Consider the following 144,179-nt stretch of genomic DNA (forward strand, 5'->3'; position numbering starts at 1 on the left):
AAATAGGTCACATGACCTCAGGAGAGGATCTTTTTCTTTTCATTAAAAAGGACCCAATGCTGGGCCAGAGAAATGGCTCACTGGGTAAAGGTGCTTGCCACCAAGTCTGACAATCACAGGGACCTGCATACGGAAAAGAAAGAATTGACTCCCACAGTGGTCCTCTATCCTCACCTCATACACCATGGCACGGGTGTGTCCACACATAAGTAAATAATTTTTTTCGGAGCTGGGGACCGAACCCAGGGCCTTGAGCTTCCTAGGCAAGCGCTCTACCACTGAGCTAAATCCCCAACCCCATAATAATTCTTTTTAAGTAAGACAAGCACCTGATGCTGCTATGAGCTTACTGACCGATTGTCCTGTGTCCCCCCACCACCAGGAGTAAAGCTATATGACCGAAACTTTGTAGAAATGACAGTGGGGACATCAGCATTTCCCTCCTAAGAAGCAGATATGAAGGCCTTCGCTCACCCAGCCTCCTCTGGTCTGCATTGCTCAAAGCTCTGAGGACCAGGCTGGACCACAGGCCAGAGAACCCAGGCTTTGTAACGCAGAAGAGAAGCTGTCCTGCTCCATCTCCCCAGTCCCCCAGCCTCATCTGTGAATGAAGGCTTCGGTCTGCCTCTTCTTTCAAATATGTATGTATTAGCATGTATTAATTATGCAAATAATGGGCTTTCTTGTGACATTTTCACACATGTACATAATTACTTTGATTATATCCACCTCCGCAACCCCCTCTTATGTCCCTCTCCCTCCTGTCTATCCTCTTCCTCTTCCCACCCAACCCCGACTCCCACTTCCCCTGTCTCCTATGGTTTAGTATATGACTCAAAGAATGTAATGCGGGTTGCTAGCAGGAATATGGACAGCTGGCCAGTGGCAACACAAACCCCTGAAGAAATGTCTCCCCTTCACCCAACAGCCAGTTTGCTGTCAATAGTTCAGCCAGGAGTGAGATTTCCCACAACGGAAAGGTAACTATGTGTCTAAATTTCCCTTCCCTTAGCCTGGTGACCTTGTCTTTCAATGGCCTGCAGTAGCTATGTAACATCAGGCAGAAATAATCCTGTTATAAGCCACAAAGACTCAGAGACTGTTTGCTGTTCCCAATAACTTCCCCTATACTTGCTTATCACTCACACGGAGAAGATACTTTGACCCGAGGCCTCGGTGCCTCAGCAGTTATTCTCAGCAATAGCACGTAAGTTGACTTCTCAATGCAAAACCCCAAACTTTTTGCAAGTTTAATTTGAGCCATCAGTGTCTCTGGAGAAGCTCTTTTGAGCAAAAGCATGGCTCGTATGCCATCCTAAGGCCATGTTAAGACAACACAGTGTTTGAGAAAGACAGAAAAAATGAGTGTTCAGTTAAATCCTGCCTGTGGACACCTGGGAGCAGCGACAGCAACTCCCTTGACCACTAGAGGGCAGCAGAGTGCCTCAAACTTAGTGATCTGTAGGCAGCAGGCCCCACGCTAATCCCTGGTGACATTTTTAAAGGGTTGTAACAAAAGAAGACAACAGGTTTTCCTCTTGAAATCATATTTCTCAATTTTAAAGGGCTATTGTTAATTCAGAGATTATCTTTTCCACTCTTCCGTGATTAAGCATACTTTTACGAATGGAGACTGCGGTAGGGTCTGTTTTACTGTCTACGACTAACATTCTCGTGAGTTGAAGAAAATAATGGAGACCTTCTGATGTTCAGGAATGCAGGAGCAGGCAAGATAGCTCAGTAGGTGAAATGGTTTAGTTGACAAATGTACTTGACGGTCTCAGCTGGGTTCCCAGAACTCAAATGCTTTGTGTGCAAGGCCGGCTCCAAACGGAGTAAGGAGCAGTCAACAAGGTGAATTTCTACAACTAATTTGATCTTCAGGGATCCTGGGCAGAAGCACCCTGCCTCAGGGTAGACAAGGCACATAGGCAGAAAACCCCAACTATTCATGCTTTACCTGGGAACCCACAGGTTACCTTTTTGTCTCAGGGACTTATTCTAGGGCATGGGAGGTATGGACCCAGTACCGGAAACTAGAGCTTTAACGAAGTACCATGGAGAGAAGTCCTTGTTCGACGCGGGTGAGCTTCTTTGTATTTAGCGTCCTGACAGGTAATTTCACCATGTAAAGGAGGCAGGCCAGGTTAGCTGTTATGTGATTCTGAGACCTTAGTGGGGAACACTGTTAATGGGATTTCCAGTTGTGTAAGTGCTGCCATGGAAATAGGAGCCATGCAAGTCAGGTTCAGGGAAATTCCTGGTGGATTCCACTTCAGTCCTGATCAAAGGCCCTGTGCCAGGTTACAGCACTCTGGTGCCAGTGGTAGGGGACTTCTGGGTCTGGTAAGGAGCCAACTCTCCTTTCTGATCTCTTCTTAATGGCCTTCTCTCCCCAAGCTCCGACCTGCCTGAAGTTGGTGACATCTTCTCCTAGAGTGGAAAGCTCTCCCTGCTAGTGGTTCCTTCAGTGGGGAAGGGAAGACACACAGGCTCTACTCTGTCATTTGTAGAGCCATCTTCCTGGCCTGCTTCCCCTAGTGAACTTGGGGTCACAGTCGGTACCACCACAAAGTCAAGTTCAACTACCCATCCTTACAACTGCCAGTCTCCAAACAGACAATTGAAATAGAGAAGTTAATAGTTAAAAGCAAGAAAAGTTCATTGTGGCTACATTGTGAGGAAAAACACATCCAGGCCTCGCTACTCCCCAAGAATGTGTGTATCTGCCTTTCTATCTCTCTCTTTGTGTATATGTTCCTCTTTGTGTGTCTGTCTCTCTGTCTCTGTCTCTGTCTCTGTCTCTGTCTCTCTCTCTCTCTCTCTCTCTCTCTCACACACACACACACACACACACACACACACACACACAGCCCCCATCCATCTTTTAGGTCCTGCAATGAGATTCAAGTTTAAACAGAGAACCCAGAATGTGAACATCTAAGCAGTCCCAATCAAGGGTGTGGTCCCATACACCACTGACCGGTCACTCTCTGGGCTTCTGTCTCAACTTATAAGCCTATCTGACAAGCTGTGAGTCCATTTGTGACAGACCAGTCCCCCAGCTGGCTGGCTCATTTTCCTTCTCTGGGCGTGAGATTCCTGTGGACATCCCCAGTTTTTGGGGATCCATTGCTTCTGCAGTTCGAGGGTCATACTGAGAGACACAGTGTCTCTTTTGACCATGTCTACTTCCATTAAGTTGCTTACAGTTTTATCATGTTTCTCTAAGCTTAGGCCCTCAGGGTCTTTCTTCCACATATGTCCTCATCCAAGAGTCTGCCCTATACGTGGCTTCCCACACCAGAGTAAGAAAACTGCGAGTTCTCTTTGCAATTCTGCTGCTTCAAAATGTTGCACACTGTCCATCATGGGTTGTCCTGACAACTTATTTTCCTTTACTGGTAAGCATGATGGGGCATCTAATTCCACAGCATGTCTGCGAGGCACAAAAACAATGTGAATTTCTGCAGCCCGAAACTTAATTCCTGGTAGGAAGGTACCATCTGCTGGTTGTTTTTGAAATTGCTTGCTCCTTGCTTTGTGTTACGAAATCACAGTTGGGGACAGCTTGCATGTCAAAATACCACCGCAATGAGCAAGTTCTGCCTTTGTTTCTGGGTCACCTAACTTTTTATTTCCCATCCATTTGCCTGCAAATTTTCATGATTTCAATTTTCCTTACTGTTGCATTTTATAAAAAAGATAAAGAAGCCAGAGGTATGTTTGGTGGAGGCACAGAATGGTGAGGTGAAGGGGGTTCCTCTGCGGACCCATGCTGAGGCATCCTTTCCCCTGAGGTACCAGCCACAGGACAGGACAGTATAGAGAAGGGACAGAAAGGAAAGAGAGGAAAGGAGTAGCAAAAGCAAGAAAGTGAGGAGGGGACAAGCAGCCCCTTTTATAGTGAGTCAGGCACACCTGGCTGTTGCCAGGTAACTGGGGCGGGGCCTAGACGAAATGCCAATACTTAGAGCTAAATGAAGTTCCTTTGTGTGTGTGATCCACATCTTCACTATCCATTTATCTGCTGATGGGCATCTAGGCTGATTGAATTTCCTTGATATTGTGCATACAGTGAAGAAGAATGTACAAGGTTCTCTACACGAGGATATGGAGTCTCACGGTGTATGCTCCAGGAACCTATCAAAGTCTTATTTTGTAGCTTTTGTTTTAAAATGCCACAATGAAGCCCAGCAGTGTGTGTGCTGATTCAATTTATCTGAGTTTTATTTTATGTCTGTGTATGCATCTATGTGTATCTGTTTGTGGATATACCACATATGTTCAGGGTACATTACAGAAGCCGGAAGAGAGCATTAGATCCCTCTGTAAGTCCGTAATGCGGGCTTACAGGTAGCTGTGAGCCCCAGGAAGAGTCCTGGGAACAGAATCCCGATTCTCTAAAAGTACATCGAGCTTTCTTAACTATTCAGTCACCTCCACAGCCCCGAATCACCCCCTAATACACATTTTTAAAAGATTTATTTGAAGAAATAATCAACCACTTTCAAATAGTAATTTTTTTTTAACAAGATAAGGTTTTATCATGTAGTTCTTACAAGCCTGGAACCTGTAGGTTAGGCTGGTCTTGAACTCATAGAGATCCACTTGCTTCTGGCTTCTGTGCACTAAGACTAAAGGCGTGATCCACCAGCGTGCACCACCATACTAGCTGCTCTTTTTTTTTTTTTTTAACAAAAGAAAGAATAGTGACAATGAAAGTGTCACTTACGGGGTTGGGGATTTAGCTCAGTGGTAGAGCGCTTGCCTAGCAAGCACAAGGCCCTGGGTTCGGTCCCCAGCTCCGGGGGGAGGGATGAGAAAAAAAAAAAGAAAGTGTCACTTACAACTACAGAAGAGCTCAGTCTTCGGGGCCAGGTAGATCCCATATTTACTTGTCTCATTTAATTTGTTTGAGCTTTTTTTTTTTTCAATCAAACCCTTTTGATCAAGTGACTGTTAATAATTACTTTCTTATTGCTGTGTGTCGAAATTCTTGACAAAACCAACTTAAGAGGGGAATTATTCTGGCTTAGAGTTTAAAGAGATACAGTTCACCATGGGGATGTGGGGCAGGGATCATGGTAGCAGGAGCCTGGTGGTATTGTGTCCAGTCAGGAAGCAGAGAGAGATGATTGCTGGGACTGGGCTGGCTTTTTCCAGGTGATTCTTTCCAGTCTTCCAGTCCATGCCATGGTGCTGCCTTTTGCTATGTATTGTTAAATACTGGCCCCCAAGGTCTAGTTGCCCCCAAGGATGAGAGAACCTGCACATAGACCCAAGTGACTCTATGTGATGAGGTTATCTCTGATTGGTGAATAAAGATGCCTACAGCCTATAAAGGGAAGAATTGAAATAGGTGGAGCTTGAGGCTCTCAGGCTTGGGGTCTGAGGAGAACCACGAGGAGAAGGAAGACACCATGGGTTAAGTGAATCATGAAAGCATGGCCATGAGGGCTGGCCAATTAAAGTTAAGCGCTGTCCAAATGGAACGTGGCAGATTATAATTTGGGGTTAGTAATGAGAAAACAGGTTCTAATAACTTAGAGGGTAGATATCTGCCCAGCTCTAGTGATGAGTAAGTCTTATTATAATAATAGGAGTTGTGTATCTTTTATCCCAGAACTGAATGTTCAAAGGTGGAGTAGAAACCCATGATTGAGATTAAATAATTTCGACAACAGCTGCCCACATTCAAGGTAGATCTTCTTACCTGAATGAACCTGATCTAGTTACTCTCTCACAGGCCTGCCCAGAGAGGCTTGTCTCTTCTGGGAGACCAGATCCTGTCAAGAGGGCAACCAATAGTAACCACCCCAGATTCTGTGCTTTAAATAACTTCTGCAGTTGACAGTAAGAAAAGCCAAACTGCAACAAGCATACTCGAAGGTTCTGGTAAGGAAGAGCACTGAGACTCTGCCCAAAGGAAAGAACAAGCTTTCTCAGATGGAAAGCAGACCCCCACCATGAGGCAATGTCTGTAGGTCAGCCAGTGAGCTTCCAGTCAGCTGAGTGTCTCTGTGGGGCAGGATCTGTGGGGGCAGACTCAGAATTGCAGATCAAGTAAGCACCTGCAGGGTTTGGGAATCTGTTATATGGTAGGGAAGGAGAGGAAGGGGAGGGAGGAAGTATGGCTTAAGAAAGAAGCCAATGGGCAGGAAGACTGGGAAGTCCTTGAGGGTTCCATGTAAGAAAAGACAACAGTATACAAATGAGAAAGAAGATGGGGAAACGGACCTGGTCAAACAGCTCCCTGCACCCAAATCCCATAGGAGGGAGAGCTAGACCTTCAGAGGGGCAGACACACCTGGGAAATCAGAGGATACTACTCTCTGCCCACATTTTTGACTCTACAGGAAAACACCTAACGCCATCAGGGGCACGTGCACACAGGGACCCAGAAGAAAGGGCAGGCCCATCTGATTGCTGCCCTCACAGAGAGCTGAAATCCAGCCCCAAGGAGTGACTTCATGCCTGAGACCAGAGATAAGACCAACTTTTCTGCTCCAAGTGACCTGCCAGGTGGACTCAGGACACAGGCCCACAGGAACAGCTGAAAGCCAGTGAACAGGAATGACTACACACCTGAAAGCAGAACAATCTGTTCCCATAACTAGCTGAAAGAAAACAGGTCTACAGCACTCCTGACACACAGGCCTATAGGACAGTAGAGCCATTGTCAGAAAGAGCAGAACAAGGTAACACCAGAGACAGCTTGATGAGGAGAGGCAAGTGCAGGAAACCAAGCAACAGAAACCAAGGCTACATGGCAACATCAGAGCCCAATTCTCCCACCAAAGCAAACACTGATATCCAAACAGACCAGAAAATCAAGATCTAGATTTAAAATCATATTTGATCATGATAATGATAATTTGATAATGATAATGGAGGACTTTAAGAAAGACATAAAGAACTCCCTTAGAGAAATGCAGGAAAACTCAAATAAACAAGTAGAAGTCCTTAGAGAGGAAACACAAAAATCTCTGAAAGAATTCCAGGAAAACACGATCAAACAAGTGAAGGAATTGAAAATGGAAATAGAAACAAAAAGAAAGCACAATGGGAGACAACCCTGGATATAGAAAAGAAAAGGAAGAGACAAGGAGCCGTAGATATGAGCCTCACCAACAGAATACAAGAGATAGAAGAGAGAATCTCAGGAGTAGAAGATTCCATAGAGATAATTGACACAACTGTCAAAGATAAAGTAAAACAGAAAAAGCTACTGGCCCAAAACATACAGGAAATCTAGGACACAATGAGAAGATCAAACCTAAGGATAATAGGTATAAAAGAGAGTGAAGACTCCCAACTCAAAAGACCAGTAAATATCTTCAACAAAATCATAGAAGAAAACTTCCCTAACCTAAAGAAAGAGATGCCCATAAACATACAAGAAGCCTACAGAACTCCAAATAGGTTGGACCAGAAAAGAAACTCCTCCCATCACATAATAGTCAAAACACTAAATGCACAAAACAAAGAAAGGATATTAAAAGCAATAAGGGAAAAGGGTCAAGTAACATATAAAGGCAGACCTATCCGAATTACACCAGAATTCTCACCAGACTATGAAAGGCAGAAGATACTGGACAGATGTCACACAGACCCTAAGAGAACACAAATGTCAGCCCAGGTTACTGTATCCAGCAAAACTCTCAATTAACATAGATTGAGAAACCAAGATATTCCATGACAAAACCAAATTTACACAATATCTTTCTACAAATCCAGCCCTACAAAGGATAATAAATGGTAAAGTCCAACATAAGGAGGCAAGCCACACCCTAGAAGAAGCAAGAAACTAATCGTCTTGGCAACAAAACAAAGAAAAGCACACAAACATAACCTCACATCCAAATATGAATATAATAGGAAGCAATGATCACTATTCCTTAATATCTCTCAATATCAATGGTCTCAACTCCCCAATAAAAAGACATAGATTAACAAACTGGATATGCAATGAGGACCTGCATTCTGCTGCCTACAGGAAACACACCTCAGAGACAAAGACAGACACTACCTCAGAGTGAAAGGCTGGAAAACAACTTTCCAAGCAAATGGTCGGGAGAAGCAAAGTGGAGTAGCCATTCTAATAGCGAATAAAATCGATTTTCAACTAAAAGTCATCAAAAAAGATAAGGAAGGACACTTCATATTCATCAAAGGAAAAATCCACCAAGATGAACTCTCAATCCTAAATATCTATGCCCCAAATACAAGGGCACCTACATACGTAAAAGAAACCTTACTAAAGCTCAAAACACACATTGCACCTCACACAATAATAGTAGGAGATTTCAACACCACACTCTCATCAATGGACAGATCATGGAAACAGAAATTAAACAGAGACATAGACAAACTAAGAGAAGTCATGAACCAAATGGACTTAACAGATATTTATAGAACATTCTATCCTAAAGCAAAAGGATATACATTCTTCTCACCACCTCATGGTACTTTCTCCAAAATTGACCATATAATTGGACATAAAACAAGCCTCAACAGATACAGAAAGATATAAATAATCCCATGTGTCCTATCAGACCACCATGGGCTAAAGCTGGTCTTCAATAACAATAAGGGAAGAATGCCCACATATACGTGGAAGTTGAACAAAGCTCTACTCAATGATAACCTGGTCAAGGAAGAAATAAAGAAAGAAATTAAAGACTTCTTAGAATTTAATGAAAATGAAGGTACAACATACCCAAACTTATGGAACACAATGAAAGCTGTGCTACGAGGAAAACTCATAGCACTGAGTGCCTGCAGAAAGAAACAGGAGAGAGCATATGTCAGCAGCTTGACAGCACACCTAAAAGCTCTAGAACAAAAAGAAGCAAATACACCCAGGAGGAGTAGAAGGCTGGAAATAATCAAACTCAGAGCTGAAATCAACCAAGTAGAAACAAAAAGGACCATAGAAAGAATCAACAGAACCAAAAGTTGGTTCTTTGAGAAAATCAACAAGATAGATAAACCCTTAGCCAGACTAACAAGAGGACACAGAGAATGTGTACAAATTAACAGAATCAGAAATGAAAAGGGAGACATAACTACAGAATCAGAGGAAATTCAAAAACTGATCAGATCTTACTTCAAAAGCCTATATTCAACAAAACTTGAAAATCTGCAGGAAATGAACAATTTCCTAGACAGATACCAGATACCAAAGTTAAATCAAGAACAGATAAACCATTTAAACAACCCCATAACTCCTAACGAAATAGAAGCAGTCATTAAAGGCCTCCCAACCAAAAAGAGCCCAGGTCCAGATGGGTTTAGTGCAGAATTCTATCAGACCTTCATAGAAGAACTCATACCAATATTATCCAAACTATTCCACAAAATTGAAACAGATGGAGCACTACCGAATTCCTTCTATGAAGCCACAATTACTCTTATACCTAAACCACACAAAGACCCAACAAAGAAAGAGAATATCAGACCAGATTCCCTTATGAATATCGACACAAAAATACTCAATAAAATTCTGGCAAACCGAATCCAAGAGCACATCAAAACAATCATCCACCATGATCAAGTAGGCTTCATCCCAGGCATGCAGGGATGGTTTAATATACAGAAAACCATCAACGTGATCCATTATATAAACAAACTGAAAGAACAAAACCACATGATCATTTCATTAGATGCTGAGAAAGCATCTGACAAAATTCAACACCCCTTCATGATAAAAGTCCTGGAAAGAAAAGGAATTCAAGGCCCATACCTAAACAGAGTAAAAGCCATATACAGCAAACCAGTTGCTAACATTAAACTAAATGGAGAGAAACTTGAAGCAATCCCACTAAAATCAGGGACTAGACAAGGCAGCCCACTCTCTCCCTACTTATTCAATATAGTTCTTGAAGTTCTAGCCAGAGCAATCAGACAACAAAAGGAGGTCAAGGGGATACTGATCGGAAAAGAAGAAGTCAAAATATCACTATTTGCAGATGATATGATAGTATATTTAAGTGATCCCAAAAGTTCCACCAGAGAACTACTAAAGCTGATAAACAACTTCAGCAAAGTGGCAGGGTATAAAATTAACTCAAATAAATCAGTAGCCTTCCTCTACACAAAAGAGAAACAAGCCGAGAAAGAAATTAGGGAAACGACACCCTTCATAATAGACCCAAATAATATAAAGTACCTCAAAAATGATCAAAATGTGAATGCTTCACTCCTTCTTTAAAAGGGGAACAAGAATACCCTTGGCAGGGAATAGAGAGGCAAAGATTAAAACAGAGACAGAAGGAACACCCATTCAGAGCCTGCCGCACATGTGGCCCATACATATACAGCCACCCAATTAGACAAGATGGATGAAGCAAAGAAGTGCAGGCAGACAGGAACCGGATGTAGTTCTCTCCTGAGAGACACAGCAAGAATACAACAAATACAGAGGCGAATGCCAGCAGCAAACCACTGAACTAAGAACAGGCCCCCATTGAAGGAATGAGAGAAAGAACTGGAAGAGCTTGAAGGGGCTCGAGACCCCTTATGTACAACAATGCCAAGCAACCAGAGTTTCCAGGGACTAAGCCACTACCTAAAGACTATACATGGACTGACCCTGGACTCTGAACTCATAGGTAGCATTGAATATCCTAGTAAGATCATCAGTGTAAGGGGAAGCCCTGGGTCCTGCTAAGACTGAACGTGATTGTTGGGGGGAGGGCGGCAATGGGGGGAGGATGGGGAGGGGAACACCCATAAAGAAGGGGAGGGGGAGGGATTAGGGGGATGTTGACCTGTAAACCTGGAAAGGGAATAACACTCGAAATGTAAATAAGAAATACTCAAGTTAAAAAATAAAATATAAAAAAATAGTCCTAAATAATATAAAATATCTCGGTGTGACTTTAACCAAGCAACTAAAAGATCTGTACAATAATAACTTCAAGACTCTGAAGAAAGAAATTGAAGAAGACCTCAGAAGATGGAAAGATCTCCCATGCTCATGGATTGGCAGGATTAATATAGTAAAAATGGCCATTCTACCAAAAGTGATCTACAGATTCAATGCAATCCCCACCAAGATACCAATCCAATTCTTCAAAGAGTTAGACAGAACAATTTGCAAATTCATCTGGAATAACAAAAACCCAGGATAGCTAAAACTATCCTCAACAATAAAAGGACTTCAGGGGGAATCACTATCCCTGAACTCAAGCAGTATTACAGAGCAATAGTGATAAAAACTGCATGGTATTGGTACAGAGACAGACAGATAGACCAATGGAACAGAATTGAAGACCCAGAAATGAACCCACACACCTATGGGCACTTGATTTTTGACAAAGGAGCCAAAACCATCAAATGGAAAAAAGATAGCATTTTCAGCAAATGGTGCTGGTTCAACTGGAGGTCAGCATGTAGAAGAATACAGATCGATCCATGCTTATCACCCTGTACAAAGCTTAAGTCCAAGTGGATCAAGGACCTCCACATCAAACCAGACACACTCAAACTAATAGAAGAAAAACTAGGGAAGCATCTGGAACACATGGGCACTGGAAAAAATTTCCTGAACAAAACACCAATGGCTTATGCTCTAAGATCAAGAATCGACAAATGGGATCTCATAAAACTGCAAAACTTCTGTAAGGCAAAGGACACTGTTGTTAGGACAAAATGGCAACCAACAGATTGGGAAAAGATCTTTACCAATCCTACAACAGATAGAGGCCTTATATCCAAAATATACAAAGAACTCAAGAAGTTAGACCGCAGGGAGACAAATAACCCTATTAAAAAATGGGGTTCAGAGCTAAACAAAGAATTCACAGCTGAGGAATGCCGAATGGCTGAGAAGCACCTAAAGAAATGTTCAACATCTTTAGTCATAAGGGAAATGCAAATCAAAACAACCCTGAGATTCCACTTCATACCAGTCAGAATGGCTAAAATCAAAAACTCAGGTGACAGCAAATGCTGGCGAGGATGTGGAGAAGGAGGAACACTCCTCCATTGTTGGTGGGATTTCAGACTGGTATAACCACTCTGGAAATCAGTCTGGAGGTTCCTCAGAAAATTAGACATTTAACTACCTGAGGACCCAACTATACCTCTCTTGGGCACATACCCAAAAGATGCTCCAACAAATAACAAAGACACATGCTCCACTATGTTTATAGCAGCCTTATTTATAATAGCCAGAAGCTGGAAAGAACCCAGATGCCCTTCAACAGAGGAATGGATACAGAAAATGTGGTACATCTACACAATGGAATACTACTCAGCTATCAAAAACAATGACTTTATGAAATTCATAGGCAAATGGATGGAACTGGAAAATATCCTGAGTGAGCTAACCCAATCACAGAAAGACACACATGGTATGCACTCATTGATAAGTGGCTATTAGCCCACATGCTTGAATTACCCTAGATGCACAGAACACATGAAACTCAAGAGGGATGACCAAAATGTGAATGCTTCACTCCTTCTTTAAAAGGGGAACAAGAATATCCTTGGGAGGAGATAGGGAGGCAAAGTTTAGAACAGAGGGTGAAGGAACGCCCATTCAGAGCCTCCCCCACATGTGGTCCATACATATACAGCCACCAAATTAAGTAAGGTGGATGAAACAAATAACTGCACACTGTCAGAACTGGATGTAGATATCTCCTGAGAGACACAGACAGAATACAGCAAATACAGAGGCGAATGCCAGCAGCAAACCACTGAACTGAGAATGGGACCCCCGTTGAAGGAATCAGAGAAAGGACTGAAAGAGATGAAGGGGCTTGAGACCCCATATGAACAACAAGGCCAAGCAACCAGAGCTTCCAGGGACTAAGCCACTACCCAAAGACTATACATGGACTGACCCTGGACTCTGACCTCATAGGTAGCAATGAATATCCTAGTAAGAGCACCAGTGGAAGGGGATGCCCTTGTCCTGCCAAGGCTGGACCCCCAGTGTATGGGATTGTTGTGGGGAGGGTAGTAATGGAGGGAGGATGGGGAAGGGAACACCCATATAGAAGGGGAGTCGGAGGAGTTGGGATGTTGGCTTGGAAACCGGAAAGAGAATAACATTTGAAATGTGAAGAAGAAATACCCAATTTAGTAAAGATGAAAAAGAAAGAAAGAAAGAGAGAGAGAGAGGAAGAGAGAGAAAGAAAGAAAGAGAGAGAGAGAGAGGAAGGAAGGAAGGAAGGAAGGAAGGAAGGAAGGAAGGAAGGAAGGAAGGAAGGAAGGAAGGAAGAAGGGAGGGAGGGAGGGAGGGAGGAAGGAAGAAAGATTGGTACTGTGTACATGGCCCTAAAGGGTCACAACTTTCCTGCCCAAGGTTTTTTAGCTTCCAACCTTTCCCACCTCTCTGTTTTCACTTCTGTTCTGGAATCGCTCTAACTATCTCTATTTCCACCATTCTCCATATGTCTCTGGTTCAATTCTTTGTTTCCAAACAAAACGTCCTAGAAATCGTAATGGGTGCTTTGTGCTGATATCATTGGAATCCCAGGTTCGTGCCCACTGCCTCCCTAATAAGTCACTGGAGGGGGAGTTTCTCTAATTGTTGATTAGCTAATAAAGACATCAGAAGCCAACCGCTGGGAAAAGATATGGAGGTGGGTTTTCATTGGTCGTTAGGCACACATGTAGGTCTCTCGGGGGACCTATAGTTTGTAGCCTCCTATGGAATGAGTAGTAGCTCCAGGAGTTCTTAGGAGGAATGGGTGGATACAAGTGGAACCAGCGAGAGGCATGATCTCAGAGCTAAGTCGTGAGGGGCCACAGTATCAGGCAAGGAAACCAGGCAAAGGGAAGTATGCGTCATAAAGTTATATGCTACGAGTCACATTTCTCTCCGGGCTCCAACTCCTTCCTGTCCACTGCTCTTGGTCCTTGAATTGGGCAGCAAGGGAGCAAGGAGACACTTCACTTTCTTAACAAAGGGACCTGCATGAATTAGATGATGTGTTTGGTATGTCTTCAGTGTCCAGGACAGACCAGAGGAGAAATGGAGCGAAGATGCCAGACAGATTGCCATCTAAATTGAGTTGTGACAAGCATCTGGGGCTAAGCTGGGAGGAAGATGAGTCAGTAGCACTGGGCTGGAATAATTAGTTAATAATCATTTATTGTGTAGTATGAATTACTGTTGTCTGTAGTTAAGCAGCATTTATCTGTTTCTGGTTGTCAAAAAGTAGGAATGCTCTATTTGGAGAAGGAGAGAATAGAAAGGGGGTACAAATAAGAAAGCAGAGGAAGAGGAAAGGAAAGGTGTTACCAGGGAGGTAACACCTCTGGATTTACCATTTCTGGAGGTTCCCATCTCTGGATTTGTAGTCTCATTAGGTAGAGAGTGTAGAACAAACTAAGCTCAAGGATCATTTGGTTAAGAGTTCGAGAGAAAAACACCAGGCTAGCTGAAAATCCTGGTGGTTGCCAGGAAGAGGGAGATGAAGGAGGGAAATTCATGCCTTTTGAGTTCAACATCCTGTTGTGAAAGTGCATGATTGTGCGTGTGTGTGTGCACATGTGTGTATGTGTTTGCATGTGTGTGTGATTGTGTGTGTCTGTGTGGGTATGTGTGTGTATATGTGTGTGTATGTGTGTGGTGTGTATGTGTGTATATGGTGTGTATGTGTGTGTATGTGTGTGTGTGCATGCATATGTGTGTATGTATGTGTGTGTGCATGAGTGTGTGTGCATATGTGTGTATGTGTGAGTTTGTGTGTGTATGCATGTGGTGTATATATGTGTGTATGTGTGTATATATATGTGTGTATGTGTGTATGTGTGTGTATGTATGTACATGTGTATGTGTGTGTATGTATGTGTGTATTGTGTATGTGTGTGCATGCAAGCATATGTGTGTATATGTGTGTGTGTATGTGTGTGCATGCAAGCATATGTGTGTATATGTGTGTGTGTGTCTGCGCACGCACGCGCACATGCACACGCCCACGTGTCTGTAAAAGAAGGGGTGTCATTAAGAGAAACAGTGAGGAAGTCCCACACTGTCAAGGAAAATATGGTGGCTTGAATTAGAATGGCCACCAGAGGCTCATATTTGAATGTTTGGTTATCAGAGAGTTGCACTACTTGAGAAGGATTAGGAGGTATGGCCTTGTTGAAGCAGGTGTAGTCTTGTTGGAAAAAATAACACACCTCCACAAAGGGAGCAGGCTTTGGGTTTTCAAAATCTTAAACCAGGCCCAGCCTCAGTGTCTCTCTCTCCCCGCTGCTTACAGATCTGAATGTAGAGCTCTCGTCTCCTTCTCCAGCACTATGTCTGCCTACGTGCTGCCATGCTTCTCAAAGGGATGGAAGAAAATGGACTAAACCTCTGAAACTGCAAACCACCCCCAGTTAAATGCTTTCTTTTGTAAAAGCTGACATGGTCATGGAGTCTCTTCATAGCAATAGGACAGCGAGTAAGACACTTCTGGCCATGGTGATTTGTCACAGCCATGTAAAAGTAGCTATCATGGGATACCTTGTCCACCAAACTTCACTCTCAATCTCTGCCATGTTGTGAACATGGGATTATGGGAAGTGAATACTCTGGTGTCTCAGCAGGGAGGAGTAAGGGCTGGATCTTCTCTCCTCCTAGGAACTCTTCTTCCTGGTACCTGTCTGACACCTGAGTGAGCTTCACCAAGGAAAACAGGGGTTTCAGTCTCATCTTGTCGTCTTTGCTTTTGTTTTCTTATTCATTTTGAGACAAGCTCTCGTGAATCTCAGGATGGTCTTGAACTCACTATACAGCCAAGAATTACCTTGGTTAATTGAATTTATTTTATTTATTACCATTATTAGTGTGTGTGTGTGTGTGTGTGTGTGTGTGTGTGTGTGTGTGTATTCTTATAGTTGAGAGAATGTTCACATGCCACAGAGCACAACACAGTCAGAAGACACTTTGGGGGAATCCATTTTCTCCTTCTGCTGTGTGTTCTAGGGAATAAACTCAGGCATGCACAAAAACGTGTCTTTATCTGCTGAGCCATCTTGCCAGCCTGAGGATAAGGTAGAACTCCTGGTCCTCCTGCCTCTACCCATCAAGTGATGGAATTACAGGTACGTACCAACATATCCAGTTGATGTGGTGCAAGAGATGGACTCCTTGGCTTCATGTGTGCTAAAAAAGTAAATCTCATGTTCATTTGAAGGGACTGGGCAGTAAAAGGCTCTTGCCACCAAGCCTAACAAACTGAATTCAGTTCTTGGGATCCACATGCTAAAAGGGGAGCACTGACTCCTGTGAGTTGTCTTCTAACTTCCACATGTGTGTTGTGGAACACATACCTAGCACACACTCAAACACACACACACACACACTCACACACACACACACACACACACACCACATATCATGCACCATAAACATACACAATAAATATAAATAAATAAAGTCTTCATTGGGTGACACGTACCTTTAATCCCAACACTCTGAAGGCAGAAGCAGGCAGATCTATATGAATTCAAAGAGAGTCTGGTCTACAAAGCCAAGTTCCAGGATAGCCAGGGCTGCAAAATGAGACCCTCTCTCAAAAATATTTAAAAAGAGAGTGTGGACAGTTAAATGGGACGATGGGTAAAGGTACCTGTTGCTAAGCCTGGTGACTTGAGTGCAATCCCTGAGACCCACTCAATGGAAGGAAGAACTGACTCTTCAAGTCCTCTTCTGACCTCCCCCACCCCGCCATACACACACACAGAAACACGCGCGCGCACACACACACACACACACACACACACACACACACACACACACAAAATAGCCACATAAGAATAAAGTTTCCAGAATGTGAAAAATCAGTCCCATGCCAGTTAAGGCCATTCATTCCCACACATTCCAACACCATGGAAAGACAATATAACTAGGAAATCACCCTCAGATGAGCTTTTGTCCCTCTTCTGCCTTGCCTAAAGCTGACCCTGGACACGCCCCCACCCCATGCTATCAGTCTCCTTCATATAAAATAAGTCACCTTTCTTTATATGTCTCCTTCGGGTTCCGGAACACCATCTTCTACATATGTGTCTGGAAGTGTTTGCTGATGTTCAGGGCTGCGTTCCAGCTCCCCGTCTTCCCCTCTGGAGTAACTCCTGGAGCACAGGCCCTGGAAACCCTCTGGCTTTTTCAATCACCAGTTTAATTTGCCACCATCTGTCATTCTCTTTGCAGTTCTTGGAGACCGGGCATGTGACTTCTCCCAATGGACACTCAGCAGTGGACTGGTCCAACTGTAGGCAGATGCAATCACGTATTTTCGCCTACAGGGAGAAGAAAGGCTGAAGTTGGGAGGCCAGCAGAGGACCTCCAGTCTGCTCCATTTGTACTGGTGAGATTTCAGGAACGTATCTGTGAACCTTTAGTGAAATTAGTAGCTTCTGCTGCAGCAAGCTCCCAGGAAGACAGTAGTCTCTAAGACAGGCAAGACAGCTAAGAGCTAAAGATGCTTGCTGACAAACCTGAGTTAGATCCCTGGGCCCCACCGTGGAAAGGGACGACCAATCCCTGCAAGTTGCCTGTTGACCTTCATGCACATGCCACAACAGGTGTGTGTGTGTGTGTGTGTGTGTGTGTGTGTGTGTGTGTGCGCGTGCGTGTGTGTGTGTCTGAGTGTCTGTGCATGCATGTGCATGTGTATGCATGCACATGCAATAAAGAATCCTAAATACTCTGTGTATTCTGTTCTATAATATGTAGTACACCCATAAATGTCTTTTGTTTTGATAAGAAAAAAAAAGAAGCAACTAAAATTCTTAAGAGCAGTGCTGGGGAGATGGTTCAGTAGTTAAGAGCACTCCCTGTTCTTCTACGGGAACTGGGTTTGCTTCCTAACATCCACACGGCAGCCCCCAACCATCCCTAACTCCCATTCCAGGGGATCCAGTACCAGGGAATCCTATGCCCTCTTCTAACATCCACAAGAACTAGACATGCACTGGCACACAGACATGCACTCACATAACACAACCATACACATAAAATAAACAATTATTTTTTAGTCTTAAGATCTACAGAATTGTGGGAGATGTTAAGTGCCTCCCTTTTCCCCTAAAAACATCAATGACTAAATCTATAAAACCATGTAAAGAAACTACCACTTTGGGCTCAGAGTTCAGTTGGTAGAGTTCAGTTGGTAGAGTGCTTGCCTAGCATGCCGGGAGCCCTGGGTTCTTTCCCAGCACCACACGGTGATACAAACCTGTAAATCTGGCAAACAGGAAATAAAGACAGGAGGGTAGAGTGTTCAAGGCCACCCTCACTACACAGTGATTTCAAAACCAGCCTGAGATACATGAGACCCCATCCAAAAAAAAAAAAATCTAAGCCAAAACAACAACAAAAACTATCTGCCACTACCACATTGTGAAGGAGTAGAGAAGTCTCAGACCAATGCTTTCTGCCTACAATGTCAACAAACACATTCACTTATCCATATTCCTTGTGACTATATCTAGGTCTGTTGCACTGGGAATAGTGAGAAAGCCTGCTAGCATTCTCAAGGACCACAGCGTCTCTTTAGGAGCTGTGCAGACATCTATGTCTAGTGTTAGTTACCAGCACAAGACTAAGCCAACAAGACCGGTCATTATTCCATCAGGCAGAACTTAAGTGGATTCATTGGAAAATTTAAAAAGGAGAGGATGAGGGTGAGAATGGGGGCACTTTGCAGGGAGGACTATTAGAGTGGTAGGGGGAGCAGGGGATGTATGTGTTTAAAATAGGTTGTATATAGGCACGAAATTGTCAAAAATAAATGAAAGAAAAGAGACACAGAGAGAAATAGAGAGGGAGGGAGGGAGAGGGAAGGGGAATTGATTTGTAGTAATTCCAACCTTCCTGAACACCACTAGAACCTTGGAATGCAGGTGATAAAGACACCCCAGTTCTACTGCCTCCCAACTGTTACGCGTCCAAAGTCACGGCCTAATTCTAACATGGTATGCTCGCAAGCGTCACGCTGCCCATGAAGCCAATGGGAGCTGCTGGGAGCTCCTTTTGCACTAAGGATGTAATTCTGAAAATGAATGCAAAACAAGAACATGGCTGGATTCAAAGCCTAGCATTTCCCAGTCTCTCCGTCCCAAACAACCCGGCCAATGCTGATCTTAATTGTTAATGCCTTGTTCAGTCCCAAATTAATCTGATCAAAGGACTTGTTCCCAGAGTCTCTTATTAACATGGCTTAGTATGGTTCCTAACCTGGGGCTTACTGCCAGTTGCCACAAAGGCAGTGTCATTGTCACAGATTGTCCCCTGGCTTATAGAAGGCTCTTGGTTGGGGGTGGCAGGGACAGATGCATAACTTCATGCTGTCACCCACAGTAGCTAAAGGAGTTTCTTCATCATTTTTAAAGTATATTTTTATTTATTTTTATGGGCATGTGTATCTCAGGGAGTGACTAGAGGTCAGAAGATAACTTGCAAGAGTCAATTCTCTCCTTTTACCTGGGTCCCAGGGATAGGATTCAAGTGACGAGTTGTTGTGCTACTTGAGGTTCTCTAGAGTAACAAAAATTATATAATATATATATATATAACACTTATATAATTATATACCATATATTCTATATATAATATAAATATGAAGAGATATGAGAGATGGCATCTCTCCAGCCTCCTTTAGATCCTTAGTTTTGATATAAAGAACAAATTATATTACATATATACTGGCTTTATTACAATGACTTTCAAGCTATATGATTCAGCTAGTCCAACAATGGCTGCCTATGAATGTCAGGTCCAAGAATCTAGTGGTTGTTCAGCCTATGAGGCTGGATGTCTCAGTTGGTCTTCAGTATATGCTGGAATCTCAAGGAAGTAGGTTCTAAGGTCAGTAAAGTAATGAACTTGCAAGCAGGCAAAGAACTAGGCTTCCTTTTTCTACATCCTCATATAGGCCCACCAGGAGGTGTGGTCCAGGTTAGACGTCTGTCTTCCAGTCTCGAAAGATTTGGACTAAAGGCATGTCTTCTCACCACAAAAATGCAGATTAGAGGAGGTCTTCCCACTTCAAATGATTTAATTAACCAAAAATCCCTTACAGGCCTGCCCAGTCATTTAGGAGTTTCCATTCACTCTGGATGTAGTCAGTTAAAATAGCGATCGAAGTCTTGGTAACAAGCATCCCTACCCACTGAGCCATCTGTGAGCCTATTTTTTTAACATTTATTATGACTGCTGGGGAGCCTCAGCACGCATGCTACAGCATGCACATGGAAATTAGAGAACACGTGTATGGAGTCAGTTTTCTCCCTCCCCCTTCACACAGGTCCCAGGGATCACACTCAAATCAAGAGGCTTGTGAGGCCTAGTGGTTTGAATGAACGTCCCCCATAGTCATAGGAACTTAAATATTTGGTCTCCAGTTATCCAGTTGGTGGCGCTGTTTGATAAGGGTTTGATGGAGAAAGTATGTCATGGAGTGCTATTCTTTTTTTTTAATTAAATTTATTTATTTATTTACTTTACATCCCAACATCACCCCCCCCCGCCTAGTATCACCTCACACAAGTTCTCCCCCCAGTTCATTTTCCCTTTCTCTTAAGAAGGGGAAGAGACTCTCTGGGTATCGCCCCCATATCCCTAACGCCCCACTCAACATCCCTTCTCCTGCACATCCAGTCCCTGCTGGACTAAATGCATCCTCTACTGAGAGCCATTTCTAGTTCACTCTCTGTGGTTAGGATATGAGCTCTCAGATGCCTACTCTTACCACCATGCCTTTACCCCTCCATCACGAACTCTAATGCTGTGGACCAGTAAATACCAACAACCTTTCTCTTCTATAAGTTGCTTTGATCACAGTTGTCATGGGAACCGAAAGTAACTAATACTCATGGCAAGTGTGCTACTAGCTGTGCATCTGGCTCTCCCTCCCTTAACCTTGACTCAAATAAAACAGGATGCTTGGAGTTTTTATTTTTATTTTTTTAGAATATTTTTTGAATTATGTGTATGTATGTGGATCTGTGTGCAATTCAGTGAACCAGAGAGTTGGTGTTGGTGAAACTGTGTGGAAGTTGTGAACCAGTTGAAGTGCTGGGAATCGAACTCGGACCCTAGAGGAGAGCAGCAGAGAGGGGTATGGTTTGAACCGTCTCTCCAGCCTCCTTTCGCATCCTTGGTTCTTGATGCATTAAACAAATTCAGGACAAGACAGCATAAAACAGGGGTGGGCATTATATAATATAGATCTTAAGCACCAGTGTTGGGGGGAAGAAGACACTTGGGAAGAAAAGACTCACGTGAGATCATGGTATGGGCTTCTCTGGGAGAGTCAGGCTTCACTAGCTTTGCAATAGCTATATGCAGGATTTTGGGAAGGACACACATTTGTCTTTCTGAGTCTGGCTTTTATTGCTTAACGTGATCATCTCCAGTTTCATTAATTCGCCTACAGTGAAGTCAATCTGTTCTTCTTTGTGAGTGCATACAACTCCGTCGTGAACAGACACCACATTTTCTTTATCCACTCATTGGTTGATGGGCATTTAAGCTTGTTCTATGATCTCGCCATTGTGACTCGTGCTGAACTACACTCAGACGTGTAGGCATCTGTGTAGAAGCTTCAATTGCTTTGGGAGTATCATCGGGAGTCATGTAGCTGGATCACGTAGCCGTTTTATCTTCTGTGGGATTATTTACCTTCGTGCTTGCAATGTATCCTCCCACGCTTGCTTGTCCTTTAGGGTTCTAATAAGAAATCCAATGGAGAGGGGACCGAAACCCAGTGCTATCCTGATGTGCTTTATATGTTTTTCACTTGTGCACGTATACTTTCACGGTGTGTGTTTGCATATATGTGTGGTGTGGTGTGTATGTGCATGCCCAATGCCATGCATGTGGAAATCAGAGGACAACTTTCAGAAGTTCGTTCTCTCCTGAGCCTTGCATGGTCAGTTAGTACCTCTACTCGCTGAGCGATGTCACCGTGGTCCCTGATGAGTTTATCCTGATAGGTGAATTGGCGTTTCCCCTTACTAAAATCTTTGCTTTCTAGTGCAGCAATCTCAACCATAATGTGTCCTGGTGAGGCTTTTCTCTAGCTATGTCTACTTGAGACCCTTAATGCCCCTCGGGTCTGGAGTGGATATTTCCTCAGCCTAGTTTTATTTTATGTTAGTCCTCTCGGCCAGTTAGCTTCATCTGAGTTCATGTTCCCACTATCACCTGGGAAGGGAGTCTGACCGCAGGAACAGACACGATGACTTGGTGGCAGTTCTGGCATTATATCAAGGCAGAGGACCCCCAGGGGCTTCCCCTGTGTCCTCAGTCAGAGGCTGGTTGTAAAAAGCGAAGTTTGAGGCTAAGGAGGTTGCTCAAGGGTTAAGAGCAGTTGCTGCTCTTCCAGAGGACCTAAGTTTGGTTCTCAGCACCCACCCATTTCGGGCAACCCATAGCTACATATCACATATAGCCATATATAATATAACATACTTATTATATAATAAAATAATAAATATATAATAAATATATACATGTAATAATATAATAGCTCCTTAAAACTACGTATAACACTAGCTCTAGAGCAGTGGTTCTCAGTCTGGGGATCACAACCCCTATGTCAACCCACTATCTCTAAAAAATATTTATATTACAATCCATAACAGTAGCAAAATTACAGTTTTGAAGCAGCAATAAAAACAATCTTATGACTGGGGTCACCATAACACAAAGAGCTGTAGTAAAGGGTCACAGCATTAGGAAGGTTGAAAGTCCGTGATCTAGAGGGATCCGACAATTTCTTCTGGCCTCCATGGGTACATGGACCCACATGACAAGCTCATGCACAGATGAACACATGCATATACATAGATAAAAATACACAATCAATCTTTAAAATGAGGTTTGTAGGGCTTCTTAAGCTAAAGGAATTGATAATTAAGTAGTAAATGAGGAGAAAATGAAGTGTCTAAGAGGTTAAAGGTGAGAGAAATAATTGAGAAAATATTACAGTCACAGGAATGGAGAAAAAAAGACAGTCATAACAGCCGGCATGACCATCTAAGTCAGTGGGAACCAGGGGATGAATCCCAGGACCCCGTGCACTCTAGGCTGGCATTTTGCCTACTGAGCTACCTCCCCAGCTCCGAAAGATTACATTTAAAAATAAGTGAGTAGATCTAAGAAATGGCTCCAGAGACAGCTCAGTGGGCACACCACATGCTAAGGGAACAAGAGAACATCCCCAGAGCCCACATTAAACACTAGAAGTGGCAGTGTGTGCCTGTTAACATCAGCGTTGGACATGAGAACTGAGAAGGCAGCTGGGGGCTTGGCTGGACAACTGTTCTAGCCAAAGCCGTGAGCCCTGGTTCAACAAAAGCCTCAAAAATTATGGTGGACTCAGTTGTGGTGGTAATGGTAGGGTATGCTGAAGAGGTGGAGGCAGGGGGATCAGGAGTTTGAAGCCAGTCTGAGGGTACATTTTATTAAGCACTGGGATGCAAGTCTTTAACCCCAACGCTCAAGAGGCAGAGGTAAGAGGCCAGCCTGTTCAACGTAAGTTCCAGGCCAGCTATACAGGCTACAGAGGGAGACCCTGGCTTTAAAAATAATACAAGGTGGGACACCGCCGGAACCTGAAGGAAACAGACCGGATAAACAGTTCTCTGTACCCAAATCCCGTGGGAGGGAGAGCTAAACCTACAGAGAGGCAGACACGCCTGGGAAACCAGAAGAGACTGCACTCTGCACACATCCAGACGCCAGAGGAAAACACCAAACGCCATCTGGAACCCTGGTGCACGGAGGCTCCCGGAAAGAGCGGCGCAGATCTTCCTGGTTGCTGCCACCGCAGAGAGCTCGTGGGCAGCACCCCGCGAGCAAACTTGAGCCTCGGGACCACAGGTAAGACCAACTTTTCTGCTGCAAGTGACCTGCCTGGTGAACTCAAGACACAGGCCCACAGGAACAGCTGAAGACCTGTAGAGAGGAAAAACTACACGCCCGAAAGCAGAACACTCTGTCCCCATAACTGGCTGAAAGAAAACAGGAAAACAGGTCTACAGCACTCCTGACACACAGGCTTATAGGACAGTCTAGCCACGGTCAGAAATAGCAGAACAAAGTAACACTAGAGATAATCTGATGGCGAGAGGCAAGCGCAGGAACCCAAGCAACAGAAACCAAGACTACATGGCATCATCGGAGCCCAATTCTCCCAACAAAATAAACATGGAATACCCAAACACACCAGAAAAGCAATATCTAGTTTCAAAATCATATTTGATCATGATGCTGGAGAACTTCAAGAAAGACGTGAAGAACTCCCTTAGAGAAACACAGGAAAACATTAATAAACAGGTAGAAGCCTACAGAGAGGAATCGCAAAAATCCCTGAAAGAATTCCAGGAAAACACAATCAAACAGTTGAAGGAATTAAAAATGGAAATAGAAGCAATCAAGAAAGAACACATGGAAACAACCCTGGATATAGAAAACCAAAAGAAGAGACAAGGAGCTGTAGATACAAGCTTCACCAACAGAATACAAGAGATGGAAGAGAGAATCTCGGGAGCAGAAGATTCCATAGAAATCATTGACTCAACTGTCAAAGATAATGTAAATCGGAAAAAGCTACCAGTCCAAAACATACAGGAAATCCAGGACTCAATGAGAAGATCAAACCTAAGGATAATAGGTATAGAAGAGAGTGAAGACTCCCAGCTCAAAGGACCAGTAAATATCTTCAACAAAACCATAGAAGAAAACTTCCCTAACCTAAAAAAAGAGATACCCATAGGCATACAAGAAGCCTACAGAACTCCAAATAGATTGGACCAGAAAAGAAACACCTCCCGTCACATAATAGTCAAAACACCAAACGCACAAAATAAAGAAAGAATATTAAAAGCAGTAAGGGAAAAAGGTCAAGTAACATATAAAGGCAGACCTATCAGAATCACACCAGACTTCTCGCCAGAAACTATGAAGGCCAGAAGATCCTGGACAGATGTCATACAGACCCTAAGAGAACACAAATGCCAGCCCAGGTTACTGTATCCTGCAAAACTCTCAATTAACATAGATGGAGAAACCAAGATATTCCATGACAAAACCAAATTTACACAATATCTTTCTACAAATCCAGCACTACAAAGGATAATAAATGGTAAAGCCCAACATAAGGAGGCAAGCTATATCCTAGGAGAAGCAAGAAACTAATCATCTTGGCAACAAAACAAAGAGAAGAAAAGCACACAAACATAACCTCACATCCAAATATGAATATAACAGGAAGCAATAATCACTATTCCTTAATATCTCTCAACATCAATGGCCTCAACTCCCCAATAAAAAGACATAGATTAACAAACTGGATACGCAACGAGGACCCTGCATTCTGCTGCCTACAGGAAACACACCTCAGAGACAAAGACAGACACTACCTCAGAGTGAAAGGCTGGAAAACAACTTTCCAAGCAAATGGTCAGAAGAAGCAAGCTGGAGTAGCCATTCTAATATCAAATAAAATCAATTTTCAACTAAAAGTCATCAAAAAAGATAAGGAAGGACACTTCATATTCATCAAAGGAAAAATCCACCAAGATGAACTCTCAATCCTAAATATCTATGCTCCAAATACAAGGGCACCTAACTACGTAAAAGAAACCTTACTAAAGCTCAAAACACACATTGCACCTCACACAATAATAGTGGGAGATTTCAACACCCCACTCTCATCAATGGACAGATCATGGAAACAGAAATTAAACAGAGACGTAGACAGACTAAGAGAAGTCATGAGCCAAATGGACTTAACGGATATTTATAAAACATTCTATCCTAAAGCAAAAGGATATACCTTCTTCTCAGCTCCTCATGGTACTTTCTCCAAAATTGACCATATAGTTGGTCAAAAAACGGGCCTCAACAGGAACAGAAAGATATAAATAATCCCATGCGTGCTATCAGACCACCATGGCCTAAAACTGGTCTTCAATAACAATAAGGGAAGAATGCCCACATATATGTGGAAATTGAACAATGCTCTACTCAATGATAACCTAGTCAAGGAAGAAATAAAGAAAGAAATTAAAAACTTTTTAGAATTTAATGAAAATGAAGGTACAACATACCCAAACTTATGGGACACAATGAAAGCTGTGCTAAGAGGAAAACTCATAGCGCTGAGTGCCTGCAGAAAGAAACAGGAAAGAGCATATGTCAGCAGCTTGACAGCACACCTAAAAGCTCTAGAGCAAAAAGAAGCAAATACACCCAGGAGGAGTAGAAGGCTGGAAATAATCAAACTCAGAGCTGAAATCAACCAAGTAGAAACAAAAAGGACCATAGAAAGAATCAACAGAACCAAAAGTTGGTTCTTTGAGAAAATCAACAAGATAGATAAACACTTAGCCAGACCAACGAGAGGACACAGAGAGTGTGTCCAAATTAACAAAATCAGAAATGAAAAGGGAGACATAACTACAGATTCAGAGGATATTCAAAAAATCATCAGATCTTACTATAAAAGCCTATATTCAACAAAACTTGAAAATCTACAGGAAATGGACAATTTCCTAGACAGATACCAGGTACAGCAAGTTAAATCAGGAACAGATAAACCAGTTAAACAACCCCATAACTCCTAACGAAATAGAAGCAGTCATTAAAGGTCTCCCAACCAAAAAGAGCCCAGGTCCAGACGGGTTTAGTGCAGAATTCTATCAGACCTTCATAGAAGACCTCATACCAATATTATCCAAACTATTCCACAAAATTGAAACAGATGGAGCACTACCGAATTCCTTCTATGAAGCCACAATTACTCTTATACCTAAACCACACAAAGACCCAACAAAGAAAGAGAACTTCAGACCAATTTCCCTTATGAATATCGACGCAAAAATACTCAATAAAATTCTGGCAAACCGAATCCAAGAGCACATCAAAACAATCATCCACCATGATCAAGTAGGCTTCATCCCAGGCATGCAGGGATGGTTTAATATACAGAAAACCATCAACGTGATCCATTATATAAACAAACTGAAAGAACAAAACCACATGATCATTTCATTAGATGCTGAGAAAGCATTTGACAAAATTCAACACCCCTTCATGATAAAAGTCCTGGAAAGAAAAGGAATTCAAGGCCCATACCTAAACATAGTAAAAGCCATATACAGCAAACCAGTTGCTAACATTAAACTAAATGGAGAGAAACTTGAAGCAATCCTACTAAAATCAGGGACTAGACAAGGCTGCCCACTCTCTCCCTACTTATTCAATATAGTTCTTGAAGTTCTAGCCAGAGCAATCAGACAACAAAAGGAGGTCAAGGGGATACAGATCGGAAAAGAAGAAGTCAAAATATCACTATTTGCAGATGATATGATAGTATATTCAAGTGATCCCAAAAGTTCCACCAGAGAACTACTAAAGCTGATAAACAACTTCAGCAAAGTGGCTGGGTATAAAATTAACTCAAATAAATCAGTAGCCTTCCTCTACACAAAAGAGAAACAAGCTGAGAAAGAAATTAGCGAAATGACACCCTTCATAATAGACCCAAATAATATAAAGTACCTCGGTGTGACTTTAACTAAGCAAGTAAAAGATCTGTACAATGAGAACTTCAAGACACTGAAGAAAGAAATCGAAAAAGACCTCAGAAGACGGAAAGATCTCCCATGCTCATGGATTGGCAGGATTAATATAGTAAAAATGGCCATTTTACCAAAAGCGATCTACAGATTCAATGCAATCCCCATCAAAATACCAATCCAATTCTTCAAAGAGTTAGACAGAACAATTTGCAAATTCATCTGGAATAACAAAAAACCCAGGATAGCTAAAACTATCCTCAACAATAAAAGGACTTCAGGGGGAATCACTATCCCTGAACTTAAGCAGTATTACAGAGCAATAGTGATAAAAACTGCATGGTATTGGTACAGAGACAGACACATAGACCAGTGGAACAGAATTGAAGACCCAGAAATGAACCCACACACCTATGGTCACTTGATTTTTGACAAAGGATCCAAAACCATCCAATGGAAAAAAGATAGCATTTTCAGCAAATGGTGCTGGTTCAACTGGAGGGCAACATGTAGAAGAATGCAGATCGATCCATCCTTATCACCCTGTACAAAGCTTAAGTCCAAGTGGATCAAGGACCTCCACATCAAACCAGACACACTCAAACTAATAGAAGAAAAACTAGGGAAGCATCTGGAACACATGGGCACTGGAAAAAATTTCCTGAACAAAACACCAATGGCTTATGCTCTAAGATCAAGAATCGACAAATGGGATCTCATAAAACTGCAAAGCTTCTGTAAGGCAAAGGACACTGTGGTTAGGACAAAACGGCAACCAACAGATTGGGAAAAGATCTTTACCAATCCTACAACAGATAGAGGCCTTATATCCAAAATATACAAAGAACTCAAGAAGTCAGACCGCAGGGAGACAAATAACCCTATTAAAAAATGGGGTTCAGAGCTAAACAAAGAATTCACAGCTGAGGAATGCTGAATGGCTGAGAAACACCTAAAGAAATGTTCAACATCTTTAGTCATCAGGGAAATGCAAATCCAAACAACCCTGAGATTTCACCTCACACCAGTGCGATTGGCTAAGATCAAAAACTCAGGTGACAGCAGATGCTGGCGAGGATGTGGAGAAAGAGGAACACTCCTCCATTGTTGGTGGGATTGCAGACTGGTACAACCATTCTGGAAATCAGTCTGGAGGTTCCTCAGAAAATTGGACATTGAACTGCCTGAGGATCCAGCTATACCTCTCTTGGGCATATACCCAAAAGATGCCCCAACATATAAAAGAGACACGTGCTCCACTATGTTCATCGCAGCCTTATTTATAATAGCCAGAAAATGGAAAGAACCCAGATGCCCTTCAACAGAGGAATGGATACAGAAAATGTGGTACATCTACACAATGGAGTATTACTCAGCTATCAAAAACAATGACTTTATGAAATTCGTAGGCAAATGGTTGGAACTGGAAAATATCATCCTGGGTGAGCTAACCCAAACACAGAAAGACATACATGGTATGCACTCACTGATAAGTGGCTATTAGCCCAAATGCTTGAATTACCCTAGATGCCTAGAACAAACGAAACTCAAGACGGATGATCAAAATGTGAATGCTTCACTCCTTCTTTAAAAGGGGAACAAGAATACCCTTGGCAGGGAAGAGAGAGGCAAAGATTAAAACAGAGACTGAAGGAACACCCATTCAGAGCCTGCCCCACATTTGGCCCATACATATACAGCCACCCAATCAGACAAGATGGATGAAGCAAAGAAGTGCAGACCGACAGGAGCCGGATGTAGCTTGCTCCTGAGAGACACAGCCAGAATACAGCAAATACAGAGGCGAATGCCAGCAGCAAACCACTGAACTGAGAATAGGACCCCCGTTGAAGGAATCAGAGAAAGAACTGGAAGAGCTTGAAGGGGCTCGAGACCCCAAAAGTACAACAATGCCAAGCAACCAGAGCTTCCAGGGACTAAGCCCCTACCTAAAGACTATACATGGACTGACCCTGGACTCTGACCTCATAGGTAGCAATGAATATCCTAGTAAGAGCACCAGTGGAAGGGGAAGCCCTGGGTCCTGCTAAGACTGAACCCCCAGTGAACTAGACTGTTGGGGGGAGGGCGGCAATGGGGGGAGGGTTGGGAGGGGAACACCCATAAGGAAGGGGAGGGGGGAGGGGGATGTTTGCCCGGAAACCGGGAAAGGGAATAACACTCGAAATGTATATAAGAAATACTCAAGTTAATAAAAAAAATAATAATAATACAAGGTGGAAAGCAGAGTCACTTAAAATTGGCTTTTGGCCTGCACACACACACACACACACACACACACACACGCACACACACACACGCCGTGCACAAAACTTTTTTTTTTTCCGGAACCCAGGACCTTGCGCTTGCTAGGCAAGCGCTATACCACTGAGCTAAATCCCCAACCCCGTGCACAAAACTTTAAAAGTTATTCCTTCCAAGTTAGGTTGGACTAGTTCTCCCTTGGGTGTCTTTTTAGGCATCTCTGCAGGTTGGGGATAGGCTGCCCCTCTCAGTATTTCAAACAAGTTCAAGTAATATGTCCTTCCTGCTGAAGGGGATTTCAGCATGGGGCTCTACTCTATAATAATATTATCATTTATTTATTTATTTACATATTTCCATAACCAAGTATAAAGTAAGTGTCCATAATTATTATCATTATTATTATTACTTCCCCTTTGCCTTCTGGGGGAAAGGTGCATCTGTGGAGATCAGAGTACGACTTGTAGGAGTTGGTATTTACCTTCAAGTCTGTGGATACCAGGGATTGAACTTGGGTCGCCAGCCTTGGTCATCAGGCTTGATGCTAAGTTCCTGTACAGGCTGAGCTGTCTTGCTGGCCCTGGGCTCCACTTTCTAACAGAATCCCCCAATCAGACACTGACCACCAACCAATTGACATTTGACTCTTGTGTTTTGCAAATTGGACTTTTTGTGCCTCAGGCTCTAATGAGGGGGGTATGGAAAGCCTGCCTGCTTGTGTTCACTTTTGCCCTAGGCAGCCTTTCTGCTGCTGCTGCTGCTGGATTTGTGATGTTTCTGTTGTATTTTGTTTTCCGCCACTATTCTGTGCACCTGGGCAGCAGTGGGTGTCTGTTTCCCTGGCCATTCACTCCAGGGTTCTGGTGACTATTTAAAACTTATTCCTGGTTCATTAGCATAGCCTGCCTTGGTCCACCTGTCTCTCTAACCATGGTGCAACATTTTAAATGTTTCTCCCAGGCTAAGCTCAGTGGGTAAAGGCATTTGCCCCGAAGCCTGGTAACCTGCTAGGGTCAGGGTATGTATGCCACAGTGCACATGTTGGAGGTCATGTGGAAGTCAGAGGGCAGCAAGAAGACAGTTATCTTCTTCCAACTTTTTGTGGGTTTAAACATTGAATCCAAGTCCTCAAATTTGCTCAACATGGGACTTTAACTGCTAAGACATCTTGCTGGTACTACATTTTTTTAAACAAGAATCTGGAGGTCACTGGCTACCCTGGCTGACCATCAAACCCTTGGGATCATCCTGTCCTGCCAATGCCTCCCCGACAAGCTAGGGTTACAAGCATGTATTGCAGTGCCCAGCTTTAACCTGCTTGCTAAGGATCAACGTTGGGTCTTCATACTTGCATGGCAAGCACTTTACTTACTGGGCCAGCCCCTGAAACATTTGTAAATGATAGTTTTATTGGATATTTTATATATTCACATTTCAAGTGTTATCCCCTTTCCCAGTCCTCTCTTCCATTCCCCCTCCCCCTGCTTCTATGAGAATACTCTCCCTCCCACCCATCCATTCCTACCTCAACACCCTGGCATTCCCCTACACTGGGAAAGTGAGCTTTCACAGGACCAAGGACCTCTCCTCCTATTGATGCCAGACAAGGCCATCCTCTGCTACATATGTGGCTGGAGTCATGGGTCCCTCCATGTGTACTCTGGTTGGTGGTTTAGTACCTGGGAGCTTGGGGTGAAGGGGGGCTGTTTGGTTGATATTCTTGTCCTTCCTATGGGGTGGCTCCTTCAGTCCTTTCTCTAACTCCTCCATTGGGGTCTCCTGCTGAGTCTAATGGTTAGCTGTAAGCATCTTAATCTGTATCAGTAAGACTCTGGCGGAGTCTCTCAGGAGACATCCATCAGGCTCCTGTTGGCAAGCATTTCTTGGCATCAGCAATAGTGACTGGGTTTGGTGGCTGCAGATGGGATGGATCCCCAGGTGGGGCAGTCCTTTCCTTCAGTCTCTGCTCCATTCTTTGTCCCTGTATTTCCTCTTGTGAGTATTTTGTTTCCTCTTCTAAGAAGGACTGAAGCACCCACACTTTGGTCTTCCTTCTTCTTGAGCTTCATAGGGTCTGTGAACTCTATCTTGGGTATTGAATCTTGTAAAAGTGGCTGTTACATGATAATGACTTGTTTCACGCTGCAAACCAAATGTAAACATGTGGAAAAACAAATGAAGTTGGGGTGAACGATGCCTCCTTTACTCCTGTGCATTTTCAACTGCAGATGACACGTTGTTTCCTTGGGGTGTGATCTGAGGGTTTACAACCTCCCATCGTTCACCTGAGGATGCTACCCATAAGCACTTAGCACATATCAAGATGAACATATCTACCCATTGACATTCAGGTGACTGCAGACAGCGGAGTTGTAAAGAGCTTGGATTGTACAGGGTCTCCCTGCCTAAGGGTGATGTGTGCTTTATCTGACAGACATGGATCGCGATGAAAAGGGTACCACACACCATCTGTTACCATTCAAGGCAGTGCCAGGGAAAAAACTGAAGCAAATGCTTTGTGGGGCCAGTGTAGGAGTATTTATTCAACCTCCGTCTGCCCTATGCCCAATGCTGGCCAAGTCCAAGACAAAAATGAAGTGGCAAGGAGGAACCTTTGGGCTTCCAGGCCAGCCAATCTATCAGCGTCAGGGAGTTCTAGGTTAACTGGAAATCCATGAAGACACCCAATAGTGAACTCTGCTTTCCACCTACATGCACACACAAGCTCAATCAAGATTCGAGAAATCAACTGCTTATGCTTAAGGCTAAGGCAATAAGGAAAAGGAAGAAGGTTGTGAGGTGAGGAGGTACAGAATTACATGGAAAGGAAACAGTGGCAAGAGGCAATCACATTCTAGATGAAACACAGAAGCTTCCTCTCATCTGATAGTATTAACAATGACCAGGGTGAGTGATTATTTAGTCAGGAATGGGTTACCACATTAGACACATCCAATGAATAACACTGTTCAAGAAGAGTGTGTTTTCCATTTATGCCAACAGTTCTGGGTTTAAGGTTCTGGGTCGGCGGCCAGTTACTGGGTAAATAAATAGGAAAATCACATGTTCTTTCTGAGAAGCAAGCAGCATTTATCTCACAAGTCTGTGGAAAGACTTATGTGATAGTTAGCTTTGTTTATTCGACACTGTCCAGATTTACCTGGGAAGAGTCTCAATGGTCTATTGTCTGGCTGACACTTTTAGGACCACATATTTTTATCTAGTTTCTAGGAATATATAACTTTGACTTTTATTTCTATAACCAAAAGTAACCCATTCAAAAATTGAACTAAAGCCACTTTACAGCATATAAAGAAATAAATCCGTAAGTCAGGAAGTCAAGAGTCAAGATTCATGTCATCATCACATCCTTGGAAAGTTTCTTCATCCGAACTTTCTACATCAGTAAAGTGAGACTGTCAATGAGTCCTCACCTCACCAGGCTTTGTGTTAGTTAGACAGAAAATACGAAGCTGTAATAGTTTACTGAATTCTATTATTATTTTACTAAATATATAATTTTGTTCTTTAAATAACAGCTAAATTCTATTAATAAAGTTTCTATGATACTCAATTTGATATCCAATGGCAAAAAGCTACAACAGGATACAAAATCTACTTGCTACCAGACAAAAAAGATACATATTATCTTGTTGATCAGTTCAAATGAAAGAATACACAGATAAACACCTCCTGATTTTAGGATACTGTTGTAAGGACAAAACGACAACCAACAGATTGGGAAAAGATCTTTACCAATCCTACAACAGATAGGGGCCTTATATCCAAAATATACAAAGAACTAAAGAAGTTAGACCACAGGGAGACAAATAACCCTATTAAAAAATGGGGTTCAGAGCTAAACAAAGAATTCACAGCTGAGGAATGCCAAATGACTGAGAAACACCTAAAGAAATGTTCAACATCTTTAGTCATCAGGGAAATGCAAATCAAAACAACCCTGAGATTTCACCTCACACCAGTGAGAATGGCTAAGATCAAAAACTCAGGTGACAGCATATGCTGGCAAGGATGTGGAAAAAGAGGAACACTCCTCCATTGTTGGTGGGATTGCAGACTGGTACAACCATTCTGGAAATCAGTCTGGAGGTTCCTCAGAAAATTGGACATTGAACTGCCTTTTGGGCATAGACCCAAAAGACGCCCCAACATATAAAAAAGACACGTGCTCCACTATGTTCATCGCAGCCTTATTTATAATAGCCAGAAGCTGGAAAGAACCCAGATGCCCTTCAACAGAGGAATGGATACAGAAAATGTGGTACATCTACACAATGGAATATTACTCAGCTATCAAAAACAATGACTTTATGAAATTCATAGGCTAAGGGATGGAACTGGAAAATATCATCCTGAGTGAGGTAACCCAATCACAGAAAAACACACATGGTATGCACTCACTGATAAATGCCTATTAGCCCAAATGCTTGAATTACCCTAGATGCACAGAACACATGAAACTCAAGAAGGATGACCAAAATGAGAATGCTTCACTCCTTCTTTAAAAGGGGAACAAGAATACCCTTGGGAGGAAATAAGGAGGCAAAGTTTTAAAACAGAGACAGAAGGAACACCCATTCAGAGTCTGCCCCACATGTGGCCCATACATATACAGCCACCCAATTAGACAAGATGGATGAAGCAAAGAAGTGCAGGTTGACAGGAACCGGATGTAGATCTCTCCTGAGAGACACAGCCAGAATATAGCAAATACATAGGCGAATGCCAGCAACAAACCACTGAACTGAGAACGGGACCCCCGTTGAAGGAATCAGAGAAAGGACTGGAAGAGCTTGAAGGGGCTCGAGACCCCATATGAACAACAATGCCAAGCAACCAGAGCTTCCAGGGACTAAGCCACTACCTAAAAACTATACATGGACTGACCCTGGACTCTGACCTCATAGGTAGCAATGAATAGCCTAGTAAGAGCACCAGTGGAAGGGGAAGCCCTTGGTCCTGCCAAGACTGATCCCCCAGTGAACATGATTGTTAGGGGGAGGTTGGTAATGGGGGGAGGATGGGGAGGGGAAGGGGAGGGCTAGAGGTTTAGGGGGATGTTGGCCTGGAAACAGGGAAGGGGAATAACAATCGAAATTTAAATAAGAAATACTCAAGTTAATGAAGATTAAAAAAAAAAAAGCCATGGATTTGTCTCAAACTCTAGAAAACTAGTTGAAACAGATAATTTAAAACATAAAGCCAAAATCCACTGTATATTTGATTTTTCTGAGTATTACAAATGTAACTGGGAGGAGAGGAAGAAATTCAAAATGTACCAGTAGTATTTTTAAGATCCACAAGATATGTCTCAAAGAGTTGTTTTCATTGAAATGAAAATAGAAAAAAAGACCTTCAAAGAATGAATGAGACAATTTTCACCTATGCAAACTTCACTAGACTAAATTTTTAGTTGTAACATTTACTACAAAAATCTAAAACCAAAAAAAAAAAAAATGAAGTGGCAGGTATTCTTTTGCAGGAGAAAAGTGTCTATACACAAAACCAGTGAAAATGGAAAATAGATTACAGGAAAGCGTGTGTGTGTGTGTGTGTGTGTGTGTGTGTGTGTGTGAATGCATGCATGTGTGTTATGCTACAAACATACATACCAGTATATTTAATGCTAAATTCAGAATTACCAAAATAGGAAAAGAAAACTTGTTTATTGATCTCACATGTGCAATTATCAAATACTTTTAAAAAATAATGGTTATTAATGCAAATGACTTCTTGAATTATTTCTGCAGGTTTAGACAAGGGACTGGAGAGATGAATCAGCAATAAAGAGCTCCTTCTGCTCTTCTAGTGGGGGTGAGAGGCTGAATCTAATTACAAGAAATAAGTAACAATATTTCAATGGCATCAAAGCATCAAGCCCAGGAAACTCAAGGTTAGAGAGCTGCCGCAAACCACTCCCTACACCAGATGAAGGCAAGGTGCTTCCCCAAGTGGAATTAACACTTTTCAGGCTTACATTAGGAATTCACTCAGCAGTCATTCCTTATACAAAGGCAAAATTTATTTTAATTATGTTTTTAAATTACGTATTGTATGTGTGGACAACTCTGGGGGGCTTAGTTCTTCCTTTCTGCCAGGTTATGAGGGAGAGTCTCCCTTGCTAATGTAGCTTTGCCACTTCCTCCAGACAGGTTGACCTTTGCTCCCCTCCTGTCTTGATGCGGGGAGCTGAGTGAACAGACACACACCTCACAAACAGTTGCTTGTTGTTAATGTGGCTTCTGGAGCTCAAACTAAGACCATCATGCCTTCACACACATAAGCACTTAACTACTGAGCCTTCTTTTCAGCCCTGACAAGGGTGTTTTTTTCCCCCCAAAGGAAAACAGTCAGCTACACTTGTGGCTTTCTCTGTAAATCCCATTTATGGGACAGAACACTTTCAAACCGGCATCCTTCCAACTTTCTTTTTGTGGATGAGGATAATGAGGCCTTTTTTTCTCTCGTCCTATTCTAAGCATATGGGCTTGTTTCCTACTCAGTATTTTTTACTGCTTAAATGTATATTCAAACATTTCAGCTCTAATATGTCAGCATTAAACAATCACAGTCATTATAGAAAACAGAAAGAGAGCATTGGGAGGGAGCACTGTGCTTAACCCCGAAGTGCCCCTCAAGCAAAGGCCCTTTGTATCTCAGAACAAACAAAACGTTTTAATATTAACACACTGCAAGGGGTTGTTTGTGTTGGTCTGGGGGGTCTAAACCAGAACAGAGAGCACAAGAAACAGCTATTCACACAACTCAGGCACAATACTGGAATGTGTACTTCATAATTCTGGGTAGGATAAGATTTTGTGAGCATAGTATATAGGAGTTAAAATTTAGATGAAAATATTCTTCTAAAAATTTTGTGTACGTCTGAGCCACAGTGTACATGAAGTCAGAGGACCACTTACAAGACAAACCCTGGTTGTCTTGTTCAAACCAGGGTTTAAAATTTAGGTCACCAGGCTTGACACTAAAAGCCTTTACTAGTTGAACCATCTTGAGAGTTCTAAAAAGAAAATGTGCTTGGGCTGGAGAGATGACTCGGCAGTTAAAATGCACCACCTTTAACACCAGCCACAGGGGCTTTGACACTTCTTGTGGCTTCTATGCACACACACACACACACACACACACACACACACACACACACACACACACACAAATTGCAGATGGGAAAAACACATTGCTTTGCTCCCTATCGTGTGCCCAGCATCTGGAAGACTGTCACGTTAGTCATTCCAAATGCTAACCAATAATTCTGTGTATAAGAGTCTAAGGAACACCTCCATTTCCTCTGAAATCATATATCCTTCAAGTAGGAAGAGACATCATTCTGGTAGCTGTGAATTCACTTGCTTTAGGTTTGCAGCATTTGGGAATAGCAGTGGCTAGCAGACGGAGGACTAAGCTCAGCAGCTGGTGGGGGAGAGGACTAAGCTCAGCAGCTGGTGGGGGGGAAGGACTAAGCTCAGCAGCTGGTGGGAGGGAGGGGACAAACTTAGCAGCTGGCAGAGGGAGGACTAAGCTCAGCAGCTGGTTGGGGGGAGGACTAAGCTCAGCAGCTGGTGGGGGGAGGACTAAGCTCAGCAGCTGGTGAGGGGGAGGGGACAAGCTAAGCAGCTGGCAGAGGGAGGACTAAGCTCAGCAGCTATAGCCGCCACTCCTACCTCTTAGCACACACTGTGGAAAAAGTAATTTCTTGTGATGTGGGTTGAAGATAAGTAGCTACCCCAATGTAAATAGCAGAATTCAAGCCAGGGAGATAACGCAGTAGGTAGGAGTGCTTGCGATCAAACTCAAGGACACGTTTGAGTCCCTAGAACACACGTAAAGCCAGATGCAGTAGTATCAGCAGGACCATTAACACTCATCTGGAGTGGTGGGAAACAGACAGAGGAGTCCCTGGAAAAGGCTCTTGGGCTAGCCTGGAGTGGCAAAGCATAGAACAGTCTTAAACAAGGTCAAGAGTGAGACTAACATCTAAGGTTATCCTCTGACCTCCGTGCGTGCACACACAGACCCTGACACATGCACCCCAGACTCATGTACATGTACAAACATGTACACATTATGTCTACACGAAGACGAAAAAGAAAGTGCTAGAATCCTAACGGTTAGATGAAAATGCAATGGGCTTATGAAGCAATTTCCTATTCAGGAAAGAAGCAAGCATCCAAATCCATTTACCCGTGCTCAGTGCCCCCAAGCAACACCAGCTTCAATTTTATGGGAAATAAGTGCAAAAAGTGCTGCTCAGACAAATGTGAACGAAAGGGCCGTGGTGGTTCAGTGTTTGACACCATGATACACTTCAGCATCACCTGTGCCGCAACCCCTGAAGCACGAGTGCGTGTGTGCATGCCTTTGGTTCTGACTGGACAGGATGTGACCAGATTGTTCAGGTTCCTACCACCTTGCCTTCCTTGCAAGAGTGCCATGGATCGGTGAGCCAAATACACCCTTCCTTCCTTTAGCTCTATGTTCCAGGGTATTTTTCTGACTGTAACAGGAAATGGAATGAAGACAAGGGCTGGTCTGTTTCCAGCCGATAGTCTAGAGAAGGCTAGAACTGAAGGCGGATTTCAAGTAGAGTACCAAATACGTGACCTACTTAGGAACAGCTATAACCCAGAGAATGTTTTTAAAATAGAGTGACACATCAGAGATAATAACTTCTGAGCACGACTGCTACTACAGCCTCTAAGCTGAGGTCAGAATGCTTCCTAGTCTTCATGTACAAAGCTTGGACCGTAGTAGGGAGTCAAAATACGTCTGTGGGAGCTGGTGGGATGATTTGGTGAGTAAAGGCACCCATGGAAATGCTAGTATATCTGTAATCCCACCTTCAAAAAGGACAGAGTGGAGGGGGACAGGACAACTGTTAGGGCTCGTTGGCTTCCAGCCTACCTAGGAAAGAGAACCTGGGTCTCAGGTTCAGGGAGAGACGCTGTTCAAAAGGAAGAGGTGCAGAGTGCTCAGACGATACCTACTGCCTCCTGGCATTCCTGCATGCACACAGGTACAAGTGCTCCTTCAGACGCACAAGATAAACATCAACCATGGTATAGCTTACTTCTCCGCAGACACAGACAAAATGCATTCTGGGAAACAGCAAAGCCCAGGTCTTCCTGTGTCCTCCAACAAGCCTAGACCTAAAGTTTCTGACAAGTTTTCTCATAAAGTTAGAGGACATGCTTTTTTAAATTTGTCATTCTAGATTACCCGCCCCCCACAAGGGTATATGTAAAGTTGTTTTTTTATGTGACTAGAAGTAGGTATGTACCACTGCATGTGTTCTGCCTGTTGTCCTCAAAGGCCCAAAGAGGGTGCCATGTTCCCTAGAACTGGAGTTGGAGTTGCAGGCTGCTGGCCACCTAGCGTGGGTGCTGGGGCCTAAAGGAGTGGCTTCTGAAAGAACACAAGTGCTTCTGAGCACAGAGACGCCTCTCCAGCCTTGCAGCTCATTCTTTTATATCGAGTACATATTATTATAGGGCCAGAAATGGTAACACCAGAGGGCTTTTGGAACATGCACATGAAACTCATGATTCAGCTTCTTTTTTTTTTTTTTTTTCTTTTTTTCGGAGCTGGGGACCGAACCCAGGGCCTTGCGTTTGCTAGGCAAGCGCTCTACCACTGAGCTAAATCCCCAACCCCATGATTCAGCTTCTTACAGCCTATCATTCTCAGGTAAATAGTAAAATTATAAATACCCCAATATACTCCACGTAAGAATTAAGGCTCAGTCCCCAAGTTTGTCTCTGTAGATTTATTGCAACAGACCCCAAAAGCTCTTTAAGGGCACGTAATGGCGGCATTCCTAATTCCATTGTTTTGTCTATTATGGTATTATTCCTGATGGTGCTGCTTCAAGTGTTTCATGATTTTAAAACATAACCCACTTGCTGTTCTATAAATAACTGGTAAAATCTTATGTTCACAAATTCTCTACCACACGCATGCCAGAGACTTAATAAACAAATGCCACTGTTTCTCCAAACATAAAAATCCTATCAAACATGTAGACAGCCAGTTGAACTCCACTGCACGAAGGAAAAACATCAGGAAGGGTAATTCAATTTTAATTTATTGTCATCACTTTTCTTCATGATCCAGATATTTGAAAATGCAAAGAAAACGAACTTTTCATGATATGTCAGGGACTGGCACTAAAAAAAATTCAGACTGCAAATGAGTTATACAAATGAAATATCAAATGGAGATCCAGTTATCAAAATGAAAGCACTCAACATATTAAAAGTTCACAATTATTTGTACAGAGCACATAAAAAAGTCAGCTTGCTATCCAACCACTGTGCTTTTTAAAGAGCTACTGCAGAATTTGAAGAAAATAGGCATTGTTAGTTAACTTATAAAGAGACCAAAGAGCCTGAAACAAGTAGTAAAAAGAAATTTTTGCCTTTATTAGAATGGCATTAGGCCTTAAATATGCCAATTTTGGTAATCACATTATTGTTTTAATAAGAAACGACTCTACAGAATTGCAATACTGGTCCAACAGTCTTGTCTTTCTTTTAAAGCAAGAAACAGAATGTAAGTAACCAGAAAGCAGGGCAGGCATCAGCTAACCCAGGAGACTAGCTTCTTAGATCCAAGCGTTTGCAGAGAGAACCGTTGGGCTGGGGAGGGGTGGAGCAGCTCGAGATAACTGGAACCCAGAGTGCACGCCAAGTCCCATGAGGCTGCTTGTTGAAATCATCTTTTCCTTGGTCACACTGGTTCCCTCCAATACTATAGTTTTCCGTTGACTTTTTCCACAAAGTATAAAAAGTATGAAATAGAAACAAGCTCGGCAGGCCCCTCAGCAGTGCCCAACCAGGCATTACAGAGCTCTCCACACGCCCTCAGAGCCAGCACACTGGGGAAGTCAGGAGTATACAAAATATCAGGGCACAGAAAGAACTAAAACCCATTTCTTTTTTGATACACATAAGATTCAAATATTCAACCTAAAGGAAAAGATCGTCTTGGCTCTCTTCTACATCTGCATGTTGACACACTCATCATTAAATATTCCTGTATGATCATGTTTGGTTAAAAACCTCAGAACCATCCACTCAGACAAAAACAGGTCATCAGAAAGATTATCTTGTTTCCATCTCCCTAACCTCAATGAACAAGAAGTCAACTTTAGGACATGACTCCAAACACTGGATTGTGACGACAAATGCTAGGTCCGATTTCTTCATAATCCTTTTTGGTGTGGCATACTTGGTAGAACTCAGGCTGAAAACAAAACAAAACAATGCATGTTAGAGGTCAAAGTATCCTATTTTCCAAAAGTCTGTAAAAGAGTTACTTTAAACGGATGTTAAATGTACAATATTTATCAGTCAACTCATGCCTTTTGGACAAGGCTCAGAACTCTAGAAACCAAGATTAAAGTCTAGGAGAGAGAAATCAGCCGGAAGTCCAGGGCCATTAATTCCCATCCCACTGTTCAGTCAACGTGTGTCTCTGCGGGATTCTGACATTAGTCTGTTCTGCTGGGCTTTTCCACTGGGAAATCTAGATTTAGATTGGGAAAAGAATCTGAAGAAGAGCAAGAGCCTAGGGGAGCAGAAGCAAGGGCGAGCTGTAAGGATGTGTGTGCCCGCCCTTTTCACTTGGTGCAAGACTATAATCCAAAGGGCAATCACACACGCCTCACAACGCAGCACAACTGCAGGACTAAATTAAAAGAGAAAAAATTCTTTACTTGTTTTAAATGGTTTTATATCCAATGTTGTAAATCTAGTAATTTATATTAAAAAATTCTTTAATAGCCGATGCCTGAACATGACAGCACAAATACTTACTATACGAATATATTAGAACTTGTTCTAAGGGAGCATGTTTTGGTCTGTAAAGAAATGGATTCTAGAATAATTCCCTTTATTCTGTTTCAAACATTATACTTCCTATGCAATGAAATCTAATGTTTTCCTTGATATGTTTAGGTAAACAGAAATAAGATAACCTTCGAGTGAATATTATGTCTACACATTTAAAAGAATTTTCCCTATAATAAAGATTAAAATACAGTATAAAAGCTCACTCTGAAGTATATAATTTCTAGTAAGGAAAAGGTAAGAAAAAGAAAAAAGTAAAATAACTTCCAAATATAAATACTGTGTGTGCATGTATGTGTATACGCGCACACACACACACAATTTTAAGTCCCTTATTCTTCCATCTAAAGCATAACAATTTACAGGTAATTTTACGCACCGTGGAAGCCAGCATTGATCCTCCAAACCAGACTGCATACCGCTGCATGTGGTGTGTAATAACTTGTACATCAATAGGCTTGGGCTAAAAAGTGACACAATAGCATCATTTCAACAGTAAATTCAAGGACCAATTTCTCAATCAATTAAGCATAAATGTACATACACAAAAATAATGATTATAAAGTCCAAGTGACATGACTCAGGCCCTGGGATTGTCTACAGAGTGGATGTGGACCACCGAGAAAGCAAGACGGACCAGCAGATGGAGATGACCGCCCTTTTCAGCACAGCCGTTATTTGTGCTACCACACAGGAGTTGAAAGCTCCAGACACAATGATATGTGTTCAAAGAAACAAATGCTATAACCTTTGATCTTACAACTTGCTCAGCACACATGTACGGAATTATCACACGTACCCCATAAACCATGTATAATTAAATACTAAACATACAAATAAAATACATAAAAGGAGACATACATGGGGTAAAACCAAGGCAGACAGAAACAAACTAACTATACTGTGGCAACTATTTCAGCAGCCACAACTATTTTAGGAAAACAACAATGAATGCTAAAACTGCTGGTTGAAAAGTTTGAAGAAGAACAGAACAGCTACACGGCCTGATAGGCCTCCGTCTACACATGGAAATGCAAAGTTAGCAGCTACACACACAGGAGAGAGCCGGCAGGAAGCACTCTACCACGTGTTACGGTTAATAGGTGGAACAGTTCATGCATCCTCTGATAAAACACAGTAAAACTGATATGATACTGATTCTGATGTGACCACCAAGCGCACCCAACCACAAGGAATACCAAACAGACCCACACCAAGACAAAGTGCAGAAAATAAATAGCCTGTGTTCCTCAAATATGTTCAGGCTAGGAAACACTAAGCAAACCAAAGCTTCCTAGAGTTCCTTAACTGGAGTATGTGGGGCCATCAAGACGGCTCAGTGTTTATAAAAGGCATTTGTCACCAATCTGAGTTTGCCATAGAACCCACATAGTAAAAGGATCAAACCAACTCATTCAAGTTATCTTTTGATCACAATGTGTGAATGCATGCACATAGGCACGTATATGTTACACGCACATATGAAGGAGAAAGAGAAGGAGGAGGAGGAGAAGGAGAAGGAGGGGGAGAAGGAACGAATGTATATTCAGACGCAGGACTGAATAATATACCATTGTTTTTTGTTTTCTTTTGTTTTTCGCTTTATTCTGTTTTCAGATCATTTTAAATCAACTGGTGAAATATGCCTCAGGTCAACAGCCGCACCTTGTGCACATCATCAATGTATGAGTTCCCCAAACCCCGAATTTAAACTTTTCTTTAGAAATTACTTGTTATTTGTTTTGTGTGTGGATGGTGTGTGTGTATGTGTTATGGTGTGCGTGAGGAGGTCAGAGGATAACACTGAAAGCTGCTTCTCTTTCACCTTTCCGTGGATTCCCGGGATCAAACTCAAGTCACTGAGTGTGTACAAGCCATCTCTTACCAGGCCCTGCTACACAGATTTAAAACTGTGTCTGTGAAACACAGCCTTTCACACAGTGGAGAGTGATGTGTGTCGGGAGAATTGGTTGGTTGAAGAAGAAAGCAAACATGAAAACCACCTGCACATGCAGTCTGCCTGAGCTGTGACGTGTTATTACTCAACAGTCTGCCTGAGCTGTGACGTGTTATCATTACTCAACACAGCTCAAAACAGGTCAAAGTACCAAATGACAGACTGCATCCATGATCCCAGGGACAGTAGCCGCCTGCCAGCACAACATGTGCTCTGCTAGTTGTAGTGCTCCTAAGTGGGAAGCCTGCACTGTTCCTGTCAGGCTGCGATAGCAAGGGGCCTTGCACATCTGTCAATGCTTGCGAGAACCAACCTTCAATCTGCCACCGCTCAGCTCCTCACTCAACTTCAGCCTGGCATCTACAGTTCTCTTCAGATCTCTTTGCAAACGACGTCCAAAGTCCCTGAACATGGTTGAACCACCAGAGAGGACAATGTTCTGTGTTGGAAGAAAAAAAAACAAAAACAAGAATTATGACCTTTATTTTAAAAGAGAAACAATCTAGAAACAAATATACAAGAATTCAGTTGTGTCCTTTCTAAGACACAATTCTTTAATATTTAACAATGAACAGTTAGAATAAAAGTTTTAAAATATGCTATTAAATATTATGAAAAGAAAACTTTAAACTCTAGTTTTTGCTGTAAATACTAACCTTGTAGAGAGGACGCCGGACATCAATGGGGCAATTCTGAATGACTTCATCTACAACTTCTGAGATAGGTTGTGTAAAATCTGGATTAGCAAACTGAAAAATAAGTAAATTTTATATATGAGATGTAGGATTGTTATGTTAACATTTTGTTAGTGTAATGCTCAAGTCAATAATAACAGTCTATCTCAGGAGTGAAAGGACCCTGGTGGCCAACCATACTAAAGCTACTGAGGACAGAAGTCAGGCGAGATTCAATTAAAATAAGAAAGCCATGCTTAGTAACCCAATCACAGAAAAACACACATGGTATGCAATCATTGATAAGTGGATATTAGCCCAAATGCTTGAATTATCCTAGATGCACAGAACACATGAAACTCAAGAAGGATGACCAAAATGCGAATGCTTCACTCCTTCCTTAAAAGGGGAACAAGAATACTCTTGGGAGGGAATAGGGAGGCAAAGTTTAGAACAGAGGCTGAAGGAACACCCATTCAGAGTCTGCCCCACATGTGGCCCATACATATACAGCCACCCAATTAGACAAGATGGATGAAGCAAAGAAGTGCAGGCTGACAGGAGCCGGATGTAGATCTCTCCTGAGAGACACAGCCAGAATACAGCAAATACAGAGGCGAATGCCAGCAGCAAACCACTGAACTGAGAACGGGACCCCCGTTGAAGGAATCAGAGAAAGGACTGGAAGAGCTTGAAGGGGCTCGAGACCCCATATGAACAACAATGCCAAGCAACCAGAGCTTCCAGGGACTAAGCCACCACCTAACGACTATACATGGACTGACCCTGGACTCTGACCTCATAGGTAGCAATGAATATCCTAGTAAGAGCACCAGTGGAAGGGGAAGCCCTGGGTCCTGCCAAGACTGAACCCCCAGTGAACTAGACTGTTAGGGGGAGGGCAGAAATGGGGGGAGGGTTGGGAGGGGAACACCCATATAGAAGGGGAGGGGAAGGGTTAGGAGGATGTTGGCCCAGAAACAGGGAAAGGGAATAACACTCGAAATGTAAATAAGAAATACGCAAGTTAATAAAGATGGAACAAAAAAAAAGAAAAGAAAAGAAAAAAGAAAGAAAGAAAGCCATGCTTATTCTATGAGACAGTAGACATCATAGTAAGAACTTCTGTACACAGCTAAGAGAATACCTGAATATCAAAATTACCATCTGGAGGTGGGAGGGAGTCGGTAGGTGACTGGGTTGGGGAGCACCCTCACAGAAGCAAAGGGAAATAGTGGGTTTCTGGAGGGGAAACTGGGAAAGGGGATAACACTTGAAATGTAAATAAAAAAATATGCAATAAAGAAAAAATGTGAAAACTTTTTAAAAATTACCATCTGGAAAACAATCTTGTAACAGCTAACAAAGATTCAAAGAGCCACACACCATTGGCTCTTCTTCCAAAGTTCCCAAAGGGAACTCTGACCTCTAGACTTTATGTGAAACTTCACCACAGTGAAACGTGCTAGAGAGACTGCTCAAAAATATAAAGTACCTGTTCTTGCAGAGCACCTGTTTCCAGAACATACACACTGGCTCCCTCCTTTAATTCCAGCTCTAGGGGATCTAATGTCCTTTTCTGACCTCCACAGGCAATAGGCACATATATGGTGCACAGACATACATGCTACGAAACACTCGCACACATAAAGTAAAATCTATAAAAAGGTGAACAGCCACCAACAGTCCAGCAGAAGATACTGCACCCCCTGTCATTAGAGTCTGCATCTGCAAACTGAACTGTAACCCTCATGTGAGCAGTGACACTTAGTTCCGCATACACAGGGCAGCCGCACTTTCTTTTTTTTTTTTTTTCTTTTTGCAAGTAATATACATTATTTTATTACAAATTTAAAAAAAAAAACAAAAATGCAACATCCTAAAAAAAAAATTCTTTTACTGGTAATACAAATTCCTATGAAGTTTTTTTTTTTGCTATCATAAGAAATTAAAGAAACCATTAAATATTTAGAAACATTCAACATCAAAAGCTTTAAATCTAACTGTACGTTGTAGCCCCTGAAAAAGCTACAAACCCTTTTTAAAAAGTATTTTCTCTACAAAGAATCTCATCAGCTATACAAAAATCTGTACAGTTTTTATACTGAAGCTAATGTTGAGCTGCACTTGAATTTCACATTCTTAGCAAAATAATTGCCTGAGCACATATACTCCACACTTTAGGACAGATACTTATTCTTCATCCTCATCTTCCTCCTCTTCATCTTCATCATCTTCTTCTTCCTCCTCCTCTTCCTCATCTTCTGGTTCATTCTTCTTCTTTGAGCCTGTTGGCCTACCAGGACCCTTCTTTCCTACTTCACTTTTGCCCTTGGCACGGTATGCAGCAATATCCTTTTCATACTTCTCCTTTAGTTTAGCTGCTTTCTGCTCATACGGTTGTTTATCTTTGGCAGATTGCTCAGACCACATCTCCCCCAGTTTCTTTGCAGTATCTCCAATAGACAGGCCGGGGTGTTCACTTTTGATCTTTGGGCGATGTTCAGAGCAAAACAGGAAGAAGGCAGACCAAGTGTGAATGTTCCTGGTTGAAACCGAACAGGAACTACGTCTTTTTTAGCTGTCACACAATCGATACATGTCCTTTTCAGTCATTTAGGGTTAGTGTTTTTCCTACTATGACTGGTGATCCTGGTGTGTAGATCACTATCTAAGGCACGGTGCTGCTGTGTAGTCCACATGTCTAGGAAGAAGTCTAGGGGGTGTGTCTTCCAACAAAGTGCCAGTTAGGCAGCATCCTTCAGACATAAGATAGCAGCACGGATGGCAATTAGTTCAAACAGAGAAACACAGAGGCCAGAGGTATACACAGACAGGATGAAGAAAACATGATGAGGGACTGACAGAGACCTAGCCCTTTTCTTCCCTTAGGAGCAATAGTTCAGTATTCAGTACTTTATAATATTCTCAAGAACTTTATCAACAGATGAAGAAAAAGAGTCAGTGATTCTAGACGTCAGTTAAAGACAAGCTCACATGCAGTCAGAGGCAGGCTAACTGTGAAAGAATCCAAACTAGAACTTGAGACATTACTGTCTGAGATGGCATTTTTGACTGCATACAGTCTTTGTTGGCTTTCAGCTGCAAACACTGAAGAGCCCTTAGTACTCAAAGCACTGTGCTTTAATAAGCTCATGATAATACTTTACCTTCAGAACCTGGCACTGGTTTTAGTTTATTTTGTTTTCTTTAAAAAAAAAAAAAAAAGCAAAAATTAATTTCCCAAATCTAGAAAGAAAGTAACAATTTGACAGAAAAATCCTTTTTATTGCATTCATTTCTACGAAACCCTTGCACCATTAAGGCAGAACTAGTAGTCTCTTCATTGTCCTTTGACCTCTCTAATATTTACCTGAAACAGCCACATACACATACTCATATGCATACATTGTTAACCTTTCCCATAATCTTGCTCATCTCTCTGCCATACTGTGAGCAAAAGGCCAGAGGAGGGCTGTGCACACTGCAGCTGTGTCAGCATCCTTTACATAGCACTCTCTCTCCTTCTGATTTTTACTGACCCACATTCTTGCTACGAAGCTTAGGCTGGCCTACAATTTTCAGTAATCCTTCTACCTTAACCTACTGAGTGTTGGGATTACAGGTATGGACAAAACTTCCAGCTTTTAGTTTTTAATCAGGAATGCACAAAAGCAAAACTTTACAAAACTACAAGTTCCTGTACTCTGTATCCACCATGGAAATTCTGGTACAGAAAGAATTAAAGTTTAACTTGGGCCTATCTATCTGTTGGCATAAAGGGCCTACCCCCACTACAATACAGAATCCCCAAATGAAAATCAGAATAGTGACAAGTGGTTAAAGGTATGTGTTTCTCTTACAGAGGACCTGAGTTCAGTTCCCAGTCCCTGTGTTGGGAAGCTCACAACTGTCTTTAGGTTCAGGTTTCAACCTCTAGAAGATCCAACTCTGGCCTTGGCAGGTACTTGCATCCGAGTATACTCACATACGTCCATAAATACAAATTTAAAAAATTTAGGTATTTGGAGCTGGAGAGATATCTCAGTAGTAGAGAACTGGATGTTCTTCTAGAGGAACCCCAGGACCCACATGCATGGCAGCTCAAAGCCATCCATGACTCCAGGTCTGGGTGATCAAAGCCCTCTTCTGTTTTCCATGGGCACAAAGTAGGGAAGTAGGACATAGATGTGCATGCAGGCAAAAGAGCCATATAAATAAAAATGGAATTAAGAAAAAAGAAAATCAGATTAATATATAATAAAGAAGCAATGGATATTTTATAAAGAACAACAAAACACTATTGAACAGGTTAAAAATAAAATATTACAAGTTTCTCAAAAATTTAATAAATTCAACAGTGGTTCCCAAAACTAATACTCGGCCACCCCTTCAGCCTCCTTTTCGGTACTAGTCTAACTGTTCCTGGGTCAGGTCTCAGCAGCACACAGCTGTTGAGAATGTTCTAAGAGACTATTAAGGGAGGATTATCCGGGTAGACTGAACGTATCAAATAAATACCACACCCCATGTCTTATAGGTAGGAGTATGTTCATAAATTTAAAGTATAAAATGGCTTTGAATTTTCTTTAAAAAAAAATTCAAAGTTCCAAATACACTCCTTCTAAAAGAAACCGTTTCTTTCTAATATTTGTGGTGAACTTAGCTGATCAAAAATAAATATTCAGCAGGATATCTGCATCACGCTCTGCCCTCGAGGCTCAGGGAACTATTGGGGAAAAGAGAAGGTTGAAAGAACAGGCGCCAAAGGTGCTGACTGACTCCAAGGAAGCAGTGTCTTCCAGACACCACAGAAATAATGACACACACAAAACTTAGAGACTGCGCAGCACACACAAGACGGTCACAAGCTCAAAGTAGACAAACTACAGCACGGAGAAGGATACACCGATTCCCACCCCTTGGTAAGAAACACTGCAGTAACTGATAGCTACTGGGAAAGTCAGCTGGGTCACTAGGTCGCTGGGTATAGGGCAGGCCCCATGCTCAGGCGGCCAACAGAAAACTGACGTTGACTTTAGACTTCGTGTATTATTGTGTACTTTTTACCTTACTGGTTTTTCTTTTTTTTTTCTTTTTTTTTTTTTTTTTTTTTTGAGAGAGAGAGAGAGAGAGAGAGAGAGAGAGAGAGAGAGAGAGAGAGAGAAGAAACAGAGACAGAAAGGCTGAGAGGGGGCAGGATATGAGTTCCACTATGAAGTTTCATCAATAGGGAGCTGGGAAAAGGAGCTGGTAAGTTAGGGGAGGGGAAAGAATTATGATCAAAATATATTGTAAAAAAAAAATTCTGTAATAAAAAACAAAAGTAAATCCTTTCATCTTTCATTTATTTTATCGTCAGTGTTCAAATCTTGGATAGGTTAAACATTCATTCATTCATCTAGTCCAAATTAGAAAAAATGAATGAATGAATACTTCAATTGACAGAGAAACTGGAACACAGAAGGAATCTCAAATATTCACTTGGGAAGTGACACATTTTCTACAAAACACACACACACACACACACACACACACACACACACACGCTCTATTCTGGGAGACTACAGTGAACTAACTATACTCATCTAATTTTTTCTCACCAAATTAAAATCACTGGTAAAGAGTTTTTAATTGAAAAAAAAAATCTAAAACACAGAGACAACCCAAAGATAAGGCTGTTGAGAATGTGCAGACCCTCCGTATACATAAGTTATCAGTGACTTCAAACAACAAAGACGACGTTGTTCTATAACAATGGCCCTTTCCCACAGAGAACTAACTACAGCTGGGAGCTTAGAAATTGAGGCAGGAGGAGACAAGGGCACAGAGTCCCATAGTCAACTCCAATTCTCCATAGGAAGCCATCAAATGCTTTCTCCTCATCAAGACGTCTGCTTAATGTATTCTTAAGAATAAACCATTCTTCAGAAAACAGCTTCCTGAGCTATTTTTATCCTCCCTAACAGTAATGAAAGTAAACAGAGAGTGTTAGAAGTCACAGGATAGGTACTCAAGCAGACAGAAGAAGTGACTGACTTTGACTCGCATGCTAAAGAAGTATCAGGGTACAAAGGGAACACACAGGGACAAGAGCAGAAGAGAAGAGACAGTTTTGTTCCATAGCTCAAAGTCAATTAAAAAATGCCTAAAGGGGTGGTAGGAGGAATCAAGGCTGCAAATCCCTAGCACTCCAGCTCTGCTGTCTGGTTTGGTTTTGGGGAGAAAAAGGTCACACTGTGGAGCCCAAGATGGCCTCAAACTCTGGATTCTTGTGTCTTAGTTTCTGAAGTGACAAGGTTACCAAACTGCAGCACCATGCACAGCTAAGTTGAAGTTTCCAGAGGCTCACGTGCTCTGGTGTTATTACTTACTCTGAAGCCAACCCACATTCCCTCACATCTAAGTATCTACTAAATCATAAAACCCCCATTTTGTTTCTCCTCCTTTCTCCATGACACAGACATTTATTTACCTGAAAAACTACAACAAACGCATCTGCTTCCAATTCAATTCAAATTACTGTGCTCATACAAAACCCCACACACACACATCTCCATGTGACATTTCCACACACTCTAAGTTCTCTAGCATGTAAGATAGTTACCCACCCAACTGTTGGGCTGACTTCATGTGTTAATAATCCCTCTGAGAAATTTCCTGATTCTCCCAAGCAGACTCGTGCTGTTTCTAATAAACTCAACAGGTATGTCTATCTGTTACAGCAACTACTCTCATTTAACTACTTTTCTTATTTTCCAAACTCAAAAGAGTAAGATTAAATAATTTCAGCTTTCAATAGTCAATACTTAATCTGAGACCATGAAAGTCACAGCAGATACTAGGTGTTAGAAAAGAGCAATAATCAAAAATAACTGTTCTTGATGCTGAATAAGTGGGTACTGAATATTAAAATTCTAGTAAAGTTAAATTCTAATACCAAGTTACCCGAAGAATTTATTATTAAAGATTACCAGAAGCATCTATTTTCTTATTTTATGGCAGTCATTATGTTCCTTAGATTCTACACACAGTCACTGTACAGTAGGGACAGGGGTTTTCTGGAATCTTTCCCAGGGTTTAAGTTGTTACAAACTTGAAAGGCTACCCTTTGCCTTGCTCTTCACAACCTCAGCTCTCCCCAAACACATAAAGATTAACGAGGCAGGGTTTGTACAGACAAGGATGCTTTACCAGAAACCTCTTCTTAGGTGGGGTGGGGGTAGGCAGGGGTTGGGTATAGAGTAGAAATTATTCACTATGGTGCTTTAGAACATTAAAGAAAGTTTCTGAGAGTGTTTCTCTCTGAATTTCTTCTGACTTTTTGCTGTTTGTTTCAAAGCGATCCATTTAAAACTACCAAGCATTACCTCTGGATGGAAAAAGATCTCCGGTCCCAGAAATCGCTCGTAGCCAACATCAATGGAGAATTCCTTCTTTGAGATGGCGTTGACTCCGGTGTACTGTTTGATCCACTTTGACCCATCAGTGTCATACTTGTTAAATTCTTTTACTAAATCTGGGCAGACATAACTGTAGCGCTCCTTAAAAGTAAATAAATAAAAGTATTTTTCTCTTGTTTTAGGTAAAATTTTTAAAAAAAGATAGTGCATAGTATATCAGGCAAACAATCAAATGAAAATATATAATTAAGTAATTTTGATATGTGAAATTTTAATACTAGAATATCATATTGTTGTGGTACAAATGAATGGTGCATCCACATAGTTTCTGACCTCATCTATTAACACAACTAAAATCTGAACGACTAGACTTGGTCTTAACTATTTTAATGTTACTTTATAAAAACATAAACTAAAATCTTCAACATCTACCATCACCTACAATCTCAGTAACAGAATAGAATGTTCTAGAAAGGAAAAATCAAAAAGCACAAATGCAAAGAGAATACCTATAACCAACACAAATTAACATAGATCCTTTATGCCTATTAAGAACAAAATTGATTCTGATCAAGGTATGAGTAAAGAAAGAAACAGAAAAATGTAAGCTACTCTGCTCTTGCCTGAAAGACTGAATTACCACCCATAATTACCTGACTATGTCCTACTGCTTCTATCTATCAATTTTTGAGCAACATGTACAATGTTCTGTAATTCTGAACACCAAGGACTCTTTTCAAAGTAACCACAATTTTACCACAGATAAAAAAATATAAAAGGCTGTCATGATCTGGCATTATGGTGTTGCAAACCTTTAATCAAGAGCATTGAGAAGGCAGAGACAGAAGGATCTTCTGTAAGTTGGAGGCCAGCCAGGACTACATAGTGAGACCTGTCTCAATCCCCTAGCAAAAGGAAAGAATCCTAGGACAAAAGGGCAGTCTCATTATCTTATATACTGTCTTGGGATTTTACTGCTGTGAACAGACACCATGACCAAGGCAAGTCTTCTAAAGGACATTTAATTTGGGCTGGCTTATAGGTTCAGAGGTCCAGTCTATTATCAAATTGGGAGCATGGCAGCATCTAGGCAGGCATGGTACAGACAGAGCTAAGAGTTCTACATCTTCATCTGGAGGCTGCTAGTGGAAGACTGACTTCTAGGGAGTTAGAATGAGGGTCTTAAAGTCCACATCCACAGTGACACACCTACTCCAACAAGACTACACCTTCTAATAGAGCCACTCCCTGGGCCAAGCATATACAAACCATCACATTCCACTCCCTGGCCCCCATGGCTCTGTGCCCTGAATGCTAGGATTAAATGCCATGTACCACCAAGCCTAGACTTAAGCTTTTCTTCACCTAGAACCTGCTCTGGCCTAGGCTGACCTTGAACTCAGAGATCTGATTGCCTTTGTCTCCTGGGATTACAGGCTTGCACTACCATTCCTAGACCTAAACTTAGCTAGGTGGGATCTTGTTCCAAGGTCACCACTCCCTCAATTCAATTTAATATCTTTGAACACAGGATTCAGCTCCATTTCACTTCCTGGTGCCCCTTTAATACTTGAACCATATGTTTTATATTTTTCCTTTCTAAACTTGCTACACTTGTTCAAAATGCACTTCAGGAGACTAAACCAGAGATCAAAATCTCTGCTGGGCTTTTTAGAGACTTCCTTTGTCAATGGAATTAATATAAATCTCTTTACCTTGATCTCAGGTAGACTCTTCAGACAAGGGAAAAAAGCAGCCACATTCTTCAAATTACCACAAAAATAGTCTCTAAGCCACACATTAAAATTCTTCTCCACTGAAACCTCTTGGGCCAGGTCTGCACAGGTCAAATCACTCTCAGTAACAAAATTTTCCATATTCCCGCTAGGACAGTCCATTAAGCTCCACTGCTTTCCAATGTCCCAAAATGCACATTCCTCCAAACAAAAGCATGGTCAGGCCTATCTATCACAGTAATACCCCAGTCCTGGGTACCAATTTCTTAGTTAGAGTTTTACTGCTATGAACAGACATCACGACCAAGGCAACTCTTATAAAGGGCAACATTTAATTGGGGCTGGCTTACAGGTTCAGAGGTTCAGTCCATTATCATCAAGGTGGGAGCATACATGGTGCAGGAGGAGCTGAGAGTTCTACATCTTCATCTGGAGGCTGCTAGAAGAAGACTGGCTTCTAGGCAGCTAGGATGAGGGTCTTAAAGCCCACATCCACAGTGACGCACCTACTCCAACAAGGCCACATCCACTCCAACAAACCACAACTTCTAATAGTGCCACTCCCTGGGCCAAATATATTCACACCATCACACATATCTATCTCCAAATCTTAGGGGTAGGAATTTCATTAAGAGAAGTTTTTTTAAAGATGTCCAGCCTAAGCAGTCTACATTGGAATAAATCTAAATTTTCAGTGGCCTTTGGTTTGCTTTCTTTCTTTTAATGCCATAGATTTCCCAAAGAAATTAAAAAATAGTGTTAATTACACTTTTATGTATTTAGTAGTTTAGAGGATTTTTTGTTGTTGGTTTTTTGTTTGTTTGTTTGTTTGTTTTTATGAGATGGAGATTCTCTCTATAGTGTTAGCCATCCTAGAACTTGCTATGTAAACTAAGTTGTCCTCAAATTTGGAGCTCTGCCTGTCTCTGCTCCCAAATGCTGGGATTAAAGGTATGAACCTGGCTCCACGTATTTAGTTTTTAGGTTATCAACTTGTGATAAAGTTCGGAAACCATTTAGTAGTTTCTTTAATATACAGGAAATAGTCAAGGCATCTTCATGTCAAAGCTTGAAAAAACAAAGACATGTCTACAAATGCCATACAAAGAGATGCAAATATCAGCTCTGATGATAAATGACAAATTCCAAAAACAATACAAAAAGAATAAGGAAAATATTTTGCCTGCATGCATGACACAAATGATGTAAGAGCATATATTGTCAAAATCTAATCAGATACCTCATATACCCATCACAGTTTCTGTCATGTTCCGTATCACTTGAGTAACATCCTGCATCTATCCCGCAGAGCTCAACAAGCCAGTTACAACGTCAAAACAATTTTAGTAAGAGAAAACTGTTAGGATTAAAATACAGACTTCAGAGTAAGCTGTGATGTAATAATTTCTGGGTAAAATAAATCTTTACTTTTAATAAAAGGAGCAATCACAAAAGTGTATGTTTAAACACTCTTATGCTAGCCTTCTCAATTTGAGAGAATTGATAGACTTTGCAAAGGACAGGTGATCACCAACCATTTACGTGTGAGAAATACAGAGAAACAACTTAGCGGGATTGCTTTGATGACAGGATGTAGTAAGGAGCACTCCTCTCCATCACAGTTAGGCATCATCTCCAGCTGATGCACAATACGTGTAGCTTACCTTCACTGCTTTTGCAGTTTCCAAGGACTGTTCAGGAGGGATTCCTACTTCTCGGTCTCTCAGCAGTTGCTGAATAAAATATGTTATATCTCTTCCAGCGATTGGAATGTGTTTAATACAGCTGCCGATAACATATCCTTCAGCCTATGCACAGGGGGAAAGGGGTCACATTTACTTTAGTATTCCTAGGTCGGTAAGATGCTTAGTGCAGAAAGCATTGGCTTTGAGTCCTGAAACCCAGAGTTTAATCCCTATAACCTGCATAAAAGTGAAAAGAGAAAACCAATCCACTCACAATGCCCAAGCACAAGCATTCCCCACCTCATTACCGTGTAATGATTTTTTAAAATTATATTTCTAAAAATTAGTTGATTAAAAAAAAAAGATCCATTTCTTAGCCAGATGTTTGACAAGATACCTAAAATCCCAGCATCTCAAAGCCTGCAGCAGGATTCAAGGTGTCTTCATCTACTATTGCCTCAAGACAGTGCCTCTGACTGAACCAGACACTTGCTGTTTTTAGTTAGGCCACTGAGTTCTTGAAATTACACTACGTCTCTGCTTCCTGCTGCTGTGATTGGGCATGTACAGCTATGACCTGCTTTTCATGTGGGTGCTAGAGATCTGAACACAGATCTTCATACTTAAGAGAACAAACTCTCTTACCTACCAAGGCTTCATCAGCCCACAACAATTATTTTAGATACCACAAAGCACTATCAAGCACATTACACTAAGCTATGAAAAGCTAGGCACATCCTAATAAAATATTCAAGACACCCAAAGCCTAAACAAAAGGTGATATACCCACCCAGTAAACTAGGACTTGGTAATATAAAGAAGCATACGTGCTATAATAAATAATTTCAGAAACCTAAGTCTAAGTGAACACAGCCTGTCACAAAGAACAGAGTATATCATTCCATTTCTGTGAGGTTGCTGGATAGGCAAACTATTCACACAGAAAGCCTGTAGCTGACAGATGTAATGTGCACCATACTTGGAAGCTGCCATGTGCTCACTAAGAACTTTCCTGCCTGTGTGTCCTCATCTTCTTCCCTACATGAGCCATGATGCCAGCTGAGACCATCAGCACAGATTACTCTGCTACTTTTTTAGGTCTTTAAGTGAAGTCAAATCTGGGCTTGATTGTGCCACATGTACTGCGTGAGGTCCAGAACCCTGTTCTCAGCTCTGGGACCTTTATCAGTTACAAATGGAACTATGACTTTGGGGCACAGCCTGCTAAGGAGCTGCCATTTGCCTCCTTTTAGCACTGTTGATGTTCTTAAGACCCTCCAGATCCTCATGCAGCCCATGATTATAGCCCAGAAACAGCCTCGAGTCTTGTAAAGATCTCACAAGTTCCTACCATTTACCCCCAGGTGTACTATTTCACATTTTCTTTAGCAATTTTTTTACTTACCACAGGAATAACATGAGTGACTCCGTCTCCACTGTCTATTACTGTACCCGTCAGTGTCCGCTCTCCTACTTGTCTTGAGGTCCAGGATGCAGCTAAGGCAAGAACAGCCTAAAAGGTAAGACAGACCAAAATAAACTTTTAAAGAGTTACTAGGGGTGAAAGTCTACAGAAGTAACCTGTAATGACATTACATACTTTCTGCAATTTATGGGCCCCTTAATATCCTTGCATCAGGATACTTAGAAAGTTCAGTGTTTAAAAGGAACACTCTCTTCCTAGAGCCACAAGCAAGAGTGACACAAACATCCTCAGCTCCGGAAAAAAACAAAAAAACAACAACAAGAGTGACACAAACATGTATGTAACAAGCACACCAATACCTTCTCCAAACTTAAATACCACTACCCAGACTACCACAAACTACCAAGCTCTACTCTTCATGAGCCAGCAAGCATTACTCTTAAAAATTCAAACTCAAAAGTTTCTGAATGCTATCTGCACTTAGCACCGTCCATATACGAGTACTTAACTAAAAAGGCCACATGCACTTCCAGACAGCCTGAGTTATCTAGAAAACCAGTAACACACAACACCATTTTTCCTACCAAGAATCTCATCAAGGCTAATACAAAACAATTCTTTCCAGGGGGTGGGGGGGTGGGGATGGGGGTAACTTTTATAAACTGAATTATCATTTTTTAAAAAAGGTAATTTCTTAAAATCAAAATATATGAGTAGTAACTAAAAACAAATGATCAAACTAACTTTGCCCACTTACAATGTAATACTGAAAGGAACCAAAAGGTATTTAGTTCACCATCCTCCATTAAAAACCAAAAACAAACAAACAAATCTCCCAACAATCATTTGGCTTCAGACTCCTGAGATTGAGGCCATGGCTCCTCACTCTATTTTAACAATAACAACAAAAACATCATTTTAATAATACAATGACTGTTTATCACCACACAGTATTTTTTAAAGGTTTTACAATGAACAGTTTCACATAATGTTAGAAGAAAAAAGAGAAAAATTTTGAGATTTCATTTTGAAATATACTTTTTTGGTAAATCCTGTTTTGTGATCATTTTCTACAAAATAATAAACAATTAGATCCCAAACTAGAATATGCATATATTAATATACTGGGCTACAGAAATCTTATTGACTACTGCACACCAAAGAAAGGAGCAGATATAAGCAAGTGAATGAGAAGCACTGAGGAAGTCAGGCCAAGCACAGCACTACTGTGTCTAAATTTTCACTTTAAGAAAGCGTGGTATGATTTGAATTATGGTAAAGGTTTCTGGGAAAAGATATGCACGGTTCAGGAGAAAATTAATCCTGGATGAAATGTTCACGTCAAGCTTAAATAAGCATAAGTCACTTACCTGCACAGCAATGTACAGGCCTGGAACATTGAAGGACTCAAACATTATCTCAGCAGTATATTCCCTGTTTTCTGGAGTATTCAGTGGAGGTTCAGTCTATTGAATGAATGATATTTTACATAGACAATATTAAATCATTTCAAACTTTATAGGTAATTTCTAAAGGAGAAGTAATCTATAAAATAATTTATAAGGCACTAAATTTATAGGTAGAGAGAGACACAAAGACTATAGGAAAACTGTACAGAGTAGAAACAGACCAACACATATATGAAAGTAACATGTTCTCAGTGTCTGTATGCTCCTTCTCTTTTTGTTTTTTGTTCCCTGTTTGTTTTGTCCCATGCTGGCTTGTTTATGTCTTTAGATGCTTGTTTGTATTCTAATGAGATAGAAACAAAAGGGTATGGATTTACGTGGGAAAGTCGGGAAGATCTGCGAGGCAGTGGGGAAGGGGAACTGTAATCAGAACATATTATAATTTTATTTTCAATTAAAAAACTGAAGTGTTCAATATCATTACAAGTCACCAGGAAAAGGCAAATTAGGACCAAATCAAGAGCCATAATGACTAAAATTAAAAAAGATTAACTGGCTAGAATGCAGGTGCAATTCAATTAAAATGTTGGGTGAAGAGTCACCCTAGGCCACAGCTCTATACCAGTTAAGTGTCTGCCCTACAACAGAGCAAGTCCACAAACGGGATGAAATTAATTGTCTACAAGGACAAGAATGTTCAAAGAGACAGACTGCATGACGTAAGTTTTACTATAGCACATCTTGTATGAATTCATCTGTGTAAAACCAACTATAGGCAAGATTAATCTCATTTGTTAAGAAAAGTTAAAATAGAATGAAACACTGGTTGCCTCTAAAGAATGAGAAGCATAAATTAACTAGAAAAGGTATTGATAATGTGTTATTTAAACATCTACAACTATCAAAACTAAAGGGGGGCCAATCACCTAATTCTGAAAAACTACTTCAGAGGGACACATCTATATCATTCAGTCCATTACGTATGGTCTGTGGCTGTTCTCACTCTACAGTGGAGCTGGACGGCTGTAACAGAACTCGCTAAACTCTCATTTGGCTTATTCAGTATCCATCTGGCCATCAGTTCACCTGTCTGTCTGTCTAGCTAGCTAAACTATCTATCAGATCTACCTACCTATTACCTACCTACCTACCTACCAGTCTCTGGCCCTTTTTCTTTTGTCACATCTGATCAAAATCCACAGATGATTTAGCTTTGTCATTTTTATAAAAACTTTATATGAAAAAGAATATAAACCAATAATGAACTATTCGATGATGGACATACTAAGTGTTTAAGCATGAATTGATTCTCATCTGTACATAGCTTATTTTGATGTGATTCAAAACCAAAATGCATTAACAGATGGATAAACCAATGCATGTCAAAACTGTTATGCTAAATGTACTTATACTGAAATGTTAATTATTACACTTAGGTTGTAGGCATATAGGTGTCCACAGTGATGCTCTTTTCACTTTACAGTCCAGCTACAAATAGTATTCACAAAGTACCACAATGAAACACTGAACCCTAGACTAGCAAAACTCATACTCAAGTAAAAAAGAAGACACAAAGGCAGCCATTGTGTATTGTGAGAAGATAAAGGGGAACGAAACGCTCACTTATTCTACTAGGAAGTTAGCAGCTCTCATCAAATAGTTTTTAAAAACAAATAAGAGAAGCTGCTTCCCACAGAGATGCTCTGTCTCACTAGGCACAGGCTCAGAAGCAAGAGAGCTAAACAACTGTGGATGTGAGCCTCAGGAACTGAGCTGAAACAAAACTTTCTTCCCTCACAGTATTTTGTCAGCTACAAAACAATTATTTACAGGTGATCGCTTAATGATTACATATTAATTATCAAAAGCATCTACATGATTTTTAGTGTTTGGCCACACTGCTATTTGTACCTGCAGCCAGATAGTCTAAAAAATGACACAGTTTTACATAACAAAGTCTTTCAGACAAAACAACTTAAATGATAAAGTATGCTTGCTAATTATACCAGAAATAGTAAAATGTTCTTAGAAGGCTAACCCAGCATTTGGGAAAGTAAGGGAGAATGATCCTGAGTTTAAAGCCATCCTGAGCTTACAAAATCCCATCTAGAAGAAGGGAGAGTCCCCAATAAATCATAATGTGTACTTACCAAAAGAAAGTAATGATCTTCAGGTTCTGCCCTTAAATATTTAAAAATCACTTGCTCCATAAACCTTTCCATTAAGTCCCAGTCTTCAACTATACCATGGCGGATTGGCCACTATTAAAACAAAATTCACAAATTAAGTCTTATTAATGTCAAAAAATTGAAACCAGAGATACAAAACCAGACTTTTAGCTCATTAGTAGATACTAGAAATAGATGTATTTCTTTATGTGTGATAACACAAGGTCATCCTGAGACTATACATGCTTAAGTAGAAATATACATAGAGAAATGAAATTATTTTTACAATGTACATTGAGGTGGTTGAGACATAAGATGAATACGTCAAAAATGTTGACTTTATCCTAATTTCCTTAATCTCTAATTATTAGTTCATTAGCTGATATCCGCTGTGTATCTAACATACAATACACACTTGGTATCTGGATATAGTGGCACACACTCACTGTTTTAGCTACTGAGGAGCCCGAAGCAAGGCTGCTTGAGCTCCCAACTTTGAGAATACTCTAGGCAACAGAGAAATGTCACCTAAAAATAATAATAGTAGCAAATCAGTAAATAAAAAAAATTGTTAAACATGCAATATTTAATGCTAGAATAATAATTAAGGATTTAGGATTTAATTTAGAAGGCTATATAGGTTTGTGTTGAATTGGGGAATCCTAGGTTATTAGTAAATCCACAAGTATGTCTGTGAGGGTTAAAACTCACAAGGATACACAGGATACACACCAAACCATGTGCTAGCATACATCTAATTTTCAACATCAGTGTATAGTGCATTCCTTCATGACAATGTTTCTTTGAAAAACTGGGTTGCCAATTTGGGTTGTTGCTATGTAAAAACCAAACACTGTACACACGAACATCCAAATCCACTTTTAAAGCAAGAAAAAAAAAAAAAAAGTAGCAATGTCTAATCCATTCCACTGTTAACAGCTGTATCAGGCAAAGCATATCAATAGGAATTGTTAAAAGAAGTAATTCCCTTCAAGTTTCAAAGTTGCCTTTTTCCTGTGGCTACTGTGGTGCCTGAACCATGCTAGCTAACTACTTAATAAACACCTATCACACACATTCTTTTTCAAACTCTAGCTGTCACTGTGAAAATGTTACTGAAATTTTTAAAAAGGCACCAAGAAAGCTCCCGAATCTCTGTGACAAATACCCTTTCACACACTCAATCCGTAAGCAGCAATGACTGGATGGATAGCTTATCCAGTGTTGTCCTCAACACCTTTGGCTGCAGTACATGCAGTAGAAGGCATGTGTGGTGGTGTGAACAGACTTGACCTATGGGAAGTGGCACTACTGGGACATGTGGACTTTTTGGAATAGGTGTAGCCTTGTTGGATGATGTGTGTTAGATATGAGGGGCTTTGAGGGTTCCTAGTGCTCAAGCTCCACCCACTGTGAAATCCAAGCCTCCTCCTGGTTTCCTTCAGCTCAAGATACAGAACTTTCAGCTCTTCCAGCACCATGTCTGCCTGCAGGCTGCCGTGCCTTCCACCATGATGATAATGAACTGAACTTCTGAAACTGTACACCAGTTACATGTTTGTCTTTATAAGGGTTGCCTTGCTCATGGAATTTCTTCACAACAAGAGAAACCCAACCTAAGACACTTCACCTTGTCTAGGCCATCTACACTAGCCACTCTGCTCATGTGACACTCCATAGAGTTGATTCTGTCAATGTTCTAACCACACCAATCTCAGCTTTCCCTAGAAACCCTTCCCATAGGCAGCAGGTAATGCCTTGTATGTTTCACAGACAAAGAAGAATTTCAAGAGAGAAATTGAATCTACTTCACCAAATCTGTAAACTTCTACTACAATGTTAGCAATACTCCCTGTATTTCTGTATACATGGTTATTTCTCTCTGTGTTATGTACATGTGAGTGCAGGTGCCTGAGAGTTCAGAAAAAAAAAAGTATCTTAACCCCTGGAGCTGGAGTGCCAGGTGGTTATGAGCGGAGGGCCCTATGAAAAAACCCACCGAACCTTTTCTCTAGCTCCCACCCCATCCAATTTGTCTTCTAGAATGCACTCCTACAACTTTCTCCAAGACCATGTTATATGCCCCTTTCAGTTTTCTAAGCAATATTTAGCATTAAATGTCTCTCCCATCTTACTTCTGCATCTTACCTTTTTATCTCTCCCTCCACAAGTCATAGCCTAACCTCAAGAAATAGTATTCCATCTGCCAGTCTTTCCTGATCTACCATTCACAAAGCTACATTCATCCAGCTCCACTGTATTTCTAAAATGGTACCTCTGCAGACATCTTATTGGATAGTTCATGCTGTGTACCTCTCTGTATCTCTCCACTCAAGTCTAATTAGTACACTTCCCAGGCTTTTCTCCTGCTGTAGACTCCCCTAGGTGACATCGCTCACTGTCCAAAGTAACTGATCCCTCCCCTTCTCTCTACCTTACCCATCTTGTTTCTGAGCTCCAAAGCCTGCACATTATTTTGTCTCAAAACATGTGAGCTGCCTCACAGGTACTTCAAATACACTACATAGTCTCAAAAAATAAACTTTAAACTTTAGCATACTTCTGACTCAGACTTTTAGATTTCTGTACCAACAATAAAAAAGCAAGAAATGGTGGATCATGGCAAATGTACAATAAAAGTGCAATCAAGAGATGAGAATATAGGAAATTTAATAGACTGCTGATTTTCCCCCATAAGTAAATAACCAAGAAATAAGAATAAAATACAAACACAGAAAAAGAAGTTATAGGGCAGAAGACTCATGAGACTTAACTACTAAATCCAGGGGAAGGTCCTTATTTTAACCATGACCCAAACATTTACCAATTAGGAAACATTCAAGAGAAATGTACTAAACTCTGACTAAAACCACAAAATACTGTTAACGGGCCAAGTACTTTTAAGTGAATGACTAGAAAGTAATTAGGAATGGAATAGCAAAGTAAGGTCAGTTACAAGTTTGTTAACTGCCAAAGCTGAGTGACAGGCATGTGTGGGGTCAATTTATTTTTCCTCTAATTTTACTGATTTATTGTTGTTTTGAGACAAAGTCTCACTATGCAGCTCTGACTGGCCTGGTACTTGCTATATATACTAGGATAGCCTCAGACTCACAAAGATGATGCCTCTGCTTCTGCCTCCCAAGGGCTGGGATTAAAGGTATGCACACCACACCCAGCCCTTTACTTTTAGCTTTGAATTTTTCTATAACATTTTAATGTACACATGTGAATAAACACACACGTACCTACATGCCTTTCAACTCTCTTTATCCCTACTAGATTTACCTTAGTCCAGCAGTTAGCCTATGAATCATGAACCCTTTGGGGGTTGAGTATCAGATATCCTGCATATCAGGTCTTTATATTACAATTCATAATTGCAGCAACAAAATATATGGTTGGGGATCATCACAACATGAGGAACTATTTTAAAGGGTCTTAGCATTAAGAAGGTTGAGAACTTCTGCCTTGGCCCAAGTCACGAACATTCCTTGCCATCATCATTGTCTTAGAAACATACATGCCTCCCTCAATTAATTTCTCTTCACGATTTGAGCACTACAACAATTTCTTTATATCTTTCCTCTAAATAAGGTCCACAATAATCATGAACTATTAATAGCTCCATTGCATAGATAAATAGACTGCTAAATCCCCAACTAGACTAACTAAAGTACAGAAAGTTAAGTCATTGAATACCATAAAGCTAGAAAGAAATACAGCCAAAATTCAAGGTCAAACAGAACGTATTAACACTGTTGATCCAGTATATCCATGGATGTTACCTGTGTGTGGACTGGCTCTCATGATGCCCCTGGACTTCAGGCATATAAGCTATGCTGCTCCCTGTCTTCCTCATAAGCCTTCTTATGACTGGTTTCTGCCTAATGACTATCTGCACATCTTACCTAACTCCAGACTCAGCTCAATAATTTATCCTTCAAGAACTGCTAAATCCCCAACTAGACGTTATAACAACTTCTGTAGCACACACCTACAACATCCTATCCTGCTTTTTTTCCCTTTTACTCACTTCATAATATATCCCTGGGAGAGAAGTTGTTTCTTACTACTTTCTTTTCAGCACAAAGCAAAACCCTAATGTTGTATTTTTTACATATAGTAGGGTATAGTTATTCATTTAACATTACAAAGGAAGAAAAGCACGAAGGAGGAAATGAATGATTGGAAGTGTTTACCTCCCAAGAAGGCTAGAGTAGTTAGCTATGAACAAAGACACAGGAAGATGTGTTACAAGATTTGCTCTTACCTGGTACAATCAGCCGCATACATTCTCTAAGCTACACAATGAAGACTACTTGCTTTACTGTGTAAGTTCTATAGCAATGAAGGGATAGACAGAAGGGGAGGAAAGAGGAAGAACAATATTCCCACGTGACTTAGAAGAAATGAATATCTGATCAATGAAGAAATCTTTCTAGATGTAGCTATGTGGAGAAAGAAAACTCAATCCCTACTGAGATCCCTGAGAGGCAATGGGCATGGAAAAGTAAATCCACCCACTTCAATATGTTAAAGCTGAAAGGAAGAGGAGAGCAGAGCCAGATGGTTTTAATCCTGGCTTTAAGCTTCTTTAATCCTAGCACTCAAGAGGCAGAAGCAGGCAAATCTCTGAGTTCAAGACCAGCCTGGTCTACAGTCAGTTACAGGTGAAAATTTTAAAACAAGAAACAGAAAACTCGTCTGGAGAGAGCAACAAAGCCACAAGAGTGAGACAGGCCGGCAGCTGACTGGAACCCTCTTAGAAACATACCTTTGTTGCATATGTGGGCTTTTCTATTGCTTCATCACCAATGAAGAAGTCTAGGTCATCCACGCCTTTCATCACCCTCCTCTGGGCTTGATCACCCACTTTTGCAGACTCTTTAATGGCAATACCTTTGAAGTAAGTTAATTAGACATTTTAAATTTTCATCTCTTCAAATCAAACAACTTTTAACTTGCTTTCTTCAACTGTAAAATGTTGCTAAAAACAACAAATAAGCATGATCCAGAATACTTAAAACTGTTAACTAGGGAACAAAAGCTGTAAGAAACTGGCCTTTCGTACATCAGCACCTCAGCTTCATCTCAGAGGCAAGTCCTCAAGTATAAACCACAAAAAGGTATTACTATGGGACTGTTTCAGCTCTATTTCCAAAAACTATTAAATCCATTTTGATTCTAATTATGTGGATGTATATGTGTTACTAGGGTCTCACGCATTCAGGTATATACTTCCACCAAGCTATATACCTAGCCCTTATAGACTTTTTACTTTTGAGACACAACCTACTAAGTTATCCAGCCAGTCTTAAACTTGAAACCTGCCCCCTTCAGCTTCACAAACAATAAGAACTGCAGTCCTTTGCTACCAACCCTTCGCTTAGCTCTGAATCCTGTATGGCCAGAATGATGGCTCAGTGGGTAAAAGTACGTGTTTCAGAAATCTCATGACCTAAGGTCGACATAAGACCTGTAAGAAATGTATTCTGACCTCTACATGCATGTTATGACAACTATGCAACCATACTCAACATACAAACAATAAGTTAAAAATAGAATTCTAATCTTATAAAGTCAATATAAAACTTGGTGGACAGTCAAGAAATTAAAGATGAATAACATTAACCAATAAAAGAAGAAAACCTACAAAAAGAACTTTTAAAAACAAGCTTTCTTTGCATCTTTATTTATTTTTATCCAATGGAGATCTACTAAATTTTAATCTTAAATACGAGAAGTAATCCCTTTAAAGAATTTCAGAATTCTGTGTCATTTCCCAGAGGTAAAATCTATTATGTACTTTTCAGAACTAGAGATGACTTGGTGATTGAGAGAGCTTACAGTTCACCCAGAAAACCCACATTTAGTTCTCAGCACACTCATTAATTCACAACTGCCATAACTCCAGCTCTAGGGGACTGGATACTCTCCTGTGTCTCATACACACATATGGTGCCCGTATATACACACATGACACTCACATACACACATGAATAAAAATAAAAACATTGTTTTAAAAGAAACCCTGCCATGTAGTCTAATTAGGTTTTAATTTTGTAAGTTCAACTCTTCACTCATAATCATGCAAACAGCTTTCAGATGATGGAAATCAAAAATACAAAAATAATGCTGAGGGTACTATACATCTTTACTAATAAAAATACCTCTAACAACCTAAATCTACTAAAACTGTTACAATCAGCAGAAGGTTAACAGAAGCAGAAAAGAACAAAAGTTTCCCAAGACAATGTTACAAGCATAGTAGCTTATATCAGAGAGCAGTGAGGCTGCTGAGTTAAGGACCACTGGCTCTTCACTGTCAAATATTGGTGTCTGCACCAACTGTCTATAGGACAGGTCTTGCAAACAGTAACGGCATCCTCCCGCCAAAGGATGGTCACCTTAGCTGAATTACAGGTACTAGAGTTGTGCTACTTAATAACCAGTTACAGATACACACAGACACACAGACACACAGACACACACACACACACACACACACACACACACACACACACACAGGGGTAGCAGCAAAATCCTCAAACAGAGACTATTTAATTATCAATTCACTACTGGGTTTTGTTTTGTTTTCCTTATAGAGATACTTAGCAGATTTGGTAAAGACCTGAAATTTAAGAGTTGGAAATAAGGTTCCATTTATAGGCAATCATGTTTCTAAATGCCTGATTCTGATATAAAAGCATGCTTAATGACTTATTTCACTTTGATAATGAGGAAGACATTTAGATTAGTTCAATCACGGAGTAAAAGAAATACTTACATGATGGGATGATAAACTGTGGTTCTGTATTTCCAGCATATCCTAGTTTTGTATATCTGCAAAATAAAAATTTCATAAAATTTCACTAACCTCAATATGTATTCTGCAATTTTTGTTAAAAAGTGAGAGTTCATTGTACATACATATTCAAAAGTTTAGTTCATTCAGCATCTCTGCCTTGAAAACTATCAAAATCACTTCCTGGGCAATGGTGGTGCATACCTTTAATCCTAGCACTTGAGAGGCAGAGGCAGGCTGATCTCTTGTGAGTTTGAGGTCAACCTGACTACAAAACGAGTTGCAGGAAGGACAGGGCTCTAACACAGAGAAACTATCAAAATCAAATATGTCTGTAGTTCTGTTTCTTTCTGCTGTATTGTGGACCAAACTATGGGGTTCTGCACAAGATAGGCAAGTGCTCTATTACTAAGCTATAAACTCAAATGCCCACAGCTTTAAAAAAAAATGTACATTTTGTATGTATGAATGCATGTATGTATGCATAGGTGTTCACCATAATGCAGGTATGGAAGTCAGGGGATAACCTGGGTCTCTTTTCTACCATGTAGGTTCCAAAGACTGAACACAGATCATGATGCTTGACAGCATACTCTCCCTTTGTAAGTTTACTCATTTACTGTGTGTACACAAGCCACAGCATGTGGAGGTCAGAGAATAACCTTCAGAGATAAGCTCACTCTCTTTCACTATAGGGATTCAGAGACAGAAGTCTACAGGTAGTCAGGTTTGGCAGCAAGCACCTATACTCACTGAGCCATCCCACCCACCACTACCACTTCAATCAACTAATAATAGGGGACTATTACTGTATGTGTGAAGCAATACAGGAAAACCTTCTCTATAACATTATTTGTAATGGCAAGAGACTGGAAATGTCCAAAGGGAAACTAGCAAAATACACTCAGTTTACACTGTGGCTATTATGCCCCTTTATGAACCGACTGGAACACTACAGATATACTGGGGTAGCTGAACAAAGCAAGGTACAGAACAATAAGCAAAGTGTGCTATATCTACATAAAAATGAAATAATTGAAAATTATGAATAAATGAAAAAAATACATTTGATAATCTAGACACAAAATATTTCTAAAATGTATGACATAAGTAATTTTTGGTTGCATCTACAGGAGGAAAACAAGTAGGATACAGAGGTGAGATGATTTTATTAAATTATATGTCATTTCATATCACTTAAGTGTTATACTATTAAAGTGATTTTTAATGTTTTGATCCGATATTCACCTATAAAAATAAAAACTATTAAAATATTAATAAAAATTATAATAATTAGAAACTGTAATGAAACTTTGACAATATGCTAAGAGCTACTTATAAAATAGATGTGCGCACTGTTAATGACAAGTAAGCATTAGAGAGCCAGTCACAACTTGTATTATTCTATATGCAAACTTACTAAATTTGCTGTGACATCACTAGACTCTGATAATATCTGCAGAAAACTTTTCAAATGTGAAAAAAAGCACTTCTTTTGGGATGGTCAGTCCCAAAACAAGGTTTTAAAAAATTGAGTATGCCAAACACATTCAACCAGTAAATATTAGGAGAAACACAGACTGTCCAAAATATGATTTTGCTCTGTCACCTAAACCTTCCAATATTTCCCACTGACTATGCCTGTTTTGTTTGAAGGAAAACTCTCAAACACGATACTGCTCCTTTAATGTGATGCCTAAGAACGCCCCCTCCCCAACCCCCAACCCCAAGCTGCTCTGATGCTGTGTTAGTCTGGAGCCATAGAACTGCTGACAGCCTCTGAAAGCTCATCTAATCTCATGCTACTAGCCTCTGTTAACCCTGCTCTGACTACATCTGATGACTGCCCTCCAGCCCAGAACAACCGCTACACCCTGTTCATCTTGCAAAATGCAGGTTGTGTACCAACTGCCTCTGGCTGAAAACTTCCACAACCTCTCCAGACAACCAACTGCCTCTATATTCTTAATTTCTGACTGTAGAAAAAGTTAACTGGGCTCTCACAAGGGTTAAACATGATAGCAGGGTAAAGTCTTTATTTACCATGGTATCTGACACAGCACACACAAGTACCCGAGCCAATTCTACTTTCCACATATTCTCTCCAACCTGTCCACTACTTAGACCATCTTAAATCACATACATAACTTTATTACAAACTTACCATTTTATAAGCCAATTGAGACTTATATTGCAGTTTATATCTGATTCCCTTTCACAACACAGTAGTATTTTATTCTTCCAATCCAAAATGTATTACTAATGTCAAATCTTTATGTGTGGGGGGAGGGAGGCAGGTGGGGAGGGGAAGAGACTGGGGTACCACAAAACTCCCATAATAGCTGGAAGCGAACAATTCTGAACTGTCCACAGGTCTGCAAACAGTAACTGGAAGTGCTCACATACATAAAAACCCCCACAAACTGATGAACATGTTCCCCCACGGGGACCCCATCAGAAATAAGATAACAACGTTAACTTTGAACATTACCATAAGAGTCCAGGTTATTAATAAGTTGCCTAATGCAATGGTTTTCAACCTTCCTAATGCTGTGATCTTTTAACACGGTTTCTCATGCTGTACTGACTCCCAATCATAAAACTATCTTTGATGATACTCATAAGTGTAATTTCACTACTGTTATGAATAGTAATTAATATCTGATGTGCAGGATATCTGATATGCAATCCTGTGAGGGTCAGCACCCACAGAATGAGAAGAACTGCACTAATGGAAGAGGGCCAATGGTACACCTTCTCGCTGCCGGGTAAATGGAATGGAGTAGTACACCATATGACATGGAGGACTTATCTAATACAAGATAACCTCAAACTGTATGAGCCCCAAACCCTCAAACAGGATGTCCTGCTTTCAAGTCTGGAACTCCTACAAAGCAGAAGAGAATAATCTCTACAAATCACTGCCTAACCCCAAAATCTTAAAATGATAGTCTACTGCCTACAAGATAAGAGTACAAACTTGTTTCGACTTTCCTACAATTAGTCCATTGTAAAATAGTTAATAAAGTCCCCACTAAATTAAAACAAAAAATTAGGGGGCTGAAGAAATGAGTCAACAGTTAAGAGCACAGGCTGTTCTTCCAGTGACTTAGGCTTCCCAGCACCCATGTGGCAAATTACAAGCATTCCTAACTGCAGAACCAGATGATCCAACTTCTCTTTGGGACTCAGAGGGCACCAGGCTCACATGTGGTATATAGACATACACACAGACAAAATGCCCAATACACACAAACTAACTAACTAACTAACTAAATAAATAAGCAAATAAGTTTTTAAAAATTGGATCAAGGGCTGGAGAGATGGCTCAGTGGTTAAGAGCACTGACTGCTCCTTCTAGAAGTCCTGAGTTCAAATCCCACAACCATCTGAAATGAGATTTGATGCCCTCTTCTGGTGTGTCTGAAAACAGCTACAACGTACTCATTAAATAAAATAAATAAATCTTTAAAAAAAATTGGATCAGATCCTCTCATTCCTCGACCTGAACAGTATATATAATCAGCCATACATTCAGTCCTGTGTAAACTCCTCATGTGAAAAACCAGAAGACAGGCTGGAGAGATGGCTCAGTGGTTCAGAGCACTGGCTGCTCTTCCAGAGGTCCTCAGTTCAATTCCCAGCAACCACATGGTGGCTCACAACCATCTGTAATGGGATCTGATGCCCTCTTCTGGTGTGTCTGAAGACAGCTACAGCGTACTCAGATAAATAAAGTAAACAGCTCTTAGAAAGAAAGAAAGAAAGAAAGAAAGAAAGAAAGAAAGAAAGAAAGAAAGAAAGAAAGAAAGACAGACAGACAGACCAGAAGACAATCCCAAAGTGTTTAAGCCTTCAGATAAAGACTGGCCACTAGCCTTGCTTTTATGAAGTAAAGAGTACTTTTATATCTTATAACAAGGAAGAATCACCAGAAACAACCAAGGACATGTGGAAACCGGTTAGGTTTAAAAAAAAAAAAGTTTCCTATATAAAAAAAGACCACTGAAGAAACCTAACAGCTCAATGACAGTGACAGAGTCAGGAAACCTAAATGCACTCTGAAAGCAGGGTAAGAAACACTAGAGCCCAGGTGACCAAGTTATTTTATTTAAGTAGTTTGTGCATGTTTTGCTTTCAAAAGCATCTCATAACTAATAACATACTTGAAAATACCAACAGATTATAAATATGAAACCACTTAAAGGAATACGGATCACACTTTAAAATGAACTGGATAAGATGAGCTGTGATAAAAGCTAAAGAACAGCAAACACAGTAACACTCTGAACACAGCAGATGATTCAGAAGGGGCAGAGCATAAGTGGCGGTATGGGCCTGTGACCCCAGCTCTACCTACCCCCAAATCAAACATGAGAAGGCTCAGAATGAACCTCAGTGGTGTGGATTTATACAATATGAACCACACCTTGGGTTCAATCCCCAGAACTAGAGTTAGGAAGTCTAAGTGACACTCATTTTCTTTCAGCAACTTTAAAACAGACAGCACAACACAACAAACACAGGTCACAGCACATTAGAATGGAAAGTCTTCACCCCACTGAGTCTGTGAGACCGGTTTTCTAAACTTTCTTAGCAGCTGAAAGCCTATGAAAAAACTGCTTCTATCCTTACATAGCATGACACATTGTATACAATCTTAAGATATGATTATCCAGGTGGAAGTCAAAGATATCTACAGATTAATCTCAATATACCCTGCTGTTAAAAAGCTCAGCTTTAACTTGGACACTGCTTTCTCTTTATTCTATAATCAATTAAGAACTTTAGAGTAAGAATGCTATAGCTAATTCACAGAGAGCTTGCAGCAAATATTAGCTGGAAAAATAAATTACAACTGCTTAGCAAGCTTTTCTAATTCTACAACGCCAAGCTTTTTCTCTCTACCTGCTAGTAAATGTTCAACCTTACACAAAAAGCCTGGTAGAATATTGAGAGAAAATCTGAACCCTCAATGAACAGAGACAACTATTCAAGCTCCTTCAAGTTCAATTCCTGGAATCTGGGAAAACTTAGGATCAAAAGGACACAGGTGAGACAAGAACAATGGCTCACTCCTGGAAGCTTAGTATGGGGAGGCTAGAGCAGAAGGTCCTTGAATTTAAGGCCAACATGATGATCAGAACTAGTCTCAGGCTAATCTATATTAACCCAGCAAGAACCCCACCATCAAATAAAATAAAATTAAATTTAAATTAAAATAAAATAAAGAGATGCTTCTACCATTTGAAGTCTAGATCCTGATCCTACACACATCAATAATGACAGACTGTAAGATCACAAAGACAGATTTTAATCCTCTAATATCTAAGTTCAAAAGGCTCCCATAAAATTAAAAGAAACAATACACAGCACTTCACTTTCTAAGAATCAGTGAATTTTCCTTCCCAAATTACGTGTCCTCCCTAGACCTCTTTACATGCTATTATGACCTAGATCTCAATGTTTTACCCACATCTCTACCCATTCCTGGAATAATCTTTTCCAAAATTCCCAATCCATAAGGCAATACTTGTCTATCATCACAAACATCACAGGTCACAGCAGTAAAACACAAAAGGCCACAAATTTTATGCTTCTACTTTTTGTGAAATCCCAAAAGTTGACAAATCCATAAAGACAGAAAGTGAATCAGAAAGAATATGCCAAGTGTTGAGGGCAGAAGGAATGAACTGCTAGTGAGCCCAGAGTGAGGAAAATGCACCCAACTGACTGATGACTATATTACCTAGTGAACAGGCTAAAAACTACTCAGTTTTACACATCACACCTAACATGTCTGATCGCTGCCAAGAAGTTTACACTGGAGAAGAGCCTAAGTATATGATGAGTTAGCTAGCATATGGGAAGCAACTAGAACAGTGCCTGGAATACAAAAAGCACTGTATATTTACTCTTATTTTCTTATCTTTTCTGCTGTCGGGAGGAACCACTCAGGAGAATTAAGTCTTGGTAGGAAGCAAAACCTTAGTCTTGTATGGGAGGAAAGGGAAATAACTCATCACACATCAGATACAAACTCACCAATATATGCTCTAACTCCAGCTAGTCTGATCCGAACTTGGAATCCTGAGTGCAGCAAGGGCTCGGCTTAGGTCGCATGCTGTTCCCGCAGCACATCTTTGCCTGGACTCTCCTTCTTTGTTCCTGCACTCAATAATTTTTCTTTTACAGTCCCTGGAGTAATTTTGTTAATGTTACTGTATCCAAATGTCCACAGCAAAACTAAGGGATATTTCTTTTGATTCTTCTCAGTCTTCCCAACAATTTTAAAACTCATCTCCCTGTTTTAAAAGCTCAATCTTCTTTTGTTTTACAATTGGCTTTCATATTGCAATAGAACCTGAAACAAAGTGAGCAGTCCTTCACACATACTGAGAGGACAGCCACAGGATAAACGGACTCAGCTTTAAAAGACAACTTTCCAAAATCTACACAGCACATCCGACTGCCCCTTAAAGGAGTTCTAAAGTTTCAGTCTTTACTAGTTATTTGCTGTCTCCACTACCCTTTCATTATAAAGCAAAATTGCAAAGACTTTTGAACAGTAAATGTTATAACATGTCTCTATTAGAACTTCACGTGCTTTTTAGATAAAACGGCCCCAAATATGTCATGTGTTCCAGATAGTCATCTATCTAGCCCTACTACTCACTAAGCAGTTTCATTTCAACTACATTATTTCAGAGACACAGAACAAGGCCTCAGAGTCTAGGTAACTTTTCTTTTTCCAAAGAAATTAATTTTCTTAAATTCGATTATGTATCATACTGTATTTTGTATGGTCACTAGCAATAAAGGATTGATAGGGTCTCCGGCGTCCCAGGCTAGCCTTAGACTCACTATGTAACCCTCCTCCTGCCTTCCTCAGAGCTGGAGTTACAAGTGTGCTCTACCACACACTCAGTTCCCATAGATACTCACTTTCAAACTCAAACTGCAAAAATAGAGTCGTTTTCCTTTTAACATTTAACTAATAGAAATTATTTTCCTAACCGAACTATCTAAAATTAATCTGCAATTGTCAAGATGTCCATTAGATACAATATTTATTCTGAGAATACTGAAGTGATCCACACACGATTCGTCACTTAACTTGCATTGTAATCTGTCTACACATTCCATGTTCATACCTGTAGGCATAATGTCACAGTGCGCTGTGTAAAGATGACCCCTGCATAACTCAAATGCTGATTTCCCTGACCCTCTATCTTGTTGCAATCAGGACATGGCACTGTAATGCTTAGTCTAAGTATCCGCTGTTTGGAACTTTGTATAAACATTGATCCCCATTTATTCTCTGACTTGTCAATAAAAGCTGATCTGCCAATGGCTGGGCAGAAGAGTAAATGGGGCTGGACTTCTAGCAGCCAGGAGGAGAAAGGCAGGGGGAGGATGAAAGGATTCTCCAAGAGGAAGGGGAGAGACATCGCTGAATAAACACCTGAACACCTGAAGCCCAGAGAGCCAGACAAATCCTAACATGCGAGTACCTTGGGGATCGTGGCTGGGAGGTAGCCAGATTAGTTTAGAGGATCAGAACAGATTATTAACTTCCCAGTTATGCCAGTTGCCATAAAGCTTGATTAAATATAAATCTTATACTCCCAGTCTCATTCATTTGAGTTAGCCAGGGATAGAGAAAAATCAACATTAAAATGCTTTTACAATACTAGATTTAATAGTTCTAAAGATAATTATTTTCCAAGGATGGATGCTTAAGAATTCTCTTTAAAACTAGATTAAAAATTTAACCACTTACTGAATACAGTATATTCCTGAACAGTTTCTGGAAGGATTGCACCCTGGGGCTCAAACTCTAGATCAGAGGTTCTCAACACGACCCCTTTGGAGGCCAAAGGACCCTTTCACAGGGGTCACATATCAACAGCTATCTTGCATATCAGATATTTTCAATTCCTAACAATAGTAAAATTACAGAGTTATGATGAAGTAGTAACGAAGTAATTTTATGGTCAGGTCACCACCACAACAAGGGGAACTATATCAAAGAGAGGTAGCAATAGGAAAGTTGAGAACCACTGCTCTAGATCTACTCAATACCTCAGGATCTTTACCTTTAAAATGTAAATACACAAAATGTATATACGTCTGTAAGGTTTCTGAAAGAGGACTAGCAATCTCAAAAACAAACTTACAAAGGACCTTGAAAAAGCGGATTTCCACAACCCATTCAACATCTGTGGTTACCTGAATGAAGTAGAATGGTGCTAACAGGAGGTGTGGCCTTGTTGGAGGCGTTGTCACTAGGGACAGGTCTGTGGCTTCAGACCTACTAACAGGTAATGCATGCTTGCTCTCCCTACTACATAACTCCATTCAGTGCAGTGCTCAGCTCGATAATTAATTCTAAGTGAATCATTAGGTACTTCACTCAAATCTTTAAAAAAAAATTACAATTTGTCTTAGTCAGGGTTTCTATTCCTGCACAAAACATGACTAAGAGGCAAGTTGGGTAGGAAGGGGTTTATACAGCTTACACGTCCACATTGCTGTTTATCACCAAAGGAAGTCAGGACAAGAACTCACACAGGGCAGAACTTGGAAGCAGAAGCTAATCAGAGGCCATGGAAGGGTGATACTTACTGACTTGCTTCCCCTGTCTTGCTCAGCTTGCTTTTTAATCCAGAACCACCAGCCCAGGGATGGCACCACCCACAATGGGCTAGGCCCTCCACTCTTGATCATTATGCCTTAGAGCTGGATCCCAGGGAGGCATTTCCAAAAGGGAGGCTCCTCTCTGTGTGATAACTCCAGCTTGTGTCAAGTTGACACAGAAAACCATCCAAATACACAATTTCACTTAATTTATGAAAGTAACACAAAGTAAATGAATTCTTGAAGAAAAAAAAAAGCTTACAAGACACATAATAATTTCTAAACTTTAAACAAGCAAGTATTTGTTCTCTGGTTTCAACTAATACCAAAAACAAAGTTTACATTTTCACAGTTTAAAAATCAAGCCTAAATATAAGGTCTTTGTATTCTAAATCTCTCTTCTTAAAAACCCTTTATTTATACTTAACACTGTGTAGCTTGCTATAAGGTAGTAACTGAAATAAATTATCTTCTAAAAAGAAAACAAAAGCATTTAGGAAGAAAATGAAGGAATGTTCTGCATCAGCACATCTCTTGAGTGTTCAGGAACCTGGACGAAGAAGACACACAGTACACAAACTCACTGCCACTCCTCTACTGGTTTCAAAGAACTGGGATGAAAAGGCTAGTAAGCTGAAATTAAGGCATGGATCAAGAATGATTTGGGAGAAAAACTGAAACAACAACAAGTCATTAACATTTCACAAAACACCTCTTAAGAACATAAGAATGTCATCTATCATTTTTGCTCCAGTGATATTATGAAATGTCATTTTTGTGTCTTAGGATCTAAAGGCCCACATAGCTATACAACCAAATACAAAGTATATCATCACCTTTATTATAAAGAACCAAATCTATAACAGTAACATCACCTATATTACACTGCCTAACTCATGAATAGTTAAGGGCGTGGTGGGTGAGAGTGCATTTGGTAGTATTGTTAGCATTTAACTGTTTGTTCTTGCTTCTTTCTGCATAAGCCTATTATACACAGGTAGTGTCATTATAACCCTAACAAGTTCCAATAGAGTTACACACACTGAATGCTTTTATTAATTAGAGGAACTCTGTTGCAGGAAATGTTGCTAGAAGCTACATTGTAGCCATTTCACACATCTGCCTCCAGGCTAACATTTTAACCATTGTCACTTGTTGGGGAGTGGGATTTAGCACAACTGTAAAGATATTCCCCTCCTCTTAGAAAACAGGACTAAATAGAATGATGACTCACAAGCCACATGTGCTGGCTCTCTGGCTCCCATCATGACCTTCCAAAAGCTGTTTCACACTGTGTATTAAAGAAGTACTGATACTCAATCTCTCTGTTCTTTTCTCTTTGAATTCTCATTTCATTAGCTTCAGTCTACAAACTGCTACCATTTACTTCTGAATGTCTGACTTAAGGAAGCACCTGTATTTCTCATTCTTCAAGGACATACATGGCCAGCTACAGATAGCATTACAAATACAACTATTCTAATTCTACTGGTTTTTTTGTTGTGGAATTTTTTTTAACATTAATTTTAGTGTGTGCTGTCAGGCTAGGTACAAGTGCCTTCACCTACAGAACCATCTCTCTGTCTCCAAATTTAAAGATTCTTAAAATTAATTCCTAGGCAGAAGAGACTGTCCAGTAGATAGAGGCTTTTCATTCCTAGGGTCCACATGGTGGAAGAAGAAAACCTCCTTCTACTTCAAAGTTGTCCTCTGATCTCTATATTCACACCCCCAAAAATAAATGTTAAAACAAAACAAACAAACATGCAAAAACCTAACTCCTATATTATCCTAATCAATCAAGGTCACAATCTTGAAATCCTCATTCTTCTAGCTACATTCCTAATTCCAAATCCTAGCAGTACATCCTTCCATTCTCTTAGAGAAGCAAAAACCCACTCTGACTGCACCCAGAACTACAGCAGGCAGGCCAAGGTCTGTGTGAGATAAGAAAATAAGCACAAAACATGATATGATGTTCTTTTTCCTTAAAACCCTTTAATTCAAAAAATAATAAGAGGGAGCTAACTGATGATTATAATTGCAACAAACCATGATAAAAGTAAGGTAGGCAATTACAATTGCTAAATCATAAGTGAGAAAAGTAAAAGCTCCTGGACTCCAAGTGTCCAAAGCACTTCTATGTCAAAGGTCCTTCTAGCGCAGAGCTTGAATTAAGTTCTAAACACTTGACCAGTGGTTGGTCCTCCAGGCTCCAGGTTGTACCCCAGGGAAGTGGTTTAACCTGGAACTTAAGTTCCTGTCTACATAACACGAACAGCACTGCTTAAGGCGAAGAGGAAGGTGAGGAGCTGATGCACGGCACTCGCCACAGGTGTTGCACATGGCTCTCACGAAATTCTATTTCCTGAGAACTTCTAAACCTGAGTCTTTTTTTTAAAGGAACAAGGAAATAGTCTAAAAATTCAAATCTTCAGGGAAAAAAATAAACCTCAAGAAAGACAAAAAAAAAAAAATTTCACCAGTTAATTGAATCGAATTCATAGGGTAGGATTATTTTTGCAATAGTACTGTAAGCAAGAATTAAGCTGGATTAATTTCACTAACAGAGTGATGTACAGTTTTCTGAAAGGAGGCTCAAGGAACCCTACAGGCCTAAATACAGAACTAAGTTCAAGCACCAAGTCCACCAGCTACTAACTAACTAACTTTAAAAAAAAAAAAAAAAAAAAGCTGTCACAAGTTAAATAAGATAGAACAAGTTAAAATCCTGGCCATCAGGTTCACCAGTGGCCAGCCTTTCCACTCTAATCTTGAAAATAAAAATTCTAAACTGTGTTTAACAATAAACTTAAAGGTCACTAACAAAGCATGGCAGAGTCAGCATGCGATGCGTACTTCAACTGGACTTAGGACTTCGGCTTCCCAAAAGCAGCATGTCTGCTGCTCCAAACACAAGCTATCAACCAGAAGAATTGTAATGAATGTGTTATCAAGATAGTATGAATGCTCCTGCCTTCGATACTTCATAACACATTATGAAGAGAATCCAAGCAAGAATGTCAAGTTTCTCAAGTATGCCTTCATTCATCCATGGCTTCCACTGCTCTCAAACTCATCCTTGTCTTTAACTTCTAGGACCTGGCCACAGGATGTTATAAAGATCTACTTTCACCAAAGCAAACAAAATGATTTGGGCTTACAGTTGGAAGACTGCTTTAAAAAAAAAAAAAGGTAGATCTGAGAAATTCTGTAATGTATATAAATATATCCGAGGCTTGTAAACTAAGACTGTATATTAACTATTACTTAATCAGTGGAAATAAGCCACCAAAGCAGTTTCTGAGTAAAAACAAAACACATCGAGCAAAGAAAAGCCCTAATAGAAAAATGAGTGAAACAGGCAGACTGAAACTATCTTAGGATAACTTTATTACAGGAGCATTACATCCTTTTGAAGCTTTAAAACTTGCTTTTCTCGTTGGAGATGGCTCTCCAGCCTGTTTGACTGGGGTCTGAAGCAGGCCTTGTGCATGAGAATGAGGCACTTTTCCTAGCTACATTTCCAAGCCCTACATCTTTGTCTCTGAACAAGAACTTTATTCTACAATACTTGGCCAATAGGGACCAAAAAGGTATGTTGACCTGGTGATACAGATATGAAGGAAGTATTTCTTTCTTAATTCCTTAAGTATTTGAAAAATACTTCATGACCTCAACCTAGGTGGTGATGATGAATTATGCTGTAGGATTCTTAATTTAAAGTTCTAGAATTAAATCTCATGTGTCCTAACATTTACAGCTTGTAAGCCTGCCATCAAGTTTAACACACTACCACTTTTTGCCTAAATTCTTTAATGAAATGGGATGGACAACCTATAAATGGTCCACTTACTCTAGAAGAGTAATTGTGGAGACCTAAGAGGTGAGTGCATTGACTGGGGGAGGAGGGTGTACAAATTAAAGGGGTACATTTTGCATTTGGGAAACAGTTATTTCAGATGTAAAACTCCCTGCTAGTCATTTTTGGACATGCTATTTATCTTGGGCGCTGAGAAAGGACTTTTCTAATAAAGCTCAAGGTGAGAGTCTCTAAACTGCTGTCTAGTAGAGCCAACTGGTGGGATTGGCAGGGGAGAGGATGACACACCCAAAACCTTCAGAAGCAAAATAAAGAAAACTACAAATTGGGAAATTCAGACTGTGAGCAAAGGTAAAAACACTGAATAGAGAAAGTGACTTTAATCAGTTTCACCCATATCATAAATGAATATACAGCTAACCTCTCTTTGTAAGGTGAGATCAATATACAATATAGCAATGTAATGGTTTAGTAATTGAGATATTAGACAGAAATAGCCTAGGTATAAGTTGTATCACTTCTCCTGGTCACTCCAAATGTGTTTTTAATTCAAGGTTGCCCTTTCAGAAAAAAAGGTCACTTAAGGACAGCTAAGTTCAATGAGATACCAATTACTACTTATTCAAAAATAACCAAAACTGCATTTCAAAAGAGGAAAATAAATACATAAAAAGATTAAAGACGCATCCTCCTTAAGCTGCTACGGCATTATTTATACAGTGATCAATGACTATGTGGCTTTACTGACAGTGATTTCTAAAGCATGAAGCACTACATAGCACTATCTGTCACTTCAATAAAATACACTTGAAAAATCCTATTCACGCTAGCCAATTCTAATTTTTAAAATCCCTCTAACATCCAAGTACTCATCAATTAAACTACGAAAAGATAAACTTAAATATACATATATAAACACTTCAAGAGGGTGAGACCGGATTGAAAAAATCTAACTTTAATACGATGTCAACTAAGAAAATACATAGAAATTCCAAGGCTAAACTAGTGTTTTCCAAGAAATAAAAAATTAAGTGTTTTGTTGTTTCCGGCTGCCTAACAATTACATGTAAAGGCAGAGAGTTAAGATGGGAGGGATTTATACAAACTAACTAATGTCGTGGAAGAGGCATCCTTTAAATAACTGTGGTAGGGTGAATAAGAGGAAAAAGGTTGGCAACTGTCCTCAAAACCACTTATGTGTTTGGGGGATTCGAGATCAGACAGGCCTCTTCCTCCACCAAGTATTGCAACGTACAGCGTAAAAAATGTAGTCGTCTCTCTAGGTCACCACACAGAGCAAGTTCTAACTCTTGACTAGGTTCATTAATACAAACCTACAACTTTAAAAGTCACTTTAGCCAACCACACTACTATCAGAAACAATTGCTTTAATCAAACACATTCCTTTCTATCTCCTTTCAGCTTTCAAGACACAGTCACAAACCAAACTGAATGTTTAGGTTCCAGGGTGCGTCCCTTCTCCTCCCCATTATCTCCCTCCATGGACACAAGAACATTTTTTTTAGTTCAAACACACTGATACCTAGCACTCATAATCTACTCTTTATGCAACCTGCTTAATTTTGAAAGTTCTAATAAGACGTGTTAACGTTGGAGACGAAAAACTACCTTATAAGGCTATAAAAGACGGAAAGCAGGAAGCGGCTTTGACAAAACTAAGGAAGTTGCAGCGCGCTTGCTCACTAAGGGACTTTTTTTGAGGCAAGAGCAATAACCCCATGAGATCCTCCTCGCTGGAACTGACTTGGTTCAATGGGTAGTGGGAGATGGCTAAGAATGGGTGTGGGCGGAAAAGAGGCGGCGCGTGGGTCCTCTGCAAAAGCCCCCATTCTAGCTTCCCATTTTCACAGCCCGGTTCTCCGCTCTCCCCACCCACACGCCCTAGAGATTGAGGGTTGTCACCGCGATCTTGCAAAACCCGCAAGGAGCGCTTCTCTTTTTTCCCTTGGTCCTACGCCTGGAGATTCCCTGAGAGTCCCCTAGTTCACAGGCAGGAAGAGGAGAGATGGGAAAGGAAAGCCAGGTGGGCCAGACGGCCTTCCCAGAAGGGAAGGGCCTGAAAAGATCTTCGTCCCAGAAGGCTGAAGCGACCGAACCAGGGAGGCTCCCGGCACCACCCGTCGCCAGTCTGGCCGGCTCACCCCATTCATCTCCCTCCTCCGGCTGTCCCCAGACTCAGTTTCCCCACCCAGAAGACCCGCCGTACCCCGTGCCACAGTCCACCACACAGGCCGGCAGCCGTCCCGCCATCTTCCTCCTCGCCCGCCGCTGCCGTCCGTTCCGTGCTGCTAAGAGGCCGGGGATAGAGATGTGAGCTAGCTGACCATGCACTGGCCTGGGCCGCCCTCGGTCCTGAGGGAGGAAGGGAGGGAGCTGTGGGAAGCCCGAGCAGTAGCGAGTGAGCAGTAGGCTAGTACTTCCGCAAGCCCAGCAGGCTGGCCGGCCGGCAGGCTGTCCCCGCCCTGCCCCGCCGCGGCCTCCTCCTCCACCCCTCCGCTCTCGGCCCTCCTCCTCCTCCTCACTCCCGCCCCCACCCTACAACTTCTTCCCCTCACACTGCCTTTCCGCGGGTAGCCAAGATGGCCGCCGCTGCCGACGCCCCGGCCAGGCCAGGCCCCAGGCCGCGATCGCTCCCACTTCCGGTTCCGGGTGGGAGGGGCGAGTGCGCGCGCGCGCTGTAATGTGCGACCGCCGGGCCTCGGCTCCCTTCCAGATAACCAGAAACTCCACTTTGGGTTTTCAGATAGCTAGAAACCCAGTAGCCAAGCTAAGCATTAATGCTTTCCGAAGCGGCTGCACATGCGCAGTGGTGTGCAGCTGTGGGTCGAGGCTCCGGTTCCAACTTGCTAATATTCCACTTCACATTTTCTGGCCGGTGAAAGCCGAGAAGTCAGGCAGTTACTTAATTATGAAGCTGGCTTTTGGTAGTGGTGTGTGTGTGTGTTTCTTCTCTGCTAACTTGAGGAATGAACAGAAGGCTTCTCTACTGTGGGGAAACGTGGTCAGCAGCATGCCCCTATGATCGCTCTAGGTGTGCAGTCAGAAAAGAGATGAACAAAGGTTTGTGTCCTGAGATTTACGTCAGTTATACTATTACATTGTAGTTTCAAAGCTCACCCAAATGGTGGGCCTCTGCCTTTAAGAAGGCAAGGATCCAAGACGTTAGGTTAAACAGTAACAACAAACCCACCTTCTCCAGGGTTTGGGGATTCCTCTGTGTCATCAAGGAAGGCAAGTGTTGGATCAGGTAAAGGTGCTTGCACTCACTAACCTGAGTTTGATCCCTGGAGGTGCACACGCTGGAAGGAATGAAAAGACCCCCACAAGTTGTTCTTTGAGTTTGCACACGTTCTCCCCCTCACACGAAAATGTAAAACAATAAAAATAAAAAAATAAGCTTCCCAGAGGTTCTACATAGCCTGCACAGATGGCCTTTATTTGGGTTTTGGGGTGATGATAAACTTCCTCCAAGAGTAGTGAGATTGTCTCAGGCCTTTAAGAAAGGCCAGCCTCCCAGAGGTTGTGTTCTACATTATAGACTCTGTGCAGGTACCTGGCCTCTATTCAGGTTGGAGTGATAATGGATTTCCTTCTGTGTAATACTGTTAGCTTGAAACTTTTTCTAGTAAAAAAAAAAAAAAAGAAAGAAAGAAAAAGATATGTGTTTTTTACATTACAGACTTAAAAGGCAATACTTTTAAAAACTTGAATACATCAGAGTAATGTAGAAAGTGTAAAGTGCTTTGCTAGGTCATATCTCAGGGGATTATGCAAAAATCAATGTGCAGTAGAACCTGAGAATTTACTTTCTCATCAGCAGGAACCTGGAAAGTTAACAGCTTTCCTCCCCAACAGACTTGTCTTTTATTTATTCTTTAGCATTTCCATGCATGTAAACACTGTATCTTGACTGAATTTTCCCAGAACCCTCTCTCTAGCTCCCCTGGATATCCCAATGTATTCTTCCTCATCATTGTCCTTTTACTCCTCCTCCTTCCTTCATGCCCCCTCTGTTTTGTGTGTGTGTGTTTTGTTTTTTTTTTTTATTTAGTTTTATGTAATCCACTGCATCCCATCAGTCTGGTCTGTTGAAACACTGACTGATCTTGGCTTGATCTTAAGGTGACGGTAACTGCAATGTCATACCTGCAAAATCTGTGTCACGTCCAGAAGACAGCATCTTCTGGTTCTTCTATTCTCCCCACCCCCTCCTCCATGCTCCCTCAGCTTTGTGTAGTGGTGAAGGTCGATACAGATGGACCACATAAGGCTGAGCATTCAGTAGTCACTTAGACCTCAGCACTCAGGCCAGGTTTGTATCTGCTTTAACTGCTAACTAATGCAAAGAGAAACTTCTCCACCCAAGGACAGCTCCAGTCTCTGTGTAGAAATATCAATGTTTAGAAGGTCTATTGAGTAGGGCAACAGGTTTCCCTATACAGCCTGTGACCTCCTAAGCCCTGGGCCTTTTGGACAGGTTTAGCATACTAGACATAAATTCCTTTCTGAAGAGCAGGCCTCAGAACTCATCCAGAAGTGTTTGGTCACCCCCGTTACCTCTGTGCCATACTGCACTGGAGAACATATTTTGAACAGGCTAATCTAGGTTTGCTAATATAAGACAATAATAATACATTAAGAAAGGATGTGTTTATTCAATACAGAATATTATGTTATCAGGTGGCAAACTGACCCGAGGGGGTAAAATACTGACTTTCCACTTATTATTGTTAATAATTTGACAGAAAAATATTTCTCACCTGCTCTGTATGGCAGAGACTATACTGACCCTTAATATAGTGGGGCAAAGTATAGATAAGAGGTGTGATCTCAGAGTTCTGCCCATGAGTAGAAAAACAGATTGTATTAGGAATCACAAAAAATGCTGAGAACTGTGAGGAACGGGTGAAGGGTTGGAAAACAGCGGAGCAGTCACACTTGAACAGCATAAGTGGTTCGGCCACAGATCTTAAGAAACAGAGGAAAGGAGGGAGGGAGGCCCCCAAGAAGAGAAAATGCAAGTATCTGACCTGAGGCAGCACTGGGGGAGGGGAGTCTAACTTCTTCCCCTCAGTGGTTAAAATGAAGACAGCCAAAGAGGATGTGATGAAAACGGAACCCTGAGAAAGAGGATGGTGCAGACATCAGTAGAGACTTCTAAGCATATTCAAGCTTATCCCAAAGCAACTTATCCAAAGAACTAGGAAAAAAAGGTTTGGCTGTGAGAGCTGAACTTTCTGGAAAGAGTAGCATCTTATATGGAACTTTCTGGAAGGCCGGTTAACTAATTAGAACTTCACTGACTGAGAGTTTGGAATGTAACAGGTCCAGGACCTAATTACTTTGTCCATGTGTCCTAACATGCTGCAACTAACAGGTGAAACCTTTTAGAATAGATTAACGTAATAGATCACGGGGTTCCATGAACCAAAAAAGGGTATGGGTGTCACTGGGACATTATCTGAGGCCTCACAGATATTTCCTCCACTTTGCTGAAAGCCACATCTCTAATGTTTCCACCAATATGTGTGTGTGTGTGTGTGTGTAAGAAAATCCTAATTTATGACTTATTTTGTTCTGTTACTATAAAAACATCCTGAGACTGTTACTAACTTGCAACACAAATTTAATGGTCATTGAAGTCTGTGTTCCTGGGCCATAGTTACTCATATTTGGCTCCAAGATAAACTCTAGTATGCCTTCTGAGGTGAGAGTCATATGTTTTGACTTGTCATCTGCTTTGTTTAGAGCTGATACAGTGGCATGGGGGGGGGGGGTACATTGTGTTCTATGGTTCACAGGTAGAAAGCAGAAGGACCAGCCTTTCTTTGGGACCTGATATGTACAGAAGGACAGCAGCATCAGTTACTATGGAGTGAGTGTAGTCACAGCTGCTCATCTGAAGTAGCCCTAAGGGAAAGGTGTGAGATGTTGTCTTCACAGCAGTCCAGCAAGAAGAGTGGGTCTTCTTTCAGATGCCTCGTTGCTGGTTTTCCCCCATACATTTTAGAAGATGCTAAACAGTTTTCCCATGACTGGTTTTCTTCAGGGTCATGGGGGGGGGGGTATGGAGAGAGCACTTTGGACAGAAGTGAGTCAAGCTGTGACTCAGTGTAAGTGGACAGGCTGTATTCAGCAGTTAAAGGTAGTTAGGTCGGATTGAAAAAAAATCCTACCAAAGTTCTCCTAAGTGTGGCATTAAGGGACTTCGAACTGTCAACAAGTGGAGCTGAGACTTGAGGTCCCAAAAATTACTTTCCAATATTCTAGTCTTGGGCAATTATCAAGAAGTAGTTACAACAAAGGCCAGAAGCTTTTAGCTTTTTGTTTGCTTGTTGTTCTGTTTGTTTATGCAATGTCTAAAGGAGACCACACTGTGTAGCCAAGGATTACCCTGAATCTATGATCTTCCTTGTCCACACTTCACAACTGCTATGATTACAGGTGTGTGCCTCAATGCCCCGATTATGTGCAGGTGAGGTTTAAATCCAGGCTTCACGCCTGTTTGACAAACACACTGCCAGCTGGACTACATCCCAACCCAAGGATCAGAAACTTCCAGTTCTGGTTTGGTTTGTGATGGGCGATGTGGGCCACCAAGAAGATGTGGCAACACATAGCACCCACACCGAACAGAAGGCAGTTGCTATGTGGGAATGCAAGCCTCATGTTACCAGAGACTTCCTCGCAAGAGAAATTTGAAATCTGTGTTTCTTTGTTAAGTGCTGTTGTTTGAGTTTATCCTCCGAAGTGGATATGTTGGAAGCTAACCCCCAGGTAGTGATATGGAAAGGCAGATGTTAAAGGTTGTTTTGAGGGCTCTGCCCTCATGAATAATTAATACTGTTGTCTTCGAGTTGGTTTCTGTATTTCATTTTAAAGCTTTATCTATTATTCATCTTTTTTTGTTTTATGTATATATACCTCTGTGTATGTGTACCACATGAGGTATCCACAGAGGCCAGAAGAGGTTGGCAGATTCCCTGGAACTGGAATTACAGGCAGTTGTGAACCATGCAATAATACGGTTGCTGCAAACTGAACTTGGGTCCCCTGCAAGAGCAGCAAATGCTTTTAAACATTCAGCCACGTCTCCAGCCCTCTTCATTTCTTTTCAATGCAATGTATTTTATTTATTTGATCGTCTCTACCCACAGTTCCTCATACCTTTCCTCCCTGGCGCCTCCAAACAGTGCCTCCTTATCTTCTGTCCCTTTTTCTCTTATTTGATTTTTGTAACCCTCTGAGTTTAATCAGTGCTCCCTGATGGCATGTTAACATAACTTGCTGGCTTGATCTTGTGCATGTAACCACGGTGTCGGTGAGTTCATGGGATGTCCAGAAGATGCTATTTCCCAGCATTCTTCTCATCTTCGAGACTTCACAGTCTTTCTACTCCGTCATCCAAAATGTTCCCCGAGCCTTAGGGAAGGGACAGAGTTAATGCAACAATCCAAATTAAGGGAAGCACTCAACAGTCACTTAGTCTCAACACTTGACCCTTTAGGAGTCTCTGCATCGGCCAGCTAACCCTGCCTCCCATGCTGTACCTAATGAACAGACTAAGTGGGGTTCCAGGTGGTGGCCATAACAGAGAAGCCTACCTGATCCCAGCTTCATTGTATTTGCCTGCCCTCTGCTCATTCCCTCAACTCCTCTACCCAGAGTTCTGAGCCCCAAGCCTGGTAGGACGAAGCAGATAAGTAATCTTCTGCTCTTAAAAAAAAGTTTGGGTATTCTAGTATAGCTACTAAAAAAAAAAAATAGACAAATGCAGTGTTCTATTTTTCTTTCTGTGGCTGTGATAGAACATTCCAACCAAAAGCAAGTTGGAGAGGAAAGGGTATATATGACTTACACTTCCAGGCCACGATCCATTTCTGAGGGGAGTCAGGACAGAAATTCAAGGCAGGAACTTTGAAACAGGAACCACAGAGCACATTTGCTGGCTTGCTTTCTGACTCATGCTCAGCTGCCTTTCACCAGCCTAGGAATGGCCTCTCACAGTGGACCCACTCACGTGCATAAATTAACCACCAAGACACTGAGCCAAGACCTGCCCGAAGGACAGTCAGGTGTAGGTAACTCCTATGACAAGGCTTTCCTTTTTGAAGAGTTTAGGTTATCTGGAATGACAGTTAAAGCTAGCCAGGACAGATCATCAATAAATCTTTCTTAGCGACCTTATAACTGGCCAGTGTGCTACCATTTTGTACTTTCCACTACAGAGGCCTCTGTGGTTTAGTTGTATGTGGCCTCCACGTATGAAAAAGCTTTGACAGGAAGAGGGGAAGGGCAGAAAGATGCTTCAGCAAGCAAAGGCATCTGACAAGCCTGATCACCTGAGTTAGATCCCTGGAACCCACACAACGGAAGGAGATAACTGATTTTTACATATGTACACACACACACACACACACACACACACACACACACACACACAGGGAGAGAGAGAGAGAGAGAGAGAGAGAGAGAGAGAGAGAGAGAGAGTAAAGTAAACGTAAATACTTTTCAAAGACAAGAGGAAACAGCTAACATTCTGTTTCATATAGCTAAGCTTGTCCTGTGCCTGCAAAGGCAGTAACTGTTGGAAATGTTTAGAAGCTCCCAGCGCTCGCTAGAGATGTTATTTATGCTTGTTTTTCATACTCTGTCTACCCAAACATTTTGCTCGCTTAGGATCTCCTTTACTTCCTGTTTGCTGCTGGCAAAGTTGGTCAGCCTCCCTCAGCTGCACAGAGAACTTCCCATATACTTCCTGCCAAACTGTTTCTGACCACCCCGTTTACATATACACCCCTTCTGCCCCACGCTTCTCCAGAGACAGAGGCAGAGGGGTTCAGTCAAAAGATCCTGCAGAGACAACCACTAGAAGCAGAAGGAAAACAAAGGTGGGCTAATGGGGTTTACTTGATAACTCTGGGTTCACTGCTCACCCGAGACGCCCCAATTTCCTGTTAGCTTAGATCAACCAACTCTTAGCTCTTAGTAATTTCCAAGTCTGTTTGCCCACATTTCAAAGATCTTGTGCTCTCTTGTAAGTCCCCTCCAATTTAAGTTAACCCCAGCTGGTTCCCACAATCTATACAATTTAAGAACTGTAAGTGATATGGAAGTCCAAAGGAAAAAGTTGATTACAGAACAGTTAAATTTCACTGACTAGAAATCTTTTTAAGTTAAAGATTAGAAGAAAAAATAATGTGTGTGTATGTACTGGTGTGTGTGTGTGTGTGTGTGTGTGTGTGTGTGTGTGTGTGTACCAGAGATTGACATTGAGTATCTTCTATTGCTCTCGTTTATTTAGACAGTATCTCACTGAGCCTAGATCTAACGGGTTCTACTGTATTGACTGGCCAGTGAGCTCCAGTGCTGGAATAAGGGGATTATGGGTGTGAGCCGCTACACTCAGTCTTTTATTGTGGGGGATCCCCCACAATAAATAAAATAAAATACGCTGGGGATCCCCTAACTCAGGTCACCACCATGCACATGCAGCCAGCACTGGACTGAGTGCGCCTCTCCCTAGCCTAGGAAAACATAGCTGAAGTCACAGGAAAGTAGACACATTAAATACTGTGGAGAGTACTCATATTTTTCTTAGAAATTACTGTACATTAGTCATTAAAACTTAGAATTGGGGGAGGGGAGCTGGAAAGATGGCTCAGCAATTAGGTGTGCTAGCTGCTCTTCCAGAGGACCCAGGTTGTGTTCCCATCACCCACTTGGCAACTCGCAACAGCCTGCAGCTCCAGTTCTAGGGGACCTGATACTTTCATCTGGCTTTGTATACACCAAACATGTATGAGCTGCACGGCATATAAGCAGTCATATACTAAATAAAAATAAAATGTAAAAAGTCATCCACTAAAGAACCCCAAGTACTTGAAAGTGGGGCTGGAGACACGTTTACATACAGCCCAGACTACATGAGACCTTGCCTCATATTCTTAGATTTAGAAATCCCATTTTGGTGAATCCGAAGAGATGAAATTGCTGGTGAAGGGAGCGGCTGTGTGGCTCGGCTGGTAAAGTGCTGGCCTAGTATCTCTGAGGCCTTGGATTCCATGCCCCATGCTGCATAAAACCGGGTATGATGTCACACATCGGAATTTGAGCACTCCTAGAGGCAAGATGATAAGAGTTCAAGGTCATCCTCAGCTACTGAAAAGAAAGATGAGGAAAAAAAGAAGGACAAAGACAATATAGTTTGAGTTTGACAAATTAAAAAACAAAAACAAAACCAGAAACTGTCATAGTCTAACCTCTGGCCCAAGTACCAGTGTAAGCGGGTGCCTTAGTTAGGATTTCTATGACTGTGAAGAGACACCATGACCACCCTTATAAAGGAAAGTATTTAGCTTGGGCCTGTCTTATAGTTCACAGGTTTAGTCCATTATCATCATGGCAGCATGCAGAAAGACATGGTGCTGGAGAAGGAGCCGTGTTCAACAACTGGATCGACAGGCGACAAGAAGAGAATGCACCCTGGGGGGGCTTAAGCTTTTGAAACTAAGTGTTGCTAAGTGCAACACTTTCTCCAACAAGGCCCCACCTATTCCAGCAAGACCACACTGCCTAATAGTGCCATTCACTGTGGGCCATTCAAACACAAGAGTCTGTGAGAGCCATTACTATCCAAACCACTACACCACGTAAACCTCAGGGGCTCTCTTGTTTCAAAAAGAAGCAAGGCTGGGTCTTGAGGAACAATTACCAGGCTCTTCTGTTCCTTAACCCACAGGGATGAGGCACTGAGATTGATAGTTCAGTTTTGATAGTTAGATTTTGTTCTGGTGCCAATGAACCCAGAAACATACCATTTGCCTCAGTTGGCTTTAACCTAGCTGTCAACTGAACACAGCCTAGAGTCATCGGAGAGGAAAGCCTTGATGAGAAAATTATGTAAATAAATATATGGCATTATCTTGATTGCTAATTGATGCAGAGGAACCAGCCCACTGTTGGCGGTACCATTCCGTAGGCATACAATCCTGGGCTGTATAAGACACTTGCTAAGCACAAGCCTATGCAGGCTGCCATGTAATGTTCCTCCATGGTTCCTGCTGTAATACCTTGCTGTGGGTGGGTGATACCATATTGTATAGCAAGCCTGCCTTTGAGTTCATGCCTTAAGTTTCTACCCTGGCTTTCCTCAGTGATGAACTCTGACCTGGGAGGGTGAGCTGAAAAAAATCCTCTCCTTTCCTCTGTTGTTTTTGGTCAGTGTTTTATCACAGCAATGGAAGGGAAACCAGGTACTGCCTTTTGCAAACTCCCCTACAGATGGGTGTAGCCAGTAAGCTATAGCCAATGAGATGTTAGTAAAGCCACTTGGGTAGGAAAAAAAATCTATAAAGTGGGCTGAGTCACTCAAGAGAAAAGTCCTTTTGTTTCTTTTTGCCTCTACTTCCTACCTGGAGGTAGATAAGGGGACAAGACATCTTCAGCCATCAGAGATGATATATTGACTGGGCTGGTTACTTTTGTGTCACATTGATACAAGCTAGAGTCACCAGAGAGGAAGGATTCAAAATTAAGAACATGCCTTCATAAGATATAGCTGTAGATGGTAGGACTTTTTTTTAATTGGTGACTTATGGAGTGATTATGGGACCCAGTCCATTATGGGTGATGCCAGCCCAGAGCTAGTGGTCCTGGATTCTATAAGAGAGCAGCCTGAGCAAGCTACAAGGAACAAGCCATTGAGCAGCACCCCTCCGTGGCCTCTGCATCAGCTCTGTTTCTGGGTTCCTGCCTTGTTTGAGTTCTTGCCCTCACTGTTTTTAATGATGAACTACTATATGGAACTGCTAGCAAATTGATTTTTCTCCTCATGTTTGGCCATGATGTTTTACCACAGCCATAGTAACTGTAATTGAGACACAGACCATGGGGCTGGAAGCACACCTAAGAAGGGTAGTTAGAAGGAATGCGGTTCCTTCATGACCATGAAATGCCTTATTAGCCCTGAATCACCTACCTCCAAAGTTATATGGGAAATATTAAACCCCTAGGATTTAGGCCACTGAAGTATGAAATTCAGGTTACATGCAAATGTATGTGATTGATAATGCCACAATAAAGATAAATGCAAAAAACCCCACCATGCTACTAAGGAATATTAGATATAAACTCAAATGGTCATGAGAGATAAATTTGAAAGACAGATCAGTGAAGGAATACATAATAGGGAATGCAGGAACCATGTTGAATTGGCATTTAATTCCAAACCCCATAATCCCAAATAGTTTTGTACATGGAGTGGGGAGTTGTTTTTGATACAGGGAAGCATTGTACCCCAAGGCTTCCTGTGAACTTGATATGTGTATTATGGTTGGTATTGGCCTTGAACTCCTGATATGTCTGGCCCCTTCCACCTAAGTATTGGATTACCTATCTATGCCACTCAAACCTGGCCAGATAATGGATTTGCAGGAATTTAGACTTGAAGTATTCTGACCTTGCTATGATCCATATTAGAGCACATAGCATTTGAGATTGGTCCTTCAGGCACAACTGAATTGGAAACCCCACAGAATGTTGATAATGCTACCACCTTGTAGCCACATAGAAGATACCCCAGGGCTTCTGTGTTAAAATCTCCCAGATAAAATTGTTTCCAAGCTGTACCTACAACATAGGCTATCAGATTATGAACCTGTATATTCAGTATGAGCTAATATTTGGCAAAATGCACAAAGACAGATTGGAGACAGAAAAGAAAAAGGAAGGGTGGGAGCTATATGTGAATATGATTACATATGGTATCAGCATAAAATGATATAGAAGATTCACACTAAGCAATGGAAGCTTAGAGGATTGGGATTAGAGGGAGAGATTATTCAATTTTTCATTATAACTCTATTATATAATTTTAAGGTCAGTGTGTGTGCATTTTCTAACAATCTAATTGGGAGTTGATTGATGAAACACTAATGAAAAGTTACACAAGTTCAAAGCCCAAGAAATGTTAATGTATAGACACAGGGGGGTTGGGGATTTAGCTCAGTGGTAAAGCGCTTGCCTAACAAGCATAAGGCCCTGGGTTCGGTCCCCAGCTCTGAAAAAAAGAAAAAAAAAAAAAAAGAAGCGAGACACAGGATGCATTTAAGATAATTGTGTTGAGTGCGCTTGACTTGTTTTAGAAGAAAGCCGTTACTATATTTTTAATTTTTAAAAATAATCTTGGCTATTCTAGCTTTATTTTTATTTCTGATTATGTGTATGAGTGTGTTTCATGGGTTTGTGCATGTGAGTCCAGTGCCTGCAGAAGCCAGAAAAGTGTGGAGGTGGAGTGACAGGTGGCTGTGAGCTGCCCAACTCTGGTCCTGAGAACTGAATTTGGGTCCTTTACAAGAGTAGCAAGTACTCTTAACTGCTGAGCCATCTTCCCAGCCCAGGCTATTAATATTAACACATATTAGTATTCAGAGTAGAAACTACAGCTTTGAAAGAGAAAACACAAATAGTAAGTTGTAATGACTTTCTTAAGTTGTAGATGACTTGAACATAAATATATATATACATATACATATATATACATATATACATATATATATATATGTATGTTGTTTTGACATTTGGGAGGCAAAAATGCCCTAGAATACCTACAATAATTTTAATATATTTTATTTAATTATTTTGTTTTCTTTTAATTTAAATAAAATGAGGGGCTGGGGAGATGGCTCACTAGATTAAAGTACTTGGCGTTCCTGCAGAAGCCCTGACTAATTCAGAAGACTGACTAGTTCAATACTAATGTTAGGTAGTTCATAATTACCTGTAACTCCATCTCCAAGTACTTCGACACTTTCTTCTGGACTCCATAGGTACCTGTATGCATGTACACATACACACACACACATACACACACTCACACACACAGACGCACACTGAAAAAAATTCAAAGAAGTACATCATTAGTTCTTTGAGCTTCCACCATGGCCTAACTTTTTGGCTTAGTGAGGCCTAAAGCAACAGCTCCATACAGCAGAGAGCCCCACCCCCACCCCACAAGTGGCTATCCCGACATTTTCATCTCATGTAACACTTTCTGCCATTCTTACCAAAAACTACTCCTAGTTTTAAAGTGGGTCAGATTTTTAAATTTCCATTGCTTTCCCCCTACCTCTGTCTTAGGTCGTTATCTTCAAAACACACGAGTGAAGAACATTCAGCTCAGCTGTGAGCGCCTTTCCTAGCATGCCCAGGGACTAGGGTTTCATCTACACTATAAATATAAAACTGCTACGGCTTGAGGTGAACTCAATCAAAGTGTACTCCGTCGTGTATGGAACTGTCACCGTGGAGCCCACTGCGGTACAAAGTCAGCTTGTACTAAGAATTAAGATACGGAAGATACAGTACTCAGGCTTCCCCTCCTGGCTCTAGTCTGACAAGCAGGACTAAACGTGAGTACTTTTTTTTCTCTGGTACAGCTATTTTCATCTTTTGGTAATTTGACATCTTGTAGCAGTCCTAACATTTCAGGAACAAGTATCCCAATTAGAGATGCAGCTAATCATAGTAATATGATGAATTTAACTGCCCTTTGGGGTTTACTCAATAAAGTTTATCAAACTGTCTCCTACCTATTTATTTCTCATTTCATTTTTAATTTTTTGCCTAGCCCAGCCTCTGATGCAGTCTGCACCACAATAGTATTCATATCAAGGAATGAAAATCCCTTTATGTCAATTGATTGCTTTCACAGTGTATCGGTTGGATGTCCTAAAATATTCTGCAGAACAGTTGTTGCACATAGGATATCATATGCAAATGAGGAAATGAGTATTGAAAGGGTACTAAGAGTACTGAGTGATTTAAGCTCACGTAACCAACAAGTGAATTTCTCTGACAACCTTACAGCATCAAGAGCCACACTGGAATTCCCTATACTGCTTCTGGAAAATACCAAACTCAATGGTTTTATAAAGTCTGGTGTACTGTCTTAGTAGACATGATATACTTAATAGTAAGTTAGCAAAAAAAAAAAAAAATCATAGACTATCTTAAGAATAAAAAGAAGGCCGAGGAGGTAGCTCGGCAGATAAAGATCTTGCTGTGAGGGGCTGGGGATTTAGCTCAGTGGTAGAGCGCTTACCTAGGAAGCACAAGGCCCTGGGTTCGGTCCCCAGCTCCGAAAAAAAGAACAAAAAAAAAAAAAAAAAAAAAAAGATCTTGCTGTGAAGGCAGGAGGACGTGAGTCTGGATCCTAAGAACCCGGCCAGTGTGAAAACTGCCTGTCATTCCAGCACTTGGGAAGGAGAGACGGGGTCCTCACAGCAAGATGGTTACCTGGCCAAGTTAGGTTCAATTCAAAGACCCTGCCTAAACAGAGTGGAGTGTAGTCAAGAATGACACTCGACAGCCTCATGAACACCACTCAGATATAAACATGCAGAACTTAATTCTTTTAACAGAATTATTTTCTTTTGAGGTCGTGGAGCTCAAGTATAAATTCCAGCAGAAACACAGCATGCAGGACAGCTAGATGGAAACGAAGGCTCAAAGGTAGTTTTGAAATCTCACCTTTCCTTTTGACTTGTGTCTTAGTCACTGTCCAATTGCCATGATGAGATGCCATGACCAAGGCAGCTCTTATTTTTTTTTAAAGGCATTTAATTGGAGGCTTGCTTATAGTTTCAGAGGATGAGTCATGTATTACCACAATGGCAGCAGACATGCAGGCATGGTGCTAAAGAAGAAGCTAAGAGCTACATCCTGATCCACACGCAAAGAAGGGGAGGAAATGGGCCTGGCATGGGCTTTGAAACCTTAAGGCTCATCCTCAGTGACACACTTCTTCCAAGAAGGCCACATCTCCTAATCCTTCTAATCCTTTCAAATAGTGCCACTTCTTATTGCCTAAATATTTAAATACATGAGCCTATAAGGAGGATCCTTTTCCAAACACCATAGTTTGTTTGTTTGTTTGTTTGTTTGTTTTGAGGCAGGATCTCATGTAACCCAGGCTTTGAACTTGCTATGTAACCAAGGATAATCTTCAACTTCTTATCCTCCTACCTCTACCTCCCAAGTGCTGGGATCACAAACATGTACCTCCATGTCTGCTTAATTTGGTGCAGGGGACTGGAGCTCATGTCCTGGTGCCTGCTAGGCAAACACTATACCAATTGGGCCACATCCAACAGATGCAAGCTTTCTCTTGGCTTTGTTTGCCTTTTTGATTTATCTCTCTGACAGCCTTACTCATACTGACAACCATGGGTCAGCTTCTATAAGTAAATCAGCCCTGACTGTGCAAAGTACAAATGTCACTCAGGTCCCCAACAGAGATACAGGATGAACTCTTGGCCAACTTGGGTGAAATATCCTTCTTGAGCCCCATATTGTAGTTCCACTTGGCCAAACTTGAGTCTACATACCATCCCTCCCACTCTCCCCACCAAAATGAATCATGTGCACAGAAAAGGAGGGCCACACAGGTAAAATGTTTATTATCAAAAGAAAAATAATGAAAAGCAAATTGTCTGTTGCTATGATAAAAGCAACTCCAGGAAGAAGGGTTGACTTTGACTCACAGTTCGACCCACCATGGTGTGGAAGCTAAGAAAGCTTGAAGCAGCAGGTCACATAGCATCCTTCATCAGGAACAGGGAACAACGATGCTCCTGCTCCGGGAGATATAATCAGGAACCACACCCCCCTGGGGGGGGGCCCACTCACAGATCAATGAGTTTTCCCACACCATTAACATAATAATCCCTCACAGGCATGCCCAGAAACATGACTGGAAGCTTATCTCCTAAGCAATTCCAGGTTCTGTCATGTTGACAACACTTCAACCATCATAAGAGTCCATAAACATTTCATTTCGAGGAGCTGGAGTGATGGATCAGTGATTAAGAACAGCTCACCTGTAGCCCCAGCAGATCTTGTGTTCTCTTTTGGATTCTGAGGACATCTGCACTCATCAATCCATGCCCAAACACAAACACATAATCAAAAATAAAAAACTAAATCTGTAACTAAAATTCCATTTCAGTTTATATGCTGCAGTGAAATAGTACAATTAAATGTTGATTTCTTGCTCAGCGGATGGGGCGTCAGTATTTTTATTAGAAAACACATACAATTAAAAAAGGTCTACTTTGGGGAAAAATAAAAATGTACTCTGTGTATATTTTATATAGCTGATCCTTAAATGAATGTCAAAGCAAATGAAAAAATACAAACATTGGGCATATCCCAAACATTACATTAATCTAAATGTTTAATGAGTCCATCAACCCCACACTGAGGAAAAGCAACAATTATATTTCTGGAGAGACATTTGTGTGTTTCGGGTTCTCTGTCAACCCTATGCTGATGAGCTTGTGCTAGCTAGACTCACTAGAATCTACTAGAACCTTTCTAAATATTCAGTTCTAGAGGAACCACTTCTCACAGAGCCAATGCCCGGTCTTAGTGCAACAAGCTCTCTGCTCATTCATGCATTTATGTAATGTGCCAGCTATGAATCAGGAATAAGGGTGGGTACCACAATTAAGAACATGAGTAATTTTTCAGCCCCACCCCAAAGTAGACAAAGTTCAGCAAGAGAAACAGATGAGTAGAGACAGAAGAGCATAGTGAGAGGGAATTTACATAGGGCTGAGAAGTAGGGACCACTCACATGGGAGATGGGAAAATATCAAAGAAGACTTAGGGCATACTTCCCAAGGTGGATAGGAAGAAGGGTAATTCCGGAACACGACGGAATGACACAGAGTTGATGAGTTACAAGTCTGACTATTTAGGGCGTGTACCAGGGAAGAGTCATATGAAAGACCTTGTGTGCTAAGTTTGAGTTTCACACTGTGACTCCAAAACCCTGCTTTCCAACTAGACTGACTATGCTGCCAATACAGAGCCATCTGGAGAAACTGTTAACACAGATTGGCCAGGCCCACTTCTGGAAATTTTGCTTCAGAAAGAACTGATCTTTAAAGGAAATTCCCTATTGAGATCTGCACAAGATTTGGTCTGTCAACATCCCATCAAGGATCAGAGTGGGGCTCTAAAGGTCCCACCCCTCCCTGAGGAGCTATAGGCAAGTTGCTGGTTGTTGAGGAAGGGACATATACTCCTCCCACCATCTGTATGAAATTTTGCCCTAATTGCATACGTCTTTGGAGTCTTAGGAGGGGCTGGAACACATAGGCTGAGGAGACAAAAGAGGGCGGGCAGCATCTGTGCAGCCATGGGAAGCCACCATCCAGCAGTGAGATTGCTCTGGGGTCACCACACTCCTATCAATAACCTCTCATGTTTTATAAGTAAGCCCAATAAGTTCATTGGCTCTCCAGGGTGAATTGTGGTAGACTCAAGCTTTGATTTGTCATTTGGAACCCCACGAGGACAGGCAATGAGGATCTGTAGATGGTTCTGACAATGGGGATAGAATATTTTAAAAGTGGAGCCCTTTGCTAATGGAAGTTCCATAGGTATTGCTCAACACAGGACACAGAGCGACCCAGTAGGAGAGTAGTTTCATAGAATCCCAGAGATGGTGAGCATTAGTACCACAGCAGACATTGGGGAGAAGAGGGAACAAGCATTGAGAGAAGTATAGTCCACAAGGCTAAGTGACTTCTTTGATGTGGGAAGAGAGTCCTCCAGCTGGGAGTGAGCAGAAAGCCAGCTGTTAGACAACAGGAAGTTGCAGCTGAGAGTGGACTTGGGTCTGGAGTTTGCTCTGCGTTAGAGCCTGAGACTTGGGTTTGCCAGATCTGGGCACCAGGAGGCTGGACTCTGCCAGCCACCACCCCCAGGACATCCCTGCTTTGACCTACTTCTGGCACACTGCTGCTCGTCATTTCCCACAGCCCTATAGCTGGATCTTCCTTTCTGCTTTTAATAACCTTCTGAAGCGAGAGACTGTGGCTCATCTTTGTGTTTTCAGAGCCTAGGAGAGTGTGCAGTTGATGCGCAGTAACAGTGTCTAGGTGACTGAATTGCATTAATTAACTAGATAATTATAGCCACAACAACCTCATTAGATCTCAGTCGGCTTTTGGCCTCATTTTGTGATGATAATTATATAAATTTGTATTTCCATAATTCTACAAGCTTTTATTATTCCCATTTCTGAAGAGCAAAGATGAAGCAAAATACAATTCTTTCTTCTGAACATTAATTATTGCACACACCTGTGTAATTAGTAGTGGTAAGTATCTCCTACATGTTCTAATTCAGGTCTCACCAAAAGGGTGTTTGCTATGTGAACACACACACTACACACATACACCCGGACACACACACACACGTTCATTCACACACATATACATACACACTAGATACACAAAAACACACTCTACACACACCATACATATACACATGGACACACACATACACGCACAAACACACACACTACACCTACACATACCATACAGATACATGCACATATATAAATGTATGTGCACACACACACACACACACATACACACCAGAGATATGCACACACAGGCATGCTCACACTTGCCTTAAAAATTATTTTTAAAACTTTCCAGTCAATTAAAGACAAGGCCTAATTTTCTATTTAGCTATCCATATAAGCTCTTCCAATCAAGAGAAAATATGATTTTGTAGCACAACTCTTCTTGTTCTATTACATTCATCTATTGTGGGACAGTGAGAAGAGTGTACATACCGCAGCTCACTTGAGGGCAACAACGAAGGACAAAGGAAAACTAAAATTTCTGGGATCCTTTTCTCCTTCCACTGGTCCTGGGAATTGACCGCTTGGGGACAAGCGTCTTACAAGCCAAGCCATCTCACCTACCCAGGGAGATTATCTTTACAGTGTTAGGATAATTTCTGAAATAGATACTTATCTTTTTTTTTCTGCACAGTGATACATGGAGTGAATAAAAGAACCCCAAAGCGGATCCTACCTCAAAGGATGAGCACAGTGTAGGGAAGGCCGCAGAAGGAACATTTGTAAGCTAATCCCTCAGCCTACACTTCCCTTCTGTCTGTAGGTTTGATGTTCTCGTCTTTGTTTATTTCCTATTATCTTTGCCCTTTTCTGGAGATAAGTGCTTTGAAATACTAGACAGGAAAAGCATATTAATAGAGACGGAAAATCAACAGAATATTCAAATAACTCTAATGCCTAACATAATCTCCCCTCTTGAGGAACTAGAGACAAATGCTCAGGTCACAGCAGCCATTTCAAAACGCAGTTCCCAAGCAAAGGCAGGAGTGAGCAGTGCACAACAAAGTAACTGTGCTGCAGAGAGGACTCTGTGGGGAAGAAGCCTGAGCTCCGCAGCCCAGCACCCAGGGTGGGAGGGCCTTGATCACTCCAGCACTGGAGAAACCCTGGGGCTCAGTGGGAAGCCAGTTTAGCTGAGCCAGAGAGCTCCAGGTTCCTTACAAGAATCTGCCTCAAAACAAAAGGCAGAGAGTGATTGAGGAAGGCACCTGACATTGACCTCCAGACTTGCACACGTAGGTGTGCACACAGATGGTCAGAAGAAAAACAAGGTAGGAGATGTGCAGGCAACAAGCAAGAAAATAGTCTATGGGGGGGGGGGTTCTCCTGTCTGTCTACATTATAAGCTAGTTACCTAGAATGAGTTTCTACCTCTGGGTGATGTACTCCTCCTTACTCTCCTGCCCTGCTGATTATTTTGTTTCTCCATGTCTTGATGTAGTCTCATCACCCTGAAAATCCCTAACTTCCCATTTTCTCTGATCATCAAGAGAGTGTTTTAGTCTCTCTACTTATAATTTGCGATGTGTGCAGTGATACTGTATACAGACCCACGTTTAGTCGTGACACTTTATTTTTCTTTTCCAGATTTATAAATTGGTATATCTGAGTGTTTTCCCTGCATGCATGTCCATGAACCTCATGTACGCCTCATGCCAATCAAGGTCAGAAGAGAGAGTCACTTCCCACGGAACTGGAGCAACAGACAGTTGTGAGCCACCATGTGGGTGCTGGGAATTGAATCTGGTTCCCTCTGGAAGAACAGCCAGTGGTCTCAATCACAGAGCCAGCTATCCAGCTTCTATCCGGGGACCCCCTTGCCTCAGTCTGACTTTCCTGCCTGGCAACATCTTTATGACTCTTAAATGATCCAAACAGACTACCTGAGAAAGATTCTAATCTCTGTTACCAGTGGTCAGGGAATGGGTCAGGGGTTCCCAGGTTCTCGGCCTTTTATGCAAAGGATTGAAAATAGGACTCACATATATTTGAAAAAGTAGCAAATAAAAACTTTATTCAGAGTGAACAGATAGTACAGACCAGAAAGGGAAATATTGTCATGACTCAGTGAGTCACCCCAGTGAGCATGTTGAAGGGTCCCAATTACTTCTCTTTATGGAGTTCAGCAAAAGGAGGAACTGCACACTAAGGGGTGAAGCTTGGCTCATTCTCTATTTTGGTTGATAGATTAGATCACACAGACATTTTCCTACTTGACTTTACTTTCCCAGAATATACTGGATTTTAATCACATGCATACCCAATTATGCATAGATATAAGATGGTAAAAAGGGGGTTCTCCCTAAAAGGTTCCCACACTTTTACCTTGTTGCCTATGCACCTAAAACCAGTTCAAACTGGGTCAGCTGTTGATTTTTTTTTTTCCTGTTGGATATGTTGGTAATACACTCAAATAGAAACTGTCTCAATGTCCTTTTTACTAGGGGTGGAGACAACTATCATTGTTTAGAGATGCGAGTCTGTGTAGCCAGGTGCTTGCCTGCCTCAACAAGACCCCAGCCCACACACCATACCTAGCAAGATGTAGGCAAAATAATTACCATGACGCAGAAGGGTTCATGTAGGTACTACAAGATACAGTCACTAAGGAGCGTGCTATTGAAAGGAGTACAAAAGGGTGCTTATTTTTTCTGGAGCCTCATTCATTAAGTTCTTATCTTCATTCTTTAGCAATCTCCCTTCTGTATGGGAGCCAAAGGGAATGGAGGAGTGTGTCCAAGGAATGATGCCCACGCAGAGCCTAAAATAACCCCAAGTAGCTTTGCCTGCACAGAGGGAATAAAGGCCAACCACCAGGAGAATTGTATTAGAATACATTCAACATCACAGGCCCTCTGAAGACCCCTGCGGCTCTCCCTAGGGAACTTGCTCTCTCTTCCATAACAGGACCTTTCCTGATGCAAAGGCACTCAATAAGCCAAACAATGTAATAATTCACACAAGTTAAGCTTATTATATGGAGAAGTCCAGGATGGATAGCAATAGTCTAAATGGTGGATGAGCAACCATCCTTGGAGACAGGCTTTGAAAAAAATCAAAACTGGTACTGGAATGCTGTAAGCTGGCAAAGTGCTTGCCCACAGCACTGGATTTGATCCCCAGCACCAGATAACCATAATGGTGCATGCCTGTAATCCCAGAACTCAGATGCAATAGATTCAGGAGCTCAAGGTCACTCTCTGCTATAGAGCAATACATATGTCATATACATATGTGCCATATATCCATATATTATATACATATATGCACTTACATATCTGTATATAATACATAGAGATGGCTTATCAAATAAGAGTGCTTGCTATGCAACCTTGGTGACCTGAATTCAATTCTGGAACCACATAAAGGTGGAAGTGGAGAGCTGACTCCACAGAATTGTTCTCTGACCTTCAAATATATGTCATAGTGCAACTGTGCATGTGTGTGTGCGTGTGTGTGTGTGTGTATGCGTGTGTGTGTATGACAGAGACAGAGACACTAATAATTAAAAAGGAAACCATCAAACAGGGTATTGTGGCACTCTCCTTTAATCCCAGCTCCCAGGACTCAGGAGGCAGAGGCAGGCAGGTCTCTGTGAGTTAGAGGCCAGCCTGGTCTACAGATTGAGTCCAGGACAGCCAGAGCTACACAGAGAAACCCCGTCTCACCACGCCCACCCCCCATAATCAAGCTTCTGTGCTGCATGGGATATTGAGCCTGCTGTTTCATGATCTTGGGGGGAATTGACCTTACCATATCCTACTTTCTCAGCAAATCCTGTTCTGACTTCTTAGAAACTGGGTAAAACTAGAAGCTACGAATGAAAATTTTTTTCTTTATATTTGCTTGTCTGGTTTCCCTTTCTGAGACAGGGTCTTGGTTCAAGGCCCAGCTGGCCTTGAACTCACAATACTCCTGATTCAGCCTCTAGAGTACTGAGATGACAGACGTGTGCCACCACACCTGCTATTTCCATTTTCTTTGAGTTTCCTCAGTCTGTTGGTTGCTTTTGTTGTGTTTGAATCAAACCTGGCCTTATACCTACTAGATGTGGCACACCATGCTGTTGTCTGTTATTTCACTTCCATATTTATGTATTTATTTAATTTTATTTGTGTGTGTATATGTATGTATGTATATATGTATGTATGTATGTATGTATGTATGTATGTTTGAGGATGACTTATGAACTTGACTCTTATATAGGTCCTAAGACTTGAACTTAGGTCATCAGGCTTAGCAGCAAGCTCTTTTACTCACTGAGCCGTCTTGCTCAGCGTTTGCTCTAAGTATTTGTTTACTCCATATGCTGTGACAAAAATACCAGAAGCTGGATGACTTAAAAGGCAGAAATTTGTCACTTCAGTCTGGGAGTCCGGAAGTCTGAATCTGGGCACAGGTGGATTCCCTCTTCTTGAGGGTCGTGAGGCAGAATCTGGTGCCGGGGGAAGCCCAGGCGTCTGTGTGTTGGAGTCTGAGCCTGGAGATGGCTGCTGTGCCATCCTCACAGGCACAGGCCTGAGTTCACATGTCACCCACTGAGATTCCAAAGTGCTTTCTTTATCTTCTACATGCATTTTTATGTGTGGGAAAGAATGCATGTGGGAGCCTGAGGTTAGTGCTGTGAATCTTTACTGCTCTCTCACCTTATCCACTGAGGAAGGTTCAACCAAACTCAAGTCATTTGACTAGTGTCCCCAGCCAGCTTGCTCTGGGGCTCCCCTGTGTCTGCGTCCCAAGGCTACAATTACAGAAAAGCAGTAATTGTCAGTATGCCCACCCAACATTTACACAGGTTATGGGGTTTTCAACTCTGGACCTTGTGTTTGCATGACAGACACTTTAACTATTGAACCAACTTCCCAGCTTCCCCTGATTACCAGATTCTCCTGTAAAGTAACAAGGAATCAAACAAGAGACATAGTGGATAGTGATAAAAGTAGACAATGAAGGAAGGAAAACAAAACAAAACAACAGTCCCCAGAATGCAAATGGACCAGAGCACTTGGGCAGGCCAGAGGCTCAAAACCAGTGGATGTCAAAGACTTTTGGGTCATTTTTCTAGAACCTGCCCTTGCTGGAAATCGGAGTGCCTGCTTGCATGCTCTGTTTTGTGAATGAAGCCCTGGTGGGCGGGGTCTCCAGCCTTTCTGCCAACTGACTTCTCACCCTGGTTAGCTTGATGCTTCTCTTTCCTCCTGTTACATGACCCCTGCCTTCCTTTTGACTGCCTAAAAATGGTTCACCTTCAAGTGGGTAAGAGATGGTTTATTCCAGAGCAAAGTATAAATGACCACAGCCTTGGGACACACATCCAGGTTTCCCCAAATGTCCTGTTCTAGAACGGCAACAGTTTTGTGAAATTTTTAAAGTAACAGATCAAAGGAAGTCATGAGCGATGACACTTTTCAAATACGTTGACGGAAACATCAGATAGGCGGGTTACGGCAAAGTGGGAGCATTTCTGCTGTAGGCCTCAGATGCTATCTGACTGCACTCTGAGCCTTTCGGTTGTTTGAAGTCTGTGCATCTCAAAGACATTAGGCCAAGCAGAGAGGGCTGTGCAATAAAAAGCAGATAAGGACTGGCCAAGGACTTGCAACATGCTAACCTCTCCACAATCTCTTCAGTTCTAGTCAGCCTATGGGCAAGGCGGTGTGTCTTCCAGGAATTTTCATGCACAATCATTACCAGGCATCTTCCTGTCTTCGAGTGGCCGTTCCACTATCTGACTCTCCTCCCAGTTTTAAAGCCCTTAGTGGTGATGCACGCCTGTAAGCTCTGCTTCGGGAGGCTTCAGTAGAGGGATAGCTTGCGTTCCAGCTGTTGGTGGTCTAGCCTGGACATCATGAAACATCTGTTGTTGTTTTTCTTAATTCCCCTTTATAGGGAAAGACCCACCTGAGTAGCTCATTCATAATCACCACCGTAAATATCCTCAAGAAAGGCCATTTGGAGGCACTGGTTAGAGGGGTAGTATTTGGAGGCATTGGTTAGAGAGGTAATATTTTAGTGAATCCTTTTGGAAGGGGGAGGGAAAGAATTCTACCCATAGTAGCCATTTATACAAATTATCTCACCATCTGTTTTTCTCCCTGCTTTCCGTGGCCGCCTACACACTTCTCCCCAACCATGTCCCTTGGCAGAACCTGTGGCCAGAAAAATGTCTGGTCAGCTCCTTCCCTCTGAGATGTCAGTGACAGAGGCTGTCTTGGTCTGTTTATAGTCTCTCAAAAGAAAATGAAGTAATGGCAAGAAAGTTAAAACAAAAACAAAAAGAGAAAACCCCATAATTTGTTGTCCCTTTTAAAAATAACAAAGTTTAAAAAGTCACGCTTTTCATCCATTCTTATAACAAAAAGAAAAGATTAAAAAATGTGGATATTTTTTGAGTAACTATTTGTGAGGCAACCTTTGATTTTTTTTTCATTGTAAATAAAATAAAAACTTGCTGGGGGTGTAGCTGAGTAGGTAGAGTGCCTAGCGTGCACAAAGCCTGAGTTCAGTCTCCAGGGTTGTATAAAGCTGTGTGGTGATGCCAGCACTTTCGACCGGAGGATCACGAGTTCCAGGTCATCCTTGACTACATAGTGAGTCTGAGGCTTTCGTGTGTGTGTGTATGTGTATGTATGTGTGTGTGTTTGTGTATATGTCTCTGTATGTCTGTGTGTGTATGTGTGTGCATATGTGTGTATATGTGTGTATGTGTGTGTATGTTTGTATATATGTGTGTGTATGTTTGTGTGTGTGTATATGTGTGTATGTGTGTATGTGTGTAAGTGTGTATGTATGTGTATGTGTGTGTATATGTGTGTGTATGTGTGTATTTGTGTGTGTGTGTGTGTGTGTGTGTGTGTGTGTGTGCATTTCTAATCAGTAACAGGGGTGAATATCAGGTCCTAACGGTGAATGCAGGCATTTCTCTTCCTCTTTGGGCCCTAAACATGTTCAGGAGATAGACATATGCCATTAGTTGGGTCACCATATTCTCCCCCTTTTCCACTCACTGCATTTTTGAGCACTGAGCCCTAGGCCTCCATAGTCCTGTGTTTTTCCCTCTTTTCCTCCACACTGGGAGCCTATGGGAGTCCCATCCTCAGCACTGATGTTACCTCAGCTTTGAAGCAAAACTCCCTACTTGGTCTGCTTTGTAAACCAACTTCTCAGAAGTCATCAAGATTCTCCTGAATTTGTCACTTCAGTCTAATGGACTTCATATGTCTGGCCTTAACATACCATAATCTGACTGTACAGGGGTGGGGGTGGCTAGAAGGGCTTGTATTTGAAATTGCCAAATCTCTGTCAGCTGGGCACAGTCCTGCCAGCCAGTATCCCAGCACACAGATAACTGAGGCAGGAGGACTGAGAATTCTGGGCCAACTTGTGCTACATAATAATGACCTGTTTCTCTAAAATGTAAGAGGGCGGAGGAGGGAGGTAGAGGGGAAAGGAGAGGGAGGGGGTGGCAAAGGCTTGTCTTCCACGATTTTCTATTTCGGATTCCAAGTCTATTTTGACATGCAAAGGAAAAAAAAAATCAAGACTCAAACTGGGAAGACAGTTCCTGGATCGAGCTTGCTATCCAAGCTTGGGACTGAGCGAGCATCCCTGACGATAACTTTGAAAGCAAGCTTCCTAGCTGCCGACTAGCTCCAGCTTCAGTGAGAGATCCTGCGTCAAGGGAATTAAGGCAGAGATCGAGAGAGCAGAAAACTTGTCCTTTGCAGGCATCTGTACACACATGCGCATGTGCTCGGAAGCTCCGGATCCATTTCATTCTTAAAGCAATAAAAGGGAGGGACCTAGATGTGTGAAGAGTGAGGGAGAATGTAGGCATAACCAGAGAGAGGCAGACCAGTCATCAGCAGTGGTTACCGGACTGTTCTGCCACATGCATTCATTGTTCACTGCTCTTCCACTACCCAGCTCCTCAAGTCGTCCCCCAAAGTTGAACACGCCTGAGAAAATGTCGAGGAAGCTCCTTGAAACCCAGAGATCCTGCTTTATTTAAAGAACCTTAAATCTCACATAGCCTAGGCTGGCCTGGAACTCACCATGATGCTGGGGATGATCTTGAACTTCTGGTTTCCCTGTCTCCATATTCCACATCGTAAGATCCTAGGTATCTGAACCCACCAGGTCTGAGTGAGAATCCTACCCTTGACTGATAGATACCTTATGTTCCTGGCCATTATGAACAAGTCTAAGCAGAGGTGAGATTTTATACTTTTTAGAAACTAGAAATGTTTTAGGAATGCCAAACATAAATTACTTTTTTCCATTGAGATTTGAATGGCAACCTGGACAGTCGTAGTTGGAAAAGCTAAAATCCATTGACAAGGGCACACCAGGCTGGTTTGAAGTTTGCCATTCCCTTGTCTCAGCCTCCTGAGTGGTGGGTTGGCAGGTGTGTGTTACCACATGTGACTAAAGCAGTTAGCTTTCTTTCTTTTAGTGAAAACAATTTATTTCATTGCCAGTTTGGGTGATTTTTAAGATCAGTTTTAAAGTGTGTGTGTGTGTGTGTGTGTGTGTGTGTGTGTGTGTGTGTGTCCTCTAGTTTGCTTTCTATTGCTAGTAAAACATCAAGACCAAAATCAATTTGTTGGGGAAAGCTTCCTTGGCTTACACACCTTGATCACAGTCCATTATGAAGGGAAGTCAGGAATCTGGAGGCAGAGGCCATGGGAGAGCGGCTTACTGGTGGATTTCCAGCTTGCTTTCTTATAAACCTCAGGACTACTCGCCCAGGGATGGCATATCCCACCCACATTAGGCTAGGAACTTCCACACTAATCATCAGTCAAGAAAACATTGCACAGGCCACTTGTGATGGTTTGAGTAGGTATGGCCTCCATAAATGTATGTGTTTGAATGCTTGGGCCACAGGGAGTGGCAGTATTAGGAGGTGTGGCCTTGTTGGATTGGGCGTGGCCTTGTCGGAGGAAGTTGGTAGCTGTGGAGGTGCTTTTGAGGTTATACACTCAAGCCATGCCTAGTCACAGTCTCCTTCTGCAGGCAGATCAAGATGTAGAACTCTTGGCTTCTCCAGCACCATCTCTGACGGTAAGCTGCCATGCTTCCTACCATGATGATAGTGAACTAAACCTCTGAAACTGTAACCCAGCCCCAATTAAATGTTTCTTTTATAAGAGTTGCCTGGGTCATGGTGTTTCTTCACAACAATGGAAACCTTATTAAAACACCACTTAAGTCAGGGGAATTTTTTCCAATTGAGGTCCCCATCTTCTCAGAGATTCTAGATTCCATCAAGTTGACTAGAAATCCCTAATCAGCACAGGGTGTGTATATGTGGGTACATGCAGAGTAAGTGTAGGTACAGGAAGAGCTAAGAGGTTTCAGATTCCTGGAGCTGGAGTCCCAGGCAGTTGTAAGCCACTCAACATGGGTGCTGGGTTCTGAACTCTCTCTCTGGTCCTCGGAAAGCAGTCAGTGCTCTTAATCACTGACTCATCTCTTCAGTCCCAGAGGTTTTCTTTTCATTGCACAGCCCCTACCACTACCATCCCGTGAGTGTATGTGTGTGCATCCATCCACACCACATGTCTGTAGAGGCCATAGGACAATCTCAGCTGGTTTTCCCAGGTGCCATCCACGTTGTTTTGGGAAGGTCTCTCACCAGTCATCAGTCTTGTCCGGCTGGTCAGTGAACCCCAAGGTTCCTCCAGGCCCTGCCTCTCTACCACTGACATAACAAGTGTGTGCTCTCATGCCCAAGTTTTTTAAAATGGGTTTAAGGATAAGACGTGGGTCCTCCTGCTAGCACAGTAGGCACTTTACTGACTGAGCATCTCTCCAGCTACTTACTTAGTTAATAGTGTTAGTACTCAGGCTAGAGAGATGGCTCAGTGGTTAAGAGCATCTGGCCTTTCTTCTGGAGGACCTTGGTTCAATTCCCAGCATCCACATGGCCGCTCACAACTGTCTAGAAGTCCAGTTTCAGTGGATCTGAGACCTGTACACAGACATGCACACGAAATTAAAAGAAACACACACACAAAAAAAAATAACAGCAGCACTTAGCAACTGACTTGCAAAATTTTTGATAATTTAAGAGTTACCTCTTAAAAACTGACATGAACACAGCAATTCTCTGGAGACAGCAGCTTGGGCTGGAGAGATGGCTCAGTGGTTAAGAGCACTGTCTGCTCTTCCAGAGGTCCTGAGTTCAATTCCCAGCAACCACATGGTGGCTCATAACCATCTGTAAAGAGATCTGATGCCCTTGTCTGTACCTCGTGTGTATCTGAAGACAGTTACAGTGGACTTATATATAATAAATGAATAAATCTTAAAAAAAAACAAAAAACAAACAAAAAAAACCCGAAGAACTCAACAATGGAGACAGCAGCTTAACCTCTTAAAGGTAGAGAAATCCAGAACATTCCTTCTAACTTCAAATGCCCTCAAGAACAACCTAAGAATAGACCCTTTATCTACCACAGATCTCACAGAAATTAGAAGTAATTGAGGCAAAGAAACCACAGCCCAGGGACACAGCACCTACAGCTAACCATGCAGGAGTCGCCGTCAAGGTGGCAAGAGATCGCATAGTTTTGCGATGATTATCAACAATGCAATTTACAGGGTGGGTGAAGAATCCAGTGAGGGTAATGAATACACTCTCAGCTGCTATAAAATTATTGTTGTACCTGTAAAAACATCAGGTGAGGGCTCAGTAGGGAAAGGCGCCTGACCTGCAAGCCTGGTGACCTGAGTTTGATCCCTAGGATCACGTGGTGGAAAGAGAATCAGCTCCTGAAAGTAGTCCACATCCCTCAGTTTGTAGGGTGCTTGTGTAGCGTGCATGAAGCCCTTTGCTCCTTCCCCATGCTGCGTAGACCAGGCACGGCAGTCCATGCCTATTGGCCGACCACTAGGGAGATGGAGACAGGAGGGTCAGAAATGTGAGGTCTTCCTCCGGTGCATAGCAAGTTTGAGGTCAGCCTGGGATGACACGTGGAAGCCTTGTCTCAAAAGACCAAGCGAATTTTAAAGTGGCATAGCAGATCAGAGTCAAATCAAGAGCTGGTACCATCTAAATTGTGACTGAAAGGAAGGGACTGAGGCCATGTGTAATTAGAGACATTTTAAGCCATCTAGTGGGAGTAATGGCGAATGGTTCTGTGTTTGGAATCACAGTGGGAACACCTCAGGTGGTGAGGTTGGGAAGAATAAAGGGAGCAGATACAATGTGGACAGACACGCAGGGAAAGCATTCCAGCAGGTACCTTAAAGGAAAAAGCTATTCTAGGCAAAAGGAATAGTAAAATGATGCTTCAAAGTAGCCCGATGACTGATGTCACATGGGAAAGAAAAAGAACGAGAGGATGTGGGGAGCAGTTTTTCAGTGCAAACAGGACTGAGGTAGAAACAGCTCGATTGCCTGCAAAAAATAAAGCACAAATTGATTCTTTTTTCTTTCTTTCTCTTAGGTAAAAATATTTCGCTGGCATGAAGTCTCCAGGCATGCCGAATGTTTGTTGTGGATTATTGGTTTTAGCATGCCTGCTATCCATTTTCCTAATACTACCCAAGCAAGGCCCTGCAGTCTCATCTCTCTGGGAGAATTCCTCTCCCAGAGGCTACTTTTGTTCTCCCTGGATCTTGCCAGACAGAAAATAAACAAGAGGGGTTGGTTCTTTAGCAAGGAGCAATTCTCAAAACCTCTCTGACTTGAAGAGGAGTCAACTTTGGACTTTTCTTTCTTGATATGAGTGGCCTGACACTCGTCCTTTTAAGTACCTTCAGATGCAGAGCCTCACCTGAATTCCAGCAAGCATGCATGTGACTAACAGCACAGGGGGGACTTCCTAGAGCATGAGTTTTATTTACTGCTCTGTCTACATCAAAACCAGTAACACAGGTGACATAATTATCTACTTCTCCTTTTCTTCCTTTCTCTTCCTCTGTCTCTTCTTTCTTTCCTTTCTTCCCTTCCCTCTCCTCTCCTCTTCCCTTCTTCCTGCTTGTCCTTCTCTGTTCTGTGGCAGAGTCTCAGGTATCTGTGACTGCTCTGGTATGTGCCCTGTGATGGAGAATGACCTTGAACTCCTGCCTTTACCTCTACCTTACCACCCTGCTTTTTATATCTTCAAATTACTCAGCAGGGTAACATCTTAAGACCTAAAAAAAGAGCCCATACTTAGATACTTATCAGGTCCTCTATGTCATAGACAGGTATAGAGGTCATTCACTAGTAATAAGGGACCCACTATGGCCTACGAAGGCTAGTTTAGGGCATCAAGGCTATCAACCATTTTTAAACTTAATTACATTAATTAGATTTATTATTCGTGTGAGTGTGCATATGTGTGCATGTACTATAGTTCATGTATGGGAGACAGAGGATAGCTTGCAGGAATCAGTTCTCTTCTGGTGTGCATGCCTAAAAGACTGAAATCATGTCACCCTTCTTGGTGGCAGGGGCCTTTACCTACCAGGATATTAGATGGGCCCTATTTTATTTATTATTGTTGCTGATGTTGATGTTGTTATTATTAGAGAGAATGTGTATGTGCCTTGGTGTGTATGTGGGAGTCAGATGGCAACATTGTAGAGTGAGTCACTTCTCTCTTCTTATCTTTATGTGGGTTCTGAGGTTCAAACTCAAGCCATTTGGCTTTCAAGGCAACTGTCTTTACCCAGTGAGCCATCTAACTGGCCCAGACATGGCTATAAAGGCAGACAACACTTGACTTTGACCCTTATATATAGTGAGTAACATCTGTGGTGTCCTGTTGAATGATAAGTTCCCCTTATTTTCACTTGCTAACATTTTTAGTACAGTGGAGTCCCTGCTGTGTAATAGGCATTGAATGAGTGTAGGAGTTGTCACAGAGGGGGAGACAGACTGGCAATGGCTAAAGTCGAAATGGACTGACCTAGCCAGATGAGATGGCTCGGCAGGTAAAGGTGATGACTGCCCAACTTGCTGACCTGAGTTCAAGTCCCAGAACCTACATGGTGGAAAGAGAGAACTGACTCCTCTGGGTTATTGTTTCACCTCCACATGTACTCTCTCTCTCTCTCTCTCTCTCTCTCTCTCTCTCTCTCTCACACACACACACACACACACACACACACACACACACACACATACACACACACACACACACAAATCTTTTTAAAGTTGAGGTGGGTGGGTAGAGCACTCTTCAAGGCCACATAGTTTAAGGCCAGGATGAGACCTAATGGCGGGGGTGGGGTGGGGTTAGAGTAACTGTGTACATTGCAAACAGTCTACAAAAGACCCACTTCTTCCACATGAACCTTACCACAGAGAATCACCATGCCTCCAAATGCCATCTCTCCAGACACCTCCAGACAGGAAACCTGTCAGCACTCAAGCTGATACCACAGTTCCTTTTTGGGCAGGTCACAAGGTACCTGCATGGTATAACCCCAAGATGCTCTTCTAGTGACCCCTCCCCCCAGGTGCTGAAATTAAGTAGCAGAGCTTTACCTAGCCATCATGGTATTCCCACTGTTGGGTAGTTGGGTTGTACTAATGGAACCGTACATCATGTTGCCTTTATTTATAGGCCACCGAAGCACTGTGTGTGCTATAAAGCATCATAACTACATAGTGCATCATCGCAAGTGAATTAGAAGCAGGAGTCTGCGATAAAGAGTAAGTCTCCCCGTGCAGCTCATACCCATCCTGTCTTCTAAACTATGGTCACTTTTGGACCCAACTTGTCTTCTTGTTGCCTGGTGTCACTGAGAAGCTACCTGGGAAGTAAGCCAGAAATAACAAAAGCACATGCTCCGTCTCATACATGGGTTCTTAGCCTATATTGTATGCATGTAGATGCATAAACAGGTCTAAGTGTGGTATGTATAACATTTGGGCGACCAAGAGAGGGTAATATTAGGTAGTGGCTTACAGCAGCCGTGTCACTTAGACTTGAAGTTGCTGTGACAGACCTAGAAACACTTTAAAAGAAGGAGGGATGTATTTGACTGACAGCTTCAGAGGTTGCTCACCTCGTGGCAACTAAAAGGAAGAGAGAGAGAGAAAGAGAGAGAGAGAGAGAGAGAGAGAGAGAGAGAGAGAGAGACTGGAAGGGGCGAAAGTTGACATAAAAACTTGAACCCACACATGGATGCACACTGAGGATGTCAGTGCCATTATCGTCTGACCACCTCTCAGTGGGTGGACCCACTTGCTCTTGACCAAACCTCCAGCAGGTGGACTTCTTCAAACTTGTCATATCCAATCCATGGTGACTGCACAGTTATAGGAGTAGGAATCTGGGTCCCATCTCCAAGGCTCAAGGAACATTAGAGACAGAAAGGATGAGGTGGAGGACTGGTGGAGGATGGATAGAGGATGGGGCAGAGGAGTGGAGGAGGATGGGGTGGAGGTGGAAAAGTAGTGGAGGATGGGGTGGAGGATGGGGTGGAGGATGGGGTGGAGGATGGGGTGGAGGTGGAAAAGTAGTGGAGGATGGGGTGGAGGATGGGGTGGAGGATGGGGTGGAGGATGGGGTGGAGGATGGGGTGGAGGATGGGGTGGAGGATGGGGTGGAGGATGGGGTGGAGGATGTGGTGGAGGATGGGGTGGAGGATGGGGTGGAGGATGGGGTGGAGGATGGGGTGGAGGTGGAAAAGTAGTGGAGGATGGGGTGGAGGATGGGGTGGAGGATGGGGTGGAGGATGGGGTGGAGGATGGGGTGGAGGATGGGGTGGAGGATGGGGTGGAGGATGGGGTGGAGGATGGGGTGGAGGATGGGGTGGAGGAGTGGTAAAGGATGGGTTGGTGGAGTGGTGGTGCACACCTCTGATCCAAGCACATGAAGAGCAGCAACAGGCTCACCTGACAGTCAGTCTAATGGGTGACCTCCAGACAAATGAGAGGCTCAGCTCTAGCAGCGAGATAGAAAGCTCCCAAGCAATGGCACCAAAGGTTGACCTGTAGCCTCTGCATGCCTGAGCACACATGTGAATTCCTACACACACAAAAGCACACACAGAGAGGGCATCTGACACAAACGCACTTGAGAACAAGCCTAATGGATGAAATTGTGTCAATCAATGGAAGTATCAGCTGTGAAACATGAGTGTGTGCCAGAGTGTGTGCCCTACTGTGAACAAAATGAGGTAAATATTATACTGTAGCGTATATGTGTGCGTATGTCTCTCTCTCTGTCTCTCTCTGTCTCTGTCTCTGTCTCTCTCTCTCTGTGTGTGTGTGTGTGTGTGTGTGTGTGTGTGTGTGTGTGGAGAGAGAGAGAGAGACAGAGACAGAGACAGAGACAGAGAGAGGCAGAGAGAGACAGAGACAGAGAGAGAGAGACTATAAAATTGAGAAAAACTGTGAAGAAACAAAAACTATTAGTTTACTGCATATTATGGCTAGATTTTTTTGTCTATTTCTTTCTTTCGGAGCTGGGGACCGAACCCAGGGCCTTGCGGTTGCTAGGCAAGCGCTCTATCACTGAGCCAAATCCCCAACCCCATTTTTTGTCTATTTCAAACAGTTATCTGGGAAGAGAGAATCTCACTTAAGGAATTGCCTACAACAGATCGGTCTGTGGGCACATCAGCGGGTCATTTTCTTGATTAATGTGAGAAAGCCCAGCCCACCGTGGGCAGTGCCATCCCTAGGTAAGCATTCTTGGGTCCTATAAGAAAGCAGGCTGAGAAAGCCATGGGGATCAAGCCAGTAAGCAGCACCCTTCCATGGTTTCTGTTCTAGTTCCTGCCTCCAGGCTCCCGCCCTAAGCACTTGCCTTTTCCCTAGAAATGAAACTATCTAGAGGAATTAGGGGCCTCTGGGCAGAGGAAGTGTGGAAAGGGGAGGGGGAGTATGGGAGGAACATGCATAGAGTACACTCACATCCTTGTGAAAGGTTCCTGTGTAACATAAGGCTGTGTACAAGGAACACGTATGATGAAATGTTACAAAGCAACACAGACGGGATCTCAGGAATACTGCGCTAAGCGAAAGAAGCCAGATGTGAACAATTCCCCACAAAACACCTAACGCTGACTTAGAAATAAAGACAGATCCTTGGGTTTGTCTTTGTGGCAGTGAACTCTGTCATCACATCCTTCTGTGCTTTCTCCTGGGACTTGTCTTCATCCCTGCTTCCCTACTGCATGCTTAAAAATAAATGTTTGATAGAGAGGAGGAAATCCAGGAATGCTCCACCCCCTCCTCCAGCAGCCATAGGCAGTTAATGGTGGCTGGGAAGTGGAAAAAGCACCTTCTTCAGGGTGGTAGCTGGTAAGTTTCGAATGCTTCTGTAAAGGGTCCTTCACTCATGGTGTTGTAAGCAACCCTAATTAAACTCAAATGGGTCACGAAAAATAAATAAAAAGCAATGGAAGTAGAGGGTCACTGGTTGGGAAGGGGAAAAGGGATCAGTGGAGTGGGAGGGGACAGAAGAGGGTAATGAGGAGATATGGTCAAGATAAGTTATATTCGTGCATGACAATGTCACAGTGAACCCTCTATGCATAATTCAAATATACTAATAAAATATAAATGGATGTCTGACACTGTGCTTCTTTTCTTTTTCTTTCTTTCTTTCTTTTTTTAATAAAATTGTGTGTGTTCAGGCGCTCACACCACAGCACACATGTGAAGGTTGGAGGGCAAGTTGTGGGAGTCAGTTCTTTCCTTCCACCATGTGGATCCCCAGGATCAAACTTAGGTCAGTAGAATTGGCAGCGTCAGCTTTCCTCCTGAGCCATCTCGCCATCCTGAGCAGTGCTTTGGGTATATGTCCTAAATTAAAATTCTTCATACAGACAGTGGGGGCTGTATGCTAATCCTGACCCCTGCTTCCTATCAAGTCCTCACCCTGAGTGTGCTCACCGGAGCAGACCGTGAGCTTTGCATCTGGTCTCTGGTCCTTGTCTCTCACCCATGCATGTCCAAAGATGATGCCCCTTCCTGCTCAGACCTGGGTTTCTTGCATGAATAGCCCAATCTGAACTCTGTCTTGGAAGAAAATTAAAAGGTCTTCCTAATCTGTTGCACTATTTTGTGTGTTTGTGACTGTACCTTACTATGTAGCTCATGATAGCCCCAAACACTCTCTTCCATTCTCAGTCTTCAGAGGGCTAGGATTATAGGTCTGTGCAACCACACCCAGTCTGGTGGGCAAATGACTTTGTGTTTTTGTTTCTTTTTGTCTCTGTCTCTCTTTCTCTCCCTCCCTTCCTCCCTCTTGGTCTCTGTTCCCTTCTCTCTTTCTCTGTCTCTCTCTGTCTCTCTCTGTCTCTCTCTCTCTCCCTCCTCCCTCCCTCCCTCTCTCTCTCTCCCTCTCCCTCCCTCCCTCCCTCTCTCTCTCCCTCTCCCTCTCCCTCTCCCTCCCTCCCTCCCTTCTTGATATCTTACAAAGACAGCATTAAAACAGTTTTGGAAGTAAAAGAAGACACTTACACAAAACGTCGAGCAGAGAGATGTAGATCGTATTTAACAGAACAGGAAGCAAAGATGATTATTACAGAAGTTACAAAAACTGAAGTGAGTTTCTTCAAACATCAACAAGGGGAACTAAAAGTAGTGAGCCATCGTGGTGAAGGGATGGGGGTGTAAGTGAACTGAGCTCTCTTCTAACAGACCAGGAAGGAAGTCTTGAACAGATAACACCTCATCTCGATAAATAAAGAAGTGGCAATCACGTAGATGTATTGCTAGCGGTAAGGAAGCACTGAACACTGTAGGAAGGATTAAACACAGTAGATGGTGGTTGAAGTAGAAGGAAAAGTGTGGCTGGAAGACAGGAAGGAGGGAGCTGCCGTACCTTACCTTTCACAGTGAGCTCTTCAGCACCAAGGTTTTGTGTTTGAAACAAGGTCTCACTGTGTAGCCCTGGCTAGCCTAGAAATCACTATGTAGACCAGGCTGGCTTAGAGCTCACAGACAGGCACCCATCTCTGCCTCCCAGGTCCTGAGATTAAAGGCATGTACCACTACATCTGGTCATGGACATTCTTTTAACCATGTTTCCATGTTCTTGTCAAAAATGTAGATAGTAAAAACTGTAGGGTGAAACACTTAAAAAAAAAAAAACCATAAAAGGAAAAAAAGAGGACTGGGACAATGGATCAGGAGATAAAGTGCCTGCAACACAGTGTAAGTTTGATCCCCCAGATCCCACATTAAAAAAAAAAAAGCCATCATTGGTCAATTGGCTGAATAAAGGCACTCGCTGCCAACCCTGATGACCCGAGTTCAATCCCCAGGACACATATGGAAGACGGAGAGAACCAGCTCCTCCAAGTTGTCCTCTGACCTCCTTATATGCCCTAGGACATACAATGCCCCCACATAATAAATAAAAAAAGTAATGATAGAAAAAACCAGGTGAGGCCTTGAGAGCTTACAATCCCAGCACTGGGGACGTGGAGATGGGAGGATCCCTGAGACTGACCAGTGCATGGAGTTTGTCTACTCAGGTTCAGTGAGTGACCTTACCTCAAAAGCTAAGGTGGACGGTGGCTGAGACAGACGCATCAAGAACAGCCTCAGGCCTCTATATGCACACACACACACACACACACACACACACACACACACACACACACGAAAACAGAAGGAAAGAAAAAATACATGAGGATGTGGTCAGTGATAGGTCAATTACCTAGCATATATAAGATCTAGCTCAGTCCCCAGCGTCATAGAGGGGATGTGTTCTTCCTGCAATGTAATAGACCAATCAGACCTAAGAAACTGTGTGTATGTAATATTTTGATGAAGTTACTGATCCCTTCTTGAGCTACGTTGCATGCTAACTGATAAATTATTTACCCCTTCACCTTTGCTGCATCCTGCGATTGACCTATCTGCTCTCCTTGTTTCTTTTCACTCAATGTTTTCACTTTGCAAGCATTGTAGAAATGATTTCTCCCCAGATTTGAAGATGATACAATCATGTGGGGAATGTATCTTTCTGATAGACCGTTAGGTAAAATGGGGTCGTTTCCCACAATCAACTGGGTTTAAAGTGTGCCTGAGATAAATACACCAAGAGGGGAGTGGACTCTGGCCATTGAGAAGTAACTGCTGTGGATTAGCACTGTTTAATTGGGAGATGGCAACTTGTGGGAGTCAGCTATGTCCTCCTCCTATGTCCTCCCTGTCTTGGGAATTGAACTTGAGCCAGCAGGCACCTTTAGGCACTGAGCCATCTTGAAGCACTTTTAGTCTTTCTGACTCAATCAACCACTCATTCAATCATTCATTCATTTGTTCATACATTATGTTTATCATGACACTGGGAATAAAACCCAGTGTCTCCTGCATTACTAAGTTAGCTCTTTGTTAGCGACCTACATCCCCAGCTCCGGCCTGTCTTCTCAATCCCCAAGCAACACTTTTCTCACAGACTCTGAACTATAAAATTGTTCACAGTTCAACCTGTTTTCTTTATAATTTGAGTTTTGTGCTACAACGAGAAAAGTTGCCATCATGCTGAGTCTTGGAAGGCTTCTGAGACGATTCAGTGGGTAAAGCTCTCGTCGCACAATCAAGAGGACCAGCGCTCGGATCCCCAGAGCCCACAGAAAAGTTATGCCCAGTATTTCAGGACCACAATCCCATGCAGTCCTATAGCAAGATGGGAAATAGAGACAGGTGAATTCCAAGGAGTTCTCCAGCTACCAAATTTGGCATGTATATAGATAAACAACAAGAAATCCTGTCTCAAACAAAGTGGGTGGCGAGGACTGACACCTGTGGTTATCCTCTGACCTCCACATGTAAACACACACACACACACACACACACACACACACACACACACACACACAAACTTGCCTACACACGGGTACCCACACAGGCATGCACTCATACACCTACATTTCTTTAAAGGTTCTTTAGTAGCTGTGTAATCTGCTTTTGATTCTTATGCTGGGACCATGAAACCCAGGACCTCAGGTAGGCAGGCAAATGTACACACTTTAAGTACTAAGCTATGCTCCTAGCCCTTTAATTTCTCTTTTTATTGTGATAGACATGCACTGATGTATCACACCTGTAATTCCAGCACTTTGAAGGCTAAGGCCAGAGGATTGCCATGAGTCCAAAGTTATGTAGTCTAAGGAATAAGTTCCAGGCCAGATTAAGCTGCAGAGTTTTTTGAGACTCTGTCTCAAGAAACAAAAAACAAAAACAAAAAGCAAAACAAAATCTAAAGAAACAAAAACTAAAACAAAAAAAATCCCAAACTCAAATAAAATTAGGATTTTATGCTGGGGCCTGAAAAGATGGTTGAGAGGTTAAGAACACTGGCTGCTCCTCCAGAGGTCCCAGGTTCGATTCCCAGCACCCACATAACAACTCACAACTGTCTTTTAATCCAGTTTCAGGGGCACTCTCACATGTAGGCAAAACACTAATGAAAATAAAAATTTTAAAAATAATCTTTAAAAATAATTAGAATTATTAGAGTGCCATTTGCCTGTAATTTGAGAGGCTGGAGCTGGAGGAACTCAAATTCAAAAACACTATGAACTAAACAGTGAGTTTTAGAGTGGCCTAGGTGATATAGAGAGACCTTGCTGCTAAATAAATTAATAAACCCAAATGCTTGATGCTTCTGAATTCTTGTTCTGTCTATGGTGATCAGGTTGCTGTGAAAGTTAATTGTATTTCCTGATTTACCAGGGAAGGTTTGTGGAGTACACATGACTGTGTATGCTCGTTATAGTGGTCTCTCTAGCAACCCAGTCTGTCCTGATGATTTATTGTCCACTTCTAAACAGTACTCTGCTCTTAGCTTTTATATCTGGCAGGACAAATCGTACCTTCTTGCAAGACCTTTTAAATAAATAATGAACAAATGCTAAGCGGTTTGCTTAAATGCATGTATCAGTTCAGTTTGGAGAACCACCCCCCACCTCCGCCCCACACCCCGTCACTTAAGTTTGATTGCTTAGTCATTTCATTTAACAGATTTTTATTGAGCAGGAAGTATATGCCAGAGATGGTTCTGGCTTCTGAGTATCTAGCAGAGAGGGAAATGTACAAGTCCATGTCCCCGCAGAGCTGACACACATTTAACTGCCTTCATTTCATGTGTGTGAGGTCTTTCACCAACCTGGAATTTGTAGAGCAGGCTAAGCTGACTGTGAACAAGCCGTAGGGGTCCTCCTGTCTCTACTTCCCAAGTGCTGAGATTATGATCACACACTACCACACCCAGATTGTGTGTGTGTGTGTGTGTGTTTGTGTGTGAAAGTCTCTCTCCTTCTCCCTCCCCCCTTGTGTGTGTGTGCGTGTGTGTGTGTGTGTGTGTGTGTGTGTGTGGGAAAGTCTCCCTCTCCCCCACCCTGTGGTGTGTGTGTGTGTGTGTGTGTGTGTGTGTGCACTCGCGTGTGTGTGTGAGGTTTTAGGGATGGAAGGCAGCTATGCTCACCACTATACCACCAATGCAACGCCATGTTTTAGGGATGGAAATAAAGTCTTTGTGTGCCAGTGAGATGCCTCAGTTGTTACGAGGCCTGATGACTTGAGTTCAATTCCCAAGAGCCACTTATCAGGAGAGAGCAGACTCAGTAAGCTGTCCTCTGACCTCCACACGCATGCCTCCTCCTCCATGTGCCCCTCCAATTTTATAGGAAATAAATGAAACCGATTTTCAGAAGCAATCAAGTCTGTGTGCTTTCAAGGCAAGCACGTGACTTGCTGAGCCATCACCTCTGCTGCTCTGTTATTTGTTCTCAAACACGTACACCTCAACATCTCTGCCTCAACCAAGAAGTGAATTTTAAGTATTATTGCAACATACTAAGAATTGGGATTTTCTAGACTCATAATTTCCTTTTCTTGCACATTTAAAAAAAAAACTCTACAGTTTTATTTCTCTTTTTTTATGCAAAGCCATTTTTTCCACTTCTACATTCATCTTCTAAAAACTCCTTTGTGAGAGAATGCCTTACTAAGAAACTTAGGACTTTGTGAACCAAACAAGTTCAGGAAAACCAAGGCCCCCATTAAACTGGTAAAACCCACAGGTTTTCTTCAAACATATATTAAAATAAAACATCAGTTACATATTTTGCTACTAAAATTAGTAATTAATGTCCAGTTGGCATTTCTTTCTTTGGGGGAACATACTAGAACTTCTGCTTTTTGAGTTTCAGCTAGAAACATGTTGATTTTTATTTTGACACATGATATTGGTGTTATGGTTTGCCCTGAAGTTATCTGTATTTGATGCTAATTCCACTGCCCCAGGGACAGCTACCTAGTCATGTACTCAGGAATCAGGTGACTTCACCAGAACCACCTCCCCATTGAATTTGTAAAGTACAGGTGAGGGGCAGGTACAGGATAGAAGGAGGCCTGTCATTGGAGGAGAACAAAGGATGGGTGGAAGAGAAGTTTGAAGGTAGAGGAGGAGACTAGAAAAGGAAAGGGGAGACAGGAGAGAGGAGAGGGTGAGAAGCCCTGGCAGGTGATGTTAAGATTCTGCTCTGTGTATTTACGGGTTGTTATGAATATTCCTAAGGGATGGATGGTACTGGGCTTTGTATGTTTAAGTGGGCAATTATATCTTACCAATTGGGTCAAAGGTTATTGTGTTGTGTGTTCTTTTATTTGACGGTTTGAGTGTAGGAAAGTGTGTGGCAGCAAGAGACACTGGGCTGCCGCAGAGTTGGGATGTGTTTCCACCAAGATATCTAGCAGATATCTTGGGGCACTGTGGTGCTGGACCCAGCGAGGTAAAAGACAACTATACTTTTTTTATTTTTATATATTTACAACAACATATTAGTGATAAGTATATCCCTCCTGTTCACCATTATCACTACTTTATTGATTTTTATGAATTGAGGATTAGTTGGCTTCTATGGTCTGCTCTAAAACAATTCAAAGGGATTGAGCAATAATCTTGCCAAAAGGGTTGGGGATTTAGCTCAGTGGTAGAGCGCTTGCCTAGCAAGCGCAAGGCCCTGGGTTCGGTCCCCAGCTCCGAAAAAAAAAAGAAAAAAAATTATAATAATCTTGCCAAAGTTGTTAGGGTCAGAGCCCAGTCCCTGGCAACCTTAACAAGCCTCACTCAACTCATCACATACCCTCAGGCCAATTAAAAGGATGCACATCAATGGAAGCAGAGAAAGGAAATTTACTCAATGTGGCCATGTTGGAAAGATGAACAAAGAGGTCCACAGACCCACTGCCCAAGTCCATCTTCAGGTTCTTGGCATAGATTTGTTGTAAGTAGAGGGAAAGATGAATGCATAACTAAACAGTCTTGGATAAGGCGTGTCCCTTCTCACCACCACCTCAGCTCCAGTTTGGTTTGGTTTGCAAGATGATCTAACAAAGTGTCAGAGCAGCATGAAATCTCTGTCCAGGAGACAAGGTCCTCTCACAGCTGGCACCAGGTCTTTCCATTCTCTCAGCATGAGATTCCCTCAGAAGCTTTCATTTCTTGGGAACATTTGTCTCAGTAGCCTGAGAGCCAAAGGGAGGTACACAAGTGTCTCCCTAGAATATCCTCATTTTCTGACTATTGGAATTAGACATAACACTGGGTTCAGAAACTGCAGATGTCTAAGTCAGCTTTCACCCTTGTAGGATGGATATGATCTTGGATCCGCAAGTTAAATCCTCTAAATTCAGTTTCTCCATCGGTCATCTGATGAGATAAATTAAAACCCATGGCTTTGTTCATTTCACACTGCTATAACAGAACCCTACAGTCTGGGTCATTTATAAGGAGCAGAACGTTATCTTTTATAGTTCTGAGACTTGGAAATGCAAGATCAAGGTACCCTTAGGTTTGGCATTGGGGAGAGGACTGGGTCCTTTTCAAGATGAAATCTAGATGCTGCATCTTCAGAGAGAAGGGATCTTGTTCTTTATGGGTCAGGGGGCTGGAGCGGAGGACCCACTCCAGCAAGCCCTTTTATGTTAATACTAACCCATTCATGAGATGAGTCCCTCCTTTTATGTCTTATCTGCCCGATCTCAGTCAGTAGAGCACACCTACCATGTACAAAGACACGGGCTTAAGCCCCAGTGCCCAATAAGCCAGGGGTGGTGGCTCATAACTCTAGGGTCATCATTCTGGAGATGAAAGTAGGAGACCCAGAAGTTTAAGGTCATCCTCAGGCCACATAGTGAGTTGGAGGCTAGTCGAGTTTAGAGATGAGTCAAAGGAAAAAAAGAAATGAAGGAAGGAAGGGATAGAGGAAGTGAGGGAGGGAGAGAAGGAGGGAGGAAAGGAAGAAGGATAGAATGGAGGGAAGAAGGAAAGAAGAAGGGAAAGAAGAGTCATTTCATAGGGTTGGGAAGAAATTAAAAGAACCAGAGCATGTACTATTAGTAGCTCAATATTTGGCAATAATACTTATGAAATAACCAATGTTACTACTGAGCTATTTATTAAGGTCATCTGAACTGAAAGTGATAGCATACACCTGTGATCCCAGAACTCAGGTGTCAGAGGCAGGAGGATTGTTTAGGAACTCAAGGCCAGGTAGGACTATAGAGCGAAAACTTATATATATTTGTTTTGGGTTTCTGTTTTCGTTTTTGAGATATATATCTCACCACCACCACCAAGAACTTTGCCTAGAGTAGTGTGAGGACATCCATGGAAATAAAAGCTTGCAGAAATGTAGAACCTTCCTCGGAAGTCTGGAAAAGTGAGTGAGTCAGATCTCTTGGACACTGAAAGAACTAGAAGTGATCAGAGAAGAGTCACTGTTGCGAGCGACAGACTTCCTTCCCTCTTGAGTTCAGGAATCTCATAACTGGTGGTCAGATTGTGGCCTCTATGCCTGTTCTTAATGAGTATTTTGCTTTCCTGTGCACACTCTGATCTCAGCCCACTGGTGGCTTCTGCTTACTCATGTCCATTAGTACTTACCTTTCCCTAACCCCAAACTGCACATTGTTGGCAATAAGTTCCACACTATGTCTCTAGGACACCGTTTGTCTCTGTAGTATCTCTATTTGTATAGAGGGTCTATGCTAAGCCATCTAAATTTTACCTAAAAACTGTTCACTCCTAGGTTACCCATATGTTCTTGTATGTCAGTCAGTTAACATGAAGAAACTAGGTATTGAAGGATTTAAAAAAAAAATGGGCAGGAGAGATCATGACATGTGGAGCACAGATCTCACAGCCAGGCGTGCTGCTGCGTGTTAATTCCTGCATTTGATTTTGAACTTCCCAGCTAAGAATTGCAAGCAATGCATTTGTTTTGTTTCTAAACTAATAAGTCCAACATAGTTTCTTATTGTACCCGATCTAGTCTGATGATGGATGGCCAAGATCTTTGTTCTGTTTTTAACTCTCAACAGGGATTGCTTTCAGTCCAGGAAGTCACCACCCTCAGCTTCTCGATAAGTAACTCCTCCCCTTCAGGGCTTTTTCATTCTCTCGGCCTGGACATGAATCTCTGAGGCTTTGCCTTCTCCTAACGTGACGATGTTAGGATCTCCCAGAGTCACCTCTTTTGGCTAATCCCAACCAGAGTCAAGCTCCATACCTCTTGTGGTGGTCTGATTGAGAGATGCTCTCTATACCCTCAGGTATTTGAACACTTGGTCCCCAGTTGATAGTGCTTGCTAGAGGGGTCATGGACTCATTATGAGGTACAGCTTTGATGCAGGAAGTAACATACTGGGAGTGGCCTTTGAGGAACGAAAACCTGTGAATTTGTTTCACCTGGAAGATTAGATGAATTTACTTATGAGAAATACCTTACTGGTCAACAGTTTAGGGACAGATAGCAAACATTAGTGTCAGTGACCATAGCCTTGCCCACTTCCAGTTTGTTCTTTCTAGTTCATGTTCGCATTTGAAGATGTGATCTCTTAATTTCTTGCTCTAGCTGCTTGCTGTAGCCTGCACCTCCCCCACCCTTCCCCATGACTCCCCGCCTCTGGGAACATAAGCCAAAATAAACTCTTTTTTTCCATAGATTGTCTTGGCCATGATGTTTGTCTCATCATTGGGAAGTAATTACCACATCATCTAATCTGCAAGTTGGGTGGGATTAAACACCATAGGACAGCGGTCTTGAGCCTCTCTTAGAATTCTGACCACCACAGGAAAGGACTCTGTCCTGGCTTGATTTCTGTTTCTGTGATAAAACACTGACTAAAAGAAACTTGGGCCAAATAATTTATTACCTCTTACAGGATAGAGGCCATTATCAAGGGAAGCCAACACTGGAGGTCAAGAAAGGAAATTGGAGGTAGGTACTGAAGCAGAAGCCAAGGAGGAATGCTGCTCATGGGCCTGCTCCTCTTGACTTTCTCAGCCTGCTTCCTTATACCACCTAGGACCTGCTGCCTAGGAATGACACCACCCCTAGTGGGCTGGGCCCTCCCACATCAATCCACACTCAAGAATATGTCCCATAGACTTTTCTACAGACCAATTTGCTAGAAGTACTATTTCTAATTGAAATTCCCCCTTTCCAGATGAACCTGACTTGTTTCAAGTTGGCAAAAAACCTGATGAGCACAGACTCCCTAATACCTCCACTTTACTGATGTCACACAAGGAGGCACAGTCCTACAGCTTAGAAGGAGCAGAGCTGGTACCAGGGCTCTACCCTCTACCATATTGTATATCATTAGCAGCATCCAATTTTCCATCAAACTAATGGTTTTCTCTCCACTAAGCAAGCTATTTTGACGATCACCACTGACACTAATGTTTGCTATCTGTCCCTAAACTGTTGACCAGGAAGGCATTTCTCATAAGTAAATTCATCTAATCTTCCAGGTGAAACGAAGTCACAGGTTTTTGTTCCTGTTGTTTTGAGTTTTGTGTTTTGAGACAGGGTTCTGTGTAGCCCAGGCTGCCTTCAGACTCACCATATAGTTGAGGATGTCCTCATATCTATACCTCCTGAGTGGGGGGATCATACAACATGAGCCACCATGCTAGTTTATGTAATCTGGGGATGACCCTTGTACATGCATTTTACCCAGTACTATGTTAGCAGCCTCAAGTTTTTTAGCCCGTAGCCACCAAAGGAACCAGAGCCCATCCATGTTTATCTTTTTTCTGCATTGAGATACGGACTTAATTTTATTTACTCATTTTAAAGTATTTTAATCTTTTCATTGGTGCATATTCATTGCATGTGTTAGTAAACTGTAAGACATTATAAGTCACACAAGCATAGTATAAGGACATTGCAGTATACATCTATGTCATATACTTTGGAAACTTCAGCTTTTAAAATAACTGCTTTGAAATCCCCTGGATAGTTGTAGATGGAAACCTCAGCTTTGCAGTAATACCTGGATCTCAAACCCAGCACTGTTTCTTGACTGAAAGTAACCTTGGGTGAGCTGTGTCATATTTTTCTGAGTCTCCCTTTCCTCATCAGCCTATGGCAGAAAATGATGCTAAGGCTGGAGGTGGCAATGCCCTTGAGGCCATTGCTACATTCACAACAGGAGCTAGCGGTCACTCCTGACACATTTGATGAGTTCATACCTTACATGGAGCCCAGAGCACAGCACTTGCTTAGTAAAAGGAAGTGACCCTTTTCTGATTTTATCCTCATGCTCAAGTGTGATATGTGCATTTCAATGTTCTAAAAGACACGAACTTGGAGGATGTCTAAAACTGGGCTGGAGGATGTCTAAAACTGGGCTGGAGGATGGGGAACCCAGTGAGATGACTCAGTTGGTAAGAGTAACTGCTGGGCCAGTCTGAGGACCAGGAGTTTGATGTCTGTGACCAACCTAGACATTCACTTCCATAATCCCAGCACTCCTACCGTGAGATGGGAGGCAGAGATAAGAGTTAGCTTGAAGTATGCAGTGCAGCAGGAGAAACGAGAAAGGATCTGACTCAAAACAACGTGGACGGAAGGAATCAACTGCTGAATTGTCTCTGGTGCACATGCACACACACACACACACACACCACACATACCACATACACACACACACACACACCACACACACACACCACATACACACACACACACCACACACACCACACACACCACACACACCACACACACCACACACACCACACACACCACACACACCACACACACCACACATACCACATACACACACACACCACACACACCACACATACCACATACACACACACACACACACACCACCCACACACACACACCACATATACACACACACACCACACATACCACATATACACACACACACCACACACACACACACACACACACCACATATACACACACACACACCACACACACCGCACACACACCACATATATGCACACCCACCCCACCCAACCCCCCCCACACACAGGGGTGGGCACACACACTAAGTAATAAATAAATCTGGGAAGGGAACAGTTGAGAGGACTTTATTTTGCCCCTACACATATTATAGTTATTCTAAGGAAAATATATCTACATATTAATTGTTCAAATAGAAAAATGCTTTTGGTGTTAATGTTCTAAGGGTTTGTTTTGACATCATATGTATAATTGCACTGCCCCTCCCCCGCCCATTTATTCCTAACACGGCCCAATTTTCCATCTAATTGATGTTTTCCTTTCCATGAAGCACGATGTTCTAAAGGGTGCAACCCACTTCTCTTGTAGAAACGTCTTGTCTTCTCCAGCAGCTGCCTCGCCCTCTGCCATCCAAACCTGTTATCATGTGCAGAACCATGCTGATTAATTTATTTAAGCCCTTTATCTTATCTCACTGGGGAAAAGCTCTGGTTACCACGGTCTCCTTTCTAAGTCCTGAACACACAGGGTACTATTCTATGTAGCTGGACAGACAGTGACCTTTTAACTCTTTGCTGCCTGAAAACTCCCCCTTTGATAGCTATCAGTCCTTTGCCTAGGTCTTGGGAGAGGGCTCAGTTAGTAATGTGCTTGCTACACAAACTCCTGAGAGATCCCCCAGCAAATGAGGAAAAGTCAGATGTGGCTGAATGTAGCCATAACCCCAGCTCAGAAAAGGCCAAGATGGAAGGATCTATGAATTACTCCATGTTCGGTGACAGACCCTACTTCAAAAAAATAAAGAAGTGCTAAAAGAAGATACTTGTAGTCAGCCTCTGGATTCCACATGCATGTGACACAGTACTTATAATGCACACATGCATATTCTCCAGAGGAACACAGGCATACGAATACTCATGCACATCAGGATCTGCACAGAGACACACATACAAACTCATTCAGCCTCCACATTTTTTTCAGCTTTCACTATTACTAAGTCTCCACAATAAAATAAATTGTGGCTAAGAAGCAAGTTTCCCTTTCTGTAACAAATCCCCAGTGGATGGCTCTCCTTTTCAAGGCTCTCACCTCTGATCAAGGTCTGACGTGTTCATGTTCTAACTTCCCTGGCCAAGTACTTAACCCTGTGCTGAACTGTACCTCAGAGACATTGTTGCTCTATTAATTTAACTCAAGTACTTAACCTTGTGCTGAATGGCACTGGGAGACTCTTGTTTCTCCTCTATGAATCTGAGTCAGGACTTGGTTTGTTTCCCCACTCACTATTATCCAACAAGCTGAGCGTTTAGTTGGTTTTCAATAACTAAGTCAGTACCGAAATCTAACTTTTAAGGTATTTCCAATTTTATTTTTATTTATGTGTGTAATTTAATCTGGTCTGTATAGGCATCACATGTGCGCAGTGCAGACAGAGGCCAAAAGAGGGGTTTAGATTCCCAGAACTGAAGCTAGAAAGAAAGAATGAATGAAAGGAAGAAAGGAAGGAAGAAAGGAAGGAAGAAAACAGACAGACAGGCAGACAGATAGATAGACAGACAGATAAACAGATAGACAGACAGATAGATAGACTGACAGATTGACAGATAGACAGATAGACAGACAGACAGATAAACAGATAGACAGACAGATAGACTGACAGATTGACAGATAGACAGATAGACAGACAGACAGATACATAGACTGACAGACAGATAGACTTACAGATAGACAGATACATAGATAGAAGAGTGTGCATAGATATGCCCTGACTCAGTCAACATGCCTGTTACATTGCGTTGCTGGGTACTCTGGATTTCACATGCTATGCTTGAAGGACACATGCATAGAGCAGAACTGACACAGAAACAGAGAAAAGCTGAGCACAGTTGGAATGTCAGCCCACAAAACTGGACTATGGATCACTTGCTCTCAGAAGGGTGAGAGCCAAGAAACTTCTTGGCCAGGATATACCTAAGAACAGTGTCTCCTGGGCACATATCTTGCTTTCTGGTCTAGCTACAAGTCCCCAGTCATCTGTCAGTCAGCAGCACTGGCAGAGAGGAAGTGTAATGCTGCGACAGGGATGTATGAAGTAGATGTCAGACCATCTTCTGTGACTAGTTAGGGTTGCTTTGGCTTATTCAGGAGAAAGCTTAAGACAGCCTCAGGGTGAGCCTGACACAGATGAGGTGGAGCTGAACTGAGGACTCACAGGAAGGTCTTAGAAACCCCTGGGCCACAGAAATACCTTCCCCTAACCACCCCCACACTTCTAAAGTGATCACTGGGTCTGACAAATCACAGGACCACATAGCCAGCTCCTGCAAAGTCTCTAATTAGAGCCAGAAATCTGGGGTTTTATGTGTCGTCTCTGGTTTCCTTTCCTCCTCTTCCTCCTTCTAAGATTTATTTCATCTTGAATTATTTTTATGGGTCTGAGTATGTGCATATGTGTGTGGGTGCCCACTGAGGCTGGAAGAGGGCATTAGATCCCCCAAGAGCTGGAATTACAGTTAGTTGTGAGCTTCTGTGGGTGCCAAGAATCAAAGTGGGGTCCTCTGCGAGAATTTCCAAGTGCTGGCTCATTCCTCCAGCCCTTACATGAAGTATCTGGACTTTAGTGTTGACCACTACAAGGTCAGAACAGTAAAAAACAACCACACACTCACCATCTACAAGATCTTTCAGGCTATCAGTTAATGATCAACCTCTCCAGATCAAATATCCTTGAATGTAAGACCTTGATGAGAAAAGAAAAAAAAAAAAAAAAAGAAACAAAGAAACAAAGAAACAAACAACCACTCTGAACAAGATACGTAACATAAATTCTACATATATGCTCAAAACCTGTGAGTCTTCCTTAAGGAACTATGAATGGATGTTCCACATTTCCTTGGGACAAAACCAAGGGTTCGTTGTGTTGTAAGTGACTGAAGGTCAAACAATCACCCTCATGTTGTCGTCGTCATTATCATCATTTCCCTCCATCACCTGGCATGGCTGCCAGGCACACCAGGTGTGGATTGCTTATAAAAGGACTGCCTGCCACCCCAGTTCTGTCTCTGTTCCCACGGTGCTCTCCACCCACCCCCCTCTCTGCCCTTAGAGCCCTGTTTCCCTCATCCTAGCTCTGCCCTCATGGCTAACTCACTGTCCCTACCCTTTCTCGAGTCCTCACTCTTCTGCGTTTTCACAGTAAACCCCGTGTATACCAGATCTGTTGTATGGCTAAGTACTCAGAGGCTTCTCATAGGCCTGCCTGCCAGGTACTCCCACCACGTTATATTTCATGCCCGTCTTCGTGCTTGCTCACCGATGACACTCAAGCTCTCAGTTCCTATCACCAAAGCAGCTGCTGTAAAGAGTTCAGTTTGGGGATGGAGAGATAGCTCAGCAGTTAAGAGCACTGACTGCTCTTCCAGAGGTTCTGAGTTCAAATCCCAGCAACCATATGGTGGCTCACAACCACCATGTAATGGGATCTTACACCCTCTTCTGGTGTGTGTGAAGATAACTACAGTGTATGTATAGATAATAGTAAACCTTTTTTAAAAAAAGAGTTCAGTTTTTTCCATGGAACAATTACAGGCTATTCCCTCCCTTGTCCTTTTTTGCCCACTGAGGTACCACTCATCTGAACAGTACTGTTATTTACTACATGTTTAAAAAGCTAGGTTTTTATAGTCAAGGCTGGCCTCAATTCTGCTTGTAGCTGAGGATGATCTTGAACTTCTGATCCTCCTGCCTGCATTTCCCCAGTGCTAGGATTACAGGGCGAGGCACCGTCCCTAATTCATGCCGTGCTGAGAATGGACCCAGTCAGCGTTTAGTCATGCTAACCAAGCACTCTGCCAACTTAGCCACATTCCCAGCCCTGCTTTATTTATTTAACATTTAAAGGTGTGTGTGTGTGTGTGTGTGTGTGTGTGTGTGTGTGTGTGTGTGTGTGTGTGTTTGTGGGTGTGGGAGATATGGGTACAAAAGAATATGGTGCCCACATGGCAGTCAGAGGACAACCTCTGTGTCCCCTCGGGCACTTTGGAACTTTTGTTTGATGCAGGATCTTTCATTGGCCTGGAGTTCTACCAGGCTGGCAGGTCAGCTAGCCCTCTGTTTTCCAGGGATCTGCTGGAAAACAGTCACCTTGTAACCCTGGGCATACAGGCGTATGGCACTGAGTCTAGCTGTGTATGGGTCCTGAGCATTGAATTCAGATCCTCATGCTTTTGAGGCAAGCACTTCCCTAGCTGAGTTGATTCTGAAGGCCTAACAGCTTTTAAGTTTTATCATCTTTCCGTTAAAGGCTTTGGGAAGATATCTTGTAGTGTTTGCATCTGGTAATATCTAAGAGTGACTTCCTACAGGCTGGAGCCATGGCTCTCCTTCCAAAGGACCCAGGTTTTATCCCAGCACCCACACAGTCACTCACAATCATCTGTAACTGCAGTCTGAGGCCCTCTGTTGGCCTCCATCGACACTACATGCATGTGGAAAAAATTGAATTGAAAGGGTGATTTTCTAGAACTAAGCTAGGAAGCTTTGGTTTATGAGCCAGGCCTGTCAGCTGTGAGCTCAACTGTAGATGAATCGGGGTGGGTTGGTGAAGAGACACAGCCAATGTCAGAGTCACCACATACAGGTCCTGTTTTCCAGCGAGGATAATTCAATGTCCTACCTGGAGTGTGAAGGCATCCTGAGCCCGAGATGGGAAAGGCAAAGCCACTCAAACCTGGGCTTGGGCTCTCTTAGAATCTGTGTAGATTAATCTAATCTATTTTTAGTACTGTTCTCTCAGTTTCAAGGGTTTTCTTGTGTCTAGTGATCATTTTTCTGAAAATAGACCACTACTCTTTTGCCAAATTAAAAAGGAGGCATTTCCCCTAGGTGTTGTATGAATAAGGAGAGACACCGAGACATCTGCCTCTTGGTACAGAAGGATCCATAAAGCTGCAGTGTTAGAATTCGGAGGAAGCTCAAACTTGGTAGCTGCCCCTCCCCCCATTCATCGACATGAACAGGCCCCTAAGGGGACCCTGCATGTGTCAATGTCATTAGTGATTCTCAAAGAGATGAGAAAGAAAATCCAGTTTAGACTGACTTCATCGGCCTGGATCAGACTTCGAGGAGTCTAATGCCAAGTGGTTCATTGTTAACATATTTAGAACACAGTACATTTTGGGAAGAGGTTTCCAAATAACAGTCATTCCAATTCCTAGTGCATAATACAGCTTAAGGTGTGACTGCATTGAAACTTCTTTACAAAGTACATATGACAAGGGGCGGGGGTTGTAGCTTACTCTCTGACCAAGATGGCGTAGAGGTCAGCAGGCTATAAAGTACACGTGACATCTCCCTTAAGGATGGGTAACAGTCTAGGGAGGGATGAGTCTGGGGTAATCATTCTGGGGAATCTGGGGGAGGTCTGCCTCTACAACAAAAGGTTGGTGAAGTCCACCTCTGTAGATAACAAATAGGTCACCGGGTTGTTAACAAAATCCACTCCCAGCCTCCTGGGCAGGAAAGCAAGCATTTTATCTCCTCCACTGAGAAGAGGCCCCAGTGTTTAACATTCCTGGTTTCCCTAGTGATCTGTAGGTGAAAGGACCTTTGTGCTCCTGGAGCCCAAACTGAGACACTGTCTGAATCTGTAACTAACAGACTCCCAGGTGCCAGGATCTCTTGCATGGGGATGTGAGTTTATGTCATCATATTTTCCAGCGTTCAGATAGCCTTCTGTATTTATGACATCCAATCCCTAAAATATCCCTCCACTGAGTAGTTTACATGGGGTTTCCCAAAAGCAAGAAGATGGAAGTAGTTAAATAATCTCCTATTTTTTTTTTTTTTTCGGAGCTGGGGACCGAACCCAGGGCCTTGCGCTTGCTAGGCAAGCGCTCTACCACTGAGCTAAATCCCCAACCCCAATAATCTCCTATTTTAACACAGCTCTTGCTTCTCACTTTCTATTTGTGTGAAGCGTGTTAATGGCTTCATAATTGAACCTAACTTATAATTTATTTGTTATTTGGTATTTGATATGTCTAAAACTGAACAGATGGCCGCATTAACAATGGTCCTAAAATAACACTTCGCAGAGCTGGAGAGACCGCTCAGTGGCTAAGTGTGCTTGCCGTGCGGTCGTGAGGCTCGGAGTCCAGATCCAGCTGCCGCATAAAAGCCAGATGTTCAGTGTGCACCTGGAGCTCCAGGGGCAGAGACAGGAGCCTGAGAGGAGCTGGACAGCTTCCAGCCCAGGAGAGACAGTGTTAGCTTGGGTTCAGGAGAGACTCCACCCCAGCGGAATAGGCAGATAGGCACAGAAAAGGACACTGGATGCCCTCCCTCCTCTGGGCTGTAAACACACACACACACACACACACACACACACACACACACACACACACACACTCAAAGGGTAGCTGGGGAGGTAACTCAATATTGACCCATCATGAGAGACACATAATCATAAGACAGGATTAACATGCCTGGGAAGATTCCTTGCAAGCATCTCTGTGCTCTTGCTAAAGTGCAGACTGCATACCAGCCTTAATAAGAAAATTCTTCAGCCTGCACCGACTTGTGGGAGAGGCTTAGTCATGCATAGTCTCAGCCTCCGATCCACCATGGTAAGGAACACTACAAACCAGCTGATTACCGTTTTAATTCCATGCAGCAGCGCAAAGCTGGAAACACAGGTGCTCACGAATCATTATCAAGTTAATCACCTTCCCCCCATTGCACAGAAAACATAGTATGGGCTTCTGAAAGCCAGTTGCTCTAGCAGCAGCAGTCTGCTTAACTAATTAGATAAAATCACACCTCAGGTAGGTGCTTATCATTCTGTAAGACAGTGTTACTCTGTAAAGCATCGGATTTTCCCAGAGTTCTACTCTTCTGTAGCTTGCGGGTGGGGCTGGGGGTGGGAGTTGGCTTCTACACCCAGAAGGAACCCTAACAACACAACAGTGCGCTATGATGCTACCAAGGGAAAATAATGGGGGAGGTGCATGTTGTCGGCATTTCTAGATCTGTCTGAAGGGTCTCCTTGTGCTCTGTCTGAATCTGTGATCTATCTTTCTATACTCATAAGGAGAGCGAGAGAAATGTAGATCGGTGATCTACAGAAGGAGGTACGTAGGCTGAGAAGTCCAGAGAGTGGCTGCACTGCCTCAGGAACGTGAGTTCTCTCTAGAAGCCATGCTGTGTGAGTAGATTAGCTGCTCTGGACACAAAACCAATCAAAGGTACCTGTATATGATGGGGGTGCTCACTAGCGTCCCTGCAAATAACCGTTGACTGCACGTGCCTTAAATTTTTACTCTAGGCTCTAGATATGTACTTTTTTTTTCTTTTGAGACAGTGTCTCATGTAGCCTAGGCTAGCCTCAAACTTGCTATGCCGCTAAAGGATGACTTTGAACTTCTGATCCTCCTGCCTCTACCCCCTGAGTGCTGGGGTTACATGTGTGTGCCACTATTCCTGGCATGCTGGCTAGTTTTATGTCAACTTGACACAACCTAGAACCACCTGAGAAGAAACCCCCATTGGGACAATGCCTCCATTAGCCTGTACTGTTGGCAAGCCTGTAAGACTGTTTCTTAATTACTTGTTGATGGGGAAGGGCCTAGCCCACTGTGGGCGGTGCCATCCCTGGGCTAGTGGTCCAGGGTTCTATAAGAGAGCAAGAGCAGGCTGAGCAAACCATGAGGAGCCAGCCAGTTAGCAACATTCTCCTCTTTGACCTCCATGTCAGCCACTGCCACTAGGTTGCCGCCCAGTCTGAGTTCCTGCCTTAGCTTCCCTCAGCCAAATAAACTCTTTCTTCTTTGATTCTTTTTTGGTTATGGTGTTTCATCACAGTAATAGCAACCGTATCTCACATCCCTGGGGATTGAACTCAGAGATGCAAAGTAGCTATCAACCGAGTTACATCCCAGTCCAGGAAAGAATGTATGACGAAAAAGAAAGGCGGATGTGGAAACTCTTCTTTAGAAATCTAAGCACTTGGGAAGCTGACTGGAGATTTTGACCTCAAAGTCAGCACAGGCTACATAGTAAGATATTGGTGACAACAGCAACGACAACAGCAACAACAATGTCAACATCCACAACAGAGAAAGCAGAGAGAGAGAGGAGGAGGGGGAAGAAGGGGAGGAAGAAGAGGAAGAAGAAGAAGAAGAAGAAGAAGAAGAAGAAGAAGAAGAAGAAGAAGAAGAAGAAGAAGAAGAAGAAGAAGGAGGAGGAGGAGGAGGAGGAGGAGGAGGAGGTGGAGGAGGAGAAGGAGGAGGAGAGGAGGAGGAAGAGGAGAAAGAGGAGTAGAAGGGGAAGAGGAGAAGGAGGAGGAAGAGGAGAAGGAGGAGGAAGAGGAGGAAGAAGAGGAGAAAGAGGAGTAGAAGGGGAAGAGGAGAAGGAGGAGGAAGAGGAGAAGGAGGAGGAAGAGGAGGAAGAAGAGGAGAAAGAGGAGTAGAAGGGGGAGGAGGAAAAGGAGGAGGAGGAGGAGGACCTCCTCTGTTAATGTCAGAAAGATTTCTGTGAACTCCTAGAATTAAGGTAACTTACAGAACAATTCATGCAAAAGGAGCTTAAAGACTTCCTAGTCTTGTTCCTCACCTCAAACCTCCACAAGTCCTCTTTAACTGCACCTTAGCTGGTCCTGATAACAGCATTTATTGAATATTATTTAGATACCTCCTTACATACATAACTCTTTTCTCAATCCGACAGAAATACCATTCTTTTTTTTTTTCTTTAATTTTGTGCGGGTATGAGTGCAAGGCACATGCATGTTATGGTACACATGGTGGAAGTCCAGGACAGTCTCAGGGTCCACCAGACTAGTCCACCCATGAGCTTCCAGGGGCTCGCCTGTCTCCATCTTCTGTCTTCCAGGAGTGCTAGAATTACAGACATGAGCTACCGCATCTGGCTGGCTGTGGGTTCTGAGGATTCCAGGTTCTCTCTAAGAGCAGCAAGCGCTTTGAACTGCTTAGCCATCTCTCCCCACCCACATCAACCACTTTCAAACATTGACTCCACACAGTCAAAATAGCTGTGTCAATAAAAGAGATTCATCTGCAAGGTGTGAATAAAACCACGAGCAAACAAAATCCTACAGATGGATGAACATATATGTACACCTCTTTGCATGTGTACACACATAGACACACACAAATATATGTGTACTATAACTGATATAACCTCATACATTTAGAAAATTTATAAAAAATTTTATATAAAAAGGATCAATATTGAGAAATAAGGAAAAACACAAGCCACACATCAGCATTTTCGGTGGAATATTCCTCACAGAGAATTTTAATTTGATTTGATTTATGATGATGATGATGGTGGTGGTGGTGGTGGTGATGATGATGATGATGATGATGTATATGTGTTTGTGTGTGCATGTGTGTGTACATGCAATTGCATGTATGAGGAAGTCAGAGGACACCTGAAGAAAGAGTTGGCTTTCTCCTTCTACCATGTGGGTTAGGATCAAACTCAAGCTTGATAATAGGTACTTTTATTCACCAGCCTTTCTTAGTGAAAAATTTGAAAGTCAAAACTAAACTCCGATTGTTTTTAGTCTTTTTTTCTGGCTTGGATATTTTGTAATATATAATTATATGTTCTATATGATACAGATATATAATATATGATACACATATACACATATATAATATTCATATTCATCATATATGTCATACATGTGTATATATATATACATATACATATATATGTATATAAAATGCTCAATGGTTTGACTTTTCCTTTTCACCAATTCTGTATCATTCCTTGGTTATTTTAAGTGCCTAGAGCTTCAATAGGCCCCTCTTTGCTGACTTTACAAACAATCCTTAACTTTACGCTGGTAGATAACATTCTGTGGCTTCAACTTCTCTCCTGACCTCCCTTCCTAAATTTTCCACCTTACATTTTAGTGTATCAATGTCAATGTGGCCCAGAGCTAATTTTACCATGTCTCGCTTTGCTCACTAGAGTCAGTTGATCCTAATTCACCCTACACCGTGGCTTTTTCAAACACAGATCCTTGAAAACTCAGATCCTCTAGCAGGACTGTTTCTTTCACAGTGGTGGCCTTTGCTCTGATCACAGAGCCTGAGGAGGACCAGGTGTGCCAGCAACGGGAGTAATGGCACTCAGTAAACACTTCCTAAATAATTGTACGACTTTGACCTCTAAGCCTATGTTCCTTCCAGCCACTTAGCCCTGTAACATTCTCCCAATCCATTGACTTCCTTCTGTTTCTGATGTGACTAATTCCTTTGGCTTCTAACCTGCACAGCAGCAGGAAACTAGTGGATTTCATAGTTAAACTGTAACTAATCCCAGGAAGGTGTGAGGGAGCTTGTATGAGAGGTCAAATATTTTTCAGTGAACAAGAACAAACAGATTATTACCATGTATGTGGTGTGGTATGGTGTGTGTGTGTGTGTGTGTGTGTGTGTGTGTGTGTGTGTATAATCTGTAGGTGTAGTGTAGGGTGTGTGTATCTGTGTATCTCTGTGGTATATAATTTATTATGGGACTTACTATTAGGTGTTCCTAGGTACCAAGAAGGCCAATTGGATCTTCACAATTTGAGCCAAAAAGAGAGGCATATATGGGTCAGGACAAAAATGGGTTCATTCTAGCTGACTGTACATGGCTTGTCTTGAGCTAACATCAAAACTAGGAACAATCCTGAACCAGGCCTCGTGACAAAGCTCCACACACCACTGGAACACTTCCATCCATTTCTGAGGAAAGACACAGGAAAAAAAAATCAGAATTATTCTGGGTAGCCATGATACTCAAAATTTAGGGTGGCAACAGTTTGGTCCAAGGAGCACATGTAAATACTGTTGACTAGATATACTGCTTTAAACCAGAGTTAAGAATACATGCCATTTTTTAAATAAAAGATATAGTGATACTATAAATCTGGCCAAGAATCCATGCTAGCTGGGAAGGTCTAAATTCATGTCCCTGCACCGGTGGATGAATGCAGTTCCTATATCCCATAAGAAGAGTCTCTTCGTGTAGTGGACAGTGGTTAGCACAGAAACTCCCAACTGGAGAAACTGCAGGGCCTAAATGTCTATGGAATGGATGGCTATAAATGGGACATCACATCACAGCTCATATCTCTAAGGCACAGGGACCGTCACTGAAGGGAGGGAGCAAGATAGGAAGAGTCAGAGATCAGAGAGGACCAGAGTGAAACGGTGTCTTCAGGACATGGTAAGATTGCTGCACATGTGAGCAACAGGAGCTGAGGTTGCCTGTACACAGTCAAACCAGTCACCACTCCAGCTTTGATGGAGGAGTGTCCTCACCCTTAGCTGAGAGCCTATTGATAGGTGATGGCTTCTGGGGATGGGAGAGTTAGTTTTCTATAAGGTCATGCCCATGGTAGATTGTCCACACTCTTGTGCATGGCCCTACCAATGAACACATGGGCAGCACAAACTGAACTTGATTATGGGGTGGAGGGTAATAAAAAAAAAGGACATAATATTGTGAATGGGGTGGGAAATGGATCTGGGAGGATTTAGGGGGAGTCTTGGCAAGTAAATGTGATCAAAATACATTGCACATATATATATTAAAACTATGAACAAAAGAAGGAAAAGAGCAGGCTAAGAAATTTCTAGTAGATAGTTGGGAAGAAAGATGTAACTGTGTGTCTGGTAGCATCTTCTTACTCATATATTCCTATATTTATGACTTGAGCCATTGAGGTTCAGCCTCAGAGCTGCCATACAGTCCTAAAATCTCACATAACTGAGGTGGGCACAGTCACATGTCCCTTTTCTTGGTGACAAAGATGGCACAAGGGTTGGCTGTACCAAGAAATGCACTTCCGGTGAATGAACTAGATGCTTCCTGGAGTGAAGGAGAAGCAGAAGTCAGGAGGAGATCCAAAGTGTTCGTGTACTGATGGAGATTCAAGCTGATAGCCTGAATGCCACAGTTCTCTTATCTTTGTGTGCTGCAGTCTTTAGCCACCTGAGAGGCACGAATTCCAACACTGTTAAAATCTGCCATGGAGTGGTAGTAAAACTTGTCCTTAACTTCCAGCACTTGGGGGACAAAGAAAGGTGGATCTCTGTGAGTTCAAGGCCAGCCTAGTTTGCAGAGTTAGTTCCAGGACAGCCAAGACTACACACACACACACACACACACACACACACACACACACACACACAAAACAACAACAGCAACAAAATAACAATGAAACAAACCTGTTTTTGAAAAAAAATCTGCTATGAAGGTTGCTTACTGTTCTAGTTTGCTGTCTGTTGCTGTGATAAATACCATGACAGAAATCATCTTGGGAAATGAGGTTTATTTCATATTACAGGTTATAGTTCATCTTCAGGTCAGGAATGGATAATAGGGACTGGAGCAGAGACCCTGAAGAAGTTGCTTCCTGCCTTGCACCCAGGCTCCAGTTCACACACCTTTTTTATACAGCCCAGGATGACTTGTCCATGGACTGCACTGTTCACAAAGAGCTGGGCTCACCTACATCAATTGTCAATCAAGAAAATGGCCGGCCCACAGACACGCCCACAGGTCAATATGATGGGGGCTTCCTCTTCCCAGGTGTGTCAAGTTGACAGCCCAAATTTACCCATTATACCCACACATAGCCAATATACTTTGTGTGTAGAGATAATCAAATACAAGTGGTAAAAATAGGGGCTAGCGAGATGGCCCAGTTGTTAAGAACATGCACTGGACTGGAGATTGGTTCCCAGCATCCACATTGTGTGGCTAACAATGGCCTGTAACTCTACATCCCAGATTCTGACACCCTCTTGTGGACACCATGGACACTGCACAAGAAGCAGTCCCCACTCCCCCATATAAAAATAAGAATGTTAAGATATCAATGAGCCAGGCTTAGTATATTTAGCCTTGGAGCATGGCCCAGATGTGAGCCTGCCTCCCTTTTCTCTTATTGATCTCCTCCTCTTCCTCCTCTTCCTCCTCCTCCCCCCGTCCTGGACCAGCTATAATTTATCATCAGGTCATTAAAACACATGGCAACTAGTCCACTAACTACATCTCCTTGCCTCTGTCTGCCGAGAGTCCTGCCAGAAGTCACAAGGTTCCTTGACTTGTTTTATTCTGTTGCTGTGGTTAAACACTTTTAACTTGGAGGAGGAAAACTGTAATAGCTTACAGGTCACATCTTTGCAGGAAGTCAGAGAAGGAGCTCAAGGCAAGAACTTGAAGCAGAAATGATGGAAGAATACTGTTGCTGCCTTATGCAGGCTTATGCTGAGCAAGCTCTTGTATATAGTCTTGGACCACCTGCTTAGGGAATGGTGCTGCCCACAGTGGTAGAGGCCTTCCTATATCAATTAACAATCATGACAATTTGATTCTGATAATCCTTTAATTGAAATGCCAGATGATTCCAGGCTGTGTCAAGAGGAGTTAAAACTAATTAGGACAGCCTGGTACCTCCTTTCGTGGTGAAATGTTCTAAGACTGAGTAAAAAGAAAAGCCCCAGTGGGGCTTGTGATTTGACTCGGCAGGTAAAGGTGCTTGGTTGACCTGAATTTGATCCCCTAGAACCATTTAGTGGAAGGAGATTACTGTCTCCTGCAAGTTGTCCTCTAACTTCCACATGACCACCCTCTAACATGAATAAATAAATAAGCAAAAAACAAATATAATTAAAACTGTTAGTGGCTGAAAAGATACCTTAGTGGTTAAGAGAGTCTACTGCTCTTGCAAGGGGATCTGGGTTCAGTTCGTAACACCCACGTGGCAAGTTATAAACATCTGTAAATACGGATCCAGGACATCTAGTGCCCTTTCTGGGCTTCATACCTGTGCACACACATATTACATATACAAACATACATACATACATACATACTTTAAAAAGTTTTAAAGACAATCCCAGTGGCCCTTTTATCCTGGTATTTAACAAAGGCACCACTTCTGAATTCCCTGTGTCCCCAACCTAGCCTTGGTGAATGTGTCTACCGGGCTCAGTCAGGGGTCTTCTTCTGCTTCAACAACAACAACAACAACAACAACAACAACAACAACAACAACAACAACAAAGGTTCTCATCACACTTGCGACCCACCCACCAAGCTTTGCAGTAGGGCACCTGGACTTTCTTTAGGCCCAAGGGCACTGAGTCCGGGGGGGTTACCAGAAAACTAATGTGGCTTATATTTCACCTTTTATTTAGACAGTTTCTTTTTCCAAAACTGTAAATTCAACATTTACTCATAATTTTTTCAAATTTTCTCAGAGAAATCTTCCCATCCCTGGGAAGAAGGCTCAGTTGGTAAAGGGCTTGCTCGGCTTGGAAGCATGAACACTTGAGTTCAATCGCTAGAATTCACACAAAACAAAGCCAGGCATCGTGGCACATGCTTGTAATCCCAGCACTGGAAAGGTGGAGACAAGAGGATCCCTGGCACACACTGGCCAGACAGCCTAATTAAATTGCCACAGCCTAGATCAGTGAGAGAGCTTATCTTAAAAAAAAAAAAAAAAAAAGAGTGCAATTGAGGAAAACATCCAATCTGGCCTTCCCCACCCTAACACACATGTGTGCACATACTATTAACATCTAACGTGTTAACAGGGTCCCAAGTAAGGGTCGCATTAACCAGGACACAGGAGAAACACAGCTAAGTCAGCCAATGCACAGTTTATTGAATATTCTAGCATCTTTTATACAGAAAGCAGACTAAAGAATTTCCCACAGATTTTAGTTTATATCAGGTGCTGTTTCCCTAGCAATAGCTAATCTTGGTTCACAGTGACCCAAACCTCCTCACAGACCTAGAAATTTGTCAGCAGTCCAACTCTTAGAACATATACATTCATACATATATACACACAAACATTCATGCATGTACACACAGCAAAGACAATGTGCTTATATATGGTCTTAGTTTAAATGCATCTATTTTTATTTTAGAGGCACATATATATTTATACATTTGTAGATGTGTTTGTATATATACAGTAAGCAGTGACATGTGTCCATCTTTGAAAATAGAGTTTAGCTCTGAAGAATGTTGAGAAAATTGTGGCATCAGAGAAGAGACAGGGTATACTTTTGTGTTTAAGGTGTGTGTGTGTGTGTGTGTGTGTGTGTGTGTGTGTTTGCTTATATGTATGCATGTGTAATGGGTGTGTTTGGAGTGTATATGTATATGTGGTATATGTAGTATGTTTGTGAATGCCTGTATGCCCGTGTGTGGTTTGTATGTTTATGTTTGTGTGTGGTGTGTATGTTTACATATGTGCGTATAAGTATGTATGTGTATATGTGTGTCCATGTGTGTATATGTATTTGTGTGTGTGCGTGTTTTGTATACCATTACTTATCTGAACTATAAATAGGGTTGAAGACAATGCATTGAGTTAGACTCTCCACAATCAGTAGGAGAAGGTGAACATTTGTTTGACAGGAGTGCCAGCAGATGGAGAGGGAGCTTGTGCTGAACAATTCCCCAAATATAGATATAATGTGATTTTTAAAAATTCTCCCAAAGGCAGAAGAACGACAGGCAGGAAACTGGAGATGGAAATGTTCAGAAATCTGCTTCCATCTAAAGGTTATCTTTGTCAGAGTCAGTGCCTTCCTGTGTAACTCATGCTGACCCCAAACTCACGATCCTCCTGTCTCAGCGATCTGACACATGCATGTCCTAAAAGTTGTCTTTTATAGTTGTTTCTCTATGACATTTAATAATTTGTATGTAGGCGGGGCGTATGCTGAGGCAGGGAGAATGCTGCGGTGGGGCGTGTGCCGAGGCACTTACATTGTGAGGCTTTTTCCTTCCACCGTGTGGGGCCTGAGGCTTGAACTCAGATTATCAGTCTCTCTGGTAACTGCCCTTACCTTCTGAGCCATCTCACTAGCCTGAAGGACACACTTTCTGCGGAGTGAGGGCGATGTCAAGATTAATTTCTTTGGTAAAATTTGAGTCTGTGTTTCCCTTAAATTTGACTTAGTCTCTTCTGTTGGGGGATGTCCTTGTGCACTGTGGTTTCAATTGCTGATTTCTGAACCCAGAGATCTTCTAGCCGTCTGAACTTTGGTATTGTCATTATCAGGAAGCACTTCCTGAATCAGTATTTGTAAAACAATGTTCTCCATCATCTATTGGTCAACTAAAGAGCTGAACAGCCAATAGCTGGGCAGGAGAGAAAAAGGCAGGACTTCTGTGCCCAGACAGGGAAAAAGAGTTTTAGGTAACAACTGGGTGTCACCATCCTGACAGGAATGGAGAAAGAGGTGCCAGAGCAAGTCTAAGATGGCGGGTAACGGGCCACATGGCTGTGAAGTAGGCTAGCAAGTAGTCCAGGCCAGCATTGTAGGGTTAGAATAGATCAGAATCTACCTAAAGCTTATTAATGAATATAAAGAGCCCTAAGTCATTATTTCAAAGCAAGGGCAGGCATAGGGACGCCTATACTTTTACACTCTTCTGTTGCTAATGAAACCATACCCAAAGAGAGTGAGTGATTGAGAAAACAGGGAGGGGCTGTATCTGGTGACCAGCCTCTTGGGGGCGGAGTCTCAAGTAGATTAGAGGTCCGGGTGGATCCGTCGCCAAGGACAGGAAGCATACGTGAAACCTAGCCAACCCCTCATGATCACCTACGTCCACGCCACCCATGATGACACGGATAGGCCAATATGTTCACGTTCTGCTTTATGGAGTCTTTGGTGTGTGAATAGGGAGAGATTCGTTATGAAGAAAGCATTTGGATTACGAAGGGTTTGTGTTCAAATTTCAATACCAATGGTCATCTCTACAGCTTACATGAAACATAAAGTTTCATAGCCGGACAGGAAACCTAGGAGAAGGCAGAAAAGAGGAAGAGGATTGATATTATCCGGATGCTTTGCTCTTTATCGTCTCTTAAATGACTTTACCTCTGAATATTTCAAGGCGGTGGTAGTGGGGGACTGAATTTCACATTTCTCTTGAAAGGAAATAAACCACATTCAAACCCTGACATATTAATTGTATCATAATTGCAAAAGTAATTCTCAAGAAGATTGGTGATGTGTGTGTGTTCGTGTGTGTGTGTGTGTGTGTGTGTGTGTGTGTGTGTGTGCAGTAAGTCCATACCCTCTACACACTTCTTCCAAAATAACAAGGAACAGCCTGGATGCAGTGGAGTGTGTCTATTATCCCAGCATTCAGAGGCTAATGCAGGAAGACTGCCACGCTCTCAAGGCCAATCATTGTTATGTACTAAGACTTTGTCTCAAAACAGAGGAGGAGCAGGAAGGAGAGGGGAGGA

General features: G+C 42.1%; 1 protein-coding gene and 1 long non-coding RNA gene across 3 annotated transcripts; one reads left to right on the forward strand and one right to left on the reverse strand.

The window, feature by feature from the left end:
- Positions 1–39,913: 39,913 nt before the first annotated feature.
- On the reverse strand, positions 39,914–82,057 carry Actr3 (actin related protein 3). 2 transcript variants are annotated; one of them, XM_087581741.1, is made up of 13 exons: positions 82,002–82,057; positions 81,653–81,798; positions 66,945–67,000; positions 64,932–65,056; positions 60,137–60,247; positions 57,948–58,043; positions 56,557–56,664; positions 55,131–55,274; positions 51,698–51,871; positions 44,310–44,402; positions 43,967–44,092; positions 42,076–42,159; positions 39,914–41,091 (listed from the first exon to the last, which is right to left on the reverse strand). In XM_087581741.1, the coding sequence occupies exons 2-13, from the start codon at positions 81,694–81,696 to the stop codon at positions 40,996–40,998; spliced, it is 1,257 nt and encodes a 418-aa protein (XP_087437867.1). In that variant the 5' UTR covers positions 81,697–81,798; positions 82,002–82,057; the 3' UTR covers positions 39,914–40,995.
- Positions 82,058–82,346: 289 nt separating this feature from the next.
- On the forward strand, positions 82,347–101,091 carry LOC102554198 (uncharacterized). Its single transcript, XR_015635865.1, has 4 exons — positions 82,347–82,506; positions 93,586–93,857; positions 99,303–99,390; positions 100,256–101,091. It is a non-coding gene; the product is annotated as an uncharacterized LOC102554198 (long non-coding RNA).
- The last annotated feature ends 43,088 nt before the right edge of the window (positions 101,092–144,179 follow it).

Source organism: Rattus norvegicus, chromosome 13, assembly GCF_021556685.1.
Source record: "Rattus norvegicus strain SHRSP/BbbUtx chromosome 13, alternate assembly SHRSP_T2T, whole genome shotgun sequence".
Classification (NCBI taxonomy): domain Eukaryota; kingdom Metazoa; phylum Chordata; class Mammalia; order Rodentia; family Muridae; genus Rattus; species Rattus norvegicus.

Excerpts from the sequence above, each read along its gene's own strand:
- Actr3 (XM_087581741.1), bottom strand. The coding sequence starts at position 81,696 with ATGGCGGGACGGCTGCCGGCCTGTGTGGTGGACTGTGGCACGGG. Across the intron at positions 67,001-81,652 it reads GTGGTGGACTGTGGCACGGG|ATATACAAAACTAGGATATG; the intron begins GTACGGCGGGTC and ends TTTATTTTGCAG. Across the intron at positions 51,872-55,130 it reads AAACTGCAAAAGCAGTGAAG|GAGCGCTACAGTTATGTCTG; the intron begins GTAAGCTACACG and ends TTTACTTTTAAG.